At 42.0% G+C, this 144,179-nt stretch overlaps 1 protein-coding gene across 1 annotated transcript; it reads left to right on the forward strand.

Moving 5' to 3' along the window:
- The first annotated feature begins 36,549 nt into the window (after positions 1 to 36,549).
- GLDN (gliomedin) lies at positions 36,550 to 101,512 on the forward strand. The gene is made up of 10 exons (XM_065872583.1): positions 36,550 to 36,912; positions 66,563 to 66,614; positions 80,834 to 80,851; positions 81,219 to 81,326; positions 91,450 to 91,587; positions 93,880 to 94,008; positions 96,671 to 96,754; positions 96,852 to 96,977; positions 98,501 to 98,651; positions 101,035 to 101,512. Exons 1-10 carry the CDS (start codon positions 36,550 to 36,552, stop codon positions 101,510 to 101,512), a joined length of 1,647 nt encoding a protein of 548 aa, XP_065728655.1.
- The last annotated feature ends 42,667 nt before the right edge of the window (positions 101,513 to 144,179 follow it).

Below are 144,179 nucleotides of genomic sequence, written 5' to 3' on the forward strand. Positions count from 1 at the left end.
ACAGCACTCCCTTGGCCTACACATCCTCAGTCTTCAGGTCTCCACTTCAATGTTATCTCACCCACTAAGCCTTGACCTTACCCCCAACAGCCTAGTCCAAGTGACATACCTGGAGTACCTTGTCCCCTCCCATCAGGGCACTTTTAATTCCGTATTGTAGTTGCCTGTTTACTGGTCTCTGTCCTCCACTGGACTATAAGCAATTTCAGAGCAAGAAGCATGTCTGCACAGTTTACTGTTGTATCCTCAGTGCTGCACCCAGTGTCTACATTTAGTAGATGCTCAATAAATAATGTTTTAGTGAATGAATGAAAAGAAGAATGAATCTGTACATCCACATCTTCAAGGGCAGCAACCATTTCTTATCTTCTTTTCAGGACCTCATTCAGGATCCTGTGCATTCTAGGTACAAAGGAAAGGAGGTAATTATTTGCTGTGAGCAAAAAATCCTCATTATTTAAATAGCACGCTCCTCTATTTCTTGATGTTTCCCTCTCTCCACATGGAAGGCTTTTTGAGCTGCATGCCAGCAGGGATGCAGCTGACAACATGGTGACCTAGATCTGCCTACAGGGGAGCTGGACAAGCAGCGTCCCCAGCCAGTATTGGGAGACCCACAGAATTCAAGGCCTCCAGAACCTGAATGGGCCACTCATCGCAGAGGAGCAAAAAAACCCTTGATAGAGTCCAGAAACTCAAGTATTAGTCCTAGCTCCTTCATTAGTCATGGGACAGTGGGCAAATTACTTAGCCTCTCTGGAGTTCAGTTTCCTCATTCGTAAAATGTGGTAAGGGAGAAGGGCCAAAATGTATCTTCACTTATAGCTCTGAATTGTCATTCTATGAAAAAAAAATGTCACCACATTCCCACCAGAAGTGAAGAAGAATTGGGCTGTTTCCAACCTAAAGATCAGGACACCAGTACCATTTCGAACAAGGTAAGTATTTTGTAATCATAATCTCATCCATTGTATGAGGCTTTAAACTTGGTAGTGCATTTTCATAATTTTTATTCTTTTAATAACTGCAGCAGAGGTAACCATATGGGTATGTCAGTATCCTCTCGCTCTTCCCTATCAATTTTATTAGAAATAGCAATATGCTCAGTTAAAAAGTATATTCCCCAGCCTCCCTTACGGCTAGAATGACCATGTCACTAAGTTCTAGCCAATAAGGTGATATGAGCAGAAGTCACATGTAGCATCCAGGAAGTCTCCCTAAAGGGAGAGAAGAAAACTTTTGTGCTCTTTCTTCTCTCCTTTATGCTGGCTGAATGAGAATGAGAATGAGATGTCTGGAACTTGGCAGCCATAGTGTACCATGAGATGATGTGCTAAGAATGGTGGAACAGGAAGACAGAAGGAGCATCGGTCCCTGATACCTGGAGCCACCATCCCAGCCCTGGGCTACTTCTGTTGGACCTCTTTTCTATGAGAGAGAAATAATTTCTATCTTGTTTAAGCTACTATTTTCATTTTCCTGTCACATGTAAGCAAACCTAATCCTAATCGATAAAATAATCATCTGTTTTATGCAAGACCCTGTGCTAAATGCTGTAGGGAATGCAAAGGTGTTTAGACAAACAAGATTTGGGCAAGAAGGTTCTGTCTGGGTATGAAGGAAAGGCTAAGAAAGGTTTAGCTTCACAGGTCCATGTGGGTATGAAGAGGATTTACAGGAGCTGAGATCAGGGAATATAATGAAAGGAGTTTGAATGCCAGGCTAAAGAGGTTGGATTTGGTCCTATGACAGACAAATAGAGCAGATGACCTTTCCCCCAATTTTCAAATGAAGAAATCCATGCCTAGGTTACAGGACTCGTCCAAGGTCACCCAGCCAGGGAGTGACAGAATCAGTCTCAAGTCTCTTGACACTTAGTCCAGAGTCATCCCACAGTTCTGTTCTGCCTTTGAAAGGATCTGGGGCAGAAAGTGTAAGAATGGAGATTTTACACTTTGACATAGCCAGGTAACTGGGCTGTGCACCCCTCCAATCACCCCCAAGCCTCCAAGAGGAAGCTTTGGGAATTGCCGGAAGTCTAGGATCCAGACCTACCTTTAAGTCAGAGGACCCTTTCTGGGGCCCCTGCTTCACCACCCCCATGAGGCTGCTGTGGCCAGGGTGCTCCTTTACTGTGTAGTAAGGCTCCAAGTGTCAGGCACAGTGCTGCGTGCTCTACATACATAATCTAATTTACTGCCCTCAGCGGCCTAACAAGAAAGTTATAATGCCCATCCCTATTTTACAGATGAAGATGAAGAAACAGAGGCTCAAAGAAATGAAGCCACCTACCCAGTGTTGCTCAGTTCATTGAAAAGTTGAGGTAAAAAGCCATGTTTTTTCAACTCCATAGACCTGTTCTGAGCCCCATTCTAACATCTTCCCAATCCCTGCCAAAGCATGGAATAGTCTCCTGTTCCTGCTCAGACTCCAAGTACTTACCTCGTTTGATGGGTTGACCAGTGCCAAGGATCTCCTGCCAGATTCCAGTTGTGCTCACTCCACCTGCAGTCAGGAGCCAGACTCCCATCCAGTAGTCACACCACCCATGCTCTGCACATGGCCCCATGTGGGTGAGGGATCTTCTGGGGAGAGAGTGGGCCCACAGATACCCAGACCTCTGTGACCTCAGGCCTCCCAGGGCTCTTAATCTTGGCTAGTCATGGGGCAGGGATATAAGAGTCCTCCCATTCTAGGTTCTGGAGTTCACAGATTCCAGTGAGCTGTTTCATGGGATCAGGGACACTCCATTCTTTGTGTCCTTCCTGTGACTGTCATGGTTAGAATGCATTTGTTCTGATTTGCACTGGCATTCAATAAACAACTGGTCATTGGAACTGAATCTCCTATCATTGCCAGTATTTGGAAAGTTGAGTTTCACTGTGCAGGTCATCCAGTGTGTATCTTTCCAGTAATGTAGTATGTCCAGTGTTCCAACATGAACCACGTATTCCTCTAAGCTGACCACCCCGGCTCTCTTCTGGAAATTCCACAGGAAACACCCTGAGAAGTAGCCTGCAGAGCTGAAGGCAATGCGTGGATCTTGGTCGCTCTGCATTCACTGCCCAAGTATGAGGGGCCAAGCACTTTGCCAGACTTTGCCCTGGGCCATCACCTGTCCACCCCATTGTTGTCTTGCACAACCTCCCTTTCCTTTGGCCAAACAGTCGCTGTTTCTTTCCAAGCTCAGCCTAGGATTCTCATCCCTACACCCTCTCCTCTAATCATGCTAAAGATGGAATATGTTCACCTTATTTTATTATAACTTGATCTATCAGGTTTAGCCTAAGTCTAGCAGATTTTAATAGCTATGAGTACAGTATTCATCCATTTCCTTATAAACACTATAATCAACATTCCTATTCTCTGATGCACCACTTAAAATATCTGAAATCAGACATGAAAGAGTAATTTAAATTTGTTCATAACAAAGTTTTCTCTTTTTTATTTTAAAAAATTTTTATTTTATATTGCAGTATAGTTGATTAACAACGTTGTGTTAGTTTCAGTTGTATAGCAAAGTGATTCAGTTATACATGTACATGTATTTATTCTTTTCCCATTTAGGTTATTACAGAGCATTGAGCAGAGGTCCCTGTGCTATACAGTAGGTCCTTGTTGGTTATCTATTTTAAATATAGCAGTGTGTACATGTCAATCCCAAACTCCCAATCTGTCCCTCCCCCACTACCATTCCCTCCTGGTAACCATAAGTTCATTCTCTAAGTTCAGTGAGTCTGTTTCTGTTTTGTAAGTAAGTTCATTTGTATCATTTTTAATTAGATTCCACATATGAGTGATATCATATGTTATTTGTCTTTCTCTGTCTGACTTAACTTCACTTAGTATGATAACTTCCAGGTCCATCCATGTTGCTGCAAATGGCATTATTTCATTCTTTTTAGTGGCTGAGTAATATTCCATTGTATGTATGTACCACATCTTCTTTATCCATTCATCTGTTGATGGACATTTAGGTTGCTTCCATGTCCTGGCTATTGTAAACAGCGCTGCAATGAACATTGGGGTGCATGTGTCCTTTTGAATCATGATTTTCTCCAGATATATGCCCAGGAGTGGGATTGCTGGATCATATGGTAGCTCTATTTTTAGTTTCTTAAAAAAACATCCATAGTGGCTGCACCAGCTTACAGTCCCACCAACAGTGTAGGAGGGGGTCACTTTTCTCCATACCCTCTCCAGCATTTATTGTTTGTAAATTTTTGATGATGGCCATTCTGACTGGTGTGAGGTGATATCTCATTGTAGTTTTGATTTGCATTTCTCTAATAATTAGCAGTGTTGAGCATCTTTTCATGTGCCTCTTGACCATGTGTATGTCTTCTTTGGAGAAATGTTTATTTTGGTCTTCTGCCCATTTTTTGATTGGGTTGTTTGGGGGTTTTTTTGATGTTGAACTACATGAGCTGTTTGTAAATTTTGGAGATTAATCCCTTGTCAGTCACTTCATTTGCAAATACTTTCTCCCATCCTGTGGGTTGTCTTTTTGTTTTGTTTATGGTTTTCTTTGCTGTACAAAAGCTTTTGAGTTTAATTAGGTCCCATTTGTTTCGATCTGCCTAGGAGGCAGATCGAAAAAGATATTGCTGTAATTTATGTCAAAGAGTGTTCTGCCTATGTTTTCCTCTAAGAGTTTTATAGTATCCAGTCTTACATTTAGGTCTTTAATCCACTTTGAGTTTATTTTGTGTATCGTGTTAAAGAATGTTCTAATTTCATTTTTTTATATGTAGCTGTCCAGTTTTCCCAGAACCATTTATTGAAGAGACTGTCTTTTCTCCATTGTGTAGTCTTGCCTCCTTTGTTATAGATTAATTGACATAGGTGCATGGGTTTATCTCTGGGCTTTCTATCCTGTTCCATTGATCTATATTTCTGTTTTGAATTTGTTCATAACAAAGTTTTCTGAAGATATAAGCAGATTCTGTCAGATGCAGAAGCACATACAGTTCTTACAAACACTTTCACATGCTGTAGCACAGTCAAAATATCTCACCAGGGATAATAATTAAACCTTGTAGAAATTCTTACAGTTTTTACACAATCCTCATAACCTGTCATTGTCACCAGTAAGTGATAGCCAGTTAAGCAGTTGTATCCACATGATTACCAAAGGTTCATTGCTTCATTGGCTGCAGCAGTTTCATGAAAATCATGCCCTAAGTATTTTATATATAGCAATATGTTGCATTTATACATTCCTCTAGGAAAAATAAGCATCTGGTGGGCACAAAAGAACTTTAAAACCCTGTACCACACTGCACATGTACTAGCTGTCCTTTTAGACAGGCAGCAACAGAGGTTGGCCAAAATCAGGCTAGGCTCCAGGCCCAGTTTACCTCTTAATAGTGTGTGATCTCTAGTAGGTCAACATTCTCTGAACCTCAGGTTTTTCATCTGTAAAATGGAAATGATAATAATGCCTGCTCTAGTATGAGATTGAAATGAGATCAGGGATGAGAAATCCCTTATAAGCCATGAAGCAACAATCAAACATTCGTCATTTTTTCACACACATTTACTTTTAATCTTCACAAGGGTAAGAGCTAGACATCATCATCCCATTTTACAGACATGGAGACCCAAGTTAACAAGCACTGGAGGGCCTGAGGTCCAAACCTAGATCCCCGTGTCAAATGCTCTTTCCCCTCTGTGCGATGGCACACCCTGTGGCCTGGTTCCTTGCTCACCACTATGTCATGAGCCATTGGCCTTAAGTCTGGGAGCAAATCAGGTTGTGTCAAGAGCCACACTCTGGGGAGAAGGGGGCCAAAGGAAGCCAGCCAAGCCCCTGAGGCCTCCACTGGCCATGAGCCCTACCCCAGGTCCCAGCTGCCTGACTTCCCCCAGCACAAGTGTGGTTGCCAAACACCTGTGGAGGGAGCACCTGCCTCCACCCCGGGCCCTGGGCTGAGGAAGCGCTAGGGAAAGCAGATGGGATTCGGCGGCACCACCTGAAGAGGCTTGTCATCTGGCTGAGGCAAGAACTCAGAGACACAGCTAAGCAACAGTCCAGTACAAAACAGTACACGGTCAGGTGCCAAGTGAGTGGGAAAGACAGAAGGACATTCCCAGAGTCTCTGTTTACGGACACTGGCAATTCTTGAAGTTCTCTGTGGCCCCAACAAGACAAGAGATACCTCAGTCTGGGGAGACATGGAATCTGCATCATCAACCCCACTCCTGAGGTCCCTCTCAGCCCTCTCCCTTCATGACCCCATAGCTGTCTCCCTCACTGGCCTGTAGGCTCCACAAGGTCAGACAACAGACAGATGCATTGCCACACACGCCAGGCCTGACCCAGAGTCTGTCCTCAGTGAACATCTGCTGGATTGAGCAGGCGGAAACAGAGCAGATGGACAGCACTAGGGACTCATCCTCTGGCCCTGGAGGCCCATGAGAGAGTGTGCAGGCAGGGAGGACCCTGTCCTGAGAAAGGGGAGGCCTAGGCCCTCACGGAGAGGAGCTCCCTGAAAAGAAAGGAGAATTCAACAACATCCTGTGAACTACACTGAGAGAAACGCTGTTTAGGAAAGAAGCCTGATAACTGAAATCCCTGACAGCAGCAGCTAAGCCAGGGAGCACGCTCCTGCCTTGTGCCAGAGGTGAGAAGGTAGAGACGCAACTCCATTCCCATGCCCCTGTACGTGCGGCCTTCCCGCCGCTGGCTGCCAGGGCTGCTTCCTGGACTTGAGGTGGACTGAGTGCACAGGTGCGAGCACTTTCCTGCCTCCTTGCTGGCGGGGGCGGGGGTAGCTCATCTATGAGTTTTAAGGGCCCTGGCCTCTTTGGAGGAAGGCAGCCTGCTTGCCAGGCAGTGTTCTTCCCCTGATCTCCTGCTGAGAACAGATGGAGGCTTTCTCTGAACTGTGCAGCCCCTAGCCTGATTTGGAAGCACAAGGGGAAAATTAATACAGAGAGCTACTACATGCAAATGCCTCTCTCTTCTTGTACACTGTATTTACAGAAGGGAGCTGCTTTGGCTTTTAGAGAGAAGTATGATGTAAGAGTTTGTTGCTGCTGCTGCTGCTGTTCACCACCCAAGCTGTAAAAACAAACCGGAAACACTCAAATGTCAGTAACACCACCAAACCGCTTAAAAATATATCATAGGCCCCATTCAGTTGTCACTTTTAAAATTCCTGGTAGAATAGAGAACTTTCTGAGGAGAACTTGTCATACTCTAATGTTTGACAACATGTTTTCCACCTTCCCTCCCCAAACTCCCTTGTGAGGTCTTTGTGAGTACATTTGTTTGCAACAGTTTGGGGTGAAACTAACTTACCGTGTGGCCTTGGGCAAGTCCCTGACAGCAGGACCTCTAAGTTTCTCTTCTGCTCTGGCTCTGGAGTCTTTTTCAGTTCCATAAGTCCATAACCAGTGATCCCATTAGGAAACAGTGCAGTTCCTAGAATTATAGGTCTGCAGGGAACACAACCCACTTCTGGCTGAACTGTTCCTAAACTGCTTCTTACACAGAGCTTCCAAACTTTCACGCCTCCAATGAAAGCCATTGAGGCTTGAATGAAAGCCTTTCAATGGCTCCAAGGAATTCAGTGTTTTCTGCTGTACCAAATGACTGCTGGAACCACAAGGGCCCTGGACAGGCCTTAGCTGGTCCCGTAAAAAGAAGGCAGTTGACCTTCTGCCCTCCTCCCAAGCTTCCTCTTCCAGTGGCCTCCTGGGCTGCCTTCTTTGTACTCATTCTCACAGCCCCACCACCCCAAGAGTCCAGGCCCTTGGGTGGCCTGCAGTTGCCGGCCACACCTGGCTTCTCCAGCCCTCTCCTTCCCACCTGACGAGAAACTCCTTCTATAGTGTCTGCACTCAAGTGGGAAGGAGCCATCTGACTAACTCACGCTCAGGCTTAATGTTTCCTCAAGAATTGAAATATGGATGTCTCATAGGAGAAAAAAATCCATTACATTCCCACAGAAATTAATTTTGAAGAGTTGAACTTGAGGCACCAAAGATGAACCAAGAGAGGGAGATGTTTTGTGGCATGGGAGGCTTCCAATGCCAGATTTCTGGATTTGGGTTTGGCCCTACCCTTTCTTTAAAAACTGTGTGCTCTTGGGAAATTCACTTAACCACTCTGAAATCCAATTTTTATGACTATAAAATGATTCTGGAGCCTCTGACCTACCCCCACAAGATCATGTGAGAGCACTTGCACACTGTAAAGTTCAGCACAGACCTACATGTCCGCACCCTGCACCACCTCCTCTGCCGGTGTGTCTGAAAGCAGCCCACTCCCTAAGTCAGCTCTGTTTCAGCTCTGCCATTCACAAGGCCTGCGGAGAAGACGCGGGAGGGAGAGAAGGATGCCAGTGCTTTCCCTTCTAGGCTGCCCCACGCTTTGTCCCTTCTCCACCTCCTAATCACTGCAGGGATTCCTCCCCCCCACAAGAAAACACTCCAAGTCTCAGAAGCTCACAGGCTGAACTTCACCACAGGCAAGGTTTCTGACACCAACCATAACAGGACAGCAGGAGACTGGCATGCAGGGCAGAAGGGAGGAGGGTCTGTGTCATGCATAAAACTAGGAGACATAGAGGTCTTGCTTTTTTTTGTTTAACCTATACAAAAATGTGGCCCTTCTGACACTGTTCACAGCATCTCTCAGCCCTCTTGAAGACTGGGCAGCACGATGACAAGCTTAGTGCTATTTTAAAACCAGGCAGCCCATAAAATTGGGCTATTCCCACATTCTCCTCTCAGAGAACAGCCCTCCAACCCCCCAACACGATGGACACTCTTCTTATTTAAATGTAAACATTTCTCAGCATTTCCCAAGATCAATATTTATAAATCATAAATACTATGCTGACACTTATTCTAGCCATTCCTAATTATCATTAGGCTCATATGATGACAATGTGCCCCCATATAAATTTGAAAATTGTTCTAAAAATGCTAACAGAAACAAGAGTGAATAAAACAAAGCCAATTTATGGGACACTCAAACACTGTAAAGAGAGGGACCGTCATGTTTATTAAGCCCCAGTCTGATGAAATTAAGTAATGCATGCTGGGTGACAAGGTCACACTGATCAGAGCTGGGGTATAACCCGGTTCTTCTAATCCAGTTCATGGCTAGTTGAGGATGAAACAGAAATAATATAAACTAAAAGGTAAATCTGAGCCAAAAAGATAAAAGGCAAATACAAAGCTGTTTTAAAACTAAACGTGATTTTAAATCCAACTAACAAACAAACATGTGGAAATTAAACTTAAATGAGAAAAAGCATAAATGGATAATGCAGGTTTCAGACAGGCAAAGTAAATGTTAACTGTAAACCCATTTCAGCTGTCCACCGATCTGGAGTTTTTACTGTCAGCCATACGGATCCTAGTGGGTCGTAATTCTGAGGAGGAAGTGATTATACTGGGAAAACAGAGGTCATAGGCAAAACAATAACAAAATGCTGGGGCTCGTCTTCAACACAAATTGAAGTCAGAAGTGGAGATGTAACCTCATTTTTGGTGAAAATGACCAGGAAGAATAAACAAAGAAAGAAAACAGTTTTTTCTCTCCTTCAGGCAAAAGGGAATAAAATACCAGTAAACTAATAAAGAGAATTCCTAAGCCCAGATAAACAGTCCCCACTTTGATCGGGGTGGGCATGCAAACCAGGCTGCAAGGCCCTTATAGTGGTTCTGAAAAGCAAGCTGAGGAGAGATGCCTTGTGGGTGCTTGTAAGAAATTTCAGCCTAAAGATGTTCACCTCCTTCACCATCTGCTTTCTCTGCTCTGCCTTCTTGGGCTAACAGTATGATGCTAAACCATGGAGCTTGTCTCTCATGCTTACCCAACAATTAAGAGAATTCCTGAGTCCCCCCAAATTCTCTCAGTTTGATTAAGGCAGGTGTCCAAATCAGGTTGCTATGGAATAAGGATCTGTTCTGCTGAACGCTGTCAACTCAATGCATAATTTACCTAACCCAGCCATGCCTTCCAAGAGGCCAGCGGCAAAGCTCTTCTAGGAAAACAAAGGAAGAAAAGTGCATCTGCAGTATTTAAGTTAAATGTCCAGAACTCCTGGACAACGAGGAATAAGACTATAGCAAAACTAATAGGAACATGACATGGACCTTACAGTAGAAAATTCTTGCTGGGACAATTCTCAACTACAAAAAAATGTACAATGTGGCTCAAGTTTAATATTAAAACTAGTAAACCCCAGGTATCCAGACTTTCACTCATATTTTTTTTTATCAGAATTGTCTGTTATGTGAAGTACCTAAAGAAAGGAACAATGTACATATGACAGCATTCAAACTCAAAGGCACAGGGCCTTGGGAAGGGTCAGTGTAATGAGGGGCTTTAAAGCTTAAGCATCTTTTGCTTCATGGCACATCTATCTCTGCCAATGCATCACTGTGTAGTTCCTTTAAATAGTTGTTTACTGCATTTCATTGACTCATAGACTTTTAACCTGGAAATATGAACTGGCTTGTCCATGGCCATACAACTAGCTGGTGGAAAAGTCAGGGATCAAGCCAGTCTTTTGAATCCAAATCCAGAATTGTGTTCCCTACACCCACTACACCTCCAGCTACTTTGTACACACTCCTAATCATCCAAAAGTAGCTCAGATTCTTGGTTTCAGGCAGTCAATAAAAGGTCTTAATTATCTAGCACCTCAAAATAATGAACACTTCTAACATTTAGAAGTAAAGTAACCTAAATGGAAGCTGGCAGGTGTTACATGGTGCCATATGTCACGCTGGTGATAGCCCAGCTCTCTCCTGCTTAAGCTCATTGCTGTTCTCCATTTCTTCTAGAATCAGGTGCCAGGGCTAATTAAATTGCAGATTAAAGCCCAAGGCACCACTAGGGGGCTAGCTGGTGAGCTGGGGCTGTTTAGAAAGCACAAAACAGTCCCTTCTATTTGATTTCCACAGACACTGGGATTAAATTAGTAAAGCAACCCAATATTTCCTCCACATGATATATCCATTCATTCATTCATTCAACATTCTTAATGAGCACCTTCGGACACAGGACACATCAACCTCTCCCCTCAAGAAATTTACAATCCATTTGAGGAGATGATAGGAAATGAACTCATGGAAAGAAGTTAAGATGGAGCAAGCGTAGGAAGATCAGGAGAGGCGAGAGAGAGGTTCCTTGAGGTGGAACTGATCCAGGCAGCCTTCATGGAGGAGGCGGAGCCTATAAGCTCCTGGGAGGAACTAAGCAGGGAGCCTCTTGATCCTTCCACCCCTTGGTTAAACAAAGTAAAGTCTCAGTGACACTAAGGAGCAGGACACATCAGCCACTTGCCTAGGGATCTGTTAATTTCTGAAGTTACCCCAAAGTGGAAGAAAAAGTTATTGGGGACCCAGTCTCCTCACTGTACACAGGCCCCCTTGGACCAGGCTTGGGACTGACAGACAGATGAGCATTTCTTCAGGACACTGGCTCAGTTGGAATAGTGGCTCTCAGTCACATTAAACCCAGTGCTCTTTTTATAACAAATCATTTGTGACTCTCCCTTTGTTATGCTCAAATGAAAACCAGAGGTAAAACAATCTGCCTATACAAAGAATTTCCCTTCTAAAATCCATAATTTCAGAAAAATTAATACATGCACTGCATTATATTCAAGAAACAAAGAAAAGCAGTTTTAAAGTAAAATAATAAGTATGTCAATACCTGAAAAAAGTGTGTACACAGCTACAACTGGAAGATCTAGTGAGTAGCTGGATGTCTGCACCTACATGCAGAATGACCATGAATGCAATAGATATAAATGCACACAGATACACACGTGTTTTAAGGGCCGCTCAACTACTGTGATTGGCATTGCCATTCATATTATTTTCCAGAATGGTGAACAACCCTCAGTAAAAATTCTGAACAAAATTTACCACCTTCATTCAATCTTGCACTCCTGAGAAATTCAATGTATGTTAAAACTGTAAAAAAAAAAATCTTTTGTGTTTGTATATAAAATGAAATTGGATGCTAGACCCAGATAATTATGAACAAGATTTTCACAGACATGAACATCCAGTGGGATGTTTGAAAGTCCAGCAACATAGTCCCTTGTGGTGTGGACTGTCCTGACCACTGTAGAACATCTGACATTTCTGCCCATGTCCACTAAGTATCAGTGGCACCACCTGCCCCCCCCCCCCCCCGCATCATTGTGACGAATGCCTCCATAAATTTCCAAAAATGCTTCTTAACAGGTGGAACCACCCTCTCTGGGAAGTCTAAATAACAGGGCAGGGGTATATGTTGTTGTGGGGGAATCTTCCAAAAGCTAGAGTTAGGAGTTTTCTGCTCACCCTATTGCCCTCTGTGATGGTTAATTTTATGTGTCAACTTGACTGGGCGGGCCATGGGGTGCCTAGCTATCTGGCCAAACATTCTGGGTGTTTCTGTGAGTGTATTTTGGGATGAGATTAACATTTAAATCAGCTGAGTAAAGCAGATTGCCCTCCCTAATGTGGGTAGGCCTCATCCAATCCATTGAAGCTCTGAATAGAGGAAAAAGCCTGACACTCCCTCAAGTAAGAGAGAATCCTCCTGTCTTCAAATTGAAAAATTGGCTTTTTCCTGTCTTGGACCTTGAACTGAAACATGGACTCTTCCTGGGCCTTGAGCCTGCTGGCATTCAGACTGGAAGCACACCATCAGACTCCCAGGTCTCCAGCTTGCCAGCACCCTGCACATATTGTCGCCCTCCATAATGACATGAACCAACTCCTTATAATAAATCTGTGTGTGTGTGTGTGTGTGTGTGTTTATGTATGTGGGTGTATACAGACTATATATTATCTATACTTTTCTGTATACACATCCTATTGGTTCTGTTTCTCTGAAGAGCCTTAACTAATACACTCTCACACAAGTTTGAGCCATGTCCTTGCCCTGCCCTGCCTCCTGCCTTCTGGTCCCCCATCCCAGAGTCCTGGGCTCTCACCATCATAGCCATAGTCCACCCTAAGTTACCCTGAAGCACTGTACGAGGAGGCTCCAGCTTCAGCACACAGGACCCCACCCCACCCCAAACTCAGCATGAACGAGGCAGTGGCAAACAGGAAGGGGAGGGAAGGCCAACAAGGCACCCTTTAGAACTGACTGGCCCCTGGGGCTTTGGCCCCTTTTTCAGTATCTGTTTGGACATTCAGGTTTAGAGTCTCTTTTGAAACAGGGAGGACCTTTGGGGAAAGACATCGGTATTAGTAGTGCTTCCCCAGGAAGATCCAGAGGGCCAGAGCCAAAGGCAGGGAAGTTTTACAAGGTAGGCAGATGTAGAGAACCCCCTTCAAACACCACCTGGGATGGAGAGAGTTTCTCAAAGGAGCACCCTCTCTCACTGGACAGAGGAGATGGCAGTGTGCAACTGTTATTGCTTCCCCTTCTGCGAGTGAATCCTGTGGTCAGGAAAGGAGGCCTCAGAAAGAAACTGTAGGAAAGATATTTCATTTTATCAGGTATTTGCTCACTCATTCAAAAATGCATTAAATGTCTACTGTATGCCAGGCATGCATTAAGTTCTGAGAATATAATGATGAGCAAGGTGTAGGCCTACACTTAAGGAGCTCACAGCCTGGCAGGAAGATAGGTAAAAAGGCAACTGTAAAATCATGGGATGTACACCAGGATAGGTAAACAGAATTGCAGTGGGAGCACATAGCTGGGGCAGGTAACCCTCCCAAGGAGGTGGGGTCAGGGATGAGGAAGGCTCTCCAGAGGGACCCGCAGAGGTCAAGTGTTTTATTTATTGAAGTATAGTTGACATACAATATTATGTTAGCTTCAGGTATAAAACACAGTGATTCAATATTTTTATTTTTTATTTTTTAACATCTTTATTGGAGTATAATTGCTTTATAATGGTGTGTTAGTTTCTGCTTTATAACAAAGTGAATCAGTTATACATATACATATGTTCCCATATCTCTTCCCTCTTGCATCTCCCTCCCTCCCACCCTCACTATCCCACCCCTCTAGGTGGTCACAAAGCACGAGCTGATCTCCCTGTGCTATGCGGCTGCTTCCCACTAACCATCTATTTACGTTTGGTACTGTATATATGTCCATGCCACTCTCTCACTTTGTCACAGCTTACCCTTCCCCCTCCCCATATCCTCAGGTCCATTCTCTAGTAGGTCTGTGTCTTTATTCCTGTCTTACCCCAAGGTTCTTCATGACTTTTTTTTCTTAAATTCCATATATATGTGTTAGCATACAGTATTTGTCTTTCTCTTTCTGACTTACTTCACTCTGTATGACAGACTCTAGGTCCATCCACCTCATTACAAATAGCTCAATTTCATTTCTTTTTATGGCTGAGTAATATTCCATTGTATATATGTGCCACATCTTCTTTATCCATTCATCTGATGATGGACACTTAGGTTGTTTCCATCTCTGGGCTGTTGTAAATAGAGCTGCAATGAACATTTTGGTACATGACTCTTTTTGAATTATGGTTTTCTCAGGGTGTATGCCCAGTAGTGGGATTGCTGGGTCATATAGTAGTTCTATTTGTAGTTTTTTAAGGAACCTCCATACTGTTCTCCCCAGTGGCTGTATCAATTTACATTCCCACCAACAGTGCAAGAGGGTTCCCTTTTCTCCACACCCTCTCCAGCATTTATTGTTTCTAGATTATTTGATGATGGCCATTCTGACTGGTGTGAGATGATATCTCATTGTAGTTTTGATTTGCATTTCTCTAATGATTACTGATGTTGAGCATTCCTTAATGTGTTTGTTGACAGACTGTATATCTTCTTTGGAGAAATGTCTATTTAGGTCTTCTGCCCATTTTTGGATTGGGTTGTTTGTTTTTTTGATATTGAGCTGCATGAGCTGCTTATAAATTTTGGAGATTAATCCTTTGTCAGTTGCTTCGTTGGCAAATATTTTCTCCCATTCTGAGGGTTGTCTTTTGGTCTTGTTTATGGTTTCCTTTGCTGTGCAAAAGCTTTGAAGTTTCATTAGGTCCCATTGGTTTATTTTTGTTTTTATTTCCACTTCTCTAGGAGGTGAGTCAAAAAGGATCTTGCTGTGATTTATGTCATAGAGTGTTCTGCCTATGTTTTCCTCTAAGAGTTTGATAGTTTCTGGCCTTACATTTTAGGTCTTTAATCCATTTTGAGCTTATTTTTGTGTATGGTGTTAGGGAATTATCTAATCTCACACTTTTACATGCACCTGTCCCGTTTTCCCAGCACCACTTATTGAAGAGGCTGTCCTTTCTCCACTGTACATTCCTGCCTCCTTTATCAAAGATAAGGTGACCATATGTACATGGGTTTATCTCTGGGCTTTCTATCCTGTTCCATTGATCTATCTTTCTGTTTTTGTGCCAGTACCATACTGTCTTGATTACTGTAGCTTTGTAGTATAGTCTGAAGTCAGGGAGCCTGATTCCTCCAGCTCCGTTTTTCGTTCTCAGGATTGCTTTGGCTATTCGGGGTCTTTTGTGTTTCCATACAAATTGTGAAATTTTTTGTTCTAGTTCTGTGAAAAATGCCAGTGGTAGTTTGATAGGGCTTGCATTGAATCTGTAGATTGCTTTGGGTAGTAGAGTCATTTTAACAATGTTGATTCTTCCAATCCAAGAACATGGTATATCTCTCCATCTATTTGTATCATCTTTAATTTCTTTCATCAGTGTCTTATAATTTTCTGCATACAGGTCTTTTGTCTCCTTAGGTAGGTTTATTCCTAGATATTTTATTCTTTTTTTTGCAATGGTAAATGGGAGTGTTTTCTTGATTTCACTTTCAGATTTTTCATCATTAGTGTATAGGAATGCCAGAGATTTCTGTGCGTTAATTTTGTATCCTGCTACTTTACCAAATTCATTGATTAGCTCTAGTAGTTTTCTGGTAGCATCTTTAGGATTCTCTATGTATAGTGTCATGTCATCTGCAAACAGTGACAGCTTTACTTCTTCTTTTCCGATTTGGATTCCTTTTATTTCCTTTTCTTCTCTGATTATTGTGGCTAAAACTTCCCAAACTATGTTGAATAAGAGTGGTAAGAGTGGGCAACCTTGTCTTGTTCCTGATCTTAGTGGAAATGCTTTCAGTTTTTCACCATTGAGGACAATGTTGGCTGTGGGTTTGTCATATATGGCCTTTATTATGTTGAGGTAAGTTCCTTCTATGCCTACTTTCTGCAGGGTTTTTATCATAAATGGGTGTTGAATTTTGTCAAAAGCTTTCTCTGCATCTATTGAGATGATCATATGGTTTTTCTCCTTCAATTTGTTAAGATGGTGTATCACGTTGATTGATTTGCATATATTGAAAAATCCTTGCATTCCTGGAATAAACCTCACTTGATCATGGTGTATGATCCTTTTAATGTGCTGTTGGATTCTGTTTGCTACTGTTTTGTTGAGGATTTTTGTATGTATGTTCATCAGTGATATTGGCCTGTAGTTTTCTTTCTTTGTGACATTCTTGTCTGGTTTTGCTATCAGGGTGATGGTGGCCTCATAGAATGAGTTTGGGAGTGTTCCTCCCTCTGCTATATTTTGGAAGAGTTTGAGAAGGATAGCTGTTAGCTCTTCTCTAAATGTTTGATAGAATTCGCCTGTGAAGCCATCTGGTCCTGGGCTTTTGTTTGTTGGAAGATTTTTAATCACAGTTTCAACTTCAGTGCTTGTGATTGGTCTGTTCATATTTTCTATTTCTTCCTGATTCAGTCTTGGCAGGTTGTGCATTTCTAAGAATTCCTTCCAGGTTGTCCATTTTATTGGCATAGAGTTGCTTGTAGTAATCTCTCATGATCTTTTGTATTTCTGCAGTGTCTGTTGTTACTTCTTTTTCATTTCTAATTCTATTGATTTGAGTCTTCTCCCTTTGTTTCTTGATGAGTCTGGCTAATGGTTTATCAATTTTGTTTATCTTCTCAAAGAACCAGCTTTTAGTTTTACTGATCTTTACTACCGTTTCCTTCATTTCCTTTTCATTTATTTCTGATCTGATTTTTATGATTTCCTTCCTTCTGCTAACGTTGGGGTTTTTTGGTCTTCTTTCTCTAATTGCTTTAGGTGCAAGGTTAGGTTGTTTATTCAAGATGTTTCCTGTTTCTTAAGGTAGGATTGTATTGCTATAAACTTCCCTCTTAGAACTGCTTTTGCTGCATCCCATAGGTTTTGGGTCATTGTGTCTCCATTGTCATTTATTTCCTGGTATTTTTTTTATTTCCTCTTTGATTTCTTCAGTGGTCACTTCATTATTAAATAGTGTATTGTTTAGCCTCCACGTGTTTGTATTTTTTACAGATCTTTTCCCGTAATTGATATCTAGTCTCCTAGCATTGTGGTTGGAAAAGATACTTGATACAATTTTAATGTTCTTAAATTTACCAAGGCTTGATTTGTGACCCAAGATATGATCTATCCTGGAGAATGTTCCATGAGAACTTGAGAAAGATGTGTATTCTCTTGTTTTTGGATGGAATGTCCTATAAATATCAATTAAGTCCATCTTGTTTGATGTATCATTTAAAGCTTGTGTTTCCTTATTTATTTTCACTTTGGATGATCTGTCCATCGGTGAAAGTGGGGTGTTGAAGCCCCCTACTATGAATGTGTTACTGTCAATTTCCCTTTTTATGGCTGTTAGTATTTTCCTCATGTACTGAGGTGCTCCTATGTTGGGTGCATAAATGTTTACAATTGTTATATCTTCTTCTTGGATCGATCCCTTGATCATTATGTAGTGTCCTTCTTTGTCTCTTCTAATAGTCTTTATTTTAAAGTCTATTTTGTCTAATATGAGAATTGCTACTCCAGCTTTCTTTTGGTTTCCATTTGCATGGAATATCTTTTTCCATCCCCTTACTTTCAGTCTGTATGTGTCTCTAGGTCTGAAGTGGGTCTCTTGTAGACAGCATATATATGGGTCTTGTTTTTGTATCCATTCAGCCAATCTGTGTCTTTTGGTGGGAGCATTTAGTCCATTTACATTTAAGGTAATTATCGATATGTATGTTCCTATTCCCATTTTCTTATTTGTTTTGGGTTCGTTATTGTAGGTCTTTTCCTTCTCTTGTGTTTCTTGCCTAGAGAAGTTCCTTTAGCATTTGTTGTAATGCTGCTTTGGTGGTGCTGAACTCTCTCAGCTTTTGCTTGTCTGTAAAGGTTTTAATTTCTCCATCAAATCTGAATGAGATCCTTGCTGGGTAGAGTAACCTTGGTTGCAGGTTTTTCTCTTTCATCACTTTAAATATGTCCTGCCAGTCCCTTTTGGCTTGCAGTTTCTGCTGAAAGATCAGCTGTTAACCTTATGGGGATTCCCTTGTGTGTTATTTGTTGTTTTTTCCCTTGCTGCTTTTAATATGCTTTCTTTGTATTTAATTTTTGACAGTTTGATTAATATGTGTCTCAGCCTATTTCTCATTGGATTTATCCTGTATGGAACTCTCTGTGCTTCCTGGACTTGATTAACTATTTCCTTTCCCATATTAGGGAAGTTTTCAACTATAATCTCTTCAAATATTTTCTCAGTCCCCTTCTTTATCTCTTTTTCTTCTGGAACCCCTATAATTCGAATGTTGGTGCATTTAATGTTGTCCCAGAGGTCTCTGAGACTGTCCTCAGTTCTTTGCATTTTTTTTTCTTTATTCTGCTCTGTAGTAGTTATTTCCACTATTTTATCTTCCAGGTCACTTATCCGTTCTTCTGCCTCAGTTATTCTGCTATTGATCCCATCTAGAGTACTTTTAATTTCATTTATTGTGTTGTTCATCGTTGCTTGTTTCATCTTTAGTTCTTCTAGGTCCTTGTTAAATGCTTCTTGCATTTTGTCTATTTTATTTCCAAGATTTTGGATCATCTTTACTATCGTTATTCTGAACTCTTTTTCAGGTAGACTGCCTATTTCCTCTTCATTTGTTAGGTCTGGTGGGTTTTTATCTTGCTCCTTCATCTGCTGTGTGTTTTTCTGTCTCCTCATTTTGCTTATCTTACTGTGTTTGGGGTCTCCTTTTTGTAGGCTGCAGGTTCATAGTTCCCGTTGTTTTTGGTGTCTGTCCCCAGTGGCTAAAGTTGGCTCAGTGGGTTGTGTAGGCTTCCTGGTGGAGGGGACTAGTGCCTGTGTTCTGGTGGATGAGGCTGGATCTTGTCTTTCTGGTGGGCAGGTCCACGTCTGGTGGTGTGTTTTGGGGTGTCTGTGGACTTATTATGATTTTAGGCAGCCTCTCTGCTAATGGGTGGGGTTGTGTTCCTGTCTTGCTAGTTGTTTGTCATAGGGTTTCCCACACTGTAGCTTGCTGGTCATTGAGTGAAGCTGGGTGCTGGTGTTGAGATGGAGATCTCTGGGAGATTTTCGCCATTTGATATTATGTGGAGCTGGGAGGTCTCTTGTGGACCAGTGTCCTGGAGTTGGCTCTCCCACCTCAGAGGCACAGCACTGACTCCTGGCTGTAGCAGCAAGAACCTTTCATCCACACGGCTCAGAATAAAAGGGAGAAAAAGTAGAAAGAAAGAATGAGAGAGAGAGAGAGAGAGTGAGAGAGAGGGAGGGAAGGAGGGAGGGAGGGAGGAAGCCAGTCAGGTGGGAAGGAAGGAAAGAAAGAACTAAAGAAGATAAAATAAAATAAGTAAGATAAAATAAAATAAAGTTATTAAAAAATAATTATTAAGAAAAAAACATTTTTTTAAAAAAGAAAAAAAAAAGGACGGATAGAACCCTAGGACAAATGGTGGAAGCAAAGCTATACAGACAAAATCTCACAGAGAAGCATACACAAACACACAAAAAGAGGATAAGGGAAAAAAATAATAAATCTTGCTCTCAACGTCCACCTCCTCAATTTGGGATGATTCGTTGTCTATTCATGTATTCCACAGATGCAGGGTACATCAAGTTGATTGTGGAGCTTTAATCCACTGCTCCTGAGGCTGCTGGGAGAGATTTCCCTTTCTCTTTGTTCTCACAGCTCCCAGGGCTCAGGTTTGGATTTGGCCCGGCCTCTGCGTGTAGGTCGCCGGAGGGCGTCTGTTCTTCGCTCAAACAGGACGGGGTTAAAGGAGCCACTGATTCGGGGCCTCCGGCTCACTCAGGCTGGGGGCAGGGCGGGGTACGGAGTGCGGGCATGACATTGCACCAGCCTGAGGCGCGCCGTGCGTTCTCCCGGGGAAGTTGTCCCTGAATCCCGGGACCCTGGCAGTGGCGAGGTGCACAGGCTCCCTGGAAGGGGGGTGTGAATAGTGAGCTGTGCTCGCACACAGGCTTTTTGGTGGCGGCAGCAGCAGCCTTAGCGTCTCATGCCCGTCTCTGGGGTCAGCACTTTTAGCTGCGGTTCGCGCCCATCTATGGAGCTCCTTTAAGCAGCGCTCTTAATCCCCTCTCCTCGCGCACCAGGAAACAAAGCGGGAAGAAAAAGTCTCTTGCCTCTTCGGCAGGTCCAGACTTTTCCCCAGACTCCCTCCCGGCTAGCCGTGGTGCACTAACCCCTGCCGTCTGTGTTTACGCTGCCAACCCCAGTCCTCTCCCTGCGCTCCGACCGAAGCCGAGCCTCAGCTCCCAGCCCCACCCGCCCTGGCGGGTGAGCAGACAAGCCTCTGGGGCTGGTGAGTGCTGGTCGGCACCGATCCTCTGTGTGGGAATCTCCCCGCTTTGCCCTCCGCACCCCTGTTGCTGCGCTCTCCTGCGCGGCTCCGAAGCTTTCCCCCTCCACAACCCGCAGTCTCCGCCCGCGAAGGGGCTTCCTAGTGTGTGGAAACCTTTCCTCCTTCACAGCTCCCTCCCACTGGCACAGATCCCGTCTCTTTTCTTTTGTCTCTAATTTTTCTTTTGCCCTACCCAGGTACGTGGGGAGTTTCTTGCCTTTTGGGAGGTCTGAGGTCTTCTGCCAGTGTTCAGTAGGTGTTCTGTAGGAGTTGTTCCACGTGTAGATGTATTTCTGGTGTATCTGTGGGGAGGAAAGTGGTCGCCGTGTCTTACTCTTCCGCCATCTTCCCCTCGTTTTCTCAATATTTTTATACATTATGAAATGGTCACCACTATGAGTCTAGTTACCATCTATCACCGTACAAGTTATCACAATATTATTGGCTATGTTCCCTGTGCTGTATAGAACATCCCCATGACTTATTTTGTAACTGTAAGTTTGTACCTCTTAATCCTCTTTACCTATTTTGCCCATCCTCCCACTCCCCTCTCCTCTGGCAACCACTAGTTTGTTCTCTGTATCTGAGTCTATTTCTGTTTTGTTATGTTTGTTCTTTTATTTTATTTTTTTTAGATTCCACGTATAAGTGATATCGTATGGTATTTGTCTTTCTCTGTCTGACTTATTTCACTTAGCATAATTTTGAAGAATGAATTTAAGTTGGGCAAATAGAGAAGGGAAGAAGGACAAAACAGGCTAGAGATGAGCGGTGCTATGGCAGGGAGCAGGGAAGGAGAAGGTACCTCCCGGAAGCTGGAAGAAGGAATATAAGGTACAGTGTGGAATGGTGAGAGACAGGCCAGAGGGAATAGGCAGGGGTCAGATCATGGAGGGCCCTGTATGAACCATGCCAGCAAGTTTGTTTTTCACTTTGAAGGCAATAGGAAGCAACCGAAATATTTTAAGCAAGGGAGTGACATGATCAGATTTGTATGATAAACATATCACTGGGACTGGAGAGTCAAATATAGGTGCATTAACTAGCGGACTGGGAACAGGAAGAGCATTAGGGAAAGTGCTGCAGTAGTCTGGTTGAGGCATGATGGGGACCCAAATTAAGGCACAGGGCAGAGAGGAAGGAAGGGGTATAAGGAATATCAAGTGGGGAAAGGATTCATGTACACACACACACACACACACACACACACACATGCAATTGATTGATAAAATATTTTTTAAAACCTTGCCATCACTAATAAAGCAATAAAAAGTAAAATGGTATGCTGTTTCCTTCCATCAGCTTGATAAGGGTTTTTTTGTTTGTTTGAGGGAATAAAGGAGCAGGAGACTTGGGGAAAGTTTGGATGTGTTGAGTTTGAGGTCACTGTGGGCCTCCAGGTGGAGACCATTGGTAGTTGGCCCTGTGGGTCTAGAGCTCAAAAGAGAAGCCTAGGCTACAGACAGAGTTTGGGAGTCCTCCATGGTAGGTGGTGGTCAGAAGCTTTGGAAGTAGGTGAAGTCACCAAGAGAGAGTCTATAGAGAGGCTGTAAGGCAAAACCCAGGAGAATACTGGCCATCGAGGTGAACAGAGGTTGAAGAGCAGTTGGAGGAGGCTGAGAAGGAATGGTCAGAGAAATATGAGGAAAACTAGAAGAAAGTAATGTCATGGAAGCCAAGGGAGGAAGGAGTGACAAGAAGGAGGGAGTGATGAAGAGTGCCGAATGTTGCAGAGAGATCAAACAAGACTGACCTTTAGGCTGAAAAGTATGTATTGTATTTAGCAAACAAGTCATCAGTGACTTCTTTTATTTCACTTAATGTTCATTATTTATTTCATCCCTCTCCCCCATTTCCTTTGTATTCATTAACTCAAGTTGCTATTCAATTCTTTTATTTTCCTTGTTAGTTTGGGAGCTGTACTCTTCCATTCTACCAGCTGCCTCCTTTGTGTCACTCAGTCAGACCCATTATATGAAGATGTGTCCAACTATTTCCTCCAGATTCTCTATTCTCCTGCTATTCTTCCTCCTCTGCAGGATGAAATCTTTAGAATGCGTTCACTTCCCACTCTCACACAGCAACATGAGACCTGTGGAAAACTTTTACTTCCCCTCTTTCTCCTTCAGTACTTTTAGTTCCAGGCTTTTCCCCTTGAAATATGTCTCTTCTATTTTGAGCACTTCTATTACACATTCCTAAATGGTCTTTTATTATCCATCCAAATATAACTAATTATATATTGTACAGATTCTTGCTCAACATTATTTGTTTTCTTTTCCATCCTCCCTCTATCCTGAATCCTTTAAGCTGATTCATTTATTGTTTGGTTAGATCGCTTCTTAACATCTTTTTCTCTGATGAAATATGTGGGTGACATGTCCTTTGAATCCTTGCATATCCTCAAATATATTCCTATCCCTCTGACAGGGGAGTAAGACCTTGCTACAGTATTCTCAGTATGCAGTTTTTTTTTTTTTCTGGTAATCTTTGCATGATTCACTCAAGTCTTCTCTGCCTCAAGTGTTATAGATAAGAAAGTTGATGCCCCCGTGATACTTCTTCCTCTGTAAGTAACTTGTACTTTCTTTCTGGAAGAGTATAGGTTTTCTTTTTATTCTCAGACCAGTAATTTACCAAGCTATGACTCATTTGTCTTGCCCACAACTTACTGAAACCTTCCAACCAGCAGACTCAGTCCTTTAATTTAGCTTGGAAATTTTACTTCCTATTACTTAAGTACTACCTCTTTTCTATCTACTTAATTTGTCTGCAGATCTTATCTTCTGGTTTCAGAAAGTCTTTATGCTCTACTGCAATCTTTATATCCTAATATTATTTTTAAAGTTATCATTGTTCTCTACTATTGGCTTGGTTTCATGCAAGCCTCTTCTAAGTATTGCTGGTCCCTCTTATGGTAGTCTTTTCTTATGTCTGCTCTCTGGGCTCCGTTCCAGCTGCTAGGGTACCTTAAGAAGGAGCAGACCCACAAATGGTGGGTATTAGTCCCCTTATCAAGGCCACAGGAGGAAGACTCTCATTTCCCAGTTTTCTCACATCTCCTACTCTCAGGAACAAAGATAAACTCCGTGCACCTGTATGATTCCTCTCCCTCTCATCTAGCCAGGTCCCTTTGCCAGGATACCTACTGATGCCAGATACTGGTGCCTTCTTATGAACACAGAAGAAGGAGCAATTTAGAGATCAGGTGCTTACATGCCCAGCTTTAAGAAAGCAGGATGATTCCTTTCAAGAAGTCATCTCAGAATAATATCTGAGATGGATCCAGAGTAGGAAGACCTGGGCCGTCCTTCCCCTCACAAACACACCAATTCAGCAGCAATTCATGGACAAATTCTCTCAGTGAGAAATCCAGAAACCAACTGAAAGTCTCATGCACCCCAGGCAAACAGTAAGCCAGACTTGCTGAAGCTACTAGGGACACCCTTTTGCCAGAATTGCTACCCCCAGCACAGCTCTATATGATCAAGAAGAAAAACCTTAGCTCCCAGTTTCTCCTAGGAAGGAAAAGAGTTGTTTCACATGTCCAGTGCCCCAACTTTTCTGAGGGGGCTTCCCATAGAACTGGCTTCCGTCTTGACAGTCTTGGAGCTCTGATGTATCCAGCACAGTCTAACCACACAGAGGAGAACAGAGACAGCCATGTGGACTGGTAGATACCATGGCTTCTCTCCTCTACTCAGCACAGAGTGAACAAACAAAAGCCATAGCTGCCTGATTCTCCTTGGCAAGGGAAAGATTTCTTCAGGCTTCTAATACCACAACTTTCTGGGGGTTTCCTACAGGACTGGCTTCTGACTTGCTTGTCTTGGAATGTTGATGTGACCTGGCAAAATCTAGCCACCTGGGGGCTAGTGAGAACAGAGAGAGATTTGGGCTGGCAGTCACCATAGTATCCTTTCATGTTTCAGCATAGAGCAAGCAGGTTTTTTTAAAAAACCCAGTTCCCAGGTTCTCCCTGTGGAGGGAAGAAGTTGGACAGAGTGTCCAATGACCCTAGACACCTGGGGACTGCAAAGAACAAAAGAAATGGACTAGGTTAGCATGAAAGACTGAGAGGCCCTCAGAATTGCTGGCCAGGCTGATTGGTGGGAGTCTCCTCCTGTACAAGGCCAGTCTGCTTTGTCTAGTGCACAGACACTAACACAGAAAGCCGAGGAAAAGGTATGCCAAACAATGTAACAACATAAATCTCCAGAGAACTACCCTAATGAAATGGAATTATATGATCTATTTGACAGAGAATTAAAAATAACTGTCATAAAGATAATCACTGGGGTCAAGAGAACAATGCATGAACAAAATTATAATTTTAACTAAGAGATAGAAAATGTTAAGAAAAGGACCAAACAGGAATCATGGAGCTGAAGAACACAATAACTGAACTGAAAAATTTACTAGAGGAGCTCAGCAACTCACTAGATTAAATAGAAAAAAGGATCAGTGAACTCAAAGACAAGTCATTGAAAATAATTCAGTCAGAAGAGCAAAAAGAAAAAAAGAATGAAAAAGAGTGTAGAAAGCTTTAGGGACTTATGGGACATTATTAAATAGACCAATAGATGCATTGTGAGAATCCCAGAAGGATCAAAGAGAGAATGGACTAGAAAGTTTATTCAAAGAAATAATGGCTGAATACTTCCCAAATATGGGGAAGGAAATAGACATCCAGATCCAAGAAACCCAAAAAACATCAAATAAGGTGAACCAAAAAAAAAAAAACCCCACAAAACCCCACATTAGGCACATTATAATCAAATTGTCAAAAGTCAAAGAATTTTAAAAGCAGCAAGAGAAAAGCAACTCGTCACATACAAGTGAGCCACCATAAAACAATCAGTGATTTCTCAGCAGAAACCTTGCAGGCCAAAAGGGAATGGTATGATATATTCATAGTGCTCAAAGGAAAAAACTGCCACCAAAAATACTACACCTGGCAAAAACTGTCCTTCAGAAATGAAGATAAGGGACTTCCCTGGCCGGTCAGTGGTTAAGACTCCACGCTTCCGCTGCAGGGGGGTGTGGGTTCGATCCCTGGCCGGGGAACTAAGATCCTACATGCCGTATGGTGCAGCAAATAAAGAAAGAAAGAAAGAAAGAATTTCCAGACAAACAAAAGCTGAGGGAGTTCATCACCACTAGACCTCCTAATAATAAATGCTAAAGGGAAGTTCTTCAAATTGAAATAAAAGGGTACTAAAAACAACACAATAGTATAAGAAAGCATGAAAATCTTGGTAAAGGTAAATATATACACAAATGCAGAGTTCTGTATTACTGTAATGGTGGTGGGTAAATCATTTTTAATTCTCGTATATAAGTTACAAAACAAAAGTACTAAAAATAACTATAACTAAAAAATATGTTAAAAGAGATACAACCTGAATACATGTAAATTGTGACAACAGTAACATAAGGAGGGTCAGGAGAAATTAAAGGGTGGAGTCTTTGTATGTGATTCAATTTAAGTTATCAGCTTAAAATAGATTGTTATAACTATGAGATATTTTATGTAACCATAGACACAAAAATACCTAAAGTTACACAAAAGAAAAAGGAATCAAGGTCTATCAATACAAAAATAAAAATAAAAATTAACAAAATACAAAGTAAGAGAGGAAAAAGACAGGCAAAAGAATTACAAGATTAACAGAAAACAATTAACATAATGGTCATAGGAAATCCTTCCCTATAAATAATTACTTTAAATGTAAATGGATTAAACTCCTCAATCAAAAGACAAAGAGTGACTAGATGGATAAGAAAACAAGACCCAAGTACATGCTGTCTACAAGAAACTCAGTTTAGATTAAGGGCATACGTAGCTGAAAATGAAGAGATTGAAAAAGATATTCCATACAAATGGTAACCAAAAGAGAATAAAAGTGGCTAAGCTTCTATCAGACAAAATAAACTTTAAGGCAAAAATTGTTACAAGAGACAAATAAGTATATAAGATAAAAGTGTCAATCTACCAGGAAGATATAACAATATATATACATATATACGCACCCAACATCAGAGCACTTCAACATATAAGTAAACATCAACAGAACTGAAGGGGAAAATAGAAAGCAATAGAAAAATGGTAGAATATTTCAGTACCTCACTTTCGATAATGGATAGAACATTCAGACAGAAGATTGATAAGAAAACATGGGACTTGAACAACACTATAGACCAAATGACCCTAACAGATATACACAGAACATTCTGCCCAACAGCAGAACACACATTCTTCTCAAGTACACATTGAACTTTCTCCAGGGTAGATCATATGTTAGGTCACAAAACAAGTCTTAACAAATTTAAGATTATTATCTTTTCTGACCACAGTGGAATTAAACTAGAAATCAATACCAGAAGGAAAACTGGAAAATTCACAAATGTCTGGAAATTAAACAACACACTCTTAAACAACAATTAGCTCAAAGAAGAGATCAAAAAGAAAATTAGAAAACTACCTCAAGACAAACAGAAACAAAATACAACATACTGAAACATACGGGATGTAGCAAAAAAAATACTAAGAGGAAATTTTATTGAGATAAATGCCTACACTATAAATGAAGGAAGATATCAAATAAAAACCTAACTTTACACCTCAAGAAAAACAAAGAACAAACTAAGGCCAGAGTTAGTCAAAGAATGGAAATAAAGATTAGAGCAGAAATAAATAGAGTACAGAAAATCAACAGGAAAAAACAACAAAACTAAGAACTGGTTCTTTGAAAAGATAAACGAAAATGATAAACCCTAAGCTAGACTAAGAACAAAAGAGAGAAGACTCAAATAAATAAAATCAGCAATGAAAGAGGAGACATTACCACCCATGCCACAGAAATAAAAGGATCAAAAGAGACTACTATGAATAATCATACACCAACAAATTGGATGACCTAGAAGAAATTGGTAAGTTTCTAGAAACATACAGTCATGTATGTTTCATCAGACTGAATCATGAAGACAGGAATCAAGACTGAATCATGAAGACATAGAAAATATGAATAGACCTGTAACTCATATAGCGATTGAATGAGTAATCAAAAACCTCCCAAAAAAGTAAAGCCTAGGACCAGATGGCTTCACTGGTGAATTCTACCAAACATTTAAAATAGTATTAATGCCAATCCTTCTCAAAGTCTTCCAAAAGATTTAAAAGGAGGGAGCATTTCCACACTCATTTTATGAGGCCAACATTACCCTGATAACAAAGGCAGATAAAGACACCGCAAAAAAAACAAACAAACAACAAAAAAAAAACCCTGCAGGTTAACATCCATGATAAATATAGATGTAAAAATCCTCAACAAAGTACTAGCAAATTGAATCCAACAGCACATTAAAAGAATCATACACCATAACCAAATGCAATTTATCTCTGGGTTGCTAAAATCTTTCAACAGATGGAAATTAATTAATGTGTGCCACCACATAACAGAATAAAGGAAAAAAATCTCATGATTGTTGCAATAGATACAGAATAATATTTGACAGATTCAACATTCTTTCATGATAATAACCCCTCAGCAAACTAAGAACAACATAAAAGTACCTCCATATAATAAAGGTCATATATGAGAAGCCCACAGCTAACATCATACTCAATAGTGAAGAACTAAAGCTTTTTCTCTAAGATCAAAAACAAGGTAAGTATGCCTACATTCACCACTTTTAGTCGACATAGTACTGGAAGTCCTAACAGAGCAAACAGGTAAGAAAAGAAACAAAAGACATCCAAACTGGAAGGAAAGAAATAAAGTTGTCCTTGTTTGCAGAAAACACAATTTTATAAATAGAAAACCCTAAAGACTCCATTAGAAACCGTTAGAATAAACAAATTCAGTAAAGATACAAAAATCAGTTGTGTTTCTATACACGAAGAGCAAACTATCTGAAAAGGAAATTAAGAGAACAGTCCCTTTACAATAGCACAAAATAATAAAATACTTAGGAATAAATTTAACTAAGGAAGTAAAAGACTTACATACTGAAAACTACAAAACTGGTGAAAGAAATCAAAGAAAATATACACAAATGGAAAGACAGTTTGTGATCACGGATTAGAAGACTTAATGTTGTTAAAATGTCCATAGTACCCAAAGTTATCTACAGATTCAATCCCTATCAAAATCCCAATGGCAGTTTTTTACAGAAATAGGATAAACAATTCTAAAATTCATATGGACCCACAAAAGACCATGAATAGCCAAATCAGTCTTGAGAAAGAAGCACAATGCTGGAGGCATCACACTTCCTGATTTCAACATATATTACAAAACTATAGTAGTCAAAACAGTATGGTACTGGCATGAAGACAGAAATATAGACAATGAACCAGAATAGAGATCCCTGAAATAAATTCATGCATATACAATCAATTGATCTTTGACCAGTGTGCTGAGAAATACACAAAGGGAAAATGATAGTCTCTTCAACAAATGGTGTTGCGAAAACTGGATATATATATAAAAAAGAATGAAATTGGACCCTTATATCATACACAAAAACCAACTCAAAATGGATTAAAGACTTAAATATAAGACCTGAAACTCTGGGCTTCCCTGGTGGCGCAGTGGTTGAGAGTCTGCCTGCCGATGCAGGGGACGCGGGTTCGTGCCCCGGTCTGGGAGGATCCCACATGCCGCGGAGCGGCTGGGCCCGTGAGCCATGGCCGCTGGGCTTGTGCGTCCGGAGCCTGTGCTCCGCAACGGGAAAGGCCACAACAGTGAGAGGCCTGCGCACAGCAAAAAAAAAAAAAAAAAGACCTGAAACTCTGTAACTTCTAGAAGAAAACATAATGGAAATCCTTCATGACATTGGTCTTGGTAGTGATTTCATGGATCTAACACAAAAAGCACAGGCAGCAGAAGCAAAATAGACAAGTGAGACTACATCCAACTAAAAAGCTTCTGCACAGCAAAAGAAACAATCAACAGAGTAAAAAGGCAACATATGGAATGGGAAAAAATATTTGCAAACCATATGTCTGATAAGGGGTTAATCTCCAAACTATATAAGGAACTCCTACATAGCACAAAAACTAATAACCCGATTAAAGAAATGGGCTAACTACTTAAATAGACATTTCTCCAAATAATACAAACACATGGCCAACAGGTACATGAAAAACTGCTGAGCATCACTAATCATCATGAAAATGCAAATCTAAACCATAATGAGATATCATTTCACACTGGCTATCATCAAAAAACCAAAAGTCAACAGTGTTGGTGAGAATGTAGAGAAACTGAAACCTTTGTACACTGTTGGTAGGATTGTAAAATGGTACAGCTGCTACGGTACAGTATGAAGTTTCCTCAAAAAGTTAAAAATAGGACTATCACATGATCCAGCAATCCCACTCTTGAGTATTCACCCAAAAGAATTGAAATCAGGATCTCAAGGAGATTTCTGCACTTCTGTGTTCATTGTAGCATTATTCACAATAGCCAAGATGTGGAAACAACCTAAATGTCCATCAACAGATGAATGGATAAAGAAAATGTGGTATATACATACAATGGAACATTATACAGCCTTTAAAAAAGAAAGAAATTCTGCAATATGAGACAACATGGATGAGCCTTGAGGACATTATGCTAAAAAGGCATTATGAAAAAAGTCATCATGAAAGACAAATACTACATGATTTTATTTATGTGAGGTATCTAAAATAGTCAAGTTCATAGAATCAAAGAGTGGAATGGTGGTTGCCAGAGACTGGGGATGAGTGGGGGAAGATGAAATAGAGAGTTATTAATCAAAGGATGTAATATTTTAGTTAAGCAAGATGAATACATCCTAGAGATCTGCTGTATAACATTGTACCTATAGTCAGCAATACTGTATCATATACTTAAAACTTTGTAAAGCAGGTAGAGCTCATGTTAAGTGTTTTTACCACAATAACATGTTTTAAAAAGAAAGAAGGTAAAATGACACACAAGAATAATTCATTCCTAGTTGTTTTGTAAGATCGTGAAAAAAAGAATGAGAGAGAGAAGGATAGGAGAGATAAAGCCCAGTATCACAGCCGTGCACATCTCTTAGAAAAAAAGAGAAAGAAGTCATCGCAGTCAGGGTTTGTAGTCTGATCTGCACTCCCCCTGGCTGGGGACAGTCCTCCAATGCCTGGCTTCAGTCCCCTGACTCTCTAGATGTAGTGCCATCTTCTCCAGTCTTGATATGGGCAGGAATCCCTTTTGGTCCCTCCCACTTAGCATCTGGAGAGATGAGGCATATATAATCTTGCTTGTCACTCTGGCTTCTGATCCCAGGAAGAAAAGGTCCTGGGCTCTCAGACTCCTAGTTAACCTTTCTTTCAGGTTCACTATTCATCTCTGAGATGCAGAGATGATGGTTCCACTACCTAGTCTCCAGGAAATCATATTCTGACATCATTGCTCTCTGTGAACCCTCCATAACATGTTAGACTGGGGACTGGTTTCCTCTCCCTTGTGAAGCTCACACATTCTAGCATTCAGTGCTTACGCCGCCTTTGTTTTTAAGCCTTGGAGCCAAGTGCCACTCTAAGCCCTTTTCCATTTCATCAAATTGAATCCTTTCCCTGCCCTGTTTTCCCCTACTTTCTGCCCGTGATCTTGAGCATTCCTAACTGGCCAAAATTTGGGCGAAGAAGGTTCCCACTTTCAATGAAGAGGGCATGGATAAATGCTGGTGAGGTTACAACAGGATGATCTTAAGCAAGGCGCTTACCCCACCTGAGCCTTGCTTTTCCATCTGTGAAATGGTTGTAAGACCCTGCTCACTTCACAGGCTTATTATGGGGTTCAAATGACATGAGAAAGTACTTTGAAAACTGAACTGCTCTACACATATAAAGCTTTGTTTTGTCCTTGCAAAAACAGCGGTTCAAGTTTCTTAAGTGGGGCTTTGCAGTATTATCTTACTTCCACGGATTTAGCCATTTCAAAACCAGTCTTGGAGCTCCTCTTCATATTTTTCCTTCAGCCTCTGAAAACAATCACTTTTTTTATTTACTGAAAGGCCATAACTCCAGATGAAAAGAAGACTTTTCTCAACAGTCTGACAAGGTTACAATTAAGAGTCTACTAATGTTGGAATTTGGGGACCTGTCTGTCACTAATCAGGTGGAAATGTGGACATGGAGATGTGCCCATGTCCCCCTTCAAGGAAGGACTTGCTGCAGGGAGTGAGGTCAAGGTGTGCCTCAGCTTCAAGAGCCGCCTGGCCCAAGGCCACACCCTCCTCAGGGCAGCCCACATCTGCCCTGTGACCCAGAGAGAAGAGGGAGGAAGCCAAGTCATTCTGGCCTGACACAGGACACTGATGGGCAATGCTCAATCCAGAGCTTCCCAGTGGGCTGGCCAAGGCTTGGCAGAACTGCACTGAGTTGGACTTCTCCTTCTGCCCAATCCTGCTTCCTCTTTCTTTCCTTCATAGGTGCTGATCCCTAATATATATCTTGCACCCCAAATTGTATCTCAGTATCTGTTCCAGGGAACCCAGTCTGTGACAATTGGCTACCATGTGCTAAAAGGGCAGGATGGGATGGGGGGGTATGTTTACTGCAAACAAAGGAAACAAAGCACAGAAAGGGTAGAGGGGAAATTTGAGATAGCACTACTGTACAACCTTGGATAGCTCCATGTCCAACAATAATTGGGCTGCTCAAAGGCCTAAGAAACTATAACTATGATAGGTGGAAATCTGTTACCTGATCAACTTAGACCAAAATCTCATAAGGGAAGCAATATCATCTAGCCTTATTCCTAACCCTAGGCATAACCTGATTTGGTGGTCTCAGCCTGAAGCACCAAAGGCTGACTTCTCAGAAAATGCAAATATCTGCTGGGTATTATATAAAAACCCCAGCTAGTATCAAGATGAGCCAAATCACCTAAATGTTAGTTGCAGTTATATTTTTCAACTACCTTTAAATGTACAGTGAAAGAGAAAGTGGCACTTTCTAGAACTCAATGTTTTCTTATTTCATTTGGAAAAGTGGGTTTAAAGGCTGAGATTTAGCCTGGTGCGGGTCAGAGATCATACATAGTTTCTGTAGTGACAGGAGCCACTGCAAACCCTGCAAGAAAAGGTAATCTTTGAAAACGAAACACTGCCATCTGTCATCCACCAAACCAACCCCCCCAACACACACATACACTTAAAACCCCTCACTGGCTTCCCACTCCTCTAACAGTAAAGACCCCAGCCCTACAAAGTCCCACCCACAGAGACTGGCCCCTAACTCTGTCTCCAGCCTCATTTCACTCCCTCCCCTCCTTGCTTCCAGTGCTCTCCATGCTGCAGCCACATTGGCCTTCTTAATGGTTCCTCAAATAAGCCATGGTACCTCCTGCTATAGGGCCTCACACATGCTCTCCCCTCTGCCTGCAACTCTCCCACCCAAACTGTCACCTAGTTAATGACGACTCACCTTTAGTTTCCAACTCAAGCACCATCAGTTCCTCTGGGAAGCCTTCCCTGGCACCACACTCCACATCTAGGACAGGTACCTCGGTGATATAATCTCACAGAATCACACTCCTTTATTTCAGGGCATCCATCTCATCATCTCATTTAGAATTATACCCTCGCATCTGTGAGTACTTTGTTAATCTGCCTCCCCTCTTAGACTGTAGGCTTCAGGAAGGCAGGAATGGTGTCTGGGTTTGCTCTCTATCTTATTCCTAGTTCCTGGCACAGTTCCTGGCAGATAGTAAGCACTCGATTTGTTGAATAAGTGGATAAATGAATCGTTAAATGAATGAACGAGTGAACAAACAAGGAAAATGAGAGAATTTCTAACTTTGGTTGGGTGGCTTGAAGTTTCTTGGGGTTAAAATGTAGAAATGGGGAGTTAAAACCAGAGGTGTTGGGCGGAAGATAGACGCACATGCTGGCAATTATTAGAGAGACTTTCTTCCTAACCGGTGGCAAAGAGGAAGGGTGGGGCTGGAGAGGCAGCAAAGCACCATCAGAAGTCACAACATAGCTGCCAACCTTTGGACCAAAATACCCAAGTGCCAGGCCTTAAAGTAAATGAAAATTATTCACTTCACAATCAGGAGAAAATGCCATGGAATTAAAGTTGGAGCATATTCTTGAATTGGATTTTATTCTCCAGGGCCCTAAAGTTAACCAGCTGGAATCATTTTCTAAGGACCATTCTATTTAACCTTTGGAAACGAAGCATCTGCCTTTTAATGGAAAAACTACTTCTCACCGTAAAGATAGCACATGATGTTCTTGCCTTCTTTGGTCTCCAGAAAAGGAAACAGATATCTCCCCATGTCCTCGCTGTATCTTGAACCCCCTATATCAACAAAACAGGCCAGATTAATAGCTAACTTTATTTTTTAATAATAAGTAGAATATACCAGCTCATCCAGAGAATACTAGACAGGGCAGCCTACATAGACATATCAGCCTCTCAAAAAGTCTCAGGAGGCTTAGGAAGCCACAGATTAAAGCGCCCCACATAACCAATCTCAAAGTCACTGTATTCAGACAAAAGGCCAAGTTTACCACCCACTCAAAGTTCTGTTCCTACAAAAGCATTGACAATCAGTTAATCAAATATTACTACTTTGCACAAGTCCATGCTGTGATGGACACAGTGAAGAGAGGTCCCTTCCTTAAGCATACTATAACCCAACTAAAGAACTAAGATCTGGAAGAACTAAGAAGTTGGTCAACAGCACAGGCACAGTATATGGATATCAGCAAGTTCAGACAGCCCATAGCCAACCACACTAAAGTCCATTGAACATCTTCTACTGCCTGTGGGCTCTGAACCAGAAAGGGTGGGGATGTGTGTGTCAGGCTACTTTCACTCTCCTGACCATTAGACAGGCAGCCTTCCAAGGACGGTGGGGCCTGTTCTGTGGCATAAGCAGGGTTTCATTCTTAAGCCCTACCACCACTACACACACGTCATTTAACATAGCCTTGCCCTCACCATACAGCCTTTCATTCGTTTGTTAATTTGCTCATTTAACAGGTAATTATTGAATGGCCATTTTAAGTGAGGGACTGTGCTGGTTGTTGGGGGGAGACAGGGTTAAACAGGATGTGACCCCTAACCTCAGGAGCTGTATACTCTGTTATTAATGGTGGGCATTGGTGACAGATGGTCTGGCAATAGAAACTGTATGAATGTTAGGCTAAAGAGAAGCTCAGGAGGCTCCTTGGGACTCCAACTGCTTACACTGAAAAAGCTGCTTGTCTTGTTCATTTCTGTACCTCCAACACCCATTACTGTGCCCAGCACACAGTAGGCGCTCAGTAAGTTTTTAGTGACATAATGAAAATCTTACTGGGGCCGACCGACCTCCAACTCTGTCTCTCCATGGCTTTTCCCCATTGGTCCTAAGCCTGACAGTTGGCATCCTATGCCTAGATGAAAAGAGATGAGGGCACATGGCAGTTCTTCCAATAGGTCATAATATGTTGGAGTTGGGAGGAACTGGACAACATTTTCTGTATCACCCCCATCCCCTCCCAGACATCATGTCCCCATAGTTGAGGTCCTTCATGAACCACTTGGGCCTTCATGCTTTCCTGATTCCTCATCCTGGATGTTCTTTTAAGAATATGCAAGTTGGTCAATGTCCCAATTAAAACTCAGGAGTCCAGACCTTGACACAGAACCTTGAAGCTCCAGCTGGCTCAGTGGCAGGGAGCCACCTCCTTCTCTGAGATAATGGGCTGTGGAAACCGCAATCTTGTCTTCTAGTTGTGGCTTCCCACACCACCAGGGCCTCCTGCAGGCCCTGGGGCCCCAGGGAGGCAGAGCCATTCTAGAGAAAGCTGAGAAAAATAGGGATGAAGAGGTCCTTGGAGGAGACTGAGAAGTGACCTCAGTCACTTGGGGGAGGGGGGGACAGTGGCCCTTGAGGCACAGCAAGCAAATGAGCTAACAGGAAATGGTGGGGGCTGTGAAGGGGTAGCCAGGAGGTATGAGGCAACTGCCCCCTCAAGTAAGACAGGCTAAGTAAGGTAAGGTCCAGCAGGGACCCAGAGTCCCAACCCTTCAGCCAGAAAGCACCTCAAAATCAGTCCAGAGTGGTCTTGGGACATGTCAAAGCCCCCCAGCTGGCTAGCAGCATGATAGGGTTAGAACCAGTTCTCCTGATTTCCACTCTGGAGGTTTTTTTCTCATCACCTTGCTACCTCCCAGATATGGGTCTCATGGGAGAGTTCTTGGCCTGTCACATCCTGAATAATCTCCCTTCACAGATGATTCCTGCTTGTCATGCAGGGCTGGGCTTTTCTGGATGGGTGGCTTTTTTAACCCTCCAATGCCAGCTGTTTCCCTGTCTCTAGCCATTCCCTTCCTAGGAAAGATCGAGTGGGGTCTTCAGTGGCCACATGAGGCCTTATGACCCTGGGGAGGAATGATAGGCAGCCTGGGACCCAGCCCAGCAGCAGACCTCCCAGGGACAGTGGGCACATGCCTTGGCATCTGGGCATGCTGATCCTTTTCTCCAGAGAGGGCAGTGTGGGGGGAGGAGGGGGTGGAACCCAGCGACTTCTCAGGCCATAAGAATTCCTGCTCTCCCCCTCAGTCTGACCCTCGTTCTGACCGTCTGGGCCACGGCAATGCCCACGCGCAGGGCAGCGGGGGAAAAGGAAGGAGAGACGGGTTTGCTGGTTTGCTTGGCCGGGCACCAGGAGCGTGAGCCCTGCCCCCCTCCGCGGACTGTCTCCACTCGCTCCTCTCCCCCTCTCCGCCTGCCTGTCCCTCCGGGCTGCTCGGGCGCCACCACTACTGTCCCCAACCCGCCCCGCCAGCCAGGCCAAAGGGCGGCGTGACTCACGGCGCTGCCACCAGCCCACAGCTTGCCCACAGCGTATAAAGGCTGCGGGGTTGAAAGGTGGCAGAGCCTTGCCCGACCTGGCCCGAGGCGCACAGAGTATGGCCGGAGGCGCGGAGCGAGGCCGCGGGGGCGCGGGCTGGGGGCTGCGCGGCGCCCTGGCCGCCGTGGCCCTGCTCTCGGCGCTCAATGCTGCGGGCACGGTGTTCGCGCTGTGCCAGTGGCGCGGGCTGAGCGCGGCGCTGCGAGCGCTGGAGGCGCAGTGTGGCCGGGAGCAGCGCGAGGACAGCGCCCTGCGCGCCTTCCTGGCGGAGCTGAGTCACGCACCTCGCCGGGCGCCCGCGCCACCGCCAGATCCTGTGAGCGCCGCGCGCAACAAGCGCAGCCACGGCGTGGAGCCGGCGCAGCACATCCGCGCCCAGAGCCACGACATGCTGTTGATGATGACCTACTCCATGGTGCCGGTAGGCGGGGTCTCAGCTCCCCTTGACGCCCCCGCCGGGGTGGGCGGCGTACAGTGTGGGGAGAGAGCCCTAGACGCCCTCTCCTCCCCTGGCCAGATGGCAAGGTGTCGTGGGGAGAGGTCCTGGGTGTGAGCCCTCTGGGGAAGTCACCTTGGCAAGCACCTTAACCCTCTGGGGTCAGTTTCTTCATTGTTAAATGGAGGAGGGAGTGAAGGGGTAAGTCTTCCACCTCTGACGTCGTTCAGTCTGCAGATAAATGAGGGGAGTAGGCAGTGTTTTTAAGAGCCTGCTTCCTAACTTTGGACATAAGTTTTCACCTTCTGGTGTGCCAGGAGCCACAGCAGCCCCGGGCTGTGCCTGTGCAATTCGTAGGGGCCCCCTGAGAGCACGGAGGTAGCATTTCTGCGAGAGCGCAGGCTTCTTCAATAAAGGGATTCTTTCCCTGGCACGATCTAGTAGTCTGGCGTTTCTCCTGGCCTCGGCTCATCAGCACAAGACTGCCGACCTAATAGTCTCTGTTTAAGTGAAAACAATCAGCCCTAATCTTACCAACCCCACGACCTTTCTACGGAGAAACTTAATCTTGTGTCTAAAGTGCTTACAAATAGTGGAAATCAACATAGAGCAATTTTCTTAAAACGCAACGCCAAAGCTGAGGTTCATCATATGGGCTCTAAAAAGTCTATGGAACTTCAGAAAATGTCAACGTGTGCTCTCGCAGGCGCGTGCATCTAGGGAGAGTCCATTGCTTTTCGTTAGATTTTCAAAGGGGCTCCATTGCACTACCCCCAGAAGGTTTAAGAAACACTACTGTTAAAAAAAGTATTTAAAGCAAAGCCTCAGAAATCTTTTCTAGTGTTGACTTTCTTTGCTTTTGCTGATTTCAACTCAGTAATTATACATTTAGATCACATTGCAGTTCCCCATTTCATTTCATTATCCGTTAAAACCACTATGGTCTTATTTCACTTTAAAATTACAAAGATTTCAGTTCTGTCACCTCAAGTCAAGTGTGAGCCATATTTGGAATCCTAGGTATTTGAAGATAAATCCACTTAAACCTGTTATAGAAGTTTAAAAATATCTTACATGAGCTGAAGTGCTTTTAAAACTACATGGAGGACTTCCCTGGTGGCCCAGTGGTTGGGAGTCCGCCTGCCAATGCGAGGGGGGAGGGGAGGAGGAGGGTGGGGGAAGAGTTCGAGTCCTGGTCCGGCAGGATCCCACATGCGGCATAGCGTCTGGGCCCCTGCACCACGGCTGCTGAGCCTGCGCTCTGGAGCCCCCACGTGAGCCACAACTAGTGAGCCTGGGAGCCACAACTGCTGAGGCCCGCGTGCCTGGAGCCCATGCTCTGCGGCGGCAGGGGACCCTGCAATGAGGGGCCCGAGCACCACGGCTGAGAGTGGCCCCGGCTCGCCGCGGCTGGAGAGGGCCCATGGGCAGCGGCAGGGACCCAACACAGCCAAAAATCAATCAATCAATCAAGGAGTATTTTATATAAAAAAGATAAAGTAAAACTACATGGAAGTACTACACACTTCAAGCACATCTTTTGAGAAAGATCACATTTTCCATTCCTGGATTCAGTTTTTACCCACGTTATCATTTAGAAATCTGGGCCCAAGCAAAAATTTCGAAAAAAAGAGCTCTGTAAAATGAAGAAATCTTCTTGAGAGAATTCGCTCTTTCTTGGCTCTCCACCACGCATTTTGAGGGGGTTTTGAAATCGTCTGAGAAGGATGCATCTGAACATCAACATTTTATATTTTTAATCCTGCTTTTAAGGTAGAGGCTTATGTATCCAAATTGCATCCTGTTCAGTCGCTAACCCAAGAGAACGCAGAGACTCATTTCTGTGTCAGTATGAAAGCTGATTTAACTACCACCACCTGCTCTGTTGCAAGTCAGCAGAAACATTACATTTGTCAAGCTGAGAAGCACTTGTAGATTATCCCCAACTCATCTTCCACTTGCAATGGGTGTGCTTTGACCTTTTGGAGTCACTGAGGGACTTTCTATGCAGGCCAGGAGAAAGCCACTATCATATTCCTCTTGGGAGTAGTTCTCAAACAGTAGGCTTAGGGATCACCTGGGAACATATTAAAAATGCAGATTTCAGGGCCCCACCCTCAGATTTGTAGAATTATAATCTCCAGAATCGGCTTCCTTCCTGATCCCCATTTCCCCCACCTTCCCAACCCCTTGATGAGTTTGATACAGGTGGTCTAGGTGCCACACTTTGAGAAAAGCTCCTCTAGACCATGGCTTCTTTAATGTGCATGTGAATATTTTGGGGATCTTGTTAAAATACAGATTCTGATTCAGAAGGTCTAAGTTGGGCCCCGAGCTTCTGCATTTGTAGCAAGTTCCCGCTGACATCAGTGCTGCTGGTCTGAGAAAAACACTTTGAATAACACCGTTCCAGAGCAGTGGTTGCACATTGAAATCATATGGGGAGTTTAAACATGACTGATGCCTAGGCCCCACCTCCCTGAGATTCTGAATTAATTGATAAGGGTGGTGCCCACTCACCAACACAAAGGACCTTGGCATGCCTTCCCGATGACGGTCAGCTGTGTTAAGCATCTCACGCTCATCGGTTCTCCCTTGAGGCCTCTACTTTGGGCAGAGGAACCAACTTAATTGGTGAAAAGCCCCTTACATACTTTATTTTAGCAACACTCTCACCATTCACCTTTGCAGATTTTTCTCATTTTTACTCTCTGTTTTTCTCAGAACAGAGCATTATTCACATGAGGAAACAATTTTTAAGAACTTTCTCAGGGCACCTTGAGTAGAAAAGCTGCTAAGAGAACTATTTAGTGTACAGTATGGAGTTCAATGTGCCCACTTCTGAAGGTTGAAGTCTACACTTTCCCTTGCCCTTTTATATAGCACCAGTAGGTCTTGAATGAGGGTGAAATCAGAAGTCCCATGTCCTTAGAGATCTAGGAACAAAGAAGTAAGCTGTATGCAGACTAATTTCAGCATTCCAAAAAGTCTTCCAAAATGGCTCATTTATCCAAGATGAGCCTTCTTAAGCCAACTGACACTTCTAAGTTCTGTGCTTTTGGCTGAAAGTACATCAACTCAGCGTGGTCATTCTGGTTAGCACAGTCTGACCGGAAACTGATTGGCAGCTGTAAATGACCTTGTTAAAAGGGCAACAGGGGATTCCCTGGTGGCACAGCGGTTGAGAGTCCGCCTGCCGATGCAGGGGACTCGGGTTCGCGCCCCGGTCCGGGAAGATCCCACAGGCCGCGGAGCGGCTGGGCCTGCGCGTCCGGAGCCTGTGCTCCGCAACGGGAGAGGCCACAGCAGAGAGAGGCCCGCGTACCAAAAAAAAAAAAAACCAAAAGGGCAACATAACTAATTATTACTTAAGTACAGTTAGTTTGGTACAGCCAAACACATTAAATCTTTAAAAGTAAGTGGGTACTTTGGAGAAAAGTAATAAAAGGGGCCCTGGGTACCAGTGAGTAATGGAACCCATCTGCCAGGAACTCCTGCAGGAGATGCTGCTTCTGTTTAGTCTCCACTCCCTCACCACCCCTCTTCTCCCCCTTCCTCTCATCAGCTGCTCTCTCTCACCCATTCTTCAGGTCTCACTCTTATTGATGTTCTGGTAGCTTTATCATCCTCCCTGAAATCTTAGGTCGAGCACCCAAGAAAGTTTTACTTCTCACAATGTGCACCTTAACAAGCTTTAAATGGATCAAAGATTTACATTTAGAAAATGAAACTCTAAAATTGCTAGAAGAAAATATGAGTAAATTCATTTTTAATTTTGGAATGGGGAATACCTTTCTTTCAAACTATAACTCAAAAGCCTGAAGCAAACAATAAATAAGTAAATTTAACCACATTTAAAAAGCACACACAACAACAAAACTGCATCACAAACAATAAAAACAAACGCATACACCATAAACAGAGGCAAAAGATAAATGACAAACTGGAAAGAAATATTTGCAGCTCATATCATAGGTACAGGGCTACTCTTCTGAATATATATAGCAGTTCTAGAAGTTGATTTAAAAAGATAAGAATTTAATAGGGAAATCTGCAACAGAAATAGGAATTCAGTAGGAGTATGGAACAGATAGTTCTCAGGAAAAGAAATACAAATTTCTCTTAAAAACACAGGAAAAGAACTCTTGATTCAAAAACGCAAATTACAACTGCTCTGAAATATAATTTTTACCTGTCAGAATGACAACTGCAAAAGTTTGTCGACATATTCTGTTGGGGAAACTGAAGGGAAACAGACATGCTCTTGCATTGCTGTTTAGAGTGCAAAATGCTACAACCCATATGGAAGCCAATTTGGCAATACCTTTGGATTACAAACCCATTTACCCTCTGACCCAGTAATCTTGCTTGTGGGAATTTATCCTGCACAACAGACTTTATCAGCTCTGAAATGACGTATGCACATAGTTATTCATTGCAGAATATTTGTAAAAAGAAAAGACTATTAACCTGTGTCCACTACAGGACTAGTTAAATAAACTGACCTATACATCCACTGGGATACGAGGTAGCTGTAAAACAAGAATAAGTAAATTCTCTGTGTTCTGCTATGGGAACAATCCCCAGGATATATTTTAAGTGACAAAAGTGTAAGGAAGAAGGGGGAAAAATAAATGAAGTTAACAAAAGTATTAGGGAGGGTGGGGATGAGGTGGGAATGAGCCATTCACTGCATAGCTTTGTGCATCATTTTGACTTTTGAACCATGTGATTGTGTTACTCTTATCGTGAGTGAAAAGGCCATAAGCACAAGGTTACATGGCAGCTGCCCCTGGGCTGGGGGCCATAGGGCATGGTAGGGACTGCTCCAGCCCAAGGTTCATGTGCTGTGTCTATAGGGGAGGCTTTTGCTGTGGCTGCTGTATGAGAACGAGAGCCCAGTGTGCCTGATCTTTTGATTTTGTCAGTAAAAGTAAAAAATCTGACTTTTTATGTGAAATCTCTTGGCTTTGAAGTATTGACAAAAATTCCCTCAAAATGTTTTTGAATTGACTGGCAGTGTGTTGGGCAAACAACACTCACATTGTTAGGGGCCATGTTAGGACTTCCAAGCTTAGTTTGCAGCAGGCTCACCTCGTAATAATGAGTAGTTTTGAACAAAAATGGCTTTATTTAGTTCCAGCACAACCTCCACCCCCACCACTGATTTCCCAGCCTGGTTCTGAAAGGATAGTGGTATCTAGGCCATTGTTATCATTATTGGTGGTTAAATGGAGATGGTTTTTTGCATTCAGTTTGGTTTGGTTTGTTTCATTTTGTTTTGTTTCTGGCTGTCTCTAAACATTAACTCCACCTTCGGCGGATGGAGATTTCCTGTCACTCTGGCTTTTCACAAACATGTGTTCTGAAGGTCATTCTCAAGGAGGAGATTCCAGCTATGTTAAGCAGTAATGCATTATAGCAAACAGCACTTTTCATGATGACTGCTATGAGGTGCACTTATATGGATCTATGCATTATCTTGTTTACAGGGGACAAAAATTACATTACCTGTAGTTACAACTTCTGTTCGTATGGATGCTATGTTTCCTTGAAGGAAAGGAAGGTAACCCCTGCCTTTCCCACTCGAACTGAGTCGCTTCCAGGGTGTAAAAGCTGAGGATTTAGACCAGGGGTTAACAAACTATGGCCTCAGGTCAGATCAAGCCTGCTACTTGTTTTTGTGCAGCCCATGACTTAAGAATGATTTTTAAATTTATAAATGGATAGGAAAAAAAATAAAAAGAGGAATAATATTTCACGACATCTGAGCATTATATGAAATTCAGGTTTCAGTAACCATAAATACAGCTTTACTGGAATACATCCATGCCCACTTGTTTATGTATTGTCTGTGGCTGCTTTGACACATGACAACCGGAGAACTGCGTAGTTGTGCCAGAGACCATACGGCCCACGAAGCCTAATATATTTTCTGCCTTGTCCTTTGCAGAAAACTTTGCCAACCTCTCATTTAGACAGTGGTCCATGGGAACGGAGGGGTGCTAGGGATGGTTCCTTTGGAGAGCTAATTTAGTAAAATCAGGGTTCTTCTAGCATAGGGTTAACCCTGGAGTTTAAGACCTCCCACAAGGAAACAGAGCCCAGGACAGAGCTGCCCTGAGACTGTGGTTTCACTCTAGAGGGAGGCTGTGGGGCTGAGCCAGCCCTTAAGCCTTTGCTCCCCATAAGCTGACTTCCCAAGTCAAGAGCAGTCAGTGTTAGGACAGCTTTTAGCCAGCCATTTAACCCCATATCTAGGCCTTGTTTCACACCCCATCTGTTCTCTTCAGTTGAAGGGGAGAAACATATACCCCATTAGGTCCTGTCACATGAAGTGGACCCTAATGAGAGCTCAGAGGCCTAACAGAGCAGAACAAAAAAAGACTGGGCAGCCAAAGTAATAACCCACACGGAGAGACTGGGAGGTGGGTTTCCGTGGCCTTCCTCATAGCAGCATGTGCATGTGGGCACTTGGGATGTCACACCTGACACTGTGGGGTTAATTTGCATGTTAGAAGCCATTTCCAGGTATCAAGGGTAAGAGAGAATTTGAAGCTACATCTCTGCTAAGACTGTGTCTGGTATTGGTACGGTGAACACACCCGTAAACTTCACTCACGTATCAGGTCATGATGGTATGTGAGGAAGACAGGAGAGAGTTGGCCCCTTAGCTACATCCTTCAGACACTTTCTTCATTGACACATATTTTGCACACATGAAAATAAAGCATTCAGTGTAGATGTACAGTTGTCATGATTCTCTAAGGATTTATGTGAGAAACAAATGGGTCAAGACTGAGCATCTGGACCCGTAGGGACAGGGGAGTTGTGTTGACCACATGAAAGGCATTAAACCATTTGGACCTGCTCTCAGGTCCTGTGGCTATTCAAAAGATCCTAGCTTCTTTCTAGCCAAAGCAGCAGAGGTGAGGGCAACAGGAACAAGCCTGCTGCTGAGCCTTTACAGCCTGAGCAGGATGGACCTGCTTGGGCCTGGTGAATTGTCCACTCTCATCTTTTTCTGCTGTTTCCCTGCTTTTCCTTCAACCTTCACTGCCACTGTGCCAAGGATAAAATGAACTCAAAGTCATGGTCCCCCCCTGGAAAAGTGCCACTCCACTCTGGGGAGACAGCAGAATCCCTCAGACCTGCCTGTCATTTTGTACCACTGCCCACTAGATGACAGGCTGAGAGATCCTTGGGCGGAGAGCCCTGTCGGGGTGAGTTGCAGAACAACTGCTCAGATCACGGGTCTTCCAATGCCAAGGGGCTGTTCATCCTCTGTAAAACCCGTGTCTCAGGATCCATCTTTGGCTGTTCCAAGCTCACCTCCACATGGCGCTACTGCCACCTTCAGCCATTGTGCTCCTGCCCTTAACTTGAGAGACCTGGGATTCCTTTTTCACAGTCAGGTTTGCAGCCCAATTCTCTCTCCCTGATGCTTCCCTGAGGTATGTTGTGGCAGTCGTCTGACCCACGAGTCAGATGGATTCTCATCCCGGGCCCACAGCTTGGTAGCTGGGTGACCTTGGGCAAGTCTTTTAATTTCCCCAACCCTCAGTTTCCTCCTCTGTAAGATTAAGATAATAGTATGCACCTCATAGGGCTGTTAGGAGGTTTAAGGGAAATAATGTAGGTAAAGGACAGTGCCTGGTATAGTCAGATTTCCAGTAAGTGTTCATTGTTGCTGTTACTGAGATTAATCACTATGACTTTATCATGCAGCCCTCCTTGTCCAAAGCCCTCAGTATCTTGTTTCTGGGTTTACTCTTCATCTCCACTTTCTTCAGAATGCCAAGTTGTCTGATCATATGTGCTTTTATCAGCTGCTGCTTCGGGATCATATTTGGCCTTTTGAAGCCTAGGGTGGCGCATCACACCAACCTAAATCATCTTGTCATTGAAAACAAAACAGAATTAGCCTTGATATGGGAACAAGGCTTCTTCAACAGTTCAGGCTTTCCTGGGGCCTCACCCCTTCTTCATGGCCACTGATGACGAGGTTTGACACCCACTAGAAGAGAGTCACATTCACCCCATTTCTGACTGGCGTAGCTGTTGTTAACTCCTGCTGATTCCTGTTGGTGGCAGTCCTGAAAAAAGTTTTGGGTGCTTTCATTTGGAAAATTGACAAAATGTGAGTGGAAGGTAGAGCAAAAAACTTCTAAGAAAGGAGAACAATTTACTTCTTAGGGGTCTCATGTTCTCTAGGATATAGGTACCTATGTGAGAACTATCAAAATAGTCTTTATATCTGATAAAACATACTTATCTGGAAAAAAAGACATTTAAAAAAAAATCTACATTATTCAAACTCTCCTTCCCTCCCTCCCCTCGCACCAGAAAAAATCCTTGGCCAAATCTAGTTGACATTCAAGCTTCATTTACATGCATTTTATCTACAGACTAAAGGTCATGTTGTGTAAAACAAGATGATGATTTTAGGTTGTAATTCTTCTACAAAGGGAGCATTTTTCAGCCCATCAGTTGCTTTTTTTTATGTAGCTCTTTGGGTTTTAATAGCTCTATATTTTAAGTAGATATAATTTACTTCTAGTCTGACTAAAGTTGAGACACAATTTTCTTTACTGAAAGGTAGAGTTAAAACAACAAGGCCAACTAAAGATCACTTAAAATGCAATTTGTTCTGAACACAATAGGTAGAATAACCCCTTCATCTTGCCACTCAGAAAGTTTCTTGTGCTTATCAAAGTGCTGGGAACTTTGGAGATCCTGCATTGGCTGTATGTAAAAACTGAGAAGGACTTGGAAATGCATTGTGGATAACTGTACCCAAGCTAAAATGATGAGCTGGCAGCTGCAAAATAATTCCCCAGTTTTTCAGTAACTTAGTGTGATTGGGGTCTGGAATCCTTTCTCTCAAAGGTAGAAAGGCCTTCTCCCTTTAGGCAGCATTTGAGGACCTTGGAATCAATCCCTGTGAACAGGAAGACCTTTAGAGAAAAATCCTTTACAGTAAGCGTCAGGGCAGTGACAAAGAGAGAAAAGCAATCCTCACTAAAGTGATGAAGGCAGGTTTCATGGAGGAGACAGAACTTGTAATGGGCAATGAAGGGTTGGTGAGATTTGAGCAGGCAAGGAGGGAAAATCATTCCAAGTGCAGGTAATAACTTGAGCCAAGGTCTAGGGACAGGAATGAACGTAGTACAAGGCTTGGAAGAGCAAGAAGCTTTCCTGCACTGGGGAGTTTGGGCTGTGGGAGAGGAATTAAGATGGCTACATGAGAGAGCCTTGAATTTCTACTTTTGAAAAGTTGAGAATGAATCTGATGGGCAATTGGGAGAATTTTTCAAGGGGCAATCATGAAGAATGTGGTTTTATAGGACAGGTCTGTCTGTACAATGCAGGAAGGACTGCACAGGGGAGAGACAAGAGACAGGAAGGAAGTTAGGAAATTATTGCATTAGTCCAGGCAGGAAATGGTTCTGTCTGGCTAAGGTGATGGCATCAGAAATGGAGAAGATATAGATCCTAGAAATACCAAGAAATAAGGATGCATTGAAGTTGGGAACTAATTGGATATAAGAAAGAGAAAGGAGCCACCCGATCCAGATCCGTCCAAAGATGGTAGCATCATGGACAGAATTGAGGAACCTAAAGTGGGTTAGTTTAGAAGTGAGGATGCTAAATTTGTTTTGAGACTGAATATGAGAGGAAAAAGAGGGAAGGAAAACTGAAGGGTAAAAGAATATTCAAGGAAAGGAGAACCCATTTCTTCCAAGAAGAATTCTGTCTTCTCTATGAGAGAGGTCTTTACAAGTCTAAAAATTAAAAGGCAGACCCAAAAGCCTTTATGTGTGTTTACTCCTAGCTCCCCTCTTAGCTATGTGACCTTTAACAGATCACTCAACCTCTCTGAATCTCAGTTTCGTCATTCTTAAGAAGGCAATGACAGTAGTATCTACCTTAGGTGTTATCATAAGGATTCAATTCAATAATCTAGGTGAAGTCCTTAGCATGGTGCCTAGAACTCAATATATGTTAGCTTGTTGTTACTGATATTTACTATTTCTCAAATCCTTCCTTTTTGTGCTTCAGGGACTTTTGAAGCCTTGTAATTAAAACAATGGAGATTGAATCAATAGAACTTGCCAGAGAAAGGGCAGGTTGTAGAATAACTCCAAGGTCTGGCATCTCGGGTGCCATAAGGGAAGCACACAGACTTCTAGAAAGAATGTTATTTCCCAGATAGTCATTTTTATGGTTCATGGGTTCAATATATATGCTTGGTATTGAATTTAGGGACGTTAATTATACTAAGGATAATTTGCAAATATTTTATTCATGTTCAAGGTGAACTCATGCATTTATCCTTTCATAGACCAAATCTTTTTGAACCCCATAGGAACAGCATGTTTGTCAAACCAACAGTTCCATCCAGCCAATGTTCTGATGCTAACATCATCAACAATTATTTTGTGGGTGAGCATCTCAACCCAAGGACCTCCTCTAAATATTTTCTGGGCTAACCACTTGTAGCTATTCTCTGAGCGGAGGAAGGAGGAGACTGAGCAGGGAGTAGGTTGACAAAACATCTTCACAAATGGTTTTGCTATGTACAAAGAATGCCAAAGGGCAGAGTTTGGGATAATGGATTAATTCTTTGTCCATTCCCCCAACATTGGACAAGTTACTTAACTGTGGTTTATGTATACTTTTCTGACTATAAGGTGAAGATAAGAATGCTTAGATAAAAATCAAAAATTAACTGAAGATGCTTGTTGAAGGAAACAATGTGAGCACAAAATATTGTTATTAACAGTTAGTGAGAGATTATTCCAGCAGTACTCCTGCTTCAGAAAACTCCATTAGAGACCTGGGGGAGACAAGTGATTCTTAGCTCACTTCAAAACACTCATCTCTTCCACCTCTAACCTTTTCTGCACTTACTGTCTGTATCGCATAACTAAAACTTTGTTTGTGTACAGTTTTGGTCTCTAATTTGTCATCTTTGGTCACCTTGTCTCTTTAAATATATCTCCACTCTTTGCTAGACCTCTAGTGAGGTATTTGATGAATACCTCTTCACTCATAAAATGCATCCACAACTCAGCAAGGGCAAATATAGACTAAGGTATCTGACAGTCTCTGAACCTAGTTCCTTTTCATACTAAGAGTTTTGGAGGTGTGTGTTAGTTTCGGCATGTAGTTACTGAGCACCTACTATATCACAGGCACAACTGTGGGTGCACAAGAAACAGTATGAACAAACCATGCAAATCCCTGTCCTGTTGGGGTTTATGTTCAGTGGGGGAAGGGGGGAGGAGCCGACAAGAACCAAAGTAAATAAATTATCTGCAATATTAGAAAGTGATGAGTGCTGTGAAGAGCAATAAAGCAGCGTTGAGGACTAGGGAGCAGGAAGGGGAAGATGCAACTGGAAGTCTTCTGGGTGGGGAAGGCCTCACTAAGAAGGTGACATTTGAGCAAAAACTTGAAGGAGGTGAGGGAGTGAGCCATGTGGAAATCTAGGGGCGGGCTGTTTAGGCAGAGTGAACAGCAAGTGCAAAGACCCTGAGACAGGAGAGTATCCCCAGAGCACAAGGAACAGCAAGAAGACTGGGAGAGGATAACTGGGGGAAGGAAAGACAAGAGGACCAGTTCAAGTAGGGCCTTGCAGGCTGTTGTGAAGACATTGGCCTTTATGGGGAGTCTTTGGAGGATTTTAGGCAGAGGAGTGATATGATCTGACCTGCCTTTTCAAAGGATCACTATGATGGGACTAGACTCTCTGTGTGGGGAGGGTGGGCAGTGGTAGCAGGGAGGCCATTTATTTAGCTACTGCAGTGAAAAAAGACAGTGGCTGAGGCCAGGGTGGTAACAGTAGAATGATAAATGGACAGTGTCTAGATATGTCTGATGTCCCGCTGATGGAATTTGCTGACAGCTTGAATATGGGGGGGGGGGGGAAAGGAGCTCAGTGACTTCAGGGTTAGTGGCCAAGCAGTGGAAAGATAGAATTGCCATTAATGAGATAGAAGAACTGCAGATGGAATAATTTTGAGGGGAATATCAGGAGTTCAGTTTGGGGTATGTTGACATTGAGATTTCTGTTAGATGTTCAAGTGAAGATATTGAAGAGGCAACTGAATACCAGCGTCTGGGAGGGAAGGAATTCCAGTTGGAGGTATACCCAGGAAATAGTGGAGATGCTGAGCATGATTATACTCATGACCTGGACACAGGGGGTTTCTAACCAAGAGTCTATCTACTTCTTATTAAACCCAGATTATTTTACTTAAAACTCTTGTATAAACAACAAATTATATTAATTAACTATATTGCAAGCTTTTTGTACCCAGAGATTGTCTTACCTTTTATAAACATAGGGCCCAACTTATCAAGTATTTGTTAATGAATAAATAGGTACTTCTAAGTCGTCAGAAATACCTTGGAAAGAAGTTTAAAAGAAATCTTTCAGGGATTAGGTAATATATAAGTCAGTATAACAGATGCTAAGCGCCTGTTCCAGGCAGTGTGGGTGCACACTGTGGTGATAGGAAAAACAAGAAAGGAGCCCTCAGGGAACTCATCAGCTAGTGGGAGGGGGAAATCCTCAAGCACATATCACAGAACAAAGGATAGTAAGACCCTAAGAGAAGTAAGAATAAAATCCAATGGGCAATCAAGAGAGGTTTCAAGAAGAAGGTGGCATTTGAGCTGAAACTTGGGAGATGGGCAGGGCTTCAGAAAGGGAAAAAGGCCCTTGAATGGCAGGTGGTTCATTTTAGGTGGAGCATGATAGAGGGAGATGTAAGAAATGTCTGAAGTCCTGGCCTTCATTCTTGAAAATTATTTTGAGTATAGAATTGAGAATGTTTCCCTTTTAGTACTTGAAAGATGTCACCCCACTATCTTCTCACTTGCCTGTTTGCAATGAGAAGCCTGCTGTTCTTGTCTTTGTTCCTCTCTGTGGGTTGTGTCTTTTCTTCCTCTGGCTGCTCCTAAGATTTACCCTTTACTGAATGTTTTAAGCAGTTTTATTATTATATGCCTTAGTGTCATTTTCTTCATGTTTCTTTTGCTTGTGTTTTGCTGAGCTTATTGGAAATGTGGGCTTATAGTTCTCATTAAAATTGGGAAATTTTCTGCCATTATTTCTTCAGATATTTTTCTGCCCACCCTGCCAGCCAGGGACTCTAATTACACATGTATTGGGCTACTTTAAGTTTTTCCACAGCTCACTGATGACCTGTTTGCTTTTTAAGTCTTTTTTCTCCATGTGTTCCATTTTGTCTAGTTTCTATTGTTATGTCTTCAAATTCATTAATCTTTCTTCTGCTCTTAGTCCCACTCAGTGTACTTTTCACCTCAGACATTCTAACTTTCATTTCTATAAATTTGAATTGGGTGTTTTTAAATATTTTTTAAATTTCTATTTAACATGTTCAGTCTTGCCTCTAGCTTCTTTTTTTTTTTTTTGCGGTACACAGTCCTCTCATTGTTGTGGCCTCTCCAGTTGCGGAGCACAGGCTCCGGATGCGCAGGCTCAGTGGCCGTGGCTCACGGGCCCAGCTGCTCCGTGGCATGTGGGATCTTCCCGGACCGGAGCACGACGAACCCGTGTCCCCTGCACTGGCAGGTGGACTCTCAACCACTGCGCCACCAGGGAAGCCCGCCTCTAGCTTCTTGAATGTTCTCTTTTCTGCTGAGGAATGAAGAATTCATTCATTCACAGCTTACTGTGTGGAAAGCTATTGGCTATGTGTTGAGGTTATAAAAATAAACAAGATATATACTTCCCTTCCCCGAAGTGCTTACAATTAGTGGGGAACAAACAAGTAACCAGGTGATGACAAGAGTGCCCTGATGGGAGAAGTGAGGGATGCTATGGGAGAGATAAGAACATCTCCAGCCTGAGATGGGGAAGAAAGACTTTTGGGAAAGCGACATCAGAGCTACAGCTAGAATGACATACGAAGTGTGAGAATGACTAGGAGTTTTGCAACTTTTTTTCTGATTGTTAATGTTTCCATTATAATAACTTGGAAAATACAGAAAGATATAAAAACTCTAATTTTAAAAGTGGTTTGCATGTCAATAAGTTAACAAAGCATGGTGACTTATGGAGAAATTACCCTGTGATCCTTTCTGTTTTTTTTTTTTTTTTAATTGCTTAAAAATCATCAGGAGAAGAACAAAAAGAGCCCCACCTCGTTAGTCAGGACTCTGTTCTCAAGATCTGAGTTCATAGGGAGTTTTCTGGGAGAGGAAAACAGAGAGAGAGAGAGAGAGAGAGAGACTGCAGGAACTGAAAGACGCTGGAACAAGCCCTTGTTTTTGATGGTACAGGGTAGAACTTCTCAAAGTGTGGGTGGGGGTCATCTTCATCAAAGAGACCTGGGAGCATCTGTTTAAAAATGCTGATGTCTGGGCTACATTCTGGGTCTGCTGAGTCAGAATCAGTGGAGGTTGAGTCTGGAAATCTGTATGTAGATTACACTCTAGGTGATTCTAATACATCCTAAATTGGAGAATCATTGGCCAGATCAGGTGGGAGAAGATATTAGAGGCTTGGTAGTTTGATATTTAAAAGAGGAGGGCCCAGGAGAGGGTTCAAGATGGCAGCATAGGAAGATCCTGAACTCACCTCCACCCACAGACACAATAAATCTACAACTACATACGGAATAATTCCCTCTAAAAAGGACATGAAAACTGGATGAACAGAGTCTCCAGAACAAAAGGTAAAAGGACAACATCAAGGCGAACAAGAGAAACAGAAATATGGTCATGCCAAGGAAAAAAACCACACCCTAGCCATGGAAATCCACAATCGGGAAGGATCACAAAGGCAGAGTTTTTTCTGAGGAGCAAGGGATTTGAGCTCCACATGAGGCACCCCAGCCCTTAGATCATGCTCAGGAGAGATGAGCACCCAAAACACCTGGTTTTGAAAACCAGCAGGAAATATGTCCAGGAAAATTATGGAACTCCAGAGAACAGAAAACTACGGCTTAAAGAGCTCATGCACAGACTCACTCAACCTGAAAATCAGTGCGAAAACACCAGATTGAAAGTGCCTGGACCATAGGTGAGGGGGACCCACTTACTAATCTTGAAGTATCCGCCAAAGAGGCAGGAACCAGTTGGGACACTGCCCTGGGACTGAGACACTGACGAGAGCCATTTTTGTGATCTCAGGCTGCCTTGCTAATACTGGCACTGGAGGGCACCGTTTCGGAAATCTCTATATAACCTGTTAGCATCAATGGGCATGCCCCACCAAGAGCCCTGCCTACCCCTGTGCCTTGGCCAGGCCTTACAGCCAGCTGTGCAATAACTCATCCACCAGTGCGTGGAAGCCACCGTGGCAGCCACACAGCCATTTCAAGGGCTAGCCCCACCCACCAGCATACAACAGCCACCACAACCAGGCTGCACAACCATTCATGGGGCCAGCTCCACCCACCAATGTACCGCAGGAGTAGCTACAACCTGGACACAACAGGAGGGCACATGCAGCCCACATAGGGGACACCCCTGATTACTGGCACTGGTGGCCAGGTGGGATTGCACTTCTGAGCCTCACAGGACATCTCCTACATAAGACCACTTCTTCAAGACTGGGAAAGGTAGCTGATACATAGAAACAAACACAGAAAATTAGGCAGAATGAGGAGACAGAGGAATATGTTCCAATTAAAAGAACAAGGCAAAACCTCAAAATAGGAACTAAGTGAAATGGAGATAAGCAATATACCTGATCAAGTGTTCATAATAATGATCATAAAGATGCTCACTGAACTCAGGAGAAGAATGGACAAATGCAGTGAGAATTTCACAAAAAGATAGAATATATAAGAAAATACCAAACAGAAGTTGTAAATGAATTGAAAAAAATCCACTAGAGGGGTTCAACTGCAGATTGGATGAGGTAGAAGAAGAAATCAGTGAACTGGAAGACAAAGCAATGGAACTCACCCAAACAGAGCAGCAAAATGAAAAATATAATTTAAAAAAATGAAGAATACCCTAAGAGAACTTTGGGACAACATCAAGTGGAATAACATTTGCATTATAGGGGTTCCAAAAGGAGAAGAGAGAGAGAAAAGGCCAGAATAATTATTTGAAGAAATTGTGGCTGAAAACTTTCCTAATCTGGGGAAGGAAACAGACGTTCAAGACCAGGGAGCCTAGAGAGTTCCAAATAAGATGAACCCAAAGAGACACACACTAAGATACATTATGATTAAAATGGTAAAAGTTAAGGATAAAGAGAGAATCTTAAAATCAGCAAGGGAAAAACAACTTGTTACATACAAGAAGAACCCCATATGACTATCAGCAGATTTTTCAGCAGAAACCTTATTGGCCAGAAGGGAGTGGCATAACATATTCAAAGTGTTGAAAGGAAAAAGCTTCCAATCAAGAATTCTCTACCAAGCAAGGTGATCATTCAGAATTGAAGGAAAAATTGAGTTTTCCAGTTAAGCAAAAGCTAAAGACATTCACCACTACTAAACTGGCTCTATAAGAAATATTAAAGGGACTTCTTTAAGCTGAAAAAATGGCACTAATTAATTATATGAAAACATATGAAAGTAAAAGATTTCACTGGAAAAAGTATTATATAAAGCTGGTGGATAATCACCTATAAAGCAACCAGGAATGTTAAAAAAAACAAAAGTAGTAAAATTAACTACAATTAAAATAATTAGTTAAGGGATACATAAAATTAAAAGATTTAAAATGTCTCATCACAAGTATAAAATGTGGAGGGGTGTAAAAATATAAAGTTTTGGAATGTGTTCACATTTAAGTTGCTACCAACTTGGAACAGACTGCTATTTACATAGGATGTTGTATGTGAACCTCATAGTAACCACAGGGGAAAAACTTACAGTAAATACCCAAAAGAAAATGAGAAATGAATTGAAATATACCGCTAAAGAAAACCACCAAAACACAAGGATAGAAAGAGAAGAAGAAAGGAACAAATAGGAACCACAAAAACAGCCAGAAAACAATTAACAAAATGGCAATAAGTAAATACCTATCAATAATTACTTTAAATGTAGATGGAATAAATTTTCCAATCAAAAGACAAAGTAGCTGAATGGATTAAAAAAAACAAACAAACAAGACTCATCTATATACTGCCTACAAGAGACTCACTTCAGAAGTAAGTACACACACACACTACTCTATTTAAAAAGGATAATCAACAAGGACCTACTGTATAGCACAGGGAACTCTGCTCAATGTTATGTGGCAGCCTGGATGGGAGAGGAGTCTGGGGGAGAATGGATATGTGTATGTGTATGTCTGAGTTGCTTTGCTGTGCATCTGAAACTATCACAACATTATTAATTGGCTACACTCCAGTATAAAATAAAAAGTTAAAAAAAAGTGCAACAAAAAAATAAGAAGAAGAGGTAAGTTTTTTGCAAAAAAAAAAAAAAACAGAAGAAGAAGTAAGTACACACACAGACCAAAGGTGAAGGATGGAAAAAATATATTCTATGTAAATGGAAAAGAAAAGAAAGCTGGAGTAGATATACTCATATCAGACAAAATAGGCATTAAACAAAGACTGTAATAAAAGACAAAGAAGGGCATTAGATAATGATAAAGGGGTCAATCCAGTAAGAAGATGTAACATTTATAAATGTATATGCACCCAACAGAGGAGCACCAAGATATATAAAGCAAATAGTAATGGACTTAAAGGGAGAAATTAAAAGCAATATAATAATAGTAGGGAACTATAACACCCCATTTACATCAATGGATAAACCATACAGAAATAAAATCAATAAGGAAACAGCAGACTTAAATGACACATTAAACCAGATGTATTTTATTTTTTAACATCTTTATTGGAGTATAATTGCTTCACAGTATTGTGCTAGTTTATGCTGTACAGCAAAGTGAATCAGCCACACGCACACATACATCCCCATATCTCCTCCCTCGTGTGTCTCCCTCCCACCCTCCCTATCCCACCCCTCTGCACCGAGCACCGAGCTGATCTCCCTGTGCCATGCAGCTGCCTCCCACCAGCTATCCACTTCACATTTTAGACTAGATGTATTTTAATACAATAGATGCAGAAAAAGCATTTGTCAAAATTCAACATACATTAATGATAAAAACTCTCAACAAAGTAGGTATAAAAGGAACATACCTCAGCATAATAAAGGCCATATATGACAGACCCACAACTAACATCACACTCAACAACAAAAAGCTGAAAACTTTTCCTCTAAGATCATAAACAAGACAAGGATGCCCACTCTAACATAGTATTGGAAGTTCTAGCCATAGAAACTTGGCAAGAAAAATTAATAAAAGGTATACAAATAGGAAAGGAAGAAGTAAAAACTGTCACTATTTCCAGATGACATGATAATATACATAGAAAACCCTAGACTCTATCAAAAAATTGTTGGAACTAATAAATGAATTCAGAACAGTAGCAGGATACCAAATCAATATATAAAAATCTGTGGTGGGAATTCCCTGGCAGTCCAGTGGTTAGGATTCTGCGCTTCCACTGCAGGAGGCCCAGGTTCGATCCCTGGTCAGGAAACTAAGATCCCTCAGAGCTGCTTGGTGTGGGCAAAAAAAATTAAAAAATTAAAAAATCTGTGACATATCTATACACTAAGAACAAACTATCAGAAAGAGAAATTAAGAAAACAAACCCATTAGCAATGCAAACCCAAATCAAAAAGAAGAAAATACCTAGGAATAAAATTAACCAAGGAGGGGCTTCCCTGGTGGTGCAGTGGTTTAGAATCTGCCTGCCAATGCAGGGGACACAGGTTCGAGCCCTGGTCCAGGAAGATCCCACATGCCGTGGAGCAGCTAAGCCCATGTACCACAACTACTGAGCCTGCGCTCTAGAGCCCGTGAGCCACAACTACTGAAGCCCGTGCACTTAGAGCCCGTGCTCCTCAACAAGAGAAGCCACCGCAATGAGAAGCCTGCACACCACAACGAAGAGTAGCCCCCACTTGCCACAACTAGAGAAAGCCTGTGTGCAGCAACAAAGACCCAACACAACCAAAAATAAATATAAATAAAATAAATAAATTTATATTTAAAAAATTAACCAAGGAGGTAAAAGACCTATATGTTGAAAACTGCAAGACATTAATGAAAGAAATTGAAGGAGTCATAAATAAGTGGAAAGATATTCTGTGCTCATGGATTGCAATAATTAATATTGTTAAAGTGTCCAAACTACCCAAAGCAATCTACAGATTCAACGCAATCACTATCAAAATGTCAATGGCAAATTTCACAGAACTTAAACAAATAATTCTAAAATTTGTACAGAACTACAAAAGACCCTGAATAGCCAAAATAATCTTGATAAAGAAGAACAAAGCTGGGGAAGTATCACATTCCCTGATTTCAAACTATACTATACTATACTATACTGATACTGGCACAAAAACTGACACATAGATCAGTGGAACAGAATTAAGAACTAACAAATTAACCTACACATATATGGACAATTAATATATGACAAAGGAGCAGTAGAGAACATACAATGGAGAAAGATAGTCTCTTCAGTAAATATTGTTGTGAAAACTGGACAGCCATATGCCAAAAAAAAAAAAAGGAAGAAAGAAACTAGACCACTATCTTACACCATACACAAAAATTAACTCAAAATAGATTAAAGACTTGAAAGAAAGACCTGAAACCATAACCATTACTAGAAGAAAACATAGGCAGTAACCTGATTGACATCAGTCTTAGCTATGTTTTTGTGGATCTTACTCCAAAGGCAAGGGAAACAAAAGCAAAAATAAACAAATGGGACCAAATCAAACTAAAAAGCTTCTGCACAGCAAAGGGAACCATCAACAAAACAAAGAACAATCTACTGAATGGTAGAAGTTATTTGCAAATCATATATCCAATAAGGGGTTATTTTCCAAAATATATTTAAAAACTCCTACATCAACAACAACAAAAACCTGATTCAAGAAATGGACAGAGGATCTGAATAGACATTTTTCCAAAGAAGATATAGAGAAGGCCAACAGGCACATGAAAAAAATGTTCAACATCACTAGTTATCAGGGAAATACAAATCAAAACCACAATGAGATATCACCTCACACCTGTTAGAATGGCTATTATTGAAAATACAGGTAATAACAAATATTGGGGAGGATGTGGAGAAAAGGGAACCCTTATGCACTATTGGTGGGACTGTAAATTGGTGCAGCCACTATGGAAATTAGTATGGAGATTCCTCAAAAAATTAAAAATACAACTACCATATGACCCAGCTATTCCGCTTCTGGGTATTTACCCGAAGAACACAAAAGCACTAATTTGAAAAGATATATGCACCCCTTTGTTCACTGCAGCATTATTTACAATAGCCAAGATATGGAAACAACCTAAGTGCCCATTGATGAATGAATGGATAAAGAAGATGGAATGGAATACTATTCAGCCATAAAACATAATGTAGTCATGCCATTTGTGACAACATAGATGGACCTTGAGAGTATTATACTAAGTGAAATTAGATGGAGAAAGACAGATACCATATGATTTCACTCAACTGTGAAATCTTAAACAAAAAACCCAAGAAACAAAATAAAACAAACTCATAGATACAGAGAAGAGATTAGTGATTACCAGAGGCGAAGGAGGTTGGAGGGTTGGGTGAAAGTAGTCAACTGTGTGTTGATGGATGGTAACTAGACTTATGGTAGTCTACTCTACTGTATACAGATGTTGAACTATAATACTGTACACCTGAAACACAAGTTTTTAAAAGGAAGAATTAGTTGAATTGTAGGACACTAAGTAAATAAATAAATAAGCGGGACCCAACCCTGGGACAGGTTGCATCCCTAACATCAGGGAGGGGGCTGCAGGTGTTTGATTACGGTGAGGATGAATTTTTTTTCATATGTTTATTGGTGATTTGAAATCATTGTGGGAGATTTTTCATGTTTTAACTCATTTTTTAATTTGTTTTTAAAAATTTTTTCTTACTAATCTACAAATACCTTTTATATAGAAAAGCTATTTGCTTTTAGTGTATTACACACGTTGCAATATTTTTCCCTTAGTAATGATTATAACATTTATTGAGAACCTAAAACTTGCCAGGCACTATGCTAAGAGCTTTACATATGTGTGTCAAAAAAGTCCTTATCCTAGTAACAACCTTATGAGGTAGTTGCTATTATTATCATTATTATGATTATTCCCGTTTTACAGACAGGTCGCTGAGGCTTAGAGAGCATCCTGCTCAAGGACACAGAGCCAGTGAGTGAAGGAATTGGCACTCAGATCAGACTTAGCTGTATCTGACTCCCAAAACTCATGTTCTTTACACCACACCGTTCAGCCCTGGGTGTTATCTTTTAATTTTGTTTGCTGGGGGTTTTTTTGGTGGAGAGTATTTAAAATTTTCCATTTTCATGTAGTCAAATCTATAAAGTCCTTCATTTATGGGTTCTTCTTTTGCTTTTATGCTTAAAATGTTCTTTCCTACTTCAAGTCTCAAGATTAAATAGTTACCAATATTTTCTCATAGTTACATATAATTTCACTTGAAAGCTGTTCCATTACATTTGCATGTGTTTAAAATACACAGAGATAGAGCTTTTCCCCTTTAAGAAACAACTGGCCAGAATAAATTGTACAATTGCTGGGCTTGAAAATAGGCAATTCAATACAAAACAACTTCTTAAAGTTGGATTTGAACTTAGTAACTTGATTTTTAGCTGCTACTTTTTCTTATGACTGGGGGAGAACTGTGTCAGGATGAGATGCAGTATAAGTAGATAAAACATCATGTTGTCTCCATGTTTGGGTCTATCTCCGACCTGGAGGAAGAAAGGTGTGAGCACAGGAGATAGTGGGAGAAGGCGTTCTGAGCCTCCTCTGGGAGTGGCCCATCACTCCTGGTTCTGGAGCTGGGTCAGCATGTTAGCGTGAGGAGTCCAGGCTGTCAGCAGCTCCCAACTAAGCAGGTGACAGGAGGAAATGCAAAAGGACAGGCCATTCCTGAGAGGCAGCTGCCTGAACTGCAGACAGGACAAGGCTGAGAACTGGGGCTTGCTGGCACCTGAGGGGCTTCTGGTGGGAGAAGGGAATGGTTTAGGAAGAGAGTTATAATACCAATCGAGGCTTATATTTAATGGGTTAGGGCAATTATCAGTTTATATCTGGCTATTTCTATAAATCCTACTCTGTTTTACATTTCAAAACTAGTAATCAGGCTTTGATTAAAATAGTATGAATTGACGATTTTTTAAAAAGCAGAATCAGCTGATTTACATTCAAATCATGAGAAATCATGTTTATGTAACACTAGTATGAACACCAAAAAGTTGTTTTTATAAGGACTCCTTCATTTACTCCTCACAGCCACTCCCTGGGGTAAGTATTGCCATGAGTCCTGTTTTGTCAAGGGGCTGGGGAGCTAGTAGGGGATCCTGCTCAGCCAACAAGAAGCAAGTCACTCATCTCCCCCATCAGGTCAGACCTAAAGAAGGCCTCCAAGCACACCTGGGGAAGGAATTGCTCCTTCAGGGACTTCTGTCATGCATTTTTAGGTGTCCCCAGGGTTAATAAATGTCACAGGGCTGTTCCCCCAGGCCCTGATCTGAGCTGAAAGTAATCTTGCCAGAGACATTGGGTGAGGGCATTTGCTGGAACTGCCCCTTCCAACTGGGATTGCTGAGGAGGCCTGGGCCCAGCCTGAGCTGCTTCAGCTTCTGTGACTCTCCAGCCTTTGTGTGCAAGAGGGCTGGCCAAGGCTGTGGGTGGACTCTAAAGCAATACATGTTAACTGTTTGTTCAGCATTTTATTAGAGAATCCAGGCAATTACTGAGGCAGGGTGAGAAAGAGGGCGATGGGAGGCCGCACCGGCACTAGCAATTCAGTTCAGCCCTTGTAAGCTACTCAGGAAAATAAATGCCTTAGGGACAAGTAGTCTGAGACCCCTGCTCCTTGGAGGGCAGGCTGGTCTTCACCTCCATTCTGATCTACTTAGCAAAGCAGGAAGAGCTGGGGAATACCATGTTTTCCCTATGGCATTGCATTTTCATTGATGTTTGAGACTCCTTTTCATTCAGCACCCCAGTCTCTACCTGGCCAACTCAGCCCTAACCAGGTATTTCTACTCAAGACAGCATGAAGTGTTTCTGTTATTTTCTGTTAGCCATGTATCAGGGATCCTATAGGATAACCCTAGCATCTCCAAGCTCCTATTTTCTAAGGATTAGTGGAGTGTTTGCCAAAAAGGTTATCTTAAGCAAACGGGCACAAAGAGAAACAGGTAACCACATGCTAGATGTTCGGTTCCCATATACTGCTGGTCAAAAAAGGAATAATATCTTTGGTTGAAGAGCACATTCCCCTCCCAATTGATTGAGTAGTCAATGATGAAGTATTTATTGAATATCTACTATGTGCTCAATGCCTTTCTAATGCTGGCAAATGGACCAGATTAGTGAATGCGGTGTACAGGAAGAGTACGTCCCTACCAATAGGAGCCCATCTGGTTGAGGAGCCCGAAAAAACATGACAGAGCGTGCCAGCAAGCAGCCATGTGGTGATGCTGCTGGGCTGTAAAGGGGGCAGTTAGTGGGAATGGGTGTCTTTGGGGAAGACTCGTTAGGATTTAGCTGGGCTCCGAGGATACCAGTTTCAACTGACAAGAGCACTCGGCCCCAGGCCATTAGTGTGGGATGGCCAGGGTTTGTTCACTTGTGACAAATGCCTAGACCTTTGGCTGATCTTCCTGTGGGGCTGCAGGAAGAAGGTCGTGCCTCAGTATTTCACCCCGTACATAGCAAACCCCACCTTCCTGTTGGGGTTTGCAGATTGTCATCACCACGTCTTGGTCCCAGTGTGAATTCCTGCCTTTCAGAGGGATGAGTCCAGGGTAGCTCACCGCAGCTTCAGACCCCATGAGGGATTCCGCCAATACCTGTGATCTAACCCTGCAGCAGCTGGGCCACCACATTCATAGCTCAGTGTTTTCTAAAGGATCATTTGCGTACACAAAATAACAGCAATTTGCATAATTAAGGAGCACCATAAAGGGTATTCAGTTGTCTAAGAAAATGGAATTTAAGTTACAAAATAGGTCAGATCTGAAAGGTGACTTGGAATTTAAACAGTGTTCCCCCCAGCAAACCAGAACCTGTACTTGGGGAACTTCAGAGAAGCCATGACAGGACACATATTTTAGCAGTACATAAACTGGTGATGACAGGCAGGTTTGCTCCCTTACTTTTTCGTGAATCAGTCCTGAGAGTAAAAGGTGAGAGGAAGGGAGTTCAAGAGGGAGGCCAGCCAACCACCTGAGGTTTTGTGTTCTGATGATCAGTGGCAGCAGACAGCATTTAGCTCTATTCATTCTGATGAGAAACACTTTTGATTAAACCTTTCTCTTTTGCACAGAAGAGATTTCTTGAAGTTGATGCATAATCAACTGGTAAAAATCTAATATCTTGTTCACATTCAAAGTAAACTAAAGCAAAAATTTGCATTTCCTGTTGAATTTCAGACAATTCCTTTTGCAAAGGCTAAATGGTATGAAAAAGTAGATGCGGAGGAAAAACAGGACTCTATTCTGGAACCAGCTAGGGGAGGCTGGGCCAGCTACTTCACTTGCTTTCTTTGGACCTCAGCTTTCTTATCCCTCCTCCCCTGACTCTAGGTCTCCAGGTGTCCCTCCCCACTTCCTCCCCTGATTCCTCCTGGGAGCAGAGTTTGAAATCATCTATCTAGTCCAACCCTCTCATTTTACAGATAAGTTAACCCAGACTAGCTTCATTCTATTTGTTTTTTTATTTGGAGGGTTGGCAATTTATGTGGGAAAAAGAAAAATCTTATGACTAATGAACAATTTGAAACTCACTAGACAACTGTTCTAGTTCATTCTACGTTCATTTGTCTAGAAGCAACAGAGATCTGTCCAAGTTATTCCAAGTGATGGGGGTTATTGTGAAGGCATGATATTTGGATTCCCGGGAAAGCTGGATCATTAGACCCATCTTTTGGCTTCATATAATGCTTGCATGCTCTCTTCTCTCTCTCTGAATTATTAAAAGCATAGCAAAGTAAAATTCACCCATAATCCCAACGTATCTTTTAAAACAATACAAACTAAGAAATGAAAATCCCCCTTTTATCTCCTAGTCTCAGTCTCCAGGAGAAAAAAAAATCTGTTAATGGTTTGGTTCATGAGCCTTCCAACTTTTCTCTGTGCTTATCCAGACATATCTAAATATTCTTTTTCAACCAAAAAGTTGTATTGTGTTATGTGGCTTGGGCTGCACCTTGCTTTTATCACTTAACAGTATGCCAAGGCCATCTTTCCAGATTAGTACATATAGATCTACTTCATTCTTTCTCATCTGTTTAACAAGTGCCTTACTGATGAACATTTAGATTTTTTGCATGCCTTTGCCATCACAATGTTGCAATAAGCATTCTTGCCCAGATATCCTTGTATAAGCTTCCTGCAAGTGAGATTCCCAGTTCATAGCATTTTCTTTCTCATAGAGGCTGCCAAATTAGTCCCATCTATTTTTAGTTTGAATTAGAGCCAGCTCAAGCCATCTGATGCCAGATTAGCAAGAAGTCCATTACTTTTCTTCAGAGGCCCCTTCCTTGCCCATGAATTTCCTAAGATCCCATGAGTCCTACTGATCCAGTGAGACCAGTTCTGTATCCAGAGAGAAAACTGGAAGGTCTGGTCAGGCCACTAATGGGACCCATTTTTGTAGTCTTTTCTCCCATTGCTGCCATATGTTGTCAAAGCTGAAAACAAGTCCCCATGCCTTATAAGGCATGGCAAAGACCAGTGATGATGGCCAGTGTGATTGGAGCAGAGCAATGGGGGAGAGCATGGGGAGATGGCCTCGAGAAGGGGCAGGGCCACGTCCTGGATGGGTCCTGCCTGACACCCCCAGGACAATGAGCTCTAAGGCCTCTTCCAGCTTCACCATTCTCAAATCCTAAATCAAGATCTAGGAAGCCTTGTATACCAAATATGACTCCTTAATTTGACAAGCTAGATTTTGTGACTTTCAATTTTGACTTTTCTTATTTTCTTCCAAACTCTTAATCATTATTATCAGGGAAAAAAAAAAAAGTTTCTGATTTTCTTATGGCCATACCTTTTCATACCATGTTTTACCTTGGTACAATCTTATATAGACCATGTTTGTTAAAAGAATATTCCCGAGTGAAGATTAACACAATTTACTGGTAAATATCTAAATTAACTTTTAGCATATAAATGAAGCCAAAAGATCAGGGAATGAAAACTCCTTCTTCATCATTTTTTATAGAAGCTGTGCCAACTGCAGACCAGTGATGAGCATAAAAGAGAGAAAGGTTAATTTTCCCTATTGATGCTTCTGTTGTTTCTAACTACTCCTTCTGCTGTGATCCCCCAGGCAACAAATGAAGCATTGTGAAGCCTCTAATGGTCCTCTCAATGGACAATTATACATTTTTTAAGATGATAAATTTTGTAGTGCAGCTGATTGCATTAATTTATGAGCATGACTAAACACAGTGAATCGAAATTTCTTCTGGTTACGTTAAGATACTCATCAGAGCCATAATAGAAAGTGCAGTAAACCTGGAATCAGGAAACCTGGAGCTGAGCCTGTCTTTTCCAAGAGCAAGCTGTGTGACCGAATAAATGACCTCACCTCGCTAAGCCTCTCTGTTGCTATCTGTACAAAAGGGAGAGTTTCACGGCCCAATATACGTCAGCTCAGGGAGTGGCTGTGGCTGGGAGGGAAGGGTGTGTTTTGGGAGGGGCACCTGGGATGCTCTAAAGCCTTGCTTAGCTGAAGGTGGTATATACATGTTTGTTTTATTATTCATCTTTAAACTGTTGGCACACCTTTCATATTTTTGTGACATGTATGATATATTTCACAATAAATTTCTAAAACAGTAAGCACCTGCTGACACACTTCACAAAAAGTAAATACCGTACAAGTTTCCCTCTGGATCTCCTAGCAAACAAAATAAACCTAGGTAGAAGACAAAACAAATTTTCCCTTCAAACCAAAACATGTTCTTTTTACAAAGAGTTTAATTGAGAGAGAAATCAGCGAAAATTTTGAATAAAACAGAAGGGCCAATCATGCTTAGTATAGCTCCCTCTGACCCTGGCTCTCTATTGCTCCTTACTTGAGGAGGGGTTTTTAGGTTTCAGTTCTCCTTCGTAAGTTTCTCTCCAGAAATATTCTAGAAAGTCAAAGACAAAGAGAGAATCTGGAAAGCAGCAAGAGAGAAGCATAAAGTAGCATTTTCGTATGTACTACTTTTTTTATATAAATGAAAAGACACTATACATACTGCTCTGTACCTTGTATTTTTTCGTTTATCTTGGAGATCTTTCAATATCATCTTTATGGATTTAAATTTACTCTTTTTCACAGTATTTCCTTATGTGAATATGCTACAATTTCTCTAACCAGACCTCACTGATAATTATTTAGGTTGTTTCTAGTTTTTGCTTTTGCCCACATTTTTGCAACAACCATCTTTGTACTTACATCTTCTCATGCATATATGAGTGTATCTGTAGAATAAATCTCAAAGTGTAATTGATGAGTCAAAATGTAGATCCATTTAAATTTTAGTAGATATTGTCAAAATGCCATCCAAAGAGGCAGTATCCCTTTACATTTCCATCAGCACAATATGAGAGTGCTACTTTCCTGACACCCTTGTGAGAAGTGCTCTGTTATTCTTTTTATTAGCAAACCTAAGAAGTAAAAATAGTATTTCATAATTTGATGTTTTTCTTCAACTGTAAGTGAAGATAAGGCACTATTTTTTTTTCTTTGAACTTTCTGCCTGGTTCCAATGCCCATTTTCCTTTGTTTTTGTTTTTTTCCCTTTACTTATTGCTTTGTAACAACTCTTTATATACAAGCCCTTTGCAATTATTTTTCTAAGTTTGTGTTTCTCCTTTGTTATTGTTTGTAGTATTTTACCTCTTGCAGAAATTTTTAATTATTAGACAGTTGAATTTATCACATTTTTCCTATATATAGCATGAGGGTTGTTTCTTTCTTAGAAAAGTCTTTCCTACTCTAATACCATTATAAATATTTTTCCCAAGGTTTCCTTCAGTATTGTCACTAGTTTGTTTTTAACTTTTAAGTTTTTGATTAATGGGGCTCACTTAACTTGTTTAGTGTAAGGAGTGAAATAGGGATCCATCTTTTTAATTTTTCCCCACATTTCTATCCATCTGTCTCAACTCCATTTTCCAACTAATAATGTTTCTTCCCACAGTTTTGAAATGCCACATTATTTGGGTCTAAAAATTGCTCTATGTATAAATTTTAAATTCTTGGATGGTAAATTGATAAATTAAGTCATTCCAGGCATATCCAAGGAACCATCAAAACAGTAGCATAAATAGAGTTTGCTTATCATATGCCGGGCCCTGTTGTAAGAGTATTGCATGTATTCACTCATTTATCCACATAACCATGCTTTAAGTAAGGTAGGTACTGTTAACTCCATTTACAGACAAGGACACTGCAGCACAGAGAGGTTAACTAATTTTCCCAAGGTCACACTGCTTGTGAGTGGCAAAGCCATGATTAGAACACAAGCAGTTTGACTTCAGGATTCATGCCTCTATCTGCACTCTCTGCTGCCTCCACAAAACAGAAAACACTTTTGTGTGTGCTTCCTACATGCCAGGCACTGTTCTAAGAGCTTCACATACAACTTCACTAAAGCTTCACAACAATCCTAAGAGGTAAGTACTACAAATATCCCCATTTTACAGATGAGCAAACTGAGGCAGAGTGGAACTATAGAACAGAAAGGGAGGGGGGAATGGTGTGAGCTGAGGCCGGAGAAGGAGGAATTTTGCTGTATCTTCAGAGCAGCAAGGAGTCACAAAAGTGTTTGAAGCAGGACTGACCTGATCAGATTTGGGTTTTGTGAAGCTCATTAGCAGCAGCGTGGAAAATGCATGGGGGGAGGAGTGTAAAGTGGTGTGTGGGAACCAGGTGTCAGGATGGTACCACAATGCAGTGACCATGTATTCCAGGTGGCCATCCAGTGGCAAGTAGGCAGTGTCCACATGGCATGAGAATCACTCCTCTAAGGGCAGTTTCCACATGCCAGACATGGAGCTGCCTAACCCTCAAGACAGCTACTCATATAATCTACAATTTCAGAGGAAACCAAAGTGTCAGGGAGTTAAGTACCTCACCCGTACTCACTCAGATAGTTAAGTGTTTGCTTCTGACTGCTAAGCTCACCAGCCCTCTTTATTCCGACCCACAGATTGAGCCCTTCAGACACTGTGGGGGCCAGCCTGGCTGTAGATTTGGTGATTCCTTCCCCATCCTCGGCCTTCTCAGAGTTTGGTAGAAATCAAGGAGATTCTGTTGACAATGTTGATAGATGAGCTGCAGGTATAAAAAAAATCTTTAGATCCTTTAAGGGTTTCTTTTCAGTTTTAGGTTAACTTTTCCTCGGACTTCTACATATTCTCCTGAAGTTATTTTGTTAATCTTTATCATTGCTTTCTGCTTGTCTGAATAAAGGGCAAGTTCAGGGTCCACTACCTACCATACCGCTATTAATGGTTCTCTCTTCCTGCAGATCCGAGTGATGGTGGACCTGTGCAACAGCACCAGGGGTATCTGCCTGACAGGTAGGCTGGCCGAGCACTGACCAAGAGCAGCTTACACGGGAAACACATATGCTGGCCAAAGGGCTGGGGCAGAATGAACACCTAGGAACTCCTTAGGTTATAAAAATATATGTTGGTTTACTTGTACACCAGATGTTTTCAATGGGCTGAAAATCAATAGTAATATAATTTTGAAAAATAATAATATTTTTGGTATTGCCACAGAAATACAGCCATGGAAAATAACTAGGTCTTGGGTAATTAGAAATATGTGGTACCCTGAACTGAGGTCATTGATGTTTTCCTTATTTCCATTAGTTTTTTAAATGGGAAAAGAAAGGAAAAAGACCTCGCTAAATAGTAGAGAGCTCTTACCAGAAGTAATTATTTCCCTATATCATACATGCAGCTTGAATGGGAAGCTCTAGATGCAAACCGCTAATTAGTTAAGAAAATACTTTTTATGAAGAGTGCTTTGTGTGGTGCCTACTATGTGCTGGGTGGGACTGGAGGTTGGTCATACTCTGTCCCCCTCCACGCAGTGAATCAAGGACAAGTAGAAAGGAGGGAGGGAATTAACCTCAAGGCACATCAAGCCTTAGGACCTGGAATGGCTGGTGGATGGGGCAGGGGAAGAGCACAGTGGTCTTTTTTCTTGTTTTCTTTTGGCTGCTCAAGGTCTTAATTCCCTGACCAGAGATTGAACCCACACCCCCTGCAGTGGAAGCACAGTCTTAACCACTGGACCGCCAGGGAAGTCCCAGGGGAATGGTCTTGATGTGATTATTCCAGAGTCTGAGAGAGACCAGCCTCTTGTCTCAGGGCAGGGACGCCTGCCTCCTGCCCTTCAGAAGCTCATGTGGAGAGCACCTGTGCTGGCCAATGGGCCAGGGACAGAATGAATACCTAGAAACCCTTTAGGTTATGAAAATACATGTTGGTTTGCTTTTACCATATGTTTTTACTGGGCTAAAAACCAATTATAATGTAATTATGAAAAATAATAATATTTTCAATATGGCCATGGAAAATAACTTGATCTTGGGTAATTAGAAATGTGTGGTACCTTGAACTGAGGCCAGTCACCCGATTCATCACCCTCTGCCCTGGCCAGGCAATAACCAGGCCCAAGGATGGGCCTACGGTGCCTGATTTCAGACACTGCATTCCTGCCTCTGAGAAGGGGGTGTAGCATTCTGAGGAAACAGAGGGAAATTATTTTTGCATTAAATGTGTAGTTATGGAGAGGTCCACATCCAGAGGGCAGAGTGGGAAGACCCTGAGCTCACTCCCTCCCATGGACACACCGAAACTACAATTACTTACAGAACAACCATCTCTGAGAACCACCTGAAGACTAGCAGAACAGATTTTCTAAACTAAGAATAGAAAGCAAAGGACGCAGTGAGACAGGCAGGAGTGGCAGAGACACAGTCTAGTCCAACCCACACCCCCAGTGCAGCAACCCACACACAGGAGGGACGTCACAGCCACAGAGATTCCCCCTGAGGAGCAAGGGCTACAAGCCCCACATCAGGCTCCCCAGCCTGGGAGACCTGTACTGGGAAGACAAGCCCCCATAACGCCTGGCTTTGTAAACCAGTAAGGTTTACGTTTAGGTGAGTGGAAGGGCTGTGGGAGACTGAGACTCTCCTGAGGGGCTTTCACACACATTCATTCACTCTGACTCCCAGTACAGAGGCAGCAGCTTGAAAGTGCTTGGGTCACATGAGAAGGAGACTCACTGATGAATTTTAAGGCGTGTGCTGGAGGGGCAGGGATCTGGGGATGGAAGCACTGGCAGGCACCATTTCTGTCACTGTCCATCAACCTGACTAACACTGTGTGCCCCACCCTGACTTTCCCCTGAGGACCCACGCCAGCTGGTCCCTCCAAAACACTTTCTGCCTTGCCCCAACAGCTGGGCAGCCCTGGCTGGCACCAGCATCCCTCCAAAGTGGCTCCCACTCCAGGGGGCCAGCCCCACACCACAGAGCACCCACAATAGTCCCAGACTGGCCTCGAAGTCAGTTGCACTGAGGCCAGTCCCGTGCATCAGCATGCCCACAGCAGTGCTCTGGTGACCAGGGGGGATTGCCCCACTGAGCCCCACAGGACACCTTTCACGTAAGGCCACTCTTGCAAGACTAGGAGATTTAGCCAACATCCCTAATACACAGAAACAAACACAGAGAGTTAGGCAAAATAAAGAGACAAAGGCATACCTTCCAAATGAAAAAACAAGACAAAACATCAGAAAAGGAACTAAATTAAACAGAGATAAGCAATTTGTAAGATAAAGAGTTCGGAGTAATAGTCATAAAGATAACCACTGACTCTAGAGAACAATGGACGAACTCAGTGAGAATTTCAACAAAGAGAAAGAAAATATAAAAAAGAACCAATCAGAACTGAAGGATACAATAATTGAAATGAAAAATACACTAGAATGAATCAATAACAGATTAGAGGATGCAGAACAGATCCGCAATCTGGAAGACAGAATAGTGAAAATCACCTAATCAAAACAGTGAAAAGAAAAAGAATTTTAAACAATGAGATAATTTAAGGGACCTCTGGGTCAAGCATACTAACATTTGAATTACAGGGGTCCCATAAGAAGAAGAGAGAGAGAGAGAAAGGGACAGAAAACCTACTTGAAGAAATAATATCTGAAAACTTCCCTAACTTGGCAAAGGAAATAGACATCCAGGTCCAGGAAGCACAGGGAATCCCCAAAAAGATGAACCCAAAGAGGCCCACACCAAGACACATTATAATTAAAATGTCAAAAGTTAAAGAATCTTATAAGCAGCAACAAAAAAACTAGTTATGTACAAGGAAACCCCCATAAGACTATCAGCTGATTTTTCAGCAGAAACTTCATAACCAGAAGGAACCCCTATGTTCATTGCAGCATTATTTACAATATCCAAAATATGAAAGCAACCTAAGTGCCCATTGATAGATGAATGGCTAAAGAAGATGTGGTATATATATACAATGGAATACTACTCAGCCACTAAAAAAGAATGAGGGCTTCCCTGGTGGCTCAGTGGTTGAGAGTCCACCTGCCGATGCAGGGGACACGGGTTCATGCCCCGGTCCAGGAAGATCCCACATGCCGTGGAGCGGCTGGGTCCATGAACCATGGCCACTGAGCCTGCGCATCCTGAGCCTGTGCTCCGCAACAGGAGAGGCCACAACAGTGAGAGGCCCACGTACCACAAAAAAAAAAAAAAAAAAAGAATGAAATTTTGCCATTTGCAGCAAAATGGATGGACCTAGAGGGTAATATGCTAAGTGAAATAAGTCTGACAGAGAAAGACAAATATTGTATGATTTCACTTATATGTGGAAACTAGAAAACAAAACAAATGAACAAACATAAAACAGAAACAGACTCACAGATATAGAGAACAAACAGGGAGGAAAGGGGGGTTAGGGGGTAAGTGAAATAAGTGAGGGAGATTAAGGGGTACAAAATTCCAGTTATAAAATAAATGAGTCATGGGGATGTAGTGTCCAGCATAGGGAATATAGTCAATATTATTGCAGTAAGTTTGTACTGTGACAAATTACTAGACTTATGGTGATCAATTTATAATGTATATTAATGTTGAATCACTATGTAGTGTACCTGAAACTAACATAATATTGTAGGTCAACTCTGCTTCAATTTAAAAAAGAAAGAAAAAATCCTTTTACGGAGTAAATGCACAGCTCTCATGGACTTTAAAGATAAACACAAGACTTTGAAGCCATCTGAAGCTTGTGTTGGACCTCCTCAGTCTATGGCCGCAGGCTCTGGGGAGGTCCTGCTCACTTCACAGCGCACAGTGTGTGTGCAGTTGTAAGAAACCTCTTCTGCAATATTCTCCCCAGTACCTCTCGTTACCTGCTGTGTGTTAGGAGCTCAACTCTGGTTGAGTCTGTTGAATGACTAAACCTGTGATTTATGTAAGTGATTAATAGGAGTGGTGGGCTGGTAAGAAAGATGCTTCTCTGAGGAACTCTGTGTCCAAGTCTGACTCTTGTTCGCTTAGTTCAGCCTCAGAGAGAAAAGCCATAATCCTGTGGCTTCTTAGAAAATGCTAATTGAGTTACTCAAGTCACATTTCAGCCCTCACAGAAAATTAAATATCTTCAGAACAGCTTGATCCTTTATTCTGAAACCCTTGTGGCTTAAGCACCTTTCTTCCATCTCCGGGAGTCCCTTTTCAGCGTTCCCGTGTGTGACAGTAATGAGCGCTAGAGAAATGCTCAAATGGATGGAATTACAGGCACAAAAGCCCTGTTGAGAGGCACAGGAAAAGCCTCTTTCTTTCTGATTTTTATAGTGGTAGAATGAGAGCCAAGCTGTTCAGTGAATGTGGGCTGGAGCTATTGAGACCACTTAGGAGAGACTGGCGGGATCGCATCTATGCTGGAAATGGGTTGAGGAGGTTATTCTTTGGCACCTAAAAATGCTTTTCAAATGCCAGCCCCTTCATTTTTCATGATAGCTTGAAATTGGGCCTCCTTTTACACAGAAAGCCCTTCAATTAAAACTTAGGTGTGAAAAGTGCAAGTTGAAAGGCAAGGAGGTACCTAGGGATAGGCCAAGCTGCCTGGATTGGGGGCGGGGAGGTGACAGGACCCAGGACTGAATTGGGGAACTTCGGGGAGAGGGGCAGAGAGCCTTGGTCCAGAACTCCCAGAAAATGCCTTCAGGAAGGATTGCCAGGGCAGACCCTGGGCTTGGGGCCTAAGAACAAGATCTAGCTCCACACTAGATTCATCTTTTAAAAAGCAGGTGCATGTGACTTGAGGCTAGTCCAGCTGTGACCATGAAACCCCATTCCTGTCCCTTTCCCAGGACTCAGCTGTGGTTGCTCTGGGGACAAAGACAGATGCCGTGTAGTTTTGTGCAGCTGGTGATATCTCAGGTGAATAGTGAGGGCACTTCACTAGCTAGAGTAGTCTGGAGTTTTTGCTAGTGCAGAGTTTGTCAAATGACATGTGGTTTTCTGGATGCATCTTACCCCTGAGCCCAGGTTTCCTTGGGACCCCAGAAGCATATCTTCTGGAAGAGCAGATATCTTGAAGAAGGCAGGTCTTGGGTAATTCTTCACCTCCAGTGGCCTCCACGTAGGGGCTTGTTGGAAAATCTCTAAACCATAATATTGCTGAACTGCTTGTTGCAACAGAGTTGCTTGAAATCCACAGTGCCCATTCTCCTTGCAGCCACGAGACTCCAACCCAGTGATAACACTTCTTATCCTATTTCCAGGCAGACATCAATAGTGGATCATAGTTGCTGCCGAGCATGGCCTCAGGTCTCAGGTCATTCTTTTCTGGTGTTGCAGAAAGTTGTACTAATTGATTAGAATTGGCACTTGAAATAAAAGCTATTTGCTGGAACTTCCCTCGTGGTTCAGTGGTAAAGAATCCGCCTTCCAATGCAGGGGACATGGGTTCGATTCCTGGTCAGGGAACTAAGATGCCACGGGGCAACTAAGTCCACGCACCACAACTACTGAGCTCACACGCCTCAACTAGAGAGCCCGCATGCTGCAAACTACAGAACCCACCCGCCACGACTACAGAGCCCACACGCCCTAGAGCCTGCGCACCACAGCTAAAGAAGAGAAAACCCGCACGCCACAACTAGAGAGAGAAAACCCACACGCCACAACTAGAGAGAAGCCCATGCACCGCAACAAAGAGCCCGCGTGCCGCAACTAAGACCCAACGCGGCGAAAAAAAATGAAATTAAAAACAAAAAAATGTATTTGCCATCCCTACTGTACTCATTTTTAAGGTTGCCATGGTCATAATCCAAAGTTGAAATGCACCAAATAAATGAGATTGGACCAAAGCTTCAGTTTAATGGGGACATGTGAGGAAAGATACATACTTTCCCACATCAGGTGCCCTGGGACTGGCAGAATAGCTGGCAGCAGGGGTGGTTGCAGAGGATGGACCAGCACACAGAGGGTGGGAACTGAGGCCTCAAAGCTGTAGACAGTTCAACCTTTGGTAAACAAATGGATAGGCCATTCTCGGAACAGCTAGTGTAGCTGATGATGTTCTCACTCAACTGGCCTCACTGAGCAAACTAGCAAGTTGTTTTAGTGTTGGTGGATTCGAGCTCCAAATGTGGATTCGGGCTTGGACCCTGTCAGGCCATCCCTTAAGGAAAGCCAAGCATGCCTGCCTCCCAAGGGAAAGAGGGGATCACCCCCACTCTGGCCAGAGCTCCTCTCTGGCACTGACGCTGTGGCTGGCATGAATCCTGAGCCCCAGGGAGTCCTTGCTGGGAGCAGGAGTAGGAAAGAGTCAAGACTACAGACCTCGGAGGTGTTCCAGGCCTGGAAATATCAGGTTTATGAAGTTGCATCTTTCACTAGCTCTTCCTATGGCAGCAGAACCAGGCCTTTCTTTTCTTTTTTTTTTAACATCATTATTGGAGTATAATTGCTTTACAAAGTTGTGTTAGTTTCTGCTGTATAACAAAGTGAATCAGCTATACGTATACATATATCCCCATATATTCTCCCTGTTGCGTCTCCCTCCCACCCTCCCTATCCCACCCCTCTAGGTGGTCACAAAGCACAGAAGTGATCTCCCTGTGCTTTGCAGCTGCTTCCAACTAGCTGTCTATTTTACACTTGGTTGTGTATATATGTCAGTGCTACTCTGTCACTTCGTCCCAGCTTGCCCTTCCCCCTCCCCATGTCCTCAAGTCCATTCTCTACGTCTACATCTTTATTTCTGTCCTGCCCCTAGGTTCGTCAGAACCATTTTTTTTTAGATTCCATATATATGTGTTAGCATACGGTATTTGTTTTTCTTTCTGACTTAATAACTTCACTCTATATGGCATACTCTAGGCACATCCACCTCACTACAAATAACTCAATTTCACTTATTTTTGTGGCTGAGTAATATTCCATTGTATATATACATGCCACATCTTCTTTATCCATTCATCTGTCGATGGACACTTAGGTTGCTTCCATGTCCTGGTTATTGTAAATAGTGCTGCAATGAACACTGTGGTACATGTCTCCTTTTTTTTTTAAAATAATTTAACTTTTTTAACATCTTTATTGGAGTATAATTGCTTTACAATGTTGTGTTAGTTTCTGCTGTATAACAAATCAGTTATACCTATACATATATCCCCATATCTCCTCCCTCTTGCATCTCCCTCCCACCCTCCCTATCTCACCCTCCTAGGTGGTCACAAAGCACCGAGCTGATCTCCCTGTGCTATGCAGCTGCTTCCCACTAGCTAGCTATTTTACATTTGGTAGTGTATATATGTCAATGCTACTCTCTCACTTCATCCCAGCTTACCCTTCCCCCTCCCCTTGTCCTCAAGTCCATTCTCTATGTCTGCATCTTTATTCCTGTCCTGCCCCTAGGTTCTTCAGAACTTTTTTTTTTTTTTAGATTCCATATATGTGTGTTAGCATACAGTATTTGTTTTTCTCTTTCTGACTTACTTCACTCTGTATGACAGACTGTAGGTCCTTCCACCTCACTACAAATAACTCAGTTTCGTTTCTTTTTATGGCTGAGTAATATTCCATTGTATATATATGCCACATCTTTTTTATCCATTCATCTATCAATGGACACTTAGGTTGCTTCCATGTCCTGACTACTGTAAATAGTGCTGCAGTGAACATTGTGGTACATGACTCTTTTTGAATTTTGGTTTTCTCAGGGTATTGCTGGGTCTTATGATAGTTCTATTTTTAGTTTTTTAAGGAACCTCCATACTGTTATCCATAGTGGCTGTATCAATTTACATTCCCACCAACAGTGTAAGAGGGTTCCCTTTTCTCCACACCCTCTCCAGCATTTATTGTTTGTAGATTTTTGGTGATGGCCATTCTGACTGGTGTGAGGTGACACCTCATTGTGCTTGTGATTTGCATTTCTTTAATGATTAATGATGTTGAGCATCCTTTCACATGTTTGTTGGCAATCTGTATATCTTCTTTGGAGAAATGTCTATTTAGGTCTTCCACCCATTTTTGGATTGGGTTGTTTGTTTTGTTGACATTGAGTTGCATGAGTTGCTTGTATATTTTGGAGATTAATCCTTTGTCAGTTGCTTCATTTGCAAATATTTTCTCCCATTCTAGGGTTGTCTTTTCATCTTGTTTATGTTTTCCTTCACTGTGCAAAAGCTTTTAAGTTTCATTAGGTCTCATTTGTTTTTGTTTTTATTTCCATTTCTCTAGGAGGTGGGTCAAAAAGGACCTTGCTATGATTTATGTCATAGCATGTTCTGCCTATGTTTTCCTCTAAGAGTTTGATAGTGTCTGGCCTTACATTTAGGTCTCTAATCCATTTTGAGTTTATTTTTGGGTATGGTGTTAGGAAGTGTTCTAATTTAATTCTTTTACATGTAGCTGTCTAGTTTACCCAGCACTACCTATTGAAGATGCTGTATTTTCTCCATTGTTTATTATTGCCTCCTTTATCAAAGATAAGGTGACCATATGTGCGTGGGTTTATCTCTGGGCTTTCTATCTTGTTCCATTGATCTATGTTTCTGTTTTTGTGCCAGTACCATACTGTCTTGATTACTGTAGCTTTGTAGTATAGTCTGAAGTCAGGGAGCCTGATTCCTCCAGCTCCATTTTTCTTTCTCAAGATTGCTTTGGCTATTCAGAGTCTTTTGTGTTTCCATACAAACTGTGAAATTTTTTGTTCTAGTTCTGTGAAAAATGCCATTGGTAGTCTGATAGGGATTGCATTGAATCTGTAGATTGCTTTGGGTAGTAGAGTCATTTTCACAATGTTGATTCTTCAATCCAAGAACATGGTATATCTCTCCATCTGTTTGTATCATCTTTAATTTCTTTCATCAGTGTCTTATAGTTTTCTGCATATAGGTCTTTTGTGCCCTTAGGTAGGTTTATGCCTATGTATTTTATTCTTTTTGTTGCAATGATAAATCTATTTGGATTTTTTGGCTTCTTTTTTTCCTCTACCAGCAAGGCTTTGGGAAATGTGTAGCCACTTCCTCTGTGTTCATTGATGTGCTAAGCAGGGCACTTGGGTCAGGCAACATCAGTTCTGACACCAACCCAGGGTGAAAAGGGAGGCTACTAAATGGAAATTAGAGATAAACATCTTCTCCTATGACTTGGAATGGCTGTGGTGGGAGGATCCAAGGAGTCAGGTTTTTCAGAAGCCTGTAGCGTTAGCCACTGGCCAGCGCCTGCCCTTGAAGACAGGAAGTGAGACTTACATTTTTTTATTATTCACTCCCCGTAACTCTGGTGCCTATATATCCTGTCTCGATTAAGATTCTACTGTTTGCTTGTAGCAGGGACCCGTTAGAGCTTATCTGACGAAAAGCGGGTGAGAGATTATAAATTATTAAAAAGATAGAGGGATGTATTTGTCAAGCTAGGTTTGGTCATGCTCTGGTAACAATTAAACCTTAAAATCTCAGTGGCTTAACACAGCAAAAGCTTATTTCCCACTCCACAAAGTCCAGCGAAATTTGGGTGACTCTCCTAGGCAGTTCTGGGGACTCAGAGATCCAAGTGCTGCTGTCTTGTAGCTCCATCATCTGAGCACCAGGCACCAAGGTCACTCCCAAGGGAAGAGAGGGGAACAAAGGATGGCACCCATTGGGTGCTTTAAAAGGTCAGGCCTGGAGGTATCTCACTTCCCCACCCCCACCATGGAAGGAAGGCAGGGAAACGCAGTTTGTCTGTGGGTCCAGGAAGATGACAATGAAACCCAGTCTGATGAAAACAAAGCTTGCCTCATGAGACAGAAGGGTATCTCACAGACAGACCAGGAGGGCAGTGGAAGCAGCCTGACTCAGGGAGCTGGAGCCAGGAACTGGAAAGCCACTGGGAACCCACACAGCTCCTCTCTCAGCCTTTCTGACTCTCTAGCAGACACCCAGTCCCTCATCTCTGCTTCTCTCTCCTTCATTTTCTTCTCTCTGCAGACTGACATTTTTCACTGTGCATGGCCATCCACAGACCTCTACTTTACATAAGTAAGGGCATTGTGGGTCAACTTTAGACTGCAAGGAGAAAAAAATCTAAGTGGTTCAGCTCCTACCATGCATCTACCCAATTCTAATCAACTCCAGCTAGGAGTGTTGGGTGGGGTAATCACCCAACCATTTGCAGGGCCCAGTGCAAAATGAAAATGCAGGGTCCCTTGTTCATGAAGCAGGAAAAAGGCTTTTTCCTTTCTTCCACAACCTCTCTTGACCTGCCATGGTGGGGCTTTTTATTTGCGACTTAATGTTGTACTCCTTGAGGCATGGGCTACTCACCACATGAGTACAGACCCTCACAGGCACAGGGGCTCCCTGGGACAAAAGCATGCAGAGCACACACCCAACGCTAGCCTCCCCTGCACTCGAGGCTGGGCCCCCACTGGGGTGGCAGGTGGCAGCAGTCACTGATGGGGCAGGGAGTGGGGAGGACACGTCAAGGGGCACAGGAGCAGGCAGGGGAAAATCTGTCCTGGGGAGGCAGGGAGGAGATAGGAGGCAGGGCCACAAACAAACCAAGACTCAAAGCCCCTGGGCCATGCTCTACTGTCCCATCAGACTTCACTCACAAAGCACAAATTCAAAGAAAAAATGGTTAAGAATGTCCAAACGGCAACTGCAGAGCATTTAAACCCAAGCAGGGAGCTCCCTTCTTAGCGTGGAGTCCTGTATAGCTGCACTGCTGGCAGGCCCAGGAAACAGCCCTGCGTACAGTGTTAACATGAATGTGGCTGCCCACACGTGTTCCTAGAGGGTCTGTTATTCCAGAAGAGGAGAAGGGTCAGGAGCTAAAAAAAATTCTGAAAGATGGTTTGCTAAATAGCTAGTAGGCACACATTTGACATTTGACATTATTATAATGACTTATATTTGGGGCTTCTTCTGGGTGTAAGGGGCCGTGAACAGCTCAATTGGCATCCTGGGATATTGGGACAGTCATCATCACTGTAGCACTCTGCTCCTGAGCTCTTTGGAACCGTTTGTCATCCTTTCTCTTCTGAAATTCTCTAGCTTCAAGGCATGAGACCTGCTGGCTTCCCTCCTCCATCTTCAGATCACTCTCTCTTTCCTGGTGCTTCTTCTATCACCTGCCTCCCTCCAGATGGGGTGTGTCCCCCTCTCTACATCCCCAAATTTGGCTCAGACATTTCAGTCTTACCTGAAGGCTAGTAGCTCCCAATATTTCTAGGGTCAGGAACCCCTTTAAGGAGAGTGACTGACTCTTTTCCCAGAAAATTTTCACATCAGGTCGAGGGGACCCAGGACCACCTGCATCCCATACACCTGTGGTGCTTGGTAAAAATGCCAGTTCCTGGGCCTTACTCTAAATCCAAACCAAATCAGAACCTCCAGATGGGGCCTAGGTATCTGCATTTTTACAAGCATTCTAGTTGATTTTGTGGTCTCAAATGTGTAAAAACTGTAGCCATAGGGTATCAAGGATCTCAGGTCAGTGTCAAGAAACCCTAATCTAAACACTTCATCACAGTGATACCCTTGGCCATAACTAATGTGTCCTAAGTATACAGCTCCAGCCAGGACCTCTCTCCAATACTCCACTGCATGGAAATGGTTATTGGACTGTCCTCTTTTTTTTAAATTAATTTTTATTGGAGTATAGTTGATTTACAATGTTGTGTTAGTTTCTACTGTACAGCAAAGTAAATCAGTTATGCATATACATATATCCACTCGTTTTTAGATTCTATTCCCATATAGATCATTACAGAGTATTGAGTAGAGTTCCCTGTGCTCTACAGCAGTTTCTTATTAGTTATCTATTTTATATATAGTAGTGTGTATATTGTCAGTCCCAATCTCCCAATTTATCCCTCCCTGAGAACTCTTGAAACCTACTATATACAGATGATTCTTGCTTGTTTACCTTTTTCTACCAATCTGCACATCTGAATTTGGCTCCATCTGCAGTCGGGACTGATGATTGATTGATTTCTTCTGACAGCGCTCAAAAGGCCATATCACCTCCTTACCAGGGCATGTGTGTGCCATCTGGCGGTAAACTGACCACACTGACTACAGGCTACACTGACCCTAGAAAATGCTCTGCCGTTTTCAGCAAATCATTTTTGCCCAACATAGGACTGTATGTATTGAAAGCATACCTTCAAACACTTATTCTTCCAAAAGTTTTCATGTCTGTCAAATAGTCTCATCAGTATCCAGGCTCAGTCGCCTGAGAGGCCTCGTCAGCTGTCTCCTACCCAATCAGACATGGACATGTCCTGCCCATTCTTCTGCTGAAATACCTCTCGAATGTCTAGCTCCCTCTAGAACTCTACAGTCACCAACCACATTTATCTACAACCTTGTCCCAAACTTCAACTACAAAGATCCTCTGGATATTTTCTCCCTGCCCCACCCCCTTCCTTCCCTGTCTCTTTCTCTCTCTCATCTCATTCCCTAGTTCTATTCCACATCCATCTACGGAGAGGATATCAAACACACGCTGATATCAGTGTCATCCCCCGCTGCTTAAGAATCTACTGTAGCTCCGCGCTGCCTTGCACATACCATCTACACCCCTCCGCTTGGTCTTCAAGTGCTGCTGCCCCACATCCCTCTGCCAAGTATACACTTCAGCCTCATCTCTACACACTCCAGCTGAGCCATTCTTCCTCCTTTCTCTCACCCTGAATCACGCAAGCTCCCACCCCTGTACCTTTTCTCCAGCTGGTCCCCTGCATGAGATGCCCAGCCCTCACCCCTGCAGCCATCTCAGGCCACTGTGTCTTCAGAGCCACAGCTCAAGGCTCACTCTCTCTGAGGGCCTTCTCTGACTGCCATGTGCCCAGACTTCCCCGGTACCTCTGTAGGGGTTTGCTTCTCTGTAGCTCCCTCATCTCATTGTGGTTTCAAAGTATTCACCTTCCTCAGATAGGTTGTAAACACAGCAGACACAAGGATCAAGATTTCTACTTATGGGAAGATTTTGGTGTACGCAGAAGTGCTTAGTAAATGGTGGTTTTCTTTTATATATATATATATATATATATACACATAGATATATATGTGTATATATATATATATATTCTTATTGGAGTATAACTGCTATTCAATGTTGTGTGTGTTAGTTTCTGCTGTACAACAAAGTGAATCAGCTATATGTATACATATACCCCCATATCTCCTCCCTCTTGTGTCTCCCTCCCACCCTCCCTATCCCACCCCTCTAGGTGGTCACAAAGCACCGAGCTGATCTCCCTGTGCTATGAAGCAGCTTTCTACTAGCCATCCATTTTACATTTGGTAGTATATATATGTCAACGCTACTCTCACTTTGTCCCAGCTTACCCTTCCCCCATTGTGTCCTCAAGTCCATTCTCTACATCTGCATTTTTATTCCTGCCCTGCCACTAGGTTCATCAGTATAAATGGTGGTTTTCTGAAGAGTCACAGGCTTGGATCTTTAGAAAGACCTACCCACTCCAATACTGGTGATTGTTATATGTGGTCCGGAGAAACAAAAGACCCTCAGCTGTTCATGTTGCGACCTCACTGGCTTGTCCGAGTGCTTAAATGGAATAATTGACACTAAGACTATTTGTGGAAGCAAAATTATTGTGTTAGATTATGTGTAAATTATTCACGTGAACCCCTTAGATCCTTGGGTAATTACACACTAAGAAAGGTATCTGTTACCTGATCTGGGCCCTCGAGTTTTCTCAGGCTATTTTATGCAACAAAATAGAGACCAAGCAAACCAGCTTCTGCTCTCAATTCCCCTTGGTGGCCTAGAAGAGACAGGCTGGCTGGATGAGCGTGTTTGGGGCTGCTCCTGGGACACCTGGATCTCAGCCATGCAAAAGCAGCACTTCCTGACACCTACCTGTGCCAGGGCTTCACTAGTGCCCACCCACATTGTCACCAAACCTCATTTAATTACATTGATTGCTTGAGAGATGACTGATTTATGAGTCTATAGTGAAGCCACTTAGAAATTATTCTTAGTCCATTGGAACTTAAGCAAAAGTGGTTTTGATTGGCAAACGGGTCTTTGTTGAATTGTTTTTAAGAATCTTTGGACAAATATACTGAGTTCTAAATAAAAGGCATGGGGTGGTTCCTTAGGGCCCATAGATGATTAGTACGTTTTAAGAGGGGGAAGGTGCTCTTTGTTTTTTGGGTTGTGGTGTTGGCTTCACTTTCTTCCATCTGTGGTTTATCATCTAAATTTCTTTTTCTGTTGTAGGACCACCTGGCCCAGCAGGTAAGAGCCCATGGATTTTCCAAGTTCATGGGAAGGATATGGGTGGCTGGCCCCCCAGGATCACTCAGAAGGGACTGAGGCAGGGAAGGAAGAAGAGTCTGAAGGCAGCCTTGACTATCACTGTGTCCCCCTCCTCTCTGCCCCAATCACCAGCTCTCCTGTTCCCTCCCACTTGAGAACTTGCTGTCACCATTCCCCACCTGTCACTGCTTCAGGCGGGGGCAGGGAAGGTAGAGAAGGAAAGGAAGAAGCAGGAGAAGATCTGGAAGAGGCGTCAATGCCTGGCCAGTTTCACTGGCTAAAGGAAGTCATGTTAACTTCTGTTAAGATTTTTTTAAATGTTCCCATTTCCCGTGTTTTGATGCAGGACCTCCAGGAATTGGTGGGTTACCAGGACACAACGGATCAGATGGACAGCCTGGTCCCCAGGGCCCAAAAGGCGAAAAAGGAGCAAATGGAAAAAGAGGAAAAATGGGTATTTTGTCACTCTTCTAATTCATTTCCTTGTTTTTTGTCTCCATTATTGCATTTTGGATGAACCAAAGCTGGCACAGTAGGGGAAAAGTGCTGCATCTCTGAATGCAAGGCTGGTTAATGCTTGCCTGGAAGCTGCTGTGTTCTGGGTCAGCAAGGGCCTTCTCTTTGGTCCAACCCTGATAAGATTTATATCCAGTCTGCCCGAGAGAAGCAGTATACCTGAGAGCTGATGTCCACTCCTCTGCTTGCTCTGATGCAGACAGACAGATGGAAGGGGCAAGAGTGAGCAGTCCTGGGGAGGGGCACTACACGGGCTGTGCAGGCTGTCTGTGCTGGTACCCCAAGTTCTCTCAAGGGTCGTTCCTGCCCGACCCTCTCACTGCCTCCTCCTGCCCAGCAGATTTTTGTGTTTGACTGAAAATCAGTTGACTGATACTGACCTCTAGGTTTTCCTGGCTGGAGGAATCACTAGAATGATTTGAGTAGAAAGGCAGCATCCAGGCTGACACTCAGGTTGTGTGGTCCCAGCTGTCAGGGTCTCCTGTCCAGGGGTCACAGGACTATTAAGAAGATGTGACTGGCATCTCTGAGAGACCTCCTGTGCCCTGCTGTGAGTGGTGGCATTGCCACCACCCAAGCAAAGACCTGGAAACACCAAGGTGTCAGATGTGTCAGGGAGCAGTGACCAGCAGGGGCTCAGGTAAGGCCTGGCAGGGTCTGGGGGCTGGAGGCTGGGGCAGGGTGAGTTCTGAGGGGCTCTGAGCACCAGTCCTGGGAAGTCCATGGGGAAGGCCGGGGCAGAGTCACCTGAAGAGAGCTGGCACATGGCACAGTGGAGGCTTGAGGACAGGGGTTAGAGACTCCTCAGGACGCTTCAAGGAAGGCGTGGTTCTTAGCCACAGCTGAGGGTGGAGGCTCCACTAACCCTCTTATCTATTTTCAATCTCTTGGTTACACTGCCCCAACTCACCTGGACAGGCCCCAGGCTAGAAGAACCACTAGAGCAACTCTTCCAGACAACACAGGAACCCCTTCCAGCATTTCTGCTCTTAAACAATTTGAGTGAGAGCCAGTGGAAAGGGAGAAAATTGTTGAGGGGCTCTGCCACTTGCCAAAAGCCTGCATACCTGTGTTCCCAGGGGCAGCCTCTGTGAAAATGGGCCCACGCAGCCCATGTCAACTCCATCCCCAGAAGTCCAGCAGTTATAGCCAGAACTACGGAGCAGAATGGACCCTTACATGTCAGATAATAACTATAATTATAAATGAATATCAGCATCAGTTAATGATGACCGTCAGTGTTCAGGCACTTGGTTTATCCCAGAAAGACCCCAGAAATGTGATCCAGTCCTGAGGATTCAGTCATGAGTATTATGAGAGCCAACAGTGAGGGGGAGGGACCACCATGCAGCACTGGATGTGGGTCAGGTGAGAAAGGGGTAACTCCAAGAAGGTCTGAGACAGATCTCTAGCTTTGAAGAGATATGCTTAGCATGCAGCCCACAACCCAGTGAGGGCAGAAAAGAAAAAGTCTATTTATTTCTGTAAGACATATTTATGTGGCAGGTATTATTCTAGATGCTGGAGATCCAGAAATGAAAAAGCTGACAAAATCTCTGCCCTCATGAGGCTGACATCCTAGTCTGGGCAGATGGACAATCAACAAGATAAATAAGTAGAATATATTGTCTGTTACGCGGTGCCAAGTGCTAAACAGAAAAATAGAGCAAGGGGAAGGGATAGGAAGTGTGTAGGGTGGGGCGTGACTGTAGGCTGGGAGGCCAGGTGAGCCCCCTGAGAAGGGACCTTTGAGCAGACACCTGGAGGAGAGGAGAGCGCAGGTGGCGGACTGTCTCGGGGAGAGGGTTCCAGTGGAGCCTGTAAGTCCAGTGTGCCTGTAGACGCTGAGGAGTGGCAGGGAAGCCAGCGTAGCTGGACAGAAAGGATGAGAGGTGAGCATGGTCAAGTTGAAACCAGAGAGGTAACAAGACCAAATCAGGTTAGCCCTGAGCATTTTAAGAACTGGGGTTTGTACTCAGGCACCTGCCCTGCACACCTGCCTGGCAGCCACACAAAGGAGCCTGCAGGAGGGAAAGGAGGAGGTTTTGAAAAGGCTACCTCTATGAATAGGTTGTTGGAAGCAGACTCTAGCCTGGACCAGACTCTAGCCTGGACCATCCGACGCCAGAGCAAGGGCTGTGCTGTCCCCGTCACCCTGCCAAAGCCGCACAGCTATGCTTTCCCTCCCCTGATCCCTTCCTGAGCCCAGGATGGATTCCCATCCCACCCAGCAATCAACAGAATTGCAGGGAGTGGGAGGCAGGACGAGAGCTGGCAGGCCCACGGAGGGGAATTGGCTTTATTCCAGGAGCCATGAGAAGCCACGAAGGGGTTTCAGGTAGGAGAGTGACATGATCAGATCTGCCATTCTGTAATACCCCCGCCGCTGCTGGTGGGGGACACACTGGAGCGAGTGCACAGGCGCTGCTGTTAGGGAAACAGGGCAGAAGCTACTCAGTGTGAGGGCGGAAGGGATGCAGGTGGGGTGTGCAAAGGCCGATGAGCTGAGTGACATTTGGGGGTGAAATCAACAGGACTTGGGGAAGGTAGATATGAGAAGGAAGGGGAAGGGGTCACCAAGACTGACTGTGAGATTTTCATCCTGCCTGACTGCTCTTCCCTGAGGTGAGGGGCCCCAGACCGACTCAGGTCCAGGGAGACAGTCATGGCTCAACATGGGATGTGCTGAGTTTGAAATGCCTTGAAACATCCAGGAGGAGGGGGGCCTTGAAGATGCAGGTCTGCAGTTGGAGAAGTCCCTGGGGCTAGAGGTATACATTAGGGTGTCACCCAAGGGCAATGGGCTTGTGGACCAGGGTGCAGTACCTTAGGGAGGGAGCTACCAGCAGAGGAGAGCCTGGGTACCCTGAGAAGTACCAGCGTCTAGTGACCAAGTAGAAGGGGAGGAGCCAGCAAAGGAGGCCAAGGACAGACTGAGCAGCAGGAAGAACAGCAGGAGAGGATGGGAACATTCGTCAGCAAATACTTATTGAGAGGGTTCCAAGTACTAGTGGGGAAACAAAATAGACGTAGCCCCTATTGTGGAACTTTCCATCTTTGGTGGGGAGGCAGACATAAATAGTCAACACAAATACATCTGTAATCACAATGTGAGGTGCACATTTGAAGGAAAGAACAGGGTGTTATAAGCTACAGTGCAGAGAGGGCGGGTCGGGAGGTAACGTCTGAGGTCAGACCTGAGGGATGAGGGCGAGGCAGAGGGTGGCCCAGGTGGAGGGCACACATCTGCCAAGGCCCTGCTGGGGCAGCTGGGGGGGGGGGGGCGTGCAGCAAGGTGAGATGGGAGGCGGGGGCCAGGCCCTTCCAGAGCCTTCAGGTTAGTGGTCTGGGGTCTCTCTGTCAGCCACAGGGACTCATGCAGGATGTGAACTGCTGGGCCAGGATCATGGCTGTGGAGAACGAAGGGCCGTCATTTCAGCTGAGAGTTCCAGGATCGTTAGTGGTTTGCCAGGCAAGGGGTGGGAGAGGGGAGGAGTGGGCTTGCATTCCAGAAAGAGGGAACAACAAGTGCTATTACCAAAATCAGGAAAAAGAGACTGTGTTCCACAGAGATAGGACTGGGTTAGGCTGGACCGTGCCCTCTACGGTGATCCTCTGGACAATAGTAAATAGCTGACATTTACTGTCAGGCACACTACCTAGTCCTCTCTACACTCACCTCATTTAGTCTTCACAACAACCCCAAGGAGATGGGTATGTTTACCAGCCGTATTTTTCCCAGATGAAGAAACCTTATCTTTCTGTTTTCCAAACAGGTCAGGCCCACCCTTGTCCCAGGGCCTTTGCACTGCTGTGGCCCGGCCCTTCCTGAGGCCCGTCCTTCCCACAGAGCAGATCTCAGCTTATAAGTCACCTCCTCTTCAAGATCGTCCCTGATCTCTGTGTCTGGCCCCTGCCTCACCAACTCATTCACATTCCCTGCTCTTTTCCAATAACATATCCCTCCCTGAAATTCTCTCCCAGTGTTGCCTGTTGATATGCTGATGGTCTGACTCCCTAGGGAGAACGTGAGGTCCGTGAGAACCAGGCCATGTCACTCTCGCTTAGACTCAACCTCCAGAGCCTGGAACAGCCAGCGAAAGAGGGCAATCAAGTCATGGTTGAACTAATGGACGTAACTTGTCCAATGTCCAAAAGCTAATAAGTGGAGGAGGTGGGATTTGAACCCAGGCCTCTCTGACTCCTGGACCCCTGCTCTTAAACACGACTGCACTATACGTCTAGGCTCGAGGGGGTCGGGCCCAAGCTGTGAGAGCGGCGTTAGCCCGAGCTGAGGGAAGGAAGGCTGGGCCTTGGGAGCTAGTGCTGTTAATTGTCGAAGGATGATGCTGAGTCTGACCCTGAGTCTTCCCGGGAGGGTGGGAGAGCGCCAGCCCTTCAGAGAGGCCCACAGGACGTGTGCAGGAACGCACAGTTCAATGAGTACTAACCTGTCAGGCAGAAAGAATGGTCCCTGCTCTCCTGGCAGAGCGGAGCCAGGAAAGGAGTTCTGGGAGCACCTGCCTCGAACCCCGACTGGCTCTGAGGCCTTGGGCAGGTCAGTCCCTCATCGGGCCTTGGTCTCCTCTGTATGCTAAGGAGGTTGTCTTCCAACAACTCTAGCATGGCTTCTAATTTTTAAACAGCCTGCTCTAGTGTTTGCCTGTGAAGGAGAGACTATTACTTGGCATAGCTCTCAGCCAACCCCAGCTGAGGCTCAGTAAATAATTAATGAGTGAAAAAGGAAGGAATGCATGAATGAGAAGAATAGAACATAATTTCTGTCCATAAGAGCTTACAGTCCTGTTGAAAGAGAAGATACAGTGTATATACAGGATGAATTCAATAACTGGTTATTCTGATATGAAGATGCTTTATACTACACACCAGAGAATACTGCCAGAAGAAAAATCTGAACTTTGCTGTGCAGATAATGAACAAATAGGATCCAGTGTAGAGGACGGATTGTACAGTAGAGACAAGTATAAAGGACAAGAGAGAGAGGTGTGATCAACATCTTGGACACAAACAGAGGGGAGATGGGGAGGACATTGCAGGGGGGAGAACAGAAAGGCCACACTCGGAGGAACTTCTAAGGAGGCTGCCCCTGCATATAAGAGGGGACCCAGGTGAGCCAGGGGTGGGGTCAGAGCCTTTAGCTCCATGTCTGCTGGAGGCCACCGGGAGCCACTGCGGGCTCTTGAGAAGAAGACTAACCTGACGAAACCAGAGTTTAGAGCTTTAGACCAACAGTTGTTTCCAGGATATTGAAATATGAAGATAACCCTCAATGTCTGACCTTAGGGATGCTAAGAACAAGGGTGCAGTAGGCCAGAGCCAGAGCTTGAAGTCTTGGTTTGGGTCCCGGATCTTCCGCTTACTAGCTGTGTGCACTTGGGCAAGTTACTTAATCACTCTGTTTCCTTATCTGTAAAATGAGAACAGTCATAGTATCAGCCTCATAGTGTTGTAAGGAAGATTAAATTAATTAATATATATATAAAGTGCTTAGAATAGGGCCTGACACATAGCAAGTGCTATGTTAGTGTTAGATATTACTGTTGTTGTTGTTTCCAAGGGTGAGGAAGGAAATCTGAGTGGAAATGCCTGTATTTATTTGAAAACACCGACTTAGATTTAGAGAGAAGAATTGGACTTACATGTTGTCAATTTTGCAACTAGCGTCTTTTTCGAAGTTTGACGTGCTATGCGTCAAAACCAAGCATTTTCTTTCCCTCCATCTGCCTCTCACTTTCTCACTCAAGAGTTAATGCCTCAGTGTCTTCTCTAAGAATCGAATCTCCACCAAAACAGAAATAAACACCCTCCTCCTTATTCATCCCAGTCTTGGGTCTGGGTTTTTCCCAACACCCTTGGCTCCCTTTTCTCTGCCTCAGTCGGTCACAGATGGTCCTGCCAAAAATAAGATGTCCTCCCTCACCCCTTGCAGTGAAGATGATGGCATTGACCCCAGCTGGTCACACAACCCCAAACTCTAAAGCTGGGAAAACAGCTTGTTTTGAGTGGGCGCCACCGGGGAAGGAAAATAGCAGAAAGCCACATCCAGCACCCGAGCGAAGCAAGAGGAATCTGGCCTTTCTTTCCTGGCAGAACGTGCTGACTCAAAGCCTGCCAGGAATCACGGGACAACAATGCCAAGGTCCAGGCCACACAATGTTTAACAGTGTCCCTGTGCACAGCTGAGTCAGGGGAAGGTAGAAAGTGCCACATTCAAGTCCTCTGATGAGGTGGTGGTATACTTCTGACACACCATGGCCAGTGCGTGGCCAAGACAAGGGAAAACTTTGTGGAGGCAGCAAAGACGGTACGTAGTCAAAACATCCCCTACCCTTTCTTAATGAAAGCTTAAAAATTATCATGCAGACATAGCTGAGAGTCGGAATACATCCATAAGCAAAGGTCCTTAATATCCTGAGCTTTAAACACCTGCCCCTGTGCAGGCTGCATTATAGCAGCTGCATTACAGTATGAATGTTTTTCTATTTCATGCCTTGCCTTTTTGAGAAAAGGGGAAAAATGCATAAGAGGAAGGAACAAAAGAAAAGAAGGGGAAATCAAACGATGATGCAGAGAGGCTCTTTGTGACTAGAATAAATGCCTGAAAAAGAAACCCCTTAAGTAACTAGAAGATACCATTTCCCTGAGCATTGCTGAATGTAGGTCATGTGACACCTTTAGAAGGTATCAGTTATACTCGGTGCATTGTGCTGGCTGGACACTATGGCAACGTTCTCTTTTGTGTCCTTCAGATAATGTGCTAAATTGCCTATTTAAAATACTGACAAAAGAACGTGTGCTCATGCAGAGGTCCCTGATTAAGAGAGGTCCCTGCTCTTCTTCACATCCTCTTCCACTGTGTCCCCAGCAACTCCATCAGTGCAAGATGACACCCAAGATCACCCCTGGCAGAGGCAGGGAACCAGGGGCTTCTGACCCCCATCTACAGCTGAATTGCATGGTTTCCACTGAGTTGTTTTTTTTAGTAGTTGGCTGAAATCTAGTGAATATTTCTTTGTTCACCACATTTTTTAACAGTGATCAACACTTTAAGTTTCTTTCATATACTGCTGACTTCCTTGGGATGGTCTGTGTAGGGTGCCTTGAGTCTGGAAGACCTTATCATTCCCTCGGCATAAAGGAAAGCTGCTAAGAGCTCCAGATGTATGTTTTAGGGAATAATGGCCTCCGATGGCAGTGCAGAGTATTCCAGCGCGATCTGTGGTGTGATGTGATATAATAACCTCCCCATTGCTGCAAGGGCTTGAAAGGAGCCAGTCGGGTGGTGGAGAGGGGCTTTCAGGGTTGGATGGGAGGTTAATCTAAGTGACCCCTAAGGTGCCTTCCGATCTGGAATTCTATGATTCTCTTCGGACAGCTGTATAGGAATCCTATGGGGCTGGTAGGAAGTTGGGGGTAGGGTTCAGAATTGGTCTTAAATCTGGGGGGAAGACAATTGCAATGGCACAGAATGACAATTGGAGAATGGGGATCGGCTGAGTTGATGGGGCACAGGAGAGGAGTGAATGAGCTGTCACTCAGCCAGAACCTATAAGAAGGGGCTTGGGACTGGCAAGGTAATTAGAAAAAACAATGAATGCTAAGCCCTCTTGGTTAAAGAGGCTGAGAGAAACTGAAGTTTTGCACTAAAACTTGCCTCTGGCTCTTCCCTATTGCCTGAAATCTCTGCCCCTTTGAAAAATATTTCTATTGAGCAGTATCTCCAGGAGGCTCTTGTCAAAATGAGCAAATGATCCCTGCGATAGGGTATCGTATTAACTGATCCATATCTGGCAATACCTTTGCACAATAGTAAGTAATCACTTTCCCTCTCAGTGTGCCTAGGTGCTCATGAGTTCTAGCAACTTTTTTGTAGATTTTCTACATAAATAATCATGTCGTCTGCATATAAAGACAATTTTAATTCATCCTTTCTAATCTGTTTGCCTTTATTTCTTTTTCTTTGCTTTATTGCACTGGCTAGAACCTCCAGTACAGTGTGAAATAAAAGTGATGAGAATAGATACCATTGTCTTTTTCCTGATCTTAGGGGGAAATCATTTAGTCTTTCATCATTAGGGATGATGTTAGCTGTAGGTTTTTTCATAGATGCCCTTTTTCAGATTGAGGAAGTTTCCTTCTATTCCTCTCTTTTTTTTCATAAATTTTTATTTATTCATTTGTTTTTGGCTGCTTTGGGTCTTCATTGCTGCGCGCGGGCTTTCTCTAGTTGTGGCGAGTGGGGGCTACTGTTCGTTGTGGTGTGCGGGCTTCTCATTGCAGTGGCTTCTCTTGTTGCGGAGCACAGGCTCTAGGCACACGGGATTCAGTAGTTGCAGCACGCGGGCTCAGTTGTTGTGGCACGTGGGCTCGGTAGTTGTGGCTTGCAGGCTCTAGAGAGCAGGCTCAGTAGTTGTGGCGCACAGGCTTAGTTGCTCCGCGGCATGTGGGATCTTCCTGGACCAGGGCTCGAACCTGTGTCCCCTGCATTGGCAGGTGGATTCTTAACCACTGCACCACCAGGGAAGTCCCCTTCTATTCCTCGTTTGATGAGAATTTTTATTAAGAATGGGTGTTGTATTTTATCAAATGTCTTTTCTGCCTCCACCAAGATGGTCATATAATTTTTTTCTTGCTTAAATTATTAATATGCTACAGTACATTGACTAAATGATTAAACTACTTTCAGTAGTTTAAACTACAGTTTAGAGACATCTGGCTGGGTAGTTAAACTACTTTATGCTCAGTTTAATCCTTTTGAAGCTTGTTTTTAAGCTTTGTTATGATAGATCCACAGCAGCCTTGACTCTTGGGCTAATTTAGCCTCACTACTAAGAGGAGACTTTCCAAGGACTCGGCCTAACAGCGCACCATTCTCTGAGATCTCTCTGCTTTGACTGGTGGGAATGAGAACCTTTCCCTGTGCAAGCTCTGAGAGTTGTGTAGTGAGTGGCTTTCTTTTCATTCTTTTCCCTACCTTGTAGATTTTCACCCTGCACAGACTATTACTCTGACAAAGACTTGAGGAAACACCTCTGAAGTTCTCCAGAGCCCTTTCTACATGATTACCCCCTCTCTCATATTCTGTCTCATGAATCCTAGCCACCTTTATCTCCCCAAACTCTACTTTTTGTCTCCTCACCTCAGTGAAATTGGTGGGCTTTGTTTAGGTTCCCCGTCCCTGAGCTGCTGTGTGGAAACTACTATGAGCCGGGGAAATCATATTATGCATGTTGTTTGCTTCCTTTCTCCCAGGCGTCAGAATACTATGCTGCTGTCGTACAATGCTGAGACGAGTCACTGCATAGATCTTGACTCTTCCTAGCTGTGGGGGGGTAGGACTGTAGTTCCTATAGTGATGCCTCCCTGTGAGCAGAGACAGAGATTTCCTCCATTATATTTTGTTCACACTATCACCATCCCTTGTAATGCTTGTCCTAAAGCAGCTTTACCTGTTTTGCTACTTTGATTAAAAGCATTTTGCATTGGAATGTCACAGAAAAGGGCGTTGGAGTTGGAATCAAGATTTTTGCTTCTCACTTAGCATCAATTGTAACACCTGAGGCCTTAGTTCCGACTTCTGTAAAATGAGAGTAAGGATAACTGACCAGCCTACCACTCCAATGTTGTGAGGAATATACCAGATAATGCAGAGGACAACATCCACCCTTATGGTGCCAAACAAACCCCTCTGAGTTCTCAGTCCTTCCTGCTGGGGTGAGGAGGGCGTGGGGTGGGGGAGGGCAGACTTCCAATTAGGCTTTACCTTCTTTCTGCGCTTGCTGTGACTGTCCTTCTACGGGTTCACTCCTCTCCAACCTGTTGGCCCAGCCAAATGTCTCTAAAAAGAATTCAACAGAACCACCTGGAGATACTATTCGTTCATGAATTGAGAACATGCTGCTGTCCTAAAATGGTTATGAAGTGTTATGTATTTGGTTTCTGAAGCTACTTCACCTTAAAAATACAAAGTACGATATTACAAAGTAGTTAGTGTGCCAGAATTCCCTGCACAACAGGCTAATACATCATTTTTTTCTCAGGGCCACCTGGAGCCACAGGAACTCCAGGGGAAAAGGGAGACCCTGGTGAGCTGGGCTTGACTGGAAACGAGGGCCCAGCAGGGCAGAAGGGTGACAAGGGAGACAAAGGGGACGTGTCTAATGATGTACTTCCTTCAGGTAAGGGGCTGGCGCTCAGGCTGTCTCTCAGGCTGGCGCTCAGGCTGAATGGACCCAGAACTTGGCCTGGCTTCTAGTACCAAGGCTGCTCCGGGTCTTCTCTCCTTAGCTGCCTATGTGCCCATCTGTTTCTCAGCATGTTTTAGAGTTCTGTGCTTTCAACAAGGAGAGAACCATGCATGTAAGCCCAATGTTTGTTGGTGAGACCAAATCTGATATCTAAGCATGAGCAGTTGAGATAATGCAGGTCTAAGTGTCATGGCTGGATGGATTTCGGATGAAGGAAGCGTCCTTTTTCCAAATAGCTATTAAATCCAGCACAATCCAGAACAAGACAAGTAAGCGAGCAATTTCAAATACCTCAGAGGACAACAGACAGAAAGCACAGCTTCAGAGTTGAGCTAGAGCCATCCTTAGGCCCTTATCCTAAGACTTTTGACACAGAATTGGGGGAGACATCGTTGCTGATCTTCTTTTTCTGGTTTCCAGCCCAGGTTAAAAACAGATAATTGCTGTCTATGGGGGAGGAGGTAGAGGCACAGCAAGCCTCAGAAAGACAATTACATGGTGGAAAGAGTAGGCGACAGCTGATGGTCATGGCACAGAAAGAGGCAGAAGAATTTTAAAAGCACACTACTTTGGAGACCATTTATACCATAGAAACATAACTATCCTATTAATGTGGTCAATAAGCATTTTTTAATATCAGAGAGCACCATTTATGAATTAGGGATTTTGCTAGTAGCTGGAAATAGGAATATGAAAATGAGTTAAGACATAATATCTGTCCTCAAGAAGCTAGGATGATAGATGTTCAGAACAATGACCCTGAATCAGTTGCCCATCCAGCCATTCAAAATTTATTGAGCATCTGCTATTTGCCAGGTACTGTACTAAGACCAAAGCACCAAGGAAAGATCAAATTAGGTTTAGCATGCTTTGTTTAACAAACAGGGAAGTTGCCATGCAAAATACGTAAAATGTGATAAGTGTTTTGACAGGATCATATATATGTGAATATACTTTGAAAATATAAGGTCATGTTATACTCAGTTATATGGGAAATCTACACATCCAGAATACCACACTCCCCTATACTACCAGACAAGAGAGGGTGACCACAAACCATTCAGGAAAGCAACATCTCTGAGTGTACCCCAGTTCTAGAGAACAGGCCAGAGCTGAGTGTGTCCTCTTGGCCAGAGAGCAGAGAAGGAATAGGAGGGTTGGATTGTGTTTGCCCTGCCTGCAGATCTCTGCCCCTTCCACAGTGGGCTTAGACCCACTGTTAGCCTCTGTGACCCCTGCTTGCCCACTCCAAAGCAACTGAAAGTGCTTATTTGGTGGGGCTGGGAAGAGGCAGCTAAAGAGATCTTAGATCACCAGTCAGCCCAGGAAAGGAGGGTAGAACAAAAGGACTGAATATCCCAGCCTAGCGGCATCTTTATGAAAGTTCCATAACCAATGGCCCCTGCAAAGGGCTGTACCCACACTGGCCACCTGAAGCTGGAAGTGTGTAGGGATTCCACCTGCTGATGTGTAGAGAATCCAACTGTCCGAGCACTCACCCCGATGACTTCAGTGGATTCTCACAAGTCAGGACAGGGAGTATGAGACCATCTGGAAATGAAGAACCAGTCTCGGAGGGTTAAGCTGCCTGCCCAAGGTTACAAAGCAGGACAGGAGCCCCTGATTTCTTCTACCACATAGAGGCATGTTTCTCATACCTGACATCTTAGGAAGAAAACATCTTAGGAAGTTTTTAGAAATACAGATGACCAGCTTCCCCACCATTTTGATCTAATTGATCTGGGAGGGGGCCCAGGCATTGGAATTGTGTTTGAGCCCCTTGGGTGATTCTAATAAGTAGTCAGGGTTGAGCTTTCCCAACATCAGCCAATGAAAACAGGATGAGCTTAGGAGCAAGACACCCCTAAGGGTGAGTCCCAGCTCTATTCCAGCTGTGACCTGGGGCAAAGCACTAAACTTCCCTGAGACTCGGGTCACTGAGGAACCGCTGATACTATCTCACAGAGTGGCTGAGGACGACAAAGGGGAGGAGATTTATAAAATTCCTAGCACAATTCCTGGCACATAGTTGGAACTCAGCACCTGCTATGGGTGCTCCCTCGACTCTGTGTGAACAAGTGCTGGAGGACATCTGTGTCTGGGAAGGGGGACTCAGCAAGCCTTCCTGGAGATGCTGGGTCCCCTTCTCCCTTGTTTGAAGCCCATCTCTGCCAATGGCTCTTTAATCAACCCCCATCCCTGCTTCTCTCTCTCTTTCTCCAGGTGCCAAAGGTGACCAAGGCCCACCCGGCCCACCTGGGCCCCCGGGCCCTCCGGGTCCCCCAGGGCCCCCCGGAAGCAGAAGATCCAAAGGCCCTCGTCAGCCAAACATGTTCAACGGCCAGTGCCCAGGTCACCCACCCCTGCCCCAGGGAACCACCTCTTCAGTTAATGATCCCAAAGTCTCAGGCTTCACCCAGGCTTTGTGACCAGATTTGTTCTAAACAGAGGGAAATTTTGCCCAAAGCGAGTGTCCCCACCTTGCAACATGTTCCTGGGAGGCCTGAGCAGTCTGCCTGGGGTGAGGACTGGTGGCAGGTTTAGAATTGGGCCTCCCACCCCCTGGCCTCATCCCTCCCCCTTCACTTATCACCAGACTCTTTGCTCCTCCCTGCCGGATCCACCATCCCTGGAGCATGAAGGGCTTGACTGATGCTGGGGAGATGGAGAGGATGGGGAGATTCAGATCGGCTAACTTCCCACAACACCCCAGTACTACCATCACCACCACTAATGTTGATGTTCCAGGCATAGGGCTAAGCGCTCAGTTCATTTAACTCTACAACAGTCCTATGATATAGGAGTCGTATTCTTACCAGTTTACAGATACAAAGCTGAAACCCCAGGGAACTACATAGCCTGTCCATGGTCACTCAGTTAGTAAGTGACAGAGCTAGGATTCAAACCCAGATGTGCCTGCTTGTAAAGCCCCTGCTTAGAGCATCTTCCTTTCAGAGACGGAATTCCACACTTTGAGAATAAGGCAGTCAAGGCCAAGGGACACCTGGTCTCTGGCAGGCCTGGACGGTTCGTTCTTTGGCCAGTTGTTACAGGGGTGGCCATGGGGTTGAAAGCTAAGGAGAAATCAAGGGCCCTATTAACAGGAAATCCTTCTAGGGTAGAGCTAGAACTTCTCCCCACAGTGGTGACCAGGGACTAATTCACCTAACTTAGGCCGTGAGAAAGCACAGCTTGATGCCTTGCTTCCTGGCAGAGAGGAGGGTCCTGGAGTTTCTTTGTCACTTGCTGTGGATTTCATTGCCACTTTCTTAAACAGTCTTTCATTCTATCTGGTGCACTGTTCTTTCTGGAAGACATTTGGGGAGCACACACAGTCAGAGTGGGTGAATCTGAGCTTTCAAAGATGCTACCACCCCCAGTAAATGGAGCCTAATTACATCCTGCCCAGCAGTTATCTGCCTGTTAAATCACCGCAGAGCTGCTTCCGCCCCGGGTCAGTGCCACCCCCTCCATTAGCATCACCCTTTGTTCAGCCTCCCTTGGACTGTGAGCTCAGTGGGAACCTTCCCCTGAGCGGAGGCGAGGTCTGACCTTGCTCTTTGGGAATTCTGATTAGCCAGAGGCTCTGTCAGCAGGCGAGAGGGGTGCTGGAGAGGTGCTCTCCTCCACCTCGCCTGTCCACCAAGAGGCTGGTCTGCAGGGGATGGGCTCCAGGGTTGTGAAAACTGCTTTAAAAGGCCATTATCTTCCACTCTTCCTCCTGGAAATGAGTCCTCCTTGCACCCAGCATCTGAACTTGACCCTCTCTCCTGCTCCAACTCCCTTGCTTTAACCCCCATCCCACTCCCACAGCCTTAGAAGCTGGTGGGCGCTACATGACTTAATGAGGGCCTTTTCTTCAGACTAAGAATGGGAGGGTCTCTCTGTCCCCCTCTTGTGCAAAGCCCAAGCCCCTAAGAGGAAACTCCAGACGAAACCCAGGACGGCAGCATTGCGTGGTGGTGAGGGGAGTCTAATAGATCCCGAGACTGCTCTCTTTGGGTGACAGAGAGTTTCAGAGAGACACAGGCTCATCCATCTAAAGGAGGATTAGAGACCACGGAGGGTCCTGCCTCCTTATTTTGCCGATAAAGAAACCTCTCTAGTTTATTCTGGGAGTTTCCCTAGTGACAGTTTCTGGGAGTTTCTATCAAGCAACCACAGGGTGATTGGAAATCCTCAGAATTTGTCTAGGGAAGTGGGCCTGGCCTTTCTCAGAAAGCCTGATTTGCCCCAACCTGCCCCCAGGTAGGGGGTCCTTACCCCCAGGCAGTCCACTCCCTCTCATCTTCACAATGACCATATTCCTCCCTGCCTCCTGTCCTGCTTCTGCCACCCCTAGCCACCTCTCCACCGAAGGTCTGAATTAAGCCCGTTTGCTAAGGGGAACAATGACAAGCCAAGGAGGATGAATTTGAGCTCAGTTGTAGCCTCAAACCAACTATGGATCAGGTGCCCCTCAAGGACCTGGGTCCTACAGGCCTTCAAGCAGGGAAGGGTCTCAAATCTCTCTGTGCTGGGCTGCCTCTAGGCTCCTTCTTCCTCTGTGATTCTACTCCCTGGCAGTTCAGGAAGACAGGGTAAAGTGGGTCATCCCATCATGAGACTGCTCCCTCATCCCCATCAGCTTCCCTGAAAGTGAAAATCCCTCCAGAAAAATGCAGACTGTGATAGATTCCCACTGGCCCAGAGAGACCAGGAACATGTCAGTAGGCCTGTCTTTCTCCCAGGTTGCTCAGGGCTTGGATGGCTGACTCAGGTGACATTTTCCTGATTGTAGTATCTTAGCAACTATTGTCATGGAACGCTTGTTGGAAACTCCCCAGGGAGGGGAAAAAATTTGGAAGTGTATGACTTGGGGCTTAAAAGCAAGCAAGCAGAAACCTCGGTGAGCCTATTGTAAAGGATGCTTATGGAACTAGAGTCTGGATTGAGGTTATGTAACCAGTTATAAAGCTATATATATCTCACTGTGCCAACTAGTTTGCTCTGATTATCGTTGTTGTTGTTTTAGGTGAGACGTGTGCTGTACCAAATGATGATACCTTGGTTGGAAAAGCTGATGAGAAAGTCAGTGAACACCATTCCCTGCAAGCAGGTACAGAAACAAAGCATCCTGTTTTAAAATTCAGAAATCAGATGGCTAAAAGTCATAATTGGTAGGTGGGTAACTTTCCTTTCTCTTCTTTTGGTAGAATCCATGATCACGTCCATTGGAAACCCAACACAAGTTTTGAAAGTTAAAGAGACGTTTGGGACTTGGATAAGAGAGTCTGCTAACAAGAGTGATGAACGGATCTGGGTTACTGAACATTTTTCAGGTGCTTTCACTTGGCGGATGATCCATATCTGTGTTGTAATTGCACCTTTCATCAGTTGCCCCCTTTCAGGCTTATCCTATTTCTGTGTCTGAAGTCCCTGCTAATTGGTGTAACAGACTTGCTCTTTATTTTAGAAAGCCCAAATGAGTAGGCAGAATACTTTTCTCAGTTGAGCACACTGGTGACAAGACTTGCAGTTCAGGTCACAGGGACATGACCAGGGCACCCTCAGTGTAGCTTATTCCAATTTTCAGCAAAGTGTCCAGAAGGAAACAAATAGCTTTATGACTTATGGGTTTATAAAGCCCAAAAACCGTAATGTGGAAGAAATGTCGGAGACAAATTCTTCCGCATGGTCTATCTTTCTTTAAGGAGAGTACTTTTGGCCACTTTTCTAAGATATCCGTGGGCAGAGAGCCCAGGGGAGAGGGTGAAGTGTCATCTTGCAGGTCTGCTGCATCTGAGCATGACCCTAGTCGCACTGCCCCAAAGGAATGTGGTCTGGAATTGCCAGTGGTAGTAGCAGTGGCCCCATGCCAGAAGAGGCCTGGCCATACCTACTAGTCAGAGCAATAGCTGAGATACGCTGCTTCATTTCATCAAGGCTTACACATCAGCTGGCAGTGACTGCCTGGATGACCAGCTGAGAAGGATTCTGTGGCTCAAAAGGAAAGAACAAGGTCATGAGTCAGCATGGCCACTGTGGAGTGCAAGAGGCAGAAGGTGACTGCACGGTGCTCTTCCCGATACAGGCCTATGTCCGCCTGATAGAAAATGTTATAAAATTGTAGGGGAGAGGGTGATGCCATTTTCCTGGGAGGATCAAAGCCAACTCTGTGGTTACTATGTTGAAAAGATGGTTCGGAAAAAGAAACAAAACTGAGTTATTTGTAGTGAGGTGGCAGGAGCTAGAGTCCGTCATACAGAGTGAAGTCAGAAAGAGAAAAACGAATACCATACGCTAACGCATATATATGGAATATAAAAAAAAAATGGTTCTGAAGAACCTAGGGGCAGGACAGGAATAAAGACGCAGACGTAGAGAATGAACTTGAGGACACGGAGAGGGGGAAGGATAAGCTGGGATGAAGTGAGAGTGGCATTGACATATATACAATACCAAATGTAAAATAGCTAGCTAGTGGGAAGCAGCCACATAGCACAGGGAGATCAGCTCGGTGCTTTGTGACCACCTAGAGGGGTGGGATAGGGAGGGTGGGAGGGAGGCTCAAGAGGAGGGGGATATGGGGATATACGTATGCATATAGCTGATTCACTTCGTTATACAGCAGAAACCAACACACCACTGTAAAGCAATTATACTCCAGTAAAGACGTTAAAAAAAAAAACGATGGTTTGGGAATCCATAGAAGAGCATTGGCCTTTGAGTTTGAGAGCCTGAGACTCTTGAAAGTGGACAAGGACCCTTACAAGACATCTCACTCTCACCTTCCATCCTTTTAACTTCCTCCCCCGACTCACTGCCAAGCTGTGATTGCCTTTCGCTGGCTTCCCTCCTGCAGGCCTCATGGTGAAGGAATTCGAGGACCAGCCCTCACTGCTGAACGGCAGTTACACGCTCATCCACCTCCCGCACTATTTCCATGGCTGTGGGCACACCGTTCACAACAACTGTCTCTACTACCACAAAGGAGGCTCCAACACCATAGTGAGGTGAGTCCCCTGGGGCCCCTGGCACCCTCCTCTCTGCCCCACAGCCCATCCTTCAACGACTTAGGGGAAGGGACTGTGGTTCCATCATCTTTATGTCCCCAGGGGTGACACACAGCCAGAGATCAGTGAGGGTTTGCTGACCAAATGAACCACAGGACACGATGAGTGAGCCCCATATCTGCATTTATTGCTGGTCTGGACACCAAGAGTAAGGTCAGGGCCAGAGAGAAGGAGGCCTGGAGTGATAACAGCAGGAACTTTCTCATCCTTTGGGAAAGGAAGCAGCGGAACCCAGAGCTCCCTCTAGCAGGAAGGTATCATACCCTGAAATCAGTTTTGCTCTGAAAAATGTTGGGTATGAAGAATTTCATGTCACGGCTGAGATCACCGAGGACTAGAGACGGCAAGGCAAAGTCAGGGTTCCCGCCTTCAGATCGCTCTGTCATCCTGACGGAGCCCTCGCCAGGCCACCTTCCCTGCTCCCTCCGCTTTCCCACGGGGAGGGGAGGTGGCCACACGGGTAGTTGGTGCCCAGGGCAGCAGCCCAAGATTCCTGGCTTCACACAAGAATTGCTGAAAGTTGTCTGCATGGCTCCGGAAGAAATTGAGTTCTGGGCTTTAGAGGCAGAAGTGGGTCATCTTGGGCAAATCAAGAGAGCAGTGAACTCAAGTTCCAACTCTCCTGCCTACTTACTTGTGGCCTCAGGGGAGGCTTCCGCCTCCTATGATCTCCATGTCCTCATTAAAAATGCAAAGGTGGACCAGAGCCTCTGCAGCCCTCCACTCCGAAATGACAATTCCAGTGTTACGAAAGCCATGGTCCTCGTCATTCCAAACAAGAGACAAGGATCTTGAGGGAGGACTGGGTCCCTTCTCTGTCTCCCTCTGTGAGATCCAGCTTCAGCAACCTTGTTGGAGCTGCAGAGCTAGGCTAGGATCGGGGCAGGTCTCCTAGTACATCGTGCAGTTAAACCAGCCACATTAGACACACGTGTCAGCCGTGGCTGCAAGCATCCCCTCCTGTGCCTCTTACCCCCCTCTACTGGGCTTCTGCACCACCTCGTCATCTGGACAGCATCTTGCGCTAACAGAACAAGATAACTGACCCTCCTCCCGTTGAGAGGCCCTCTCTCCCCAGACACACTCCTTTCTGTGACACTTGTTTTCATTCAATCCTGTGGCTCCTGGGGACCGCTGTCACATGGGGTGGTAGGAGGGGAGCTCTGGGGTAAATGAGCCCAAAGGAGGACTGGCCACCCTAAGAAAGAGTGTCTTCTAATGACACTAAGTTAGCGTGAGGCACTGGTTAGGAGACCTATGCTGGGGCCCTGCTCCAGTGCCAGGCCACAGACTGGGAGGAGAAGGAGAGGCAGACTGGAATTAGACGCTTTTTTTGCTGGGAGAGGCAAGCCTCATCAAGGAATGCAGTTGTAGGTGCCAGTACTAGTCAGGAACCCAATGGCAGTCCTGAATCCCGGGCATTCAGAGGAAGGAGAACCCCGAGAGCTGAGATGGGCAAGCAGGGCCTTCTCAAGCCCTCACTCTTGTTTCTTTTCAAGCTTACTTCAGGGTTTCTTGATTGGTTTCAAGGTCGCTATGTTCCAGTGCATACCCGCAGCTTCACACCCTTCACAGTTCTTCTGCTGCTCAATGGCGCCCTCTAGTGTTTTTCCTTTTCCTTTATAAAGCCTAAAGTTCCTGAATTTTCTTTCCTGCAGTTGAATCATAATCCACTTTTGATATGATCTAGATGTGGAGTCTGCCAAATCAGACGGTCTCTGGGAGCTGAGGGGCATGGGCTTTCATGCCGTCACTTCACTGATCCAGTCACTTACCAGACAAGAAAAATGACGTCACAGCCATGACTTTGCTGCTTTGCTTCTTTCTCAGTTGGTGACTTCCTTCGTTGAGCCTCCTGTGAAACTTTTGTCTTAAAACTCCAGCATGGAGTAGAGGAAGAACCCCCAAACTTGGAGTCAAAAGCCTGAGTTTAAACTCTGGCTCTGATACTTAACCTGTGTTCCTGGGCCAGTCACTTCTCCTTTTCTCATTAGTAAAATGAAACGACTGGACTAGATTATCTTTTAAGGCCCCTTGCAACTTTGAGAGGGCATTTCAGGAGGTCAGCAAACACATGAGGATTCAGGAGGTTAAGGAATTTTATCGGGGTCACATGGCTAGTAGGTGGACACTGAGATGTAGTCACCATCCTCTACATCCTTGCTGCTCACAGCACTGCAGATGGAACAGTAGAATGAGCACAACCTGGGAACTTACTAGAAATGCAGAATCTCAGGCCCCACCCCAGTTTAATGGAGGAGCCTAAAAAACCACGCTTGTCCACAAAAATGGTGGCTCATATCTACTTTTTTATACATTTCAGATTTGAATTTGGCAAAGAGACATCCCAAACTCTGAAGCTTGAAAATGCCTTGTATTTTGATCGAAAATACCTCTTTGCAAATTCCAAGACGTACTTCAATTTAGCTGTAGATGAAAAGGGCCTTTGGATTATCTATGCTTCCAGTGTGGATGGCTCGAGCATCCTTGTCGCACAGCTGGACGAGAGGACCTTCTCTGTGGTGCAGCACATCAACACCACGTACCCCAAATCCAAGGCTGGCAATGCCTTCATTGCCCGAGGGATCCTCTATGTCACGGACACCAAAGATATGAGGATAACATTTGCCTTTGATTTGTTGGGAGGGAAACAGATCAATGCAAACTTCGATTTAAGAACTTCCCCATCTGTTCTTGCCATGTTATCATACAATATGAGAGACCAGAATTTATACTCTTGGGAAGATGGCCATTTAATGCTTTATCCTGTACAGTTTTTGTCAGCTACATTAAACCAGTGATGGGATGCCTTCTATTCCCCTCAGTAAATTTCAGCTGTTCTCTGGTACCGTGCATATCCCAATAGAAAACTTGTCTTTAAGGGTGGTCAGGTACTTAGCTGTCATAATCACATGACATGGGTATTTATATGGTTGGTGACCCCCTTTTAATTCAGATTCTGTAGGAGAAAATAACAGATTGGAACTCAAAAATGGCTGATATTTGGTGATTCCTTTACAAACTAGCTGGGCAAGTTACCTCTCCCTCTTTAGGTTTTGTTTTCCCCCCTGGTCATTTGAAAGGGCTGGCTAAGATGATTGGTAAGATTTCCTCAAGTTGTAGGGAATTCTGTGATTCTTAGTTGTTGCTGCTCTCACAACTTTTACATATTTGGTTTTGTTTTTTTGGTTTTCAGCTACATGCTGAGCAATTTTACCTCTGAGGTGATCAGCCTGATTGCTTGAGCAACAAATTCCTTAGTGATGACTTGGTGCCTTGGAAGCTGCACTGACCCCTTAAGGCTGCTGAGGTACCTTATTACCCCTAATTTATTACCTTTCTCTGCATCTGCACCTGCCGCCAGAGCACCAGAGTGGCCATTATCCTCAGCTCCTGATTACCACTCCAAGATTAGCAAAAGCCAGGAACAGCTACCTGCTCGTGTTTCCTAATGAAACAGAAACAGGCCCTTCCAGGTTCCTATCAATTTTTGATCATGCTGATACGCAGGTTGGGTCATAAACATTGAATCCTCAGGTCTTGCAGGGTTCTTCTGCCACAGATATGGATCTGCTATCAGAGTAAATTCTGTGCTAGTGGGAATTACTCTGGCGAGAACCTTGGGAAGCACTTTGCAGTTTTCAGAAGAGAGGCACCATTCGTGGTTATTATCTAGAGGAGGGATGAGCAAACTATGACCCTCAGGCCAAAGCCAGCCCATCGTCTGTTTTTGTAAGCAAAGTTTTATTCCACACGGTCACAGGCATTTGGTTATGTATTATAGTATATGACTACTTTTCCTCTACACTGGCAGAGCTGAATCACTGCAAGAAAGTTGAGTAACAGCCCAAAAAACCTAAAACATTTACTCTCTGGCCCTTTACGGCAAAAGTTTGCCAACCCTGATCTAGAATATAAAGTGAGCCTGATTCTTGAAAGGGCTTATTCACCTGAGCCTGTTTGTTATATTTTGTTTTGTTCCAGATGAACAAGTGGTCATTTATATGGCTTGAGGTTTTGGTAAAGAAGAAGGGTGAGAAGAGCATAAAATTAAGTGGCCCTCCCAAAAAGTAGTTAATGAACTGTTCTTACCCTAATATAATTTTAAAGAACGTGATCTGGTTCCTTTGGATGCAAGGAGAAAATATAATTTAACCTGCTCCTAAATGCCCTTAGATACGCATATTTTCTGCCAATTCAGTTCTTCGAACATCCTTCAGCCCAGCACTTGAGGTCCAGGCAGCGCCACTGAGAGTCGAAAGGAATCTGGAAAGTTTCTGTGGTCCTGCAGCCAGGAAAGAGACCTAGGGAAATACTTATGTAAAGATTTTTCAGCAGCTTGCCCTCACTGAGTACATGAATGTGTTGGGGGGTGAGCTTCTGAAACTTTTTCACTGGAGCCAAATCGATTCTCAGTGGCCCTGAGTCCTGGTTTTATACCTTATTAATAGAAGCATTTTAAAACTTAGGGGATGTACAGATTTAAATATTTAAATCTCCCCACACCCTGCATAAACCTAGGCAGCTATTAGGGAATTTATTGTTGTTGTGTTCTCAAAATAATGGGTATTTGAAACTTTTTTCCCCACTTTTTAATTAGATGGTTGTGCCATGTCATCACAGCTTTTAAAAAATACTCTCTTCAGATTCATGTTTTATAACAAAGTAAAATAGAGTTTCATGTTCAAGATCAATGTGTTTAATATATACTAGTCTTCTTTTAAACTATTTAAAAATATGCATTGCTGTTTTGGAACATAGGGGACCTGAATATGTATATAATTTCATAGTGATAGTTGTAATAGTAATATATATAATACTAATTGTATATACAGTAGCAGCCAAGAGAGGTTACTTATTGAGTTAGCGCATATTTCTTTTAGAAAAAAAGTTTTAGAAACCCTACTCTTTATATTTGAGCTATCTTAGCACCCTTAATTTTTGGTAAGGAATCATATACTCACTCACTCACATATACTCACATATAGCGAAGTTTATACTGGGATTTCTCTCTCTCTCCCCACCCCCCACTCTCTCTCTCTTTTTTTGCTATGGCAGAGTAATATAAGGACAACTGAGTTTGACCAACAAACAAAAATGAGTAATTTCATAATAAGGGTGACAAGTTTGTCTTTACAGAGTGAAAAGAATTCAGATTTTACTAATTCTTTCCTGCAAACAGTGTTTGATTTAAAAAAAAATAAAGGAGAGAAAGGTTTGAGCTCACTGCTAAAATAGAATGTACCACCTAATGTTTTTAAGTCAAGATATCATTTTAGCAGTTTACATTGTCACTTATAACCAAAGTTACTTTTAAAGCACTTTCCAAATGTTTGCACTTCTGATGTCAGAATCAAACCAGATAATTCTCTAATTCTTCTTTAATCTAAAGCAGATAGCTTCCCACCAGGAAGTAAATAAAACCACCCCTCCCAACCTCAAATGTGGGTGAATGCTATTTCAAAGCATTTTCTTGCAAACTGATAATGTGTCCTATTGAAGCCACGTGGTGGTTATGGTCTCAGCGTATCACTAAGCACAGGTGTTACGAAAAAGAAAGAGTCCTGGGGGAAAAGTTTTAAAATGAGGAATTCTGATCTTAGGTACCTTCACAGTCTCTTACCTTCCAAGTTAGCAAGATAAAAAAGTCAAACGAGACACCAAAATGCTTGAAGAACCAGGTGTCATTTTATAGCTGCGCAGACTACAATTTGGCTGTGACTGGCTGATCACAAACCAGATGAAGGAGAAGTTCGTGATCAGGCTTTTCAGTCTTCATGAAGCTGCTGTGACCTGGTGTACCACACTGCATTCAAAGCCATAATATCCAGTCAGTAACCACAGATACTGAACTATTCTGAACAACAAATGAATCACAGTGAATGTCTCTTTTTTGGTTGGAATTTATTTAACTTTAATCTAATTAGTCAATAAAAATAATCATTGCTGAACACAATCACATGTTGAAACAAGTGTAGTGTTATCTTTACCTCTTATTAATTTACATGTAACATTTAAAAGAAAAAATAACAACCAAAAACCAATATTGTGGTAGAGTTATATTTGTTGCTCCTCTGTTCAAACTCTCACAGTTTGCTAGCTCTTTTGAATACTGAAAAAAATCATTGATATGGACTATGTTTTCTCTATAGGAAAACATGAAAAAGGTACAACTAGTTACTAAAACTAGATACTTACAGACATAAATGCAATGAATATTTGGTAATTTATTGGCTTAGGTGAGGCTACTACAAAGGACATGACTTTTCAGGCTAAAAATAAAAAAGAAGAAAATTTTTAAATTGGATTTGTGTGAATTTGGGCAAGTCTCTCAATCCCTCAGAGCCTCTGTTTCATATGTAAAATGTGGATAATAGTACTATGTACCTCCTTTGATTTTTCTATGTGAAATGAGAAACGCTCTAAAAATTATATGATTCTTAATAAATTATAAATGCAACTTTTATAGTTCATCCCTACAGGGAACCAGAGTGACCCTGTTATTCTTACAGCCTTATTCAAGGGCTGCAGAGATGAGTGAGGGGCACAGCATCAACAGTTTCTATCTATTGGTCTGTTTGATGAGGTAGTTAACACTTCATGTCACCAAAAAATGGTCCCTTAGTCACACAACAAATTTACAGTAAAACTGCCCTCAAATAATGAAAAAACAATTCAAGGACCTGCTGCCTTGATCTACAGAGCTTCTTTATAACCCTCCCTAGAAGTGTCTCTGTTACTGGGAGGCCCAGGCATGTGCTACTGATGACTTTTGTCTTTAAAATAATACAAAGCAAAAAAGGAATAAAAGTCCATGAAGAACATAGCCTTGCCCCTTTAATTGAACCATTCAGACCTTGCATGGGATGTTAACATATCCAATCTTATAGCTGTTCACTCTGAGATTTAAAATAAGAAAGAAATTAACTTGTCTTCCTACCTTTCCCTCCAAGCAATTTGCCATCATCAGTCTCAAAAACTGAGCTACTTGAAAAGTGGTGGTTAAACTACTTTCTAAAATCTAAAAAATTAATTTTAAAATTGCTGAAGTCTCATGTCTAGCAATCTGGCATGGTCAGTGTCCCAAACTCATTTGCCAAGAGGCCACATACACAATCACAGGATTACAAATGGTCAACACTAGATAGAACCTTCACAGAATACCCACTGCAACCCTCTCATTTAAAAGCCTAGAAAAGTGAGGCCAGAGAAGATTCACCCAACATCACAGCTTAAGTGCCAAGGTAAACATGAGACACTGTTTCCTGACTTTATGATCATGTTTTCCACCTCACTCTGCCACTTTCAAAGGAAAGATCTGGTCTCTGTAACAGGAAAGAGAAAATAATTAACTTTGAAGATTGTTTCAAAAGGCATTCCTTTTTGAAAAGCTCTATCTAGAGGAAAATGCCAAATCAAGCCTAGTCAGGCAGAGAACACTCCCCACCAAAGAATTTCTCAACAGTCATCACCTTCTGACTGTTGGTAGATAAGCATGCTGAAGCAGCGCCACCTGTTGCTCTAAAAACTGCCCCACCACTGGACAATCCTTCCCGCCCAAAGTTTTAGAGACATCAACACAACTACTGCCTGGTGTTTACCAGCTATGGGCCATGGTCTCTTCTAGGCAATCTGAACACATTATTTCACTTAATCATAGATGCTCAAGTGGAAGAGTCCTTAAATATCATTTGCTTTCTCTGCTCAATGTTTTAATCCTCTCTCCAAGCGTAGTAGACACTGTGATGCACTCACCACATGGATTCCACTTCAGGAAAGACTTTCTGCCCCTGGTGCTGGGAGTGCTGTTGGCATTATAGCCTTCAGCCGTCAGTCCCTTCAGGAATTGCCTCGTCTGCAGAGATCCCCTCCATCCAGAAAGCACTCCCTCATCCAATGACGGATCAGTGTGAGTATAAGGGCCTGGACAGCTCAGCCCAACTTGGAACTACTCTAAAGGGCCATTCTAGTGCCAGAGATCCCCAGGGCTCAGCCAAATCTGTCACTGGGCCTGCATCACAGACTGACATTTCCTTCTGCCCTCTTGCTTCCTTCTCCTCCAATCCTTCCAAAGGTATTGATAACAAGGGCACTTTTTAATGACATCCTACTAGCTAAACTCCATCTCAGAGTTTGCTTCCTGAGGAACCCAACCTGTTGTAGAGTTACCAGGTGAAATACAGGATGCCCAGCTAAATTTTAATTTCAGGTAAAGAACAACAATTTTTTTAGTATATAAATATGTCCCGGATAAGGCATGGGATATACTTACACTAAAAAATGTTGTTTTTCCGAAATTCTTACTTAACTGAGAGTCCTGTATTTATATTTACCAAGTCTGGGAACCCTAACCATATGTGGTCCCAGAATGAAGCCACTGAGGGGGCTTTGGGGCTGAGTGCTTCACCACCCTGTTTGCAATAAGGCTGAGAGTAGATTGAGCACAGATAGCCACTGGAACAGTGTGGTGGTCCAGTCGTTAGAACTTTCATTGGTGGGAAGCTGGACTGGTATAGCAGTGGAAAGAAATACATCAGCTAATGTTTTATATAAGGTGTTTGAGATCATGGAGAAATAGGGACTAAAAGGATAATGAAATCAGGTGGCTATTGCTAAGCTTGATTGACCCTCTAAAAGGAAAAAGATAATAAAAAGCTGAGAGCAATTAACTGCCAACTGAAAGCTATGTGGGAAAGCTCAGGGCCTCCCTAGCAGCACACAAAAGGGCTCTCGTCTCCTGAAGTAGAAGGGCAGAAAAAGCTGAGGACCGGACCCCGGACTTGAAGATCAGCTCCAAAGAAGCTTTTTGCCAAGCTCCAAAGAAGATTAAACTCCCAACAGAAGAAAGTCGCTATACCCAGGTGAGGACCTGGCCAGAGAAAGAGTGGGACTCTGCCATTTGGGATGGAGATAATCTGGGTCGGCAGTTTCCAAGTTGCAGTTTGTGTAGTGTTTGTGGTCATTTAGAAACAAGGGGGAAGTTCAAGGATGCATTAAATCAAGCTTGTTGGCAATTGTTTTTCTGTGAAAGGTCTGATAATAAATATATTAGGCTTTGTGGGGCACGCGGTCTCTGAACTGTTGCAACTCCTGAACTCTGCTGTTGTGGCTGAAAACAGACAGTACGCCAATGAGTGAGCATGGCTGATTCCAATACAACTTATGGACACTGAAATTTGAATGTTATCATTTTCATGTGTCACAAAATGGTTTTAACTATTTAAAAACATAAAAAGCATTCTTAGCTTGCAGACTGCACGAAAAAGGTGTGGGCCGGATTTCACCTACACCTGGTTTCAAGTTGCTGAAACCTGGTGTGATCTTGTGATTTATAATAAGAAATACATATTGGTCTTTGTCTCCTTTCCGGCACGGAGCTCCTAGACCTCAGAATTTCTTATGATGAGAGCCATAAAGGTGTCTTTTGTTGTTAATGAAGTGACTTTTGGAAAGCCCCTAGGTAACATAGCATAGGGGCAGGTTGCCATTATCGCCAACCATGATTAGAGGGTTGGAACTTTCAGTCCCACACCAACCCCTGGGGAGGGGAGAGGGGCTGGAGGTTGAATCAATCACCAATGATTTAATTATGTAGGCATAATTTAATCAATCATGCCTGTATAATGAAGTCTCCATAAGAAAACCAAAAAGACAAGGTATGGAGAACTTCTGGGTTGGTGAACATGTGGAGATTTGGGGAGAGTGGTGCCCTCAGGGCATGAAAGCTCCAAGTCCTTTTTCCATACCTTGCCCTATGCTTCTCCTCCAACTGGCTATTCCTGAGTTTTATCATTTTATAATAAACTGGTGATCTAGTAAGGAAAATGTTTCTCTGAATTCTGTGAGATGCTGTAGCAAATTAATCAAAACCAAAGAGGAAGTCATTGGAACTTCTGATCTATAGCCGGTTAGTCAGAAGCACAGGTAACAACGTGGACTTGCAATTGGCATCTGAAGCAGGGGCAACCTTGTAGGACTGAGCCTTTATCCTGTGGGCTCTCATGCTATCTCCAGGTAGATAATGTCAGAATTGACTTGAATTTTAAGACACCAACCAGTATCCAAGAATTTCATAGTGGGAGAAAACTCCCACACATCTGGTGTCAGAAGTATTGTGTGTTGTAGGAGTGTGAGAGTAAATGGGAAATGTGGAAAACTGAGTTTTTCCTTATTCACCTGGGTTAAGTCATGCCACCCCAAATGGTACTTTTTTTTACATATACATATATCCACTCTTTTTTAGGTTCTTTTCCCATACAGTTCATTCCAGAGTATTGAGTAGAGTTCTCTGTGCTATATAGTAGGTCCTTATTAGTTATCTATTTTCCAAATGGTACTTACATTTAAGAACATTTTACTCCTAGAGGATGGGGGTCATTGTGTCAACTTAAAGATTGTTGCACAAACAGGATACAATGCTTCATTTTCTCCAAAGGAATACCACAGTGGTTGGCAACATCAGTGTCATCATCATAGTTCACATTTATTAAGTACTGACTATGTGCCAGGTGCTGTACTAAATAAATGCTTCACATGTATTAACTCATGTAATTCTCATGGGAAGCCCATAAGGTACAAATCTTATCCCCATTTTCCAGATTAAAAGGGATAAAGAAACTCACTCACTCTCACTCGGTTTGTAAATGGTAAAATTAAGATTCAAATTCAGGCAGTCTGACACAAGAGCCCACACTGTTAGTAACTATTCTTTACTGCCTCTCAGAAAGAAGCTTAGTATTCCTCCATTCTTTCCAGCTCCTTTGACCCTTCTAGTACAGTAGCAAGGGCTAAAGGCACACCCACATGAAGGAGGTTCGACGAGTCCTTTTCTGTCTTACTTGGTTGGCCTCATTCCTAGGAGTCTGGCATTGAAATACGTATTGGCAACCTGATCCATTGGGCAGAAGATGTAGCCATCTTTCTGCTTGCTAACTCTCTTTGCACCGTATCCCTCCTTTTGCTCTCCAGGTATACTCTGGCTAACATTAACATAGGCCCTTCAGCTTTCTTTTGATTCATATTAGCATGGTATATCTTTTTCCATCCTTTTACTTTTAATCGGTAGGTATCATATTAAAATATTTTTTTGTAGGCAGCATATATTTAGGTCTTGCTTTTTTCCCCAATCTATTTCTGTCTTTGAATTGAGGTAAACAAGGGACTAGTAAACTATGGCCTGCTATGCTGCCTGTTTTTGTAAATGTTTTATTGGAACACAGCCACATCCATTTCTCTATGTATTGACTGTGGCTGCTTTTGTGCTACAACGGCAGAGTTAGGTAGTGACAACAGAGACTTTATAACTTGCAAAGGTAAAATATGTACTATATGGCCTTTAAGAAAATGTTTGCTGATCTGTGGTTTACAACATTTACGTATGATGTAATTGTCGATATGGTTGGTTTAAATCTACCATCTCGCTATGGTCTCTTCTGTCCTTTGTTCCTTTTTTTCTCTCCTTCTGCTACCTTGTGGACTAATGAAAACTTTTTTATAATTTCACTTTACTTCCTTTCTTCGCTTATTAGTTACATTATTTTGTGTTATTTTACTTTAGTTTATACTGTTTATCACAGTCTATCTTCAAGCAATACAGCATTTTACACATAGTGTAAGAACTTTTTGACAATATACTTTCATTCTTCTCTCCTAGTCTTTGTGATATTTTTGTCATGTATTTCACCAGTACATAGGTTATAAAACCAGAAGTATATTTTTATTATTTTTGCTTCAAGCAATCAATTGTCTTTTTTTATTGGAGTATAGCTGTTTTACAATGTGTTAGTTTCTGCTGTACAGCAGTGAATCAGCCACACGTATATGTATATCCCCTCTTCCTTGGATTTCCTTCCCATTTAGGTCACTACATAGCATTGAGCAGAGTTCCCTGTGCTATATAGTTGGTTTTCATTTGTTATCTATTTTATACATAGTAGTGTATATATTCAGTTGTCTTTTAAAGAGATATAAATAGCGAGGTAAAAGTCTTTATATAATTTATCTATATAGTTACCGCTACTGGTGCTCTTCACTCTTTTGTGTAGATCCAAACATCCATCTGGTATTTTCTTTTGACTTCAAAGACTGACTGCCTTTACATTCCTTTTACATTTCTTATTGTACAGATCTGCTGGTGACATTGACCTTTAGCACATTTAAGTCTTTATTTCACATTTGGGGGGAACAGGCAATCAGTTGTTTGGTTGGTTTTTTTCCCTCCAGTTTTATTGAGATATAATTGACATATAGCATTAGTTTTAGGTGTACAACATAATGATCTGATAAATGTATGTATATGTATACATAATGCAAAATGATTATCACAGTAAGTTTAGTTAACATCCATCACCTCACATAGTTAAAACTTTTTTTTCCTTGTGAGAAGTTTTAAGATCTACTCTCTTAGCAGCTTAAAAATATGTAATACAGTATTATTAACTATACTCACATGTTGTACATTACATCCTCAGGACTTATTATATAAATGGAAGTTTGTATCTTTTCAACACCTTCTTCTATTCCCCCACCACCACAAGACCCTCCTCTGGCAACCACCAGTCAGTTCTCTGTATCTATTAGTTTGGGATTTATATTTTCCGCTTTTAAGAAATCATATGGTGCTTGTATTTCTGTCTGACTTATTTCACTTAGCATAATGCCGGTGAGGTCCATCCATGTTGTCAAAATTGGCAAGATTTCATTCTTTTTATGGCTAAATAATATTCCATTGTATGTATATCACATTTTCCTTATCCATTCGTCTAACAGTAGACACTTAGGTGGCTTCCATATCTTGGCTGTTGTAAATAAGGCTGTAATGAATATAGGGGTGTATATATCTTTTTGAGTTAGTGTTTTCATTTTCTCAGCTAAATACCCAGAAGTAGAATTGCTGGATCATATGGTAGTTCTATTTTTAATTTTTTGAGGAACCCTCATACTGTTTTCCATAGTGGCTGCACAAATTTACATTCCCACCAACAGTGCAAGAGGGTTCCTGCTCCACATCCTCACTAACACTTGTTACCGCTTGTCTTTTTGATAATAGCCATTCTGAGAAGTGTGAGGTGATATCTCATCATGGTTTTAATTTGCATTTACCTGATGATTAGTGATGTTCAACATATTTTCCTGTACCTATTGGCCATCTGTATATCTTCTTTGAAAAAATATCTACTCAGATCTTCTGCCAATTTTTAATCAGTTTTGTGTTTATTTGCTATTGAGTTTGTTCTTTATTTATTTTGGATATTAATCCCTTATCAGATGTATGATTTGAAATATTTTCTCCCATTCAGTAGGTTGCCTTTTCATTTTGTTAATGGTTTCTTTTGCTGTATAGAAGTTTTTCAGTTTGATGTAGTCTCACTTGTTTGTTTTTGCTTTTGTTGCCTTTGCTTTTAGTGTCAAATCCAAGAAAATCATTGCCAAGGCCTATATCAAGGAACTTACCACCTATGTTTTCTTCTAGGAGTTTTATGATTTCAGGTCTTATATTCAAGTCTTTAATCCATTTTGAGTTGATTTTTGTGTATAGTACAAGATAGTAGTCTAGTTTCATTCTTTTGCGTGTTGCTGTCCAGTTTTTCCAAAACCATTTATTGCAGAGACTGCATTTTTTCCACTGCCTATTCTTGGCTCCTCTGTCATAAATTAGTTAACCATATGTGGTTGGGTTTATTTCTGGGCTCTCCATTCTGTTAACCTATTAACTTATCTCTCCAGTAACCTATGTGTCCGTTTTTATGCCAATACCATACTGTTTTTATTACTATAGCTCTGTAATATAGTTTGACATCAGTAAGTGTGATGCCTCCAGTGTTGTTCCTCTTTCTCAGGATTGCTTTGACTATTAGGGGTCTTCAGTGGTTCCATATAAATTTTAGGATTATTTGTTCTATTTCTGTGAAAAGATGTCCTTGGAATTTTTATAGGAATTTCAATGAATCAGTAGGTTGCTTTGTGTAGAGCAGACATTTTAACAATATTGATTCTTCTAATCCATGAGCACAGAATTTATTTGTACCTTCAATTTCTTTTTTTTAATTTTTATTTTATATTGGAGCACAGTTGATTAACAGTGTTGTTAAACTAACAGTGTTAGTTTCAGGTGTACAGCAAAGTGATTCAGTTATACATATACATGTATCTATTCTTTTTCAAATTATTTTCCCATTTAGGTTATAACAGGATACTGAACAGAGTTCCCTGTGCTATACAGTAGGTCCTTGTTGGTTTTCTATTTTAAATATAGTAGTGTGTGTGCATGTCAATCCCAAACTCCCAATCTATCCCTCCCCCCAACAATTGCCCCCGATAAGCATAAGTTCATTCTCTATGTCTTTGAGTCTGTTTCTGTTTTGTAAATAGGTTCATTTGTATCATTTTTTAAATTACACATATAAACGATATCATATGATATTTGTTTTTCTCTGACTTACTTAACTTAGTGTGATAATCTCTAGCTCCATCCATGTTACTGTAAATAGCATTATTTCATTTTTTATGCCTGAGTAATATTCCATTGTATATATGTACCACACTTTTATACATATATCTGTTGACGGACATTTAGGTTGCTTCTGTGTCTTGGCTATTGTAAACAGCGCTGCAATGAATATTGGAGTGGATGTATCCTTTCGAACCATGTTTTTCTCCAGATATATGCCCAGGAGTGGGATTGCTGGATCATAGAGTAGCTCTATTTTTAGTTTCTTAAGGAACATCCATACTGTTATTCATAGTGGCTATACCAGTTTACATTCCCACCAACAGTATAAGAGGGTTCCCTTTTCTCCACACCCTCTCCAGCATTTATTGTGTGTAGACCTTTTGATGATGGCCATTCTGACCAGTGAGAGGTTGAATCTCATTGTAGTTTTGATCTGCATTTCTCTAATAATTAGCAATGTTGAGCATTTTACATGTACCTCTTGGTCATCTGTATGTCTTTGGAGAAATATTTATTTAGGTCTTCTGCCCATTTTTCAATTGGTTGTTTTTTTGATATTGAGCTGCATGAGCTGTGTGGAAATTTTGGAAATTAATCTAGGTCTCATTGTTTGCAAATATTTTCTTTCATTCTGTGGGTTGTCTTTTCATTTTGTGTATGGTTTCTTTTCCTCTGCAAAAGCTTTTGAGTTTAATTAGGTCCCTTTTGTTTATTTTTGTTTTTATTTCCACTACTCTAGAAGACAGATCAAAAAAGATATTGCTGAGATTTACGTCGAAGTGTGTTCAGCCTATAATGCTCTAAGAGTTTTACAATATCCGGTCTTACATTTAGGTCTTTAATCCACTTTGAGTTTATTCTTGTGTATGGTGTTATGGAGTGTTCTAATTTCATTCTTTTACATGTAGCTGTCCAGTTTTCCCAGCACCACTTATTGAAGAGGCTGTCTTTTCTCCATTTTATATTCTTGCCTCCTTTATCAAAAATAAGGTAACCATATGTGCGTGGGTTTATCTCTGGGCTTTCTATCCTGTTCCATTGATCTACATTTCTGTTTTTGTGCCAGTACCATACTGTCTTGATTACTGTAACTTTGTAGTATAGTTGGAAGTCGGGGAGGCTGATTCGTCTAGCTCTGTTTTTCTTTCTCAAGATTGCTTTGGCTATTCGGGGTCTTTTGTGTTTCCATACAAATTTAAAAAAATTTTGTTCTAGTTCTGTGAACAATGTCATTGGTAATTTGATAGGGATTGCATTGAATCTGTACATTGCCTTGGGTGATGTAGTCATTTTGACAATATTGATTCTTCCAGTCCAAGAACATAGTATATCTTTCCATCTGTTTGTGTCATCTTTGATTTCTTTCATCAGTGTCTTATAGTTTTTGGAGTACAGGTTTTTGCCTCCTCGGGTAGGTTTATTCCTAGGTATTTTATTATTTTTGATGCAATGGTAAATGGCATTGTTTCTTTAATTTCTCTTTCTGATCTTTCATTGTTAGTGTATAGAAATGCAACAGATCTCTGTATTTATTTTGTATCCTGCAACTTTGCCAAATGCATTGATGAGCTCTAGCAGTTTTCTGGTAGCATCTTTAGGATTTTCTCTGTATAGTATCATGTCATCTGCAAACAGTGACAGTTTTCCTTCTTCTTTTCCAATTTGGATTCCTTTTATTTCTATTTCTTATCTGATTGCTGAGGATACAATTTCCAAAAATATGTTGCATAACAGTGGAAAGAGTGCACATCTATGTCTTGTTCCTGATCTTAGAGGAAATGCTTTCAGTTTTTGAGAATGATGTGAGCTGTGGGTTTGTCATACATGACCTTTATTATGCTGAGGTAGGTTCCTTCTATGCCTACTTTCAGGAGAGTTTTTATCATAAATCAGTGTTGAATTTTGTCAAAAGCTTTTTCTGCATCTATTGAGATGATCACATGGTTTTTATTCCTCAAGTTGTTGATGTGGTGAATCATGCTGAATGATTTGCAGATATTGAAAAATATTTGCATCCCTGGGATAAATCTCCACTTAAATCATACACCACTTGATCATGGTGTATGATCCTTTAAATGTATTACTGGATTCAGTTTCCTACTGTTTTGTTGTGGATTTTTGTATCTATGTTCATCAGTGATATTGGCTGGTAATTTTCTTTTTTTTGAGGAATCTTTGTCTGGTTTTGGTATCAGGGTGTTGGTGGCCTCATAGAATGAGTTTGGGAGTGTTCCTTCCTCTGCAATTTTTGAAATAGTTTCAGACGGACAGGTGTTAGCTCTTCTCTAAATGTTTTTTTTTTTAATTTGTAAATTTTATTTATTTTTTATACAGCAGTTCCTTATTAGTCATCAGTTTTATACACATCAGTGTATACATGTCAATCCCAATTGCCCAATTCATCCCACCCCCACACCGCTTTCCTCCCTTGGTGTCCATACGTTTGTTCCCTACATCTGTGTCTCAATTTCTGCCCTGCAAACGAGTTCATCTGTACCATTTTTCTAGGTTCCACATATATGCATTAATATACGATATTTGTTTTTCTATTTCTGACTTACTTCACTCTGTATGACACTCTCTAGATCCATCCATGTCTCTACAAATGACCCAATTTCGTTCCTTTTTATGGCTGAGTAATATTCCATTGTATATATGTACCACATCTTCTTTATCCCTTCATCTGCCAACGGGCGTTTAGGTTGCTTCCGTGACCTGGCTGTTGTAAATAGTGCTGCAATGAACATTGGGGTGCATGTGTCTTTTTGAATTATGGTTTTCTCTGGATATATGCCCAGTAGTGGGATTGCTGGATCATATGGTTATTCAATTTTTCGTTTTTTAAGGAACCTCCGTACTGTTATCCATAGTGGCTGTATCAATTTACATTCCCACCAACTCCCTTTTCTCCACACTCTCTCCAGCATTTGTCATTTATACATTTTCTGATGATGCCCATTCTAACTGGTGTGATTTGCATTTCTCTAATAATTAGTGATGTTGAGCAGCTTTTCATGTGCTTCTTGGCCATCTGTATGTCTCCTTTGGAGAAATGTCTAGTTAGGTCTTCTGCCCTTTTTTGGATTGGGTGGTTTGTTTTTCTAATATTGAGCTGCATGAGCTGTTTATATATTTTGGAGATTAATCCTTTGTCCGTTGATTCGTTTGCAAATATTTTCTCCCATTCTGAGGGTTGTCTTTTCGTCTTGTTTATGGTTTCCTTTGCTGGACAAAAGCTTTGAAATTTCATTAGGTCCCATTTGTTTATTTTTGTTTTTATTTCCATTACTCTAGGAGGTGGATCAAAAAAGATCTAGCTGTGATTTATGTCAAAGAGTGTTCTTCCTATGTTTTCCTCTAAGAGTTTTATAGTGTCCGGTCTTACATTTAGGTCTCGAATCCATTTTGAGTTTATTTTTGTGTATGGTGTTAGGGAGTATTCTAATTTCATTCTTTTACATGTAGCTGTCCAGTTTTCCCAGCACCACTTATTGAAGAGACTGTCTTTTCTCCATTGTATATCCTCGCCTCCTTTGTCATAGATTAGTTGACCATAGGTGCATGGGTTTATCTCTGGGCTTTCTATCTTGTTCCATTGATCTATGTTTCTGTTTTTGTGCCAGTACCTTATTGTCCTGATTACTGTAGTTTTGTAGTATAGTCTGAAGTCAGGGAGCCTGATTCCTCCAGCTCTGTTTCTTTCCCTCAAGACTGCTTTGGCTATTCGGGGTCTTTTGTGTCTTCATACAAATTTTAAGATTTTTTATTCTAGTTCCATAAAAAATGCCATTAGTAATTTCATAGGGATTGCATTGAATAGATTGCTTTGGGTAGTATAGTCATTTTCACAATATTGATTCTTCCAATCCAAGAACACGGTATATCTCTCCATCTGTTGGTATCATCTTTAACTTCTTTCATCAGTGTCTTAGTTTTCTGCATACAGGTCTTTTGTCTCCCTCCGTAGGTTTATTCCTAAGTATTTTACTCTTTTTGTTGCAGTGGTAAATGGGAGTGTTTCCTTAATTTCTCTTTCAGATTTTTCATCATTAGTGTATAGGAATGCAAGAGATTGATGTGCATTAATTTTCTGTCCTGCAACTTTACCAAGTTCATTGATTAGCTATCGTAGTTTTCTGGTGGCATCTTTAGGATTCTCTACGTAGACTATCATGTCATCTGCAAACAGTGACAGTTTTACTTCTAGTTTGTATTCCTTTTATTTCTTTTTCTTCTCTGATTGCCATGGCTAGGACTTCCAAAACTATGTTGAATAATAGTGGTGAGAGTGGACATCCTTGTCTTGTTCCTGATCTGAGAGGAAATGCTTTCAGTTTTTCAACATTGAGAATGATGTTTGCTGTGGGTTTGTCATATGTGGCCTTTATTACATTGAGGTAGGTGCCCTCTATGCCCACTTTCTGGAGAGTTTTTATCATAAATGGTGTTGAATTTTATCCAAAACTTTTTCTGCATCTATTGAGATGATCATATGGTTTTTATTCTTCAGTTTGTCAATATGGTTTATCACATTGATTGATTTACGTATATTGAAGAATCCTTGCATCCGTGGCATAAATCCCACTTGATCATGGTGCATGATCCTTTTAATGTGTTGTTGGATTCTGTTTGCTAGTATTTTGTTGAGGATTTTTGAATCTATATTTGTCAGTAATATTGGTCTGTAATTTTCTTTTTTTGTACCATCTTTGTCTGGTTTTGGTATCAGGGTGATGGTGGCCTTATAGAATGAGTTTGGGAGTGTTCCTTCCTGTGCAGTTTTTTGGAAGAGTTTGAGAAGGATGGGTGTTAGCTCTTCTCTAAATGTTTGGTAGAATTCACCTGTGAAGGCATCTGGTCCTGGACTTTTTTTGTTGGAAGATTTTTAATCACAGTTTCAATTTCATTACTTGTGATTGGTCTGTTCGTATTTTCTATTTCTTCCTGGTTCAGTTTTGGAAGGTTATACCTTTCTAAGAATTTGTCCATTTCTTCTAGGTTGTCCATTTTATTGGCATAGAGTTGCTTGTAGTAGTCTCTTAGGATGCTTTGTATTTCTGTGGTGTCTGTGGTAATTTCTCCTTTTTCATTTCTAATTTTATTGATTTGAGTCCCCTCCCTCTTTTTCTTGATGAGTCTGGCTAATGGTTTATCAATTTTGTTTATCTTCTCAAAGAACCAGCTTTTAGTTTTATTGATCCTTGCTATTGTTTCCTTTGTTTCTATTTCATTTATTTCTGCTCTGATCTGTATGACTTCTTTCCTTCTGCTAACTTTGGGTTTTGTTTGTTCTTCTTTCTCTAGTTCCTTTAGGTGTAAGGTTAGATATTTTACTTGAGATGTTTCTTGTTTCTTGACATAGGCTTGTATAGCTATAAATTTCCCTCTTAGAACTGCTTTTGCTGCATGCCATAGGTTTTGGATCATCCTGTCTTCATTGTCATTTTTCTCTAGGTATTTTTTGATTTCCTCTTTGATTTCTTCAGTGATCTCTTGGTTATTTAGTAACTTATTGTTTAGCCTACATTTTTTGTGTTTTTTTTTTTTTTTTTTTTTTTGTGGTACACGGGCCTCTCACCGTTGTGGCCTCTCCCGTTGTGGAGCACAGGCTCCGGACGTGCAGGCCCAGCAGCCGTGGCTCACGGGCCTACCCGCTCCACGGCATGTGGGATCTTCCTGAACCGGGGCACGAACCCGTGTCCCCTGCATCAGCAGGCGGACTCTCAACCACTGCGCCACCAGGGAAGCCCTTTTTTGTGTTTTTTATGTTTTTTTCCCTGTATCTCATTTCTAATCTCATAGCGTTGTGGTCAGAAAAGATGCTTGATATGATTTCAATTTTCTTAAATTTCCTGTGGCTTGATTTGTGTCCCAAGATGTGATCTATCCTGGAGAATGTTCCATGCTCAGTTGAGGAGAAAGTGTAATCTGCTGTTTCTTGATGGAATGTCCTATAAATATCAATTAAACCTATCTGGTCTATTGTGTCAATTAAAGCTTCTGTTTCCTTATTTATTTTTACTTTGGACAATCTGTCCATTGGTCTAAGTGAGGTGTTAAAGTCCCCCACTCTTACTGTGTTACTATCAGTTTCCTCTTTTAGAGCTGTTAGCAGTTGCCTTATATATTGAGGTGCTCCTATGTTGGGTGCATATATATTTATAATTGTTATATCTTGGATTGATCCCTTGATCATTATGTAGTGTCCTTCCTTTTCTCTGGTAACATTTAAAGTCTATTTAATCTGATATGAGTATTGCTACTCCAGTTTTCTTTTGATTTCCATTTGCATGGAATATCTTTTTCCATCCCTTCAATTTCAGTCCGTATGTGTCCCTAGGTCTGAAGTGGGTCTCTTGTAGACAGCATATAGATGGATCTTGTTTTTGTATCCATTCAGCAAGCCTGTGTCTTTTGGTTGGAGCAGTTAGTCCATTCACATTTAAGGTAATTATCGATATGTATGTTCCTATGACCATTTTCTTAATTGTTTTGTATTTGTTTTTGTAGGTGTTTTTCTTTTCTTGTGTTTCCCACTTAGAGAAGTTCCTTTAGCATTTGTTGTAGAGCTGGTTTGGTGGTTCTGAATTCTCTTAGCTTATGCTTGTCTGGAAAGCTTTTGATTTCTCCATCGAATCTGAATGAGATCCTTGCTGGGTAGAGTAATCTTGGCTGTCGGTTCTTCCCTTTCAACACTTTAAGTGTATCATGCCACTCCCTCTGGCTTGTAGAGTTTCTGCTGAGAAATCAGCTGTTAACCTTATGGGAGTTCCCTTGTATGTTATTTGTCCTTTTTCCCTTGCTGCTTTCAATAATTTTTCTTTGTCTTCAATTTTCACCAGTTTGATTACTATGTGTCTTGGCATGTTTCTCCTTGGGTTTATCCTGTATGGGACTCACTGCACTTCCTGGACTTGGGTGACTATTTCCTTTCCCATGTTAGGGAAGTTTCTGACTATAATCTCTTCAAATATTTTCTAGAGTCGTTTCTCTCTCTCTTCTCCTTCTGGGACCACTATAATGTGAATGTTACTGTGTTTAATGTTGTCCTAGAGATCTCTTAGACTGTCTTCATTTCCTTTCATTCTTTATTCTGTTCCACAGCAGTGAATTCCACCATTCTGTCTTCCAGGTCACTTATCCATTCTTCTGCCTCAGTTATTCTGCTATTGATTCCTTCTAGTGCAGTTTTCATTTCAGTTACTGTATTGTTCATCTCTGTTTGTTTGTTCTTTAATTCTTCTAGGTGTTTGTTAAAAATTTCTTGCATCTTCTTGATCTTTGCCTCCATTCTTTTCCTGAGGTCCTGGATCATCTTCACTATCATTACTCTGAATTCTTTTTCTGGAAGGTTGCCTATCTCCACTTCATTTAGTTGTTTTTCTGGGGCTTTGTCTTGTTCCTTCATCTGCTACATAGCCCTCTGCCTTTTCATCTTGTCTATCTTTCTGTGAATGTGGTTTTTGTTCCACAGGCTGCAGGATTGTAGTTCTTCTTGCTTCTGCTGTCTGGTGGATCTTCTCTAAGTGTTTGCTAGAATTTGCCTGTGAAGCAATCTGGTCCTGGACTTTTGTATGTTGGCAGTTTTATTTATTTTTAAAACATCTTTATTGGAGTATAATTGCTTTACAATGGTGTGTTAGTTTGTGCTGTATAACACAGTGAATCACTGCACATACACATATATCCCCATATCTTCCCCTTCTTGTGTATCTATCACCACCCTTCTAGGTGGTCTCAAAGCACTGAGCTGTTCTCCCTATGCTGTGCGGCTGCTTCCCACTAGCTCTCTATTTTACACTTGGTAGTGTATATATGTTCATGCTACTCTCTCACTTTGTCCCAGCTTACCCCCAAAAGCCCTTATGGGGGTTATGCTGCAGACAAAAAAACCCATAAGTTTATGTCTCAGTACATCCATTCCCACATCTGGTTACTAGGGCAAAAGAGCCTGCCTGGGTGTAATGTTCCAACTTGTAAATTAGAATGGAGTGTGCCAAGAAAAAAACCCATATGTTTGTGTCTCATTACTTCTTGTTGATTTTCTTAATTTAATTTTTATTTGTTATCACAGAAAATTTGATTACAATGTTTTGTTTGTTCTAGGTGTTCAAGATATAGTTATTTTACACATATATATGTATCTCTTCATCTTCAGATCCATTTTCCATGTGGGTTATGACACAATTTGAGTAGTCTCCTCTTGGTATTCTGCAGGTCTCTGGCGCTTACATACTTCACATGTGTTGATATATCTCTATTTACCAATATCCTAATTTATCCAATCCTCACACCTTTGCATTTGGTTCACCATACGTTTGTTGATTGAATCTTTGATTCCCTCTTTCTCTGTGGAAAAATCTTCATTGGTATCCATTTTTAGGTAACACAAATAAGTGATATCATAGGATATGTGTCCTTTGCTTTCTGACTTACTTCAAGTTGTGATTACCTCTAGACTCATCTATGGTGCTGCAAACGGCATTGTTCCACTTTTTTCCTCGGCTAATATTCTACCTGTACATGTACCAGTTCTTCTTTTCCATTCATCTGTTGATGGACTTTTTGGTAGCTTCCCTGTCTTGGCTATTGTAAAGGTGCTGCGGTGCAGTTTTGCCTGCCTGTGTCTTTCTAATTCTGTCCTCTTAGGTCATAGTCCCAGGAGTGGGCCTGCTGAATCGCATGGTGGCTCAATGTGTCCCTTTTAAAAGCACCTCCATTCTGTATTCATGAGTGGCTCTTACCAGTTTAGTCCCACTCAGAGCTGAGGGTAGGCATTTCTCCACAGCCCTTTCAGCATTTATTGTCTGCAGAAGTTTTGCTGATGGTCATTCTCACCAGTGTGAGCTGATATGTGTTTGGAGATTGGATTTGCATGTCTTAAATAATTCCTAATGATGAGCATTTTTCCACGCCTTTTTGTTGTTGTTAAAAAAAAAAGTGCGAGGAAAATATAGCTGTTGAAATTGTCTTCTTAAAACCTTGCCCTCTTTTGAATTGTTTGGTCCATTTTCGACCCCAGGATTTTTTTTGAGGGCGCCTGTTTTTTACAGGCTTGCAATTGTTGTTAATATTTAATGACCTTTAGCACTGGGTTGAAAACTGCTGTTGTGGGAAACGGCCATATGGTGGCAGCGTTTCTTCATTCCCAAATCTGGTTACTAGGGCAGCAGTGCTTTCCTGGAAGTCGTGTTTCTAGGTTGTCAGTTAGAATGGAATGTGCAAGGAAAAAAAACCCCATAAATTTATGTCTCAGTACATCTTCTTTGTTGTTTTAATTTAATTTTTTAAATCAGGGTAATGTTTAGAATATTATTTATCTAGGTGTACACAGTATGGTTTATTTGAACATTATATATATCTTTATGTACAGATACTCTTCCCATATAAATTAATACAGAGTGTTCAGAACCTTCCTGGAAGTAGGTTTCCTAAGTTGTAAAGAAGAATGGAATGTGCCAGGAAAAAACCCATAAGTTTATGTCTTTTTACTTCTTGTTCATTTTTTTAATTTGATTTTTATTTTTTAAAATAACAAATCTGTTTACAATGTTTAATTTGTTGTAGTTATGAAAGCTGTGGTTCTTTTATACATACACATATCTATTCATCTTCGGATCCATTTCCTCTGTGGGTCATGGCACAATGTTGAGTAGTCTTCACTTGGAATTCCACAGGTCTTTGGCAATTATATATTTCACATGTGTTTGTATATCTCTATTAATCCCAATATTCTAATGTATACAATCCTCACACCTTTCCATTCAGTTAACCATGTTTCTTTAATGAATCTGTGGTTGCCCATCTTTGTGGAAATATCTTGACGGGTATCGGTTTTCAGGTAACACCTGTAAGTGATACCATAGGATATGTGTCTTTTGCCTTCTGAGTTACTTCAAGTTGTGTGATTGATTACCTGTAGACTCATCTATGGTGCTGCAACCAACGTTGTTTCAGTTTTTTCCTTGGCGAATATTCCATCTGTACATGTACCAGTTCTTCTTTGGCCATTCATCTTTTGAAGAACTTTTTGGTTGTTTTCATTTCTTGTTTATTGTAATACTGCTACAGTGCACTATTGCCTGCCAATGTCATTCAATTCTGTCTTCCTAGATCATAGGCCTAGGATGGGCCCACTGAATCATATGGTAGCTCAAAGTTTACCTTTTAAATGCACCTTTTTCTGTTTCATTAGTGGCTGTTTCCAGTTTACGGCCCACTTAAATTTGAGAGTATGCATTTCTCCACAACCACTTCGGCATTTATTGTTTGTAGATTTTTGCTGATGGTCATTCTCACTGGAGTGAGCTGATACCTTTTTGTCGTTGAATTTGCATGCGTCTAATAATTCCTTATATTGAGATATTAGCCATATGCTTTTTTTTAAAGAGTGAGCAAAACTTACATATTCAAATTGTTTTCGTGTAGTATGCGCCACATTTTGAATATTTTTCGTTATTACCTCCCTCAAGATATTTAGATGGCAGGTTTCATTTACCACCCTGCAGTGATTGTGAATATGAAGTGAGCTTTAGCACAGCTTTTAAAGCTGCTATTGTGGGTAACAGCCACAGGGTGGTGGCATTTCTACATTACACACTCTGGTACTAGGGAAACAGAATCTTCCTGAAAGTTGTGTTCCTTGATTTTACATTAGAGTGGAATGTGCCCGGATAAACCTCCAAAGCTTATGTCTCCTTCCTTATGTTTGTTTTTTAAATTTAATTTATATTTTTTCTCGGAGTAATATTCCATTGTGTATATGGGCCACTTCTTTGTGCACTCATCTGTTGATGGACATTTTGGTTGCTTCCAGGTCTTGGCTGTGGTAAATATTGCTGCAATGCAGGATTGCCAGCCTGTGTCTTTTTGATTCTCGTCTTCTCAGGTGATAGGCCCAGCAGTGAGACTGCTGGATTGAACTGTAGCTCAATTTTTACCTTGTAAAGGCCCCTCCACTCTGTTTTCATTAATGGCTCTTACGAGTTTACATCCCATTTAGAGCTGAGGGTATGCAATTCTCCACAACCCCTTCGGCATTTATTGTTTGCAGAATTTTTGCTGATGGTCATTCGGATATGTTTTTGTAGACTGGATTTGCATGTCTTTAATAATTCCTAATGTTGAGCACTTTGCCACGCCTTTTTTGTTGTTTAAAAAAAAGAAAAAAGGTGGAGGAAAATACACCTTTTGAAATTGTTGTGTTGAAATGTTGTCCTGTATTCAATTTCTTGGTCAATCCCAGGATTTTTTTTTGATGGCTGGTGTCATTTACAGGTCTGCGATTATTGTGAATATTAAGTAACCATTATCCCTGAGTTTACAGCTGCTGTTGCAGGATATGGTCAGAAGGCTGCAGCATTTCTCCATGCTCAAATCTGGTTACTAGGGCAACAGAGCCTTCCTGGAAGTCCTGTTCCTAGGTTGTAAATTAGAATGAAATGTGCCAGGAAAACCCCCATAAGTTTGTCTCATTACGTCTTGTCCATTTTTTTAAATAAAATTTTTATTTGTTATCACAGCAAATTTTATTACAATGTTTTGTTTGTTCTAGGTGTGCAAGATGTGGTTATTTTACACATATACATATATCTATTTATCTTCGGATCCCTACCCAATGTAGGTTATGACACTGTTGAGTAGTTTTCTCTTGGCATTCCGTAGGTCTTTGGTGATTATATATGTCACACGTGTTTGTATATTTCTGTTAATCCCAATATCCTTATTTTTCCAATCCTCACACACCTTTCCATTTGGTTATCCTTGAGATTGTTGAGTGAATCTGTGATTTCCATTTGGTTATCCTTGAGATTGTTGAGTGAATCTGTGATTGCCTTTCTCTGTGCAAATATCTTCAGTGGTATAAGTTTTTAGGTAATACCTGTAAGTGATTTCATACGATATGTGTCTTTCACTTTCTGAGTTATTTCAAGTTGTGTGAATACCTCTAAATTAATCTATGGTGCTGCAAACGGCATTGTTTCATTTTTTTCCTTGGCAAATATATCATCTCTACATGTACCAGTTTTTCTTTGTCCATTCATCTGTTGATGGACATTTTGGTTGCTTCCATGTCTTGGCTATTGTGAGTACTGCTGCAGTGCACCTTTGCCGGCCTGCGTCTTCTTGATTCTGGTCTTCTCAGGTGAGAGGCCCAGCCATGGGCCTGTTGGATCAAATTGTAGCTCAATTTTTACTTTTCAGTGTAGCTTCTTTGTGTTCTCATTATTGGCTGTTACCACTTTACATCTCACCCACAGCTACACGGTACAGAGCTCTCTAAAACCCCTTCAGCATTTAGTGTTTGTAGACTTATTGCTGATAGGCATTCAACTGCTTTGTGTTGAAACCTCTTTGTAGATTAGATTTGCATGAGTGTAATAATTCCTGATGTTGAGCTTTTATCAGAATGATCACCAGCAAGAAAGTCTACAAGCAACAAATGCTGAAGGGGTTTTAGAGAACTGCGTACCCTGTAGCTGCTGGGGCGATGTAAACTGGTAACAGCGGAAGGTGAAAACAGAATGGAGGTGCATTTAAAGGTAAAAACTCAGCTACCATATGATCTGGTAGGCCCACAGCTTGGCCTGTCACCAGAGAAGACCAGAATCCAAAAGACAAGGGCTGGTAATCCTGCACTGCAGCAATATTTACAGTAGCCAAGACTTGGAAAAAATGAAAATACCCATCAACAGATGAATGTACAAAGAAGAGGAAGTCCATGTACACAGTGGAATATTAGCCTTTGAAAACAATGCTCTTTGTAGCACCATAGATAAACCTTGAAGTAATCAGAGAACGTGAGGTAAGTTGGAAAGCAAAAGACAAATATCCTATGATATCACCTATAAGTGTTATCTAACAACTGACACAAATGAAATTATTTCCACAGAGAAAGACACTCACAGACTTAGAAAACAAACTATGGCTATCTAAAAGTAATGGTGGGAGGAATGGAAAAATTAAGATTAGGGTTACCCATACGTATACAAATACCTATCAAATGACCGACCATATACCAAGGGAGGTCTACTGAACACTTTGTAATAATTTATATGGGAAGAGGATCTGTACATGAATATATATATATAATGTACAAATAAACCAGATTTTGTACACCTACAACAAACAGTATTCTAATCATTACCCCGATTTAAAGAATTAAAACATCGAACAAGAAGTAATGGACGTAAACTTATGGGGGGTTTTCCTGGCACATTCCATTCTAATTTACAACCTAGGAATACGACTTCCAGGAAGGCTCTGCTGTCCTAGTAACCGTATCTGGGAATGGAGAAATGCTGCTGCCTTGTGGCCATTTCCCACAACAGCAGCTTTAAACCCAGAGCTAATGGTCACTTAATATTCACAGTAATTTCAGGGCTGTAAATGACATTTGCCCTGAAAAAGCATCCTGCGGTAGGGAATGGCCAAAAATTCAAAACACGCAAACGTTTTCAAGAAAACAATTGGAAGAGGTAAGTTTTATTCACTCTTTTATTTAGGGGAATAAAAGGACAGGGATAAAAGCTCAATATCAGGAGTTATTGGTCGGATGCAAATCCAAACTACACAAAGTTATTACCACCCAACATTCAAAGTGCCATCAGTAAAAAGTCTACAAACAATGACTGCTGAAGGGGTTGTGGAGAAACGTATACCCACTATGCTGTTGGTTGCATGTAAACTGGTAACAGCTAATAATGAGAACAGAATAGAGCTGTGTTTAAAATGTAAAAATTGAGCTACCATATGATCCGGCTGATCCAGTAATGGGCCTATAACCTAAAAAGACCAGAATCGGAAAGACACAGGCAGGCAAACATGCACTGCAACAATATTTACAATAGCCAAGACATGCAAGCAAACAAAATGTCCATCAACAGATAAATGGACCAAGCAGCAATGGTACATGTATCTAATGGATTATTAACCTCGGAAAAAATGAAACAGTGCCGTTTTCATGGCCACACATGAGCCTAGAAATAATCATATTATGTGAAATAAGTCGAAAGGGAAAAATAAATACCGTATTATATCATTTATACATGTTATCCTAATATTGTTACCAATGAACATATTTCCACAGAAAAAGACACTTACAGACTTATAAAACCAACTAATGGTTGACCAAAATGAAAGGTGGGAGGAATGGATTAATTAAGATTATGGGCTTAACATACATATACTCATGTATGTTATATGTATATAAACATATAAAATATAAAAATTATATAATCACTAATACATACAAAATATATAATCACCAAACACCTACCAATTACCAAGGGAGGTCTACTCAACACTCTGTACTAACCTACATGGGAACAGGATCAGAAGATGAACATATATATATATGAATAATTGACCAGATTCTATACACCCAGATAATCATAACACTCTAATTAAATAAACTCCGATAATCTTTGGGGGTTTGTCCGGGCACATTCCACTCTAATTTATAACCAAGGAACAAGACTTCCAGGAGGGTTCTGTATCCCTAGTGACCAGAGTGGGGAATGTAGAAATGCTGCTGCCCTGTGGCCGTTACCCACAACAGCAGCTTTAAAACCTGTGCTAATGATCAGTTCATATTCACAAGGAATGCAGGGCTGCAAATGACACCTGCCCTCAAAATGTCTTGAGGGAGGTAATGGCCTAAAATATTCAAAATATGACACATACTTCCAGAAAACTATTTGAACAGGTAAGATGTACTCACTCTTAAAAAAAAAAAAAACGACATGGCTAATATCTCAATATAAGGAATTATTAGACGCATGGAAATCCAACTACATAAAAGTATCAGCTCACACCAGTCAGACTGACCATCAGCAAAAAAACCTGCAAACAATTAAATGCCAAAAGGGCTGTGGAGAAATGCATACCCTCAACCTAAATTGGGACGTAAAGTGGTAAGAGCCACTAATGAAAACAGAATGGAGGTGTCTTTAAAGGTAACACTGAGCTACGATATGATCCAGCAGGCCCACTCCTGGGCCTATAACTTAAGAAGACAGAATTGGAAAGACACAGGCCGGCAAAACTGACTGCAGCAGTATTCCAATAGCCAAGACATGGAAGCAACCAAAAACTCCATCAACAGATGAGTGGATGAAGAAGAACTGGTACATGTACAGATGGAATATTAGCCAAGGAAAAATATGAAACAATGCCATTTGCAGCACCGTAGATGAGTCTAGAGATAATCATACAACTTGAAGTAAGACAGAGAGCCAAAGACATATATCCTGTGATATCACTTATATCTGTTACCTAAAAATTAATACCAATGAAGATATTTCCACAGTGAAAGGCAATCAGAGATTCATTAAACAAACTTATGGTTAACCAAATTGAAAGGTGTGAGGATTGGATAAATTAGGATATTGTGGTTAACAGAAGTATACAAACACATGATAAATATATAATCAGCAAAGACCTACGGAATACCAAGAGAAGACTACTCAACATTGTGTTATCACCTACATGAGAAATGGATCCTAAGATGAATAGATATATGTATATGTGTAAAAGAACCACATCTTGGACACCTAGAACAAACAAAATATTGTAATCAAATTTGCTGTGATAAAAAATAAAAACTAAATTAAAAAAAACGAACAAGTAATGAGAAATCAACTTATGGGGGTTTTTCCTGGCACATTCCATTCTAATTTACAACCTAGGAACACGACTTCCAGAAAGGCTCTGCTGCCTTAGTAACCAGATCTGGGAATGGAGAAATGCTGCAGCCTTGTCTCCGTTTCCTGCAACAGCAGCTTTAAATCCAGTGCTAATGGTCACTTAATATTCACAATCGTTGCAGGCCTGCAAATGACACCTGCCCCGAAAAAAATAATCCTGGGGTCGAAAATCGACCACAAAATTCAAAAGAAGGCAACCTTTGAAAAAGACAATTACAAGAGGCATATTTTACTCACATTTTTTCTTTTCTTTTTTTTTTTTAACAATAAAAGGGCATGGAAAAATGCTCAACATCAGCAATTAATAAAGCCACGCAAATTCAGCCTACAAAAACGTTCACCTCACAACAGTCAGAATGATCATTAGCAAGAGTCCACAAACAATACATGCTGAAGCGGTTTTAGAAAAATGTGGACCCTCTAGCAGCTGGTGGGATGTAAACTGGTAACAGCCAGTAGTGAGAACAGAAATGAGGTGCATTTAAAGGTAAAAGTTGAGCTACCATATGATCTGGTAGGCCCACTGATGGGCCTACCACCTGAGTAGACCAGAATCCAAAAGATACAAGCTGGGAATCCTCCACTGCAGCAATATTTACCATGGCCAAGACTTGGGAGCAACCAAAATGGCCATCGAAAGATGAATGCACGAAGAAGTGGTCCATGTACACAATGGAATATTAGCCATGGAAAAGCATGGAAGAGTGCTGTTTGCACCACCACAGAAGTACCTAGATATAATCACACAACTTGAAGTAAGGAAGAAACCAAAAGAAAGATATCCTGTGATATCAGTTATAGGTGTTATGTAAAAATTGATACCCATGAACTTATTTCCAAAGAAGGACACTCATGGATTAAGAAAACAAAATTATGTTTAACCAAATGGATGGGTGTGAGGAATGGATAATTAGGATATGAGGGTTGACAGACATATAGTAATACATGAATTATATAGTCACCAAAACCTATGGAATACCAAGAGAAGTCTACTCAACACTCTGTAATAACCTACATGGGAAAGGATCCAAAGATGAATAGATAGATATATAGATATAATGCACCAGATTCTGTACATCTAGGACAAACACAACATTTTCATCAAATTTGCTCTGATAAAACATAAAAATTAAATTTAAAAATCAAGCAAGAAATAAGGAGATATAAGCATTTGGGGGTTTGCCCAGGAACATTCCACTCTAATTGGCAGCCTACTAACACAATTTCCAGGAAGGCTTTGTTGCCCAGGTACCCAGAGTTGGAAATGTAGAAATGCTGCCGCCTGTTGTCCGTTTCCTGCATGAGCGGCTTTAAACCCACAGCTAATGGTCACTTAATATTCACAAGAACTCAGGGCTGTAAAGGACACCTGCCGTCAAAAAAATATACTGAGGTAGGTAATGGCCAAAAAAATTCAAAACAGAGCAAATTTTTCAAGAAGATAATATGAAGGTGTGCTTTTTACTCTTGCAAAAAAAGGAAAATGGAAAAAAGCTCAACATCAGGAATTATTAGACTCATGCAAATCTAATCTACAAAAAGTTTTCAACACACACCAGTCGAATGACCATCAGCAAAAAGTCTACTGACTATAGATACTGAAGGGGTTTTAGAGAACTTTGTATCCTCTAGCTGCTGGTGAGATGTAAAGTGGTGACAACCAATGAGAACAGAAAGGATCTGTGTTTAAAAGTAAAAATTGAGCCAACATGTGATCCAGCAGGTCTACCGCTGGGCCTATCACCTGAGAAGAGCAGAATCGAGAAGACACAGGCTGGCAAAGCTGAACTGCAGCAATATTCACAATAACCTAGACAGGGAAGCAACCAAAATGTCGATCAACAGATGAATGGTCAAAGAAGAAGTGGTCCATGTACACAATGGAATATTAGCCATGGAAGACAATGAAACACTGCTCTTTGAGGCACCACAGATGATCCTAGAGATAATAACAGAACATGAGGTAAGTCAGAAAGCAAAGGACAAATATTCTATTATATCACTTATAGGTATTATCTAACACCTGACACAAATGAACATATTTCCACAGAGAAAGACACTCATAGACTTAGAAAACAAACTATGGTTATCTAAAAGGAAAGGTGGGAGAAATGGATAAATTAAGATTATGGTTACCATACATATACAAATACCTATTAAATACATATATCAAAAAGACCGACCATATACCAAGGGAGGTGTATTGAACACTCTGTAAAAATTTACATGGGAAGAGGATCTGTAAATGAATAGATATATATAATGTACAAATGAATGAGATTATGTACACCTAGAACAACAAACAATATTCTAATCATTACCCTGATTTAAAAAATTAAATTAAAACAATGAACAAGAAGTAATGAGACATAAATTTATGGGTTTTTTCCCCTGGTACATTCCATTCTAATTTACAACCTAGGAATACGACTTCCAGGAAGGCTCTGCTGCCCTAGTAACCAGATTTGGGAATGGAGAAACGCTGCCGCCTTTTGGCCGTCTTCCACAACAGCAGCTTTACACCCAGTGCTAATGGTCACTTAATATAATCACAGGGATGTAAATTACACCTGCCCTAGGTAATGGCCAAAAAAATTCAAAACACGGGAAAATTTTTGAAGAAAACAATTTGAAGAGGTGAGTTTTACTCTTTTATTAAAGAAAAAAAGGACATGGATAAAAGCTCAACATCAGGAATTACTGTTCGCATACAAATCCAAACTACAAAAAGTTGTCACCACCCAACATTCAAAATGCCATCAGTAGGGGCTTCCCTGGTGGCGCAGTGGTTGAGAGTCCGCCCGCCGATGTAGGGGACACAGGTTCGTGCCCCAGTCCGGGAAGATCCCACATGCCGTGGAGCGGCTGGGCCTATGAGGCATGGCCGCTGAGCCTGCGCGTCCGGAGCCTGTGCTCTGCAATGGGAGAGGCCACAACAGTGAGAGGCCCGTGTACCACACACACACAAAAAATGCCGTCAGTAAAAAGTCTACAAACAATGACTGCTGAAGGGGTCGTGGAGAATGCATACCGAGTATGCTGCTGGTTGGATGTAAACTGGCAACAGCTAATAATGAGAACAGAACAGAGCTGCGTTTAAAAGGTAAAAATTGAGCTACCATATGATCCGGCTGATCCACTAATGGGCCTATAACCCAAGAAGACCAGAATCGGAAAGACACAGGCAGACAAACATGCACTGCAGCAATATTTACAATAGCCAAGACATGGAAGAAAACAAAATGTCCATCGACAGACAAATGGACAAAGAAGAAGTGGTACCTGTACCTAATGGAATATTAGCCTTGGAAAAAATGAACAATGCCATTTTCATGACTACCGGTGAGCCTAGAAATAATCATATTACGTTAAGTAAGTCAAAAGGAAATGACAAATAATCTATGATATCATTTATGCAGGTTATCCTAAAATTGCTAGCAAGGAACATATTTCCACAGAAAAAGACACTCAGAGACTTATAAAACAAACTAATGTTTAACCAAATGAAAGGTATGTGGAATGGATTGATTAGAATTATGGTCTTAACATACACATACTCGTATATGTTTATAAACATATAACATAAAATATATAAATCATTTAATGACTATTACATATAAAATATATAATCACCAAACACATATGAAATACCAAGGGAGGTCTACTCAACACCCTGTAGTTACCTACATGGGAACAGGATCCAAAGATGAAGAGATATATGTATGAATAATTGACCAGATTCTGTATACCCAGACAATCATAACACTCAAGTTTACTCTAATATATAAATTCAATTAAAAAATCAAACATAAGTAAGGAGACATAATTTTCCAGGGGTTTGTCCTGGAACATTCCACTCTAATTTGAAAACTAGGAACATGACTTCCATTAAGGCTCTGCAGCTCTTTTAACCAAAGCTGGGAATATAGTAATCTGCCGCCTTGTTGCCAGTTCCTGCAACAGCAGCTTTAATCCCAGTGCTAATGGTCACTTAATATTCAAAAGGACTGCAGGGCTTTAAATGACACCTGCCCTCAAAAATATGTCCTGGGGTCAGGAATGGACATTAATATTCAAGAGAGGGCAAACTCTCAAGAAGACAGTTTCAAGAGGCAAATTTGTTCACACTGCTTTTCTTTTTTTTAAAGGACATGAAAAAAATGTTCAAAATCAAGAATTATTAGAGACATGCAAATTTAAATTACAGAAAGGTATCACCTCACAGTAGTCTGAATGGCCAACAACAACAAAAATGTCTGCAAACAATAAATGCTGAATGGGTTTCTGAGAATGGATACACTCCTATGCTGTTGATGGGATGTAAACTGGTAACAGCCACTAATCAGAAGAGAATGAAGGTGCCTTTAAAAGGTATCAGTTGAACTACCACATGATCCTGCCGAAGTACTAATGGGCCTATTACCCGAGAAGACCAGAATTCCGAAAGACACAGGCTCTGAAACGTGCACTGCAGCGATATTTACAATAACCAGACATGGATGCAACCAAAATGTCCATCTACAGATGAATGGACAAAGAAGTGGTACATGTACACAATGGAATATTAGCCATGGGAAAGATGAAACAATGCCTTTTGCAGCACCACAGATGAGCCTAGAGATAATCTTACTATGTAAAGTAAGTCAGAAAGAGAAAGACAAATATCCGATGATATCATTTACTGGTGTTATCTAAAAATTGATACCCATGAGCATATTTCCACAGAGAAAGACCCGTACAGACTTAGAAAAAGGTGAAAGGAATGGAAAAATTAGGATGTTGGGGTTAACATACATTTAATAATACATATAAAATGTATAATCAGGAAGGACCTACTGGATGCCAAGGGAGGTCTACTCAATGCTCTGTAATGACCAACAGGGAAAGAATCTAAACCTGATTAGATATATGTATATGTATGAATGAACCAGATTCTGTACACCTAGAAGAAACACAACATTGTAATCAAATTTACTACGATAAGAAATAAAAATTAATCAAGAAGTAATGTGGGGGAGCAGCTTCAAGATGGCGGAAGAGTAAGACACGGAGATCATCTTCCTCCCCACAAATACATTCAGAAATACATCTACACGTGGAACAACTCCTACAGAACACCTACTGAACGCTGACAGAAGATCTCAGACCTCCCCAAAGCAAGAAACTCCCCACATACCTGGGTAGGGCAAAAGAAAAACGAATAAACAGAGACAAAGAATAGGGACGGGCCCTGCACCAGTGGGAGGGAGCTGTGAAGGAGGAAAGGTTTCCACACACTAGGAAGCCCCTTCGCGGCTGGAGACTGCGGGTGGTGGAGGGGGAAAGCTTCGTAGCCGCGGAGGAGAGCCCAGCAACAGGGAGGGGTGCGGAGGGCAAAGCGGAGAGATTCCCACACAGAGGATCAGTGCTGACCCACACTCACCAGCCCGAGAGGCTTGTCTGCTCACCCGCTGGGGCGGGCGGGGCTGGGAGCTGAGGCTCGGCTTCGGTCGGAGCACAGGGAGAGGACTTGGGTTGGCAGCGTGAACACAGCCTGCAGGGGGCTAGCCGGGAGGGAGTCCGGGGAAAAGTCTGGACCTGCCGAAGAGGCAAGAGACTTTTTCTTCCCTCTGTTTCCTGGTGCGTGAGGAGAGGGGATTAAGAGCGCTGCTTAAAGGAGCTCCAGAGATGGGCGCGAGCCACGGCTATCAGCGCAGACCCCAGAGATGGGCATGGGATGCTAAGGCTGCTGCTGCAGCCACCAAGAAGCCTGTGTGCAAGCACAGGTCACTCTCCACACCTCCCCTCCCGGGAGCCTCTGCAGCCTGCCACTGCCAGGGTCCCGTGATCCAGGGACAACTTCCCCCAGAGAACGCATGGCCCACCTCATGCTGGTGCAACGTCACGCCAGCCTCTGCCCCTGCAGGCTTGCCCTGCATTTGTACCCCTCCCTTCCCACGGCCTGAGTGAGCCAAAGCCCCCGAATCAGCTGCTCCTTTAACCCCGTCCTGTCTGAGGGGGAACAGATACCCTCAGGCAACCTACACGCAGAGGCGGGTCCAAATCCAAAGTTGAACCCCGGGAGCAGTGAGAACAAAGAAGAGAAAGGGAAATTTCTCCCAGCAGCCTCAGAAGCAGTGGATTAAATCTCCACAATCAACTTGATGTACCCTGCATCTGTGGAATACATGAATAGACAATGAATCATCCCAAATTGAGGAGGTGGACTACGGGAGCAACTATATATATATATATATATATATATATATATATATATATATATATATATATTCCCTTTTTCTCTTTTTGTGAGTGTATATTTCTCTGTGTGATTTTGTCTGTATAGCTTTGCTTTTACCATTCTTCCTAGGGTTCTGTCTGTCCATTTTTTTATTACTTAAAAATTTTTTTTCTTAATAATTATTTTTATTTTAATAACTATTTTATTTTACTTTATTTTATCTTCCTTCTTTCTCTTCCTTCCTTCCTTCCTTCCTTCCTCCTTTCCTTCCTTCCTTTCTTCTCTTCTTTCTTTCTTTCTCTCTTTCTCTCTCTCTCTCTCTCTTTCTCTCTTTCTTTCTTTCTTTCTTTCTTCTCCCTTTTATTATGACCTGTGTAGAGGACAGGATCTTAGTGCTCCAGCCAGGCATCAAGGCTGTGCCACTGAGGTGGGAGAGCCAAGATCAGGACACTGGTCCACAAGAGACCTGCCAGCTCCACGTAATATCTAACGGTGAAAACCTCTCAGAGATCTCCATCTCAATGCTAAGACCCAGCTCCACTCAATGACCAGCAAGCTACAGTGCTGGACACCCTATGCCAAACAACTAGCAAGACAGGAACACAACCCCATCCGTTAGCACAGAGGCTGCCTAAAATCATAATAAGGCCACAGACACCCCAAAACACACCACAAGACGTGGACCTGCCCACCAAAAAGACAAGATCCAGCCTCACCCACCAGAACACAGGAACTAGTCCCCTCCACCAGGAAGCCTACACAACCCACTGAACCAACCTTAACTACTGGGGACACACACCAAAACCAACAGAAACTATGAACCTGCAGCCTGCAAAAAGGAGACCCCAAACACAGTAAGTTAAGCAAAAAGAGAAGACACAGAGACACACAGCAGATGAAGGAGCAAGATAAAAACGCACCAGACCTAACAAATGAAGAGGAAATAGGCAGCCTACCTGAAAAAGAATTCAGAATAATGATACTAAAGATGATCCAAAATCTTGGAAATAGAATGGAAAAAATCCAAGAAACGTTTAACAAGGACCTAGAAGAACTAAAGAGCAAACAAACAGAGATGAAAAACAAAATAAATGAAATTAAAAGTTCTCTAGAAGGTATCAATAGCAGAATAACTGAGGCAGAAGAACGGATAAGTGACCTGGAAGATAAAATAGTGGAAGTAACTACTGCAGAGCAGAATAAAGAAAAAAGAATGAAAAGAATTGAGGACAGTCTCAGAGACCTCTGAGACAACACTAAATGCACCAACATTCGAATTATAGGGGTCCCAGAAGAAGAAGAGAAAAAGAAAGGGACTGAGAAAATATTTGAAGTTATTGTAGTTGAAAAGTTCCCTAATATAGCAATGGAAATAGTTATTGAAGTCTAGGGAGCACAGAGTCCCATAAAGGATAAATCCAAGGAGAAGCATGCCAAGACAAATATTAAACTATCAAAAATTAAATACAAAGAATAAATATTAAAAGCAGCAAGGGAAAAATAACAAGTAACACATAAAGGAATCCCCATAAGGTTAAAAAACTGATCTTTCAGCAGAAACTCTGCAAGTCAGAAGGGAGTGGCAGGACATATTTAAAGTGATGAAAGAGAAAAACCTACAACCAAGATTACTCTACCCAGCAAGGATCTCATTCAGATTTGACAGAGAAATAAAAACCTTTACAGACAAGCGAAAGCTTAGAAAATTCAGCACCACCAAACCAGCTTTAAAACAGATGCTAAAGGAACTTCTCTAGGCAGGAAACACAAGAGAAGGGAAAGATATACAATAATAAACCCAAAACAGTTAAGAAAATGGTAATAGAAACATACATATTGATAATTACCTTACATGTAAATGTATTAAATGCTCCCACCAAAAGATATAGACTGGGTGAATGAATACAAAAACAAGACCCATATATATGCTGTCTACAAGAGACCCACTTCAGACCTAGAGACACATACAGACTGAAAGGGGATGGAAAAAGATATTCCATGCAAATGGAAATCAAAAGAAAGCTGGAGTAGCAACTCTCATATCAGACAAAATAGACACTAAAATAAAGACTATTACGAGAGACAGAGAAGGACACTACATAATGATCAGGAATCAACCCAAGAAGAAGATATAACAATTGTAAATATTTATGCACCCAACATAGGAGCACCTCAATACATAAGGCAAATACTAACAGCCATAAAAGGGGAAATTGACAGTAACACAATCAAAGTAGGGGACTTTAATACCCCACTTGCACCAATAAATAGATCATCCAAAATAAAAATAAATAAGGAAATACAAGCTTTAAATGATACATTAAACAAGATGGACTTAATTGATATTTATAAGACATTCCATTCAAAAACAACAGAATACACATTCTTCTCAAGTGCTCATGGAACATACTCCAGGATAGATCATATCCTGGGTCACAAATCAAGCTCTGCTAAATTTAAGAAAATTGAAATCGTATCAAGTATCTTTTCTAACCACAATGCCATGAGACTAGATATCAATTACAGGAAAAAATCTGTTAAGAAATACAAACACATGGAGGCTAAACAACAGACTACTTAATAACCAAGATATCACTGAAGAAATCAAAGAGGAAATCAAAAAATACCTAGAAACAAATGACAATGAAAACACAACGACCCAAAACCTATGGGATGCAGCAAAAGCAGTTCTAAGATGGAAGTTTATAGCTATACAAGCCTACCTTAAGAAACAAGAAACATCTCAAATAAACAACCTAACCTTACACCTAAAGCAATTAGAGAAAGAAGAACAAAAAAACCCCAAGGTTAGCAGAAGGAAAGAAATCATAAAGATCAGAGCAGAAATAGATGAAAAAGAAATGAAACAAATGATAGCAAAGATCAATAAAACTAAAAGCTGGTTCTTTGAGAAGATAAACAAAATTGATAAACCACTGGCCAGACTTATCAAGAAAAAAAGGGAGAAGATTCAAATCAATAGAATTAGAAATGAAAAAGGTTAAGTAACAACTGACACTGCAGAAATACAAAGGATCATGAGCGATTACTACAAGCAACAATATGCCAATAAAATGGACAACCTGGAAGAAATGGGCAAATTCTTAGAAATGCACAACCTTCCAAGACTGAACCAGGAAGAAATAGAAATTATGAACAGACAAATCACAAGCACTTAAATTGAAGCTGTGATTTAAAATCTACCAACAAACAAAAACCCAGGACCAGATGGCTTCACAGGCAAATTCTATTAAAAATTTAGAGAAGAGCTAACACCTATTCTTCTCAAACTCTTCCAAAATATAGCAGAGAGAGGAACACTCCCAAACTCATTCTATGAGACCACCATCACTCTGATACCAAAACCAGACAAAGAGATCACAAAGAAAGAAAACTACAGGCCAATATCACTGATGAACATAGATGCAAAACTCCTCAACAAAATACTAGCAAACAGAATCCAACAGCACATTAAAAGGATCATACACTATGATCTAGTGGGGTTAATCCCAGGAATGCAATGATTCTTCAATATATGGAATCAATCAATGTGATACACCATATTAACAAACTGAAGGAGAAAAACCATGTGATCATCTCAATAGATGCAGAGAATGCTTTCGACAAAATTCAACACCCATTTATGTTAAAAACCCTGCAGAAAGTAGGCATAGAGGGAATTTTCCTCAACATAATAAGGGCCATATATGACAAACCCACAGCCAACATCGTCCTCAATGGTGAAAAACTGAAAGCATTTCCACTAAGATCAGGAACAAGACAATGATGCCCACTCTCACCACTCTTATTCAACATAGTTTTGGAAGTTTTAGCCACAGCAATCAGAGAAGAAAAAGAAATAAAAGGGATCCAAATCAGAAAAGAAGAAGTAAAGCTGTCACTGTTTGCAGATGACATGATACTATACATAGAGAATCCTAAAGATGCTACCAGAAAACTACTAGAGCTAATCAATGAATTTGGTAAAGTAGCAGGATACAAAATTAATGCATAGAAATCTCTGGCATTCCTATACAGTAATGATGAAAAATCTGAAAGTGAAATTAAGAAAACACTCCCATTTATCATTGCAACAAAAAGCATAAAATATCTAGGAATAAACCTACCTAAGGAGACAAAAGACCTGTATGCAGAAAATTATAAGACACTGATGAAATAAATTAAGGATGATACAAATAGATGGAGAGATATACCATGTTCTTGGATTGGAAGAATCAACATTGTGAAAATGACTTTACCACTCAAAGCAATCTACAGATTCAATGCAATCCCTATCAAACTACCACTGGCATTTTTCACAGAACTAGAACAAAAAATTTCACAATTTGTATGGAAACACAAAAGACCCTGAATAGCCAGAGCAATACTGAGAACAAAAAACAGAGCTGGTAAAAAAAAAAAAAAAAAAACAGAGCTGGAGGAATCAGGCTTCCTGACTTCAGACTATACTACAAAGCTACAGTAATCAAGACAGTATGGTACTGGCACAAAAACAGAAAGATAGATCAATGGAACAGGATAGAAAGCCCAGAGATAAACCCCCACACATATGGTCATCTTATCTTTGATAAAGGAGGCAAGAATATACAGTGGAGAAAGGACAGCCTCTTCAATAAGTGGTGCTGGGAAAACTGGACATCTACATGTAAAGGAATGAAATTAGAACACTCCCTAACACCATACACAAAAATAAACTCAAAATGGATTAAAGACCTAAATGTAAGGCCAGACACCATCAAACTCTTAGAGGAAAACATAGGCAGAACACTCTATGACATAAATCACAGCAAGATCCTTTTTGACCCACCTCCTTGAAAAATGGAAATAAAAACAAATAAACAAATGGGACCTAATGAAACTTCAAAGCTTTTACACAGCAAAGGAAACCATAAACAAGACCAAAAGACAACCCTCAGGATGGGAAAAAATATTTGCAAATGAAGCAACTGACAAAGGATTAATCTCCAAAATTTATAAGCAGCTCATGCAGCTAAATAACAAAAAATCAAGCAACCCAATCCAGACGTGGGCAGAAGACCTAAATAGACATTTCTCCAAAGAAGATATGCAGATTGTGAAGAAACACATGAAAGAATGCTCAACATCATTAATCATTAGAGTAATGCAAATCAAAACTACAATGAGATATCATCTCACATTGGTCAGAATGGCCATCATCAAAAAATCTACAAACAATAAATGCTGGAGTGGGTGTGGAGAAAACGAAACCCTCTTGCACTGTTGGTGGGAAAGTAAATTGATACAGACACTATGGAGAACAGTGTGGAGGTTCCTTAAAAAACTAAAATAGAACTACCATAGGACCCAGCAATCCCACTACTGGGCATATACCCTGAGAAAACCATAATTTAAAAAGAGTCATGTGCCAAAATATTCATTGCAGCTCTATTTACAATAGCCAGGACATGGAAGCAACCTAAGTGTCCATCAACAGATGAATGGTTAAAGAAGATGTGGCACATACATACAATGGAATATTACTCAGCCATGAAAAGGAACGAAACTGTTATTTTTAGTGAGTTGGAGGGACCTCGAGACTGTCATACAGAGTGAAGTAAGTCAGAAAGAGAAAAACAAATACCGTATGCTAACACATACATATGGAATTTTAAAAATGTGATCAGAAGAACCTAGGGGCAAGACGGGTATAAAGATGCAGACCTACTAGAGAACGGACTTGAGGATACGGGGAGGGGAAGGGTAAGTTGAGACAAAGTGAGCCAGTGGCATGGACATATATACACTACCAAGTGTAAAATAGATAGCTACTGGGAAGCAGCCGCATAGCACAGGGAGATCAGCTCGGTGCTTTGTGACCACCTAGAGGGGTGGGATAGGGAGGGTGGGAGGGAGGCAGATGCAATAGGGAAGAGATATGGGGACATATGTATATGTATAACTGATTTAGTTTGATATAAAATAGAAACTAACACACCATTGTAAAGCAATTATACTCCGATAAAGATGTTAAAAAAAAAAGAAGTAATGTGACACAAACTTTTGGGTATTTGTCCTGGCACTTTCCACTCTAATTTCCAACCTAGGAACAGGAGTTCCACTAAGTTTCCGTTTGCCCTAGCAATCAAGTTGAGTATGAATAAATTCCACTGCCTTGTTGCCCTTTCCTGCAACTGCAGCATTAAAACCAAGGCTTATGGGTACTTAATATTCACAAGGGCTGTAGGGCTGCAAATGACCCTTGCAATCAGGGAATGTCCAGGGATAGTTAAGCAAAAAAAAAAAAAAAAAAAAATCAAAAGAAACAGACTTTCAAGCTCTTATTTCAATAGGTAAATTTTACTCACACTGTTTAAAAGAAAAGCACTTGAAAAGATGCTCTAATTCATGTACTATTAGCGGCTTGGAAATCAATACTACAATGAGGGATCACTTCACGTGAGTCAGAATAGCCATCATCGAAAAGTCTACAAACAGTAAATGCTCGAGAGGTTGTAGGAAAAAGGGAACCCTCCTATGCTGCTGTTGGGACCTAAATTGGTAACAGCCACTATAGAGAACAGCATGAAGGTGCCTTTACAAGGTAAAATTACAGCTACCATATGATCCAGCAGTCCCACTCCCAGGCATATATCAAGAGAAAAGCAGAATTGGAAAACCCACATGTGCCCATATGTGTACCGCAGCACAATTCACAATGTCTAAGACATGGGAGCAACCAAAATACCAGTGGCAGATGGATGGATAAAGAATTGGTACATGTTCACAGTGAAACATTACTCAGAAATGAAAAAGAATGAAAGAATGCCGTTTGCAGCATCATGGATGGACCTAGAGATAATCATACTAAGTGAAATAAGTCAGAAAGAGAAAGTCAAATATCATATGATACCACTTATAGGTGAAATTTAAAAATTGATACCAATGAACTAATTTACAGGAGAAAAACAAGAACTTCCCTGGTGGTCCAATGGTTAAGAATCTGAGCTTCCACTGCAGGGGGCGTGGGTTCGATCCTTTGTGTTGGGAGAACTAATATCCTGCATGCCTCGCAATGCAGACAAAAAAATAAAAGAGAGAGAAACAAACTTTCAGACTTAGAAAACAAACTTATGGTTACCCAATGAGAAAGGTGAGGGGGAAGGAATAAATCAGGAGTTTGGGAAAAACATTTACACACTAATACATATAAAATAAATAATCAACAAGGACCCACTGTATAACAAAGGGAAGTCTTCTCAACACTCTCTAATAACCTATATGGGAAGAGAATCTGAAGATGAATAGACCTATGAATATATATAACTGAAAAAGATTCTGTATGCCTACCACAAACAATATTTTAAATCAACTTTACTCCAATAAAAATGAAAAATTAAATTAAAAAAACCAAGAAGTAACAAAATACATGATTTTGGGTGTTTGTTCTGGCACAGTCCACACTAATTTACAATCCAGGAGCCCGTCTTCCACAGTGGCTCTGGTTACCCAAGTAACCAGAGAGGGACATGAAGGAAATCCTACCTCTTGTGCCCATTTCCACAACAGCAACTTTATAATGTGTGTTTATGGGTGCTTAATATTCACAAGGACTGCCAGAGTGTAAATGGCACATGTGCTTAAGAAATGTCCTGTGGTAGTTATCAAAAAAAAAATTCAAAATAGTCAGACTTTCAAAAAGTCAATTTCAACTGTAACTTTTTCTCAGAGTGTTAAAAAAAAACACATGTAAACATGCTCAACATCTTGAGTTATTAGACACATGCAAATCAAAACTACAACAAGGTGTCACCTTGCACAGTCAGAATGGCCATCATTAAAAAGTCTACAAACCATAAATGCCGGAGAGTACATGGAGAAAAGGGAACCCACCTATGCTGTTGGTGGAATGTAATCTGGTAAGAGCCACTATAAAGCACAGTATGGGGATGCCTTTAAAATATAAAAATAGAGCTACCATATCATCCAGCAGTCCCGTTTCTGGGCATACATCTGCAGAAAACAAGAATTCAAAAAAACAAATGCCCCCAAACCCAAACATGCACTGCAGCACTATTTACAATAGTCAAGACATGGAGGCAATCAAAATGTCCATCAACAGATGAATGGATAATGAAAAAGTGGAACAGGTACACAATCAAATATTACTCAGAAATGAAAAAGCATGATCATCTCTAGGTCCATTCCTATTGCTGCAAATGGCATTATTTCATTCTAAGTGAAGTAAGTCAGATAGAAAAAGACAAATATCATATGATATCACTTATAGTGGAGTCTAAAAAATGATAGAAATGAACAAATTTATAAAACAGAAGCAAACCAACAGACTTCAGATATCCTTCAGGGAGAAAAATTTTTAAATCTGTTACCAATCATTAAATGTCAACCTGAAAAGATTAAGCAATAAATAACATTACAAAGGTATTAATTCTCCGAAAATTAACCTATACCAGGTATTAGCAAACTAAATCTGGAGATCACATCCAGCCTATCACCTTCTTTTGTAATTAAATTTAATGAATGATCCACAAAAAACCCCACAATGAGACATCACGTCACACCTATCAACATGGCTATTATTCCAAAGTCTACAAGTATGAAATGTTGTTCATGACATGGAAAGAAGGGAATCCTAGTATACTCTTGGTGGGATTGTAAATTGGTACACCCACTATGAAAACAATATGGAGGTCCTGAGAAAAGCTAAAAGTAGAACTATCATATTAGCTAACAATTCCCCTGCTTGGTGTATGTCCAAAGAAAATGAAGACACCAATTTGACAAGATACATGAGTCCCAATGTTCATGGCAGCATTATTTACAATTGCCAACATATGGAAGCAAACTAAATGTTCATCAACAGATGAGTGGATAAAGAAGATGTGGTATGTATACACAATGGACTATTACCCAACCATTAAAAAGGATCAAATTCTGCCACTTGCAACAACGTGGATCAGCCTAGAATATTTATACCTACTTAAATAAGTTAGAGAAAGGCAAATACTCTATGTTCTCACTTCTCTGTGGAATCCAAAAAATGCAAGAAAAGAATGTATTTAACAAAATAGAAATAGGCTCACAGAGAA

This window comes from Phocoena phocoena, chromosome 2 (genome assembly GCF_963924675.1).
Source record: "Phocoena phocoena chromosome 2, mPhoPho1.1, whole genome shotgun sequence".
Taxonomy (NCBI): Eukaryota; Metazoa; Chordata; class Mammalia; order Artiodactyla; family Phocoenidae; genus Phocoena; species Phocoena phocoena.

What these genes read in the sequence shown, in the direction of transcription:
- GLDN (XM_065872583.1), top strand. Translation starts at nt 36,550, where the DNA reads ATGGCCGGAGGCGCGGAGCGAGGCCGCGGGGGCGCGGGCTGGGGGCTG. An exon ending in TGACCTACTCCATGGTGCCG is followed by an intron (nt 36,913 to 66,562) that starts GTAGGCGGGGTC and finishes CTCTTCCTGCAG; the next exon opens with ATCCGAGTGATGGTGGACCT. An exon ending in GGCTCCAACACCATAGTGAG is followed by an intron (nt 98,652 to 101,034) that starts GTGAGTCCCCTG and finishes TATACATTTCAG; the next exon opens with ATTTGAATTTGGCAAAGAGA.